This window comes from Monodelphis domestica, chromosome 3 (assembly GCF_027887165.1).
Source record: "Monodelphis domestica isolate mMonDom1 chromosome 3, mMonDom1.pri, whole genome shotgun sequence".
Taxonomy (NCBI): Eukaryota; Metazoa; Chordata; class Mammalia; order Didelphimorphia; family Didelphidae; genus Monodelphis; species Monodelphis domestica.
Window position 1 is genome coordinate 382,334,729 of NC_077229.1, and position 121,282 is coordinate 382,456,010.

Sequence of the window (121,282 nt, forward strand, 5' to 3'; positions counted from 1 at the left end):
AGATTACAGATTGAAGCATATTTTTTCTCTAAAAAAATAAAATTGAGAATATGGTAAGAATCTAATTATTCTTAGTGAAGGGATTTGCAATAAAAAGGTAATTATTTGAGATCATAAAATTTAATTTATAAAATAAAAAATAAGACTTGGCCTGTCTCAAAATTGTCCCAACAACCTGAAGGACCATTAAAGGAACTGTTTTACTAAGTGACGGAATTCTGGATAGGAATACACCCTGAATGCCAGGCAACCAAGCCAGAGAGTCCCACTGCAAAGACCCCACATGCACAATACAGAGGTCTGGGTGCAGGGCAGCCTTCCTGATAGGCAAGGAAATCCCCCACTTTTCTCTCTCTCTCTCTCTCTCTCTCTCTCTCTCTCTCTCTCTCTCTCTCTCTCTCTCTCTCTCTCTCTCTCTCTCTCTCTCTCTCTCTCTCTCATTTTCCTGAGCATCTTCTTCTCAGTGAAGGCTACCTAAGCAAGAGGAGCACTGTATCTTCCTAGACAGGACACTGCCTGAAACACAGCAGGAACTGGAAGCTTAAGAAGCCTGAAGTTATTTTTTAAATGATTTCTTTTCTTTTTCCTTGAGACTTTGATTGTGGAACACAAGTAATATCTCCCCTACAGAAATCATTCAGACTCACCTAATTACAGATGCTGAAGACCTGAAATTAGGAAGGAGAGGAGTTCAAATAATAATGGACAAAAGTGATGCCCTTGACTACCACTTCCAAATTCCCACCCTACCTCACCCACCTGTGCTCCTGAGAGGGGCAGTTCCCATAGCAAAGTGAAGTAAGTGAGTTCACTAGTGAATTCAGATCTCATTGAAAAAAAAAAACACAAGTGAACTACTTAATTGGGAGTTTTAAATCTATATATTAATATCTTCCTATTTCATGTGGGAAACATCTTCTAATTGAAAATATAATGTGAATATTTTCCTTTGGGTCATGAGAAGTTGGAAAGAAGACAAGAAGATATGATTGATAAGTTTTGTTTGGGGCATATTGTTTGTCATGTCTTTAAAACATACAAATTGAGATGTCCAAAAGGTAGTTGGTGATATGGGACTGTAGCTCAAGAATGTGACTAGACCTGGACATCATCTGAATAGAGGTTGACTATCGAACCCAGAGGAGCTAATGACAGCCAAGATAGCACAGAGGGAAAAAGGAAGAGGATCCAGAATAGAACCTTGGGGAATAATTAAAGTTAATGATCATATTCTAAGTAAAGATTTAGTCCAGAAGATTGAGAAGGGGTAGGCAGGGAGGAAAAGAAACAGAAAGGGAATGCTTTCAAAGGAACCTAAAGGAGAAAGGGAATCAATGAGGAAGGTGATCAACAGTGTCAAAATTTGCACAGAGGATGAAGATTGAGGAGAGGATAATAGGTTTGACAGTTAAGAAACAACTAACAGCTTTGGAAAGCGCAGTTTCAGTAGAATGATGAGGTTGGAGACCAGATTAAAGAGGGTTTAGAAGAGAGTGAAAGAAGAAATGGAGATGCTTGGGAATGGAGGTAGCTTTCTTAAAGAGTTTCCAGGTCAGTTTTTTGAGGAAAAAAAAAAAACCCTAAAACTTTCTTATATTTTTTCAATCTTTTGATTGTGTTCAATGTATTTCTTTCTGTCTCATAAATTCACTGACTCCTTTTTTGGCTTCTTCTGATTCTCACTCCATTACTTGAGTAAGATTTACCATTTTATATTCTAATAGTGTTTTTCTTTCAGTTCTCTCCTTCAGATCTTATATTTTGTCTTTATCTATAACATCCTAGTATATATTTTAAAAGCTCATTTTAAACCTACAGTATAATATGATGGCTCTTGGGTCCACATGATTCTTTCCTCTGCAGTTTTAGCAAGTTTATTTTAGATGAAAAGTTATGAGTTCAGCCAAAATCTCTCTGTAACCTCCTTAGGAAGATTTCTAACATTTAGACATAGGTTGTGCTCCCTATTTTAGATTTATATCAATTCCTAGTAAACCCCTGATTTTGTGGTTGAAGTAAAATTCTGAGTAATGAAGTAGTAGGTTATATTAATTTAGAGAGAGTTGAGAAACCATTGCAAAGATAATAGATTTAGAGTTGGAAGGAGAGTTGAAGAAAGAGCTGCCCTCCTCACGGGATTTTATTTCAGACTGGGTCTTCTGCTCTACAATGCCAATAGATCTGATGACATGCCTCAATATTTACCATCTCTGCCATTGGTCTATTCTACATTTACTCCTTAAGGGTATGCTGGAAATCCATCCTTGCTCCAGCCTCTGGAATGGACGGGTTCTAACTAGCTAGATAATTTAATTAGATATTAGATAGTTTTCTTAACTTATTCCAAAATGAATCTCATGCAAAATCATTATACTTTTCCACATGAAATTAAGACTTATAAAATTAGTTGATTGATTGGTCATCTTATCACTTACTTTAAAATGCTTAATTTATTTTAGGCATTTATGAAATCCTTATAGAAAACTCATTTTTCCCTTTCATTCTCTGCTTGCAGTTGTTACTCTTTCCTTCTTGGTTAAGTGTCTCTGGGTTTCTTATATTTGTAGTGGTTTGTATCTTTTTTTTCATTGACTAATTTCTCCAATCTCAGTTCTTGAATTAAGACTTTGTGCCAGGTGAGGTGGTCAGCATTTCTTGGTCTTCATCTCAGGTATCTAGGTTCCCATGTTGATCTTCACTTCCCCTAGGTTTGCTCCCTCCCCCTCCATCTTTGAGGTTCAGAGAACAGAATCTTCTGGAGAGTTGAGAGGAATTTATTTTTAGATTTGCACCTGCATTAATGTTGCTAGTACTTCAAAGGCCTACACAGTAGGTTTTATAATGTTCCTAATGTTTTGGGGTCTGAAGGAGAAAATCTACTTTTACTGTCTCAGGAAACAGAGTCTGCTAGACAAAATGTGTCTCTGGCTGGTCTCTGGTCACACAAGGAGGCTTTTGGTTTGTTTGCTTGCCCTAGCATGGGCTTTTTTAGTAAAGTAAAAAGTCGCTGACTTTTTGTGTGGTTCTGGTATGGATTAAGTCACTTACTATGGTCCCTCATGGATTTCTTGATCATTATTCTGTCTAGTATTATTTTTAGGTTTTGCTGGAGGAGCTATGTAGGAGTTGTCTGTATTCTTGGTCAGAAGTTCTCATAATATACTTTTTTTTTAAAGTGATACATAATAGAAATGTATGGTTTCATATCTCCTCTTTTTCTATTCTCCTATGTATGTGAAAAGTTTCAGAACTTTTTCTTGGTTTTCACTAATTTAGAGTAAAAGAAATTTGGTTAAGTTCTAATCATTTTAACTTTGTTATTTAGTGTTCATGTTGGTGTCATAAGTAGAAAGCAATCGCATGGCTAAACTCCCAAATCCTGGAACAGATTTGTAAAGCTGGGATTAAGAAATGTAATCTTTGGACCTATACCAGCAACAAAATGAACACAAGTCAATAAATATCTAAGTATCTGCTATGTACAAGTCATAGAGCCTACACTGGCCATACTGCTCCCAATCTGAAGTAAGAATCCAGATTTAAAATATTCCCAAATGTTGTTCTTAAAATATAATATATAGAATATATAATTCACATAAAACGTAATAATTTAGATGGGAATATTATTTATCTATGAGGTAGAAAATTAGAATCCCTTGCTTCATATTAAGACATATGGTTTTTAATCAGTCAAATAAACATAAATATATAAAACTGCTTCTGAAATTTCACTCCAAATTTCATACAAAGTACTATTTTAATGTTTTAAAACCTCTTCTTTTGTCAGTTTTCCTGTTTTCTGGTGAACTAATGTTTATATAGAAGTAATAATATCAGAATATATAAATTGAAGCACAAAATGTAGCATGGTATATAATTAGACAGGGCGTCAGGCTCTAAGTGAAGTGATCCGGGTTATACACTTGGCCTTGTCATTAATTAACTGTAAATCTTTGGACAAATTAGCTCAATACTCTAGGACTCAGTTTTCTCATCTGTAAAATAAAGGGATTGAACTAATTGATCTCAAAGGCCCTTTCCAATTTGAAAAGTTCTATAATTATAGTATGATCTACTTCCTATTCTTTCTAATCTAATCTAATATTTTAATCTCATCCTGGAATACATCTGTAAGGTTGGTTGCTATTCGACAATATAATCTTTGAATTTATAAATTTTACCAACTCAAACGTCATCAGAGAGAAGAAATAATTGATGTTAATATTGTGATAGAGGTTTCAAACCCTAGAACTGGAGTTACAGTCTGGGAAATTGATGGAGTCTCAGTCACAGCTGGGAAGGGGTCCCAGGAGATGTTCTGGAATCTTGGGAAAGGAAGAGTTTTTGTCAGAGAAAAGCAGTTAGCTCTATCCTGAGACAGCCTAAGGAAAGGTCTGGTGAAGACTTTGCTCCTGAGGAAAGACTTACATCTTTCTCCTAGTGATTAGACACCCTTCCCCCCACAGATTCCCAACTGAAGTGGCCGCTGGAGAAGACAGCCAAGCAGCTGACAAGATCACCTCACAGCTCCTGGTGCCCTGGGTCAGAACTGTGCCTGTGGGGCCAAGGCCAGGGCCATCCAAGCCTGAATCTCTCAGGGGCCCAAGGCTGCCAAGGCCTGGGTTCCCCAACTTGAGGAGGGAGGTAAGGGTAGCTAGAATAGGGACACCTTTCCCTCTTTCCTCACAAAAGCCATTCCCACAGCCATTTCACTGTTATTCCCAAATTGATTCAGTTAGAATAAAGTTTGTCGTTTTCCCCAACAGACTCTACTGTAAGTGGGAAATAGTTCCAGCTGAAGGGGGAGGGTAACACTCTCTCTTTGAGGAGGGAACCTCTAGTAGAGGGAAGTCAAGAGGCAATTTGGGGATATGAATCTTAAATTTTCTCAACTCTATCTTGGAACATTATCTTAAGGTTAAGTTTAAGGTTATTCCTCATTTAAACAATGAAGGTACTGGATCAGGAATGTGAAAACTCTAACATTACTCCACCCATACTTAGGCATACTTTAGGGGAAGATAAAGTTGTAAAACTCCTTCCTGTACAATGAAAAAGTCCCCAACCCATACTAAGCTAGGTCTATTTTTAGATCTAATACAAAAGAGTACTAAGTACCTATGAATGTCAAATTAATCACTAAAAGGTCAGGCAACTTGCAAACTTGCAAGGGACAAGCTTAACAAAAGAGGTGTGAAGTTTTAGTCTACCCAGAGAAGATGAGAACTAAAGAAGATGTGAATTAAGAATGGCCAGTCCTGTGAAAATGTCTACTGTGATTGGTAGGTGTGAAACTTAGGGGAGGTGACATAGGAGAAAAATTCTCTTTAAAAGGAGGTCAGAAGGCCTCTGAACAGAATTCAGCTTGCCAAAGCTGAATTGGAGGTCAGCTCAGGATCTGAGAGCTGGGGTCTCTCTCTCAGCTACCCTGCCACTGTAATCTGGGGAGCTAATAAACAAAATCTCATTCTGAATACAGTCAGATGTCCACAGTATCCCATTCCCATCTCCAGCCAACTATAAATAATTTTGTCTAATAAATCTCCTCGGAACACATGAGTCACATGTGGGTTTTCTTTTGCCCTGAATAGGATGGACACAGGGTTACCATTTGGAGATATGGTGAAGGAATTTCAGTAAGTAGCAGAAACTGATCAGATATCTTCTTCATTTTCAAATTCTTTAAACTCAAGGAGCTCTCATTTAACTGCTACAGAGGGACCTTCATTTAAATGGTGCCCCTAATTCATCATGGTATTTATAATAACTTATTTTTATGTTAATGAATAAAAACACATTAAATACTTATCCTAGGCAAAGCTCCATGCTAATACCAATACTACCTAATAGCACTGTACAAATATGTTCACATTTGATCCTCACAATATCCCTGGGAGATAGGTATTATTTTTATTTTTATTGTTTATTAGTATTATAATTATTGTTATTTCCATTTTATACAGTTGTATAAACTGAAGCAAACATGTTAAGTGGCACCCAAGGTCACCCAACTAGCAAGCAGTACTCCAGACCTGCTACCTAGCATTGGGGGTATAAATTTAAAAGGAATGGATTCTCATGGGAAAGGAAACATAAACAGAGAATTTACACCACAAAACAAATGGAAAATCTCATGGTCTTTAGGGTACAGTAGGGATGATAGTACATTTTCTTTGCTGCCATTTCTACTGACAAAAATTCCTCTTAGTTTTTGAGATTGAACTGTGAGCTTGACAGTGCTGAGGACTTTGGCTGCAAGACCTTTTTTTCCAGGCCTCTAGAGGATGAGCACCCAAATAAGCAATTGTTAGGCCAAGTCTCCAAAAGGAGTTTTTCCAGCCGATGACTACCAGTGCTGGGCTGGGAATAGAATTAGGGCCTGGGAGAAAGTGCTGCCAGTCCTAGGGCTCTTGAGTTTACCTTCACATTAGTGGCAGCCCTTTCTCTGCATTTATATCTCTACTGGTGACTCAGGAACCTCTCCTCCTCTGAGGTTCATTCAATACATATTTATTAACCAATCAAATCTCTAGTGGCTGTGGTTTACCAAATTCCAGGACACTCCTCTTCCTTCCTCAATATGTAGACTGCGTGACAGTTTTTCTCCTGTGCCACCCTTGCCTTTGTACTAGGGGATTTTGACAGATATGCTGATCCTCTTTCAAACATTCATTTCTCATGGCCTATTCCTCCAGTCCATCTTAGCTACTGTAAAGGTTAAAATTATGGTTGGACTGAATATATGAGTGTGGTCACCAAGAAATATATTACTGAAGTCTGAATGACTTATGGTAGTTTATTGACAAAAGGAGAATGAGTGAAAGTAAGAAAATCAGAGAGAGAGGATAGGGTAAAGTATCTTTTTGCTCTGGCCCCAAGCTCAACCCTGGCAGGGCTAATTAGTCCTCCCAGAGTGGCCTCAGCCTTGAGCTGCCGCCCAGTGATGAATAAAGCAAGGGCTTCAGCTATGAAGCTTCTCCCAAGAGGGGAGGCCTCTCCTGAGGCTCGTCCCTCCAGAAAATCCAGGAAAGGGAGAGATTTAAGAATAGTCTCACCAAGTCCAAGGTCTCAGGTCCAGGAAGCAGATTCTTTACCAGCCTCAAACTCTGAACTCCAAAGAAGAAGCAGTTCCTCTCCCAGGAAGTTGTAATTCCTTTTAAAGATGTTTCTTTGTATCACTTCCTCTGCCTTCCTCTACTTTTACATGGACCAATTATAGTCTATAGTTTTGCTTAGGACTGCCCCAGTGGGTTCTGATTCATCACCCACTTTCATATACATGGGTCACAGACCTCCTCTACTTAAGGATAAGTGGAGTGTATAAGCTTCTGGTGATTAAATCTAAAAATGGGCAGGGGAGAGTTAATCCCATCTTCACACTATACCTAAAGATGCTCATACTCCGGATCTTGCCATCAGCCACAAGTGTCTACTCTCTGTGGCCACAGACTCTAGAATTTCCTTATCTCATCATAATCTATTGTTAATCCACCTTTCCCTCTGTCCTGTTTCCTTTTATCCTCCTATTCTTCATCCCCCCTGTGACCTCCAATCCTTCAGTCCCTCAGATCAATCACCCCTCATTAGTGACATTTTCTTCCTGTCCCATCTTCATCCCTTAGTGAACTAATTCACATCTGCACTGCCTTCTCTCAAGTTCCTGAGCCCCTTAGCTTAGCAATGATCTTTCCCCGCCAAAACTAGCCTTTGATTCCTCCCACCATCTACTTCCCTTCTTCTCTACCATTTTACTTGGTGATCCCATCAGGTTCTATGGATTTGATTATTATCTCTATTCAGATGATTCTTGGATCTATTTGTCTATCTCTAATTTCTGTCCTGACCTCCACTCACATTTCCAACTGCTACTGGACACCTCAAACTGTATATTATCTAGACATCTCAAACTCAATACACCAAACTGAACTCACTGTCTTACCTCCAAACTCTCTTATCTTAGTTTTCCTGTTATTGTGCCACCATCCTGGGTACCAACTTTAACTTATCCCTCTCTCTCATCCTCCCCTTATCCAACCCATTGCCAAGAAGAGCCCATTCTCCCCTCACCACATCACTCTAGCATGCCCCCTTCTCACCTCCACCTTTATCGCCTCGGCAACAGCCTCCTGGGAGGTTTCCTTGCCTAGTCTACCTGTCTCTACCCACTCCAGACTACTCAGCTATCAAATTAGTATTCTTAAAATGCAAGCAAAAGTGCTAAGGTGCTATGTGCTCAACTGAATTCTAGTTAATAGACTGGTTTCCTGATCAAATTTAAGAACAAGGATAACTAGAAAAGAAGAAAACAGAAGGGAATAGGCATTTATATAGTACCTACTATATGCCAAGCACTGTGCTAAGCACTTGTTACAAATATTATCTCATTTGATCCTTATAATAACTTCAGGTTGCCTAGTAGATAGAATGCTGGGCTTAGCTTCAGGAAGACCTGACTTAAAATTCATCTACAGACACTTCTGGGCTTTTTGACCTAGGACAAGTCACTTAACCCTGTTTGCCTCAGTAGAATGGCAATAATAATAATAATAATAGCACTTAACTCCCAAGATTGCTGTGATGATCAGATGAGATAATATTTGTAAAGAGAGTACCTGGCATATAGTAGGAGCCAAAAATTTTTAATTATTATTATTATTATTATTATGAGATAGATGTTATTATTATCATCCCTGTTTTATAACTGAAGAAACTGAAGCACAAAAGGTTAAGTGACTTTCCCAGGGACACACAGCTAGGAGATATCTGAAGCTGAATTTAAACTCAGGTCTTCTTGACTCCAGGCCTAACAGGAGATGGTAGAAGCAACAGATCAGAGCCTTGAATATAGCTTCTTCCTTTGGGTGATTGTTAGAGGGGGAAAACAGACAGAAAGATTGGAAGGGGGAAGAGTAGGGGTCCTCTCCATAGGCTAACCCCTCCCAAAAGCCAGGAAAAAGAGTCAGCCTTTTCACTCACCCAAGTGATTGTCCTAAGGGAAGGTCCAAGAGCTGACTCACCAATATCAGAGTCTCAGATCTATGAAGCAGATCTTTCACCAGCCTCCAACTCAAACTCCAACTGCAACTGTAACTCAAACTCCGAAGAACTCCCCTCTTACAGGAAGTTGCAACTGCTTTTAAAGACGCTTCTTTACATCACTTCCTGTACCTTCCTCTACTTTATGTGGACCAATAGCAGTTTATAACTTTGCTTAGGACTGACACAGGGGCATTCAGTTGTTTCTGAGTTGTCACCCACTTTTGCATGTGGGTTTTGGACTTCCCCTCTCTTAAGGAAATGTGGAGGTGTATATGCTTCTGGTGATTAAATCTAAAAAAGGGCAGGGGAGAATTAATGCCATCTTCACACCAGTCTCAATTTCTTCATCTGTAAAAATGAGAGGTATTGGGACCTCAAGTTCCTAGTCAGCTATAAATCTATCATCATGCAAACGAAAATTGCTTTCCCTTAGGTCCTAACTCATAACTCTGGCATTTAATTTCCAGGTCACAACTGGACTTCCCTATAGGAAGAAAGTTACCAGGATCTCTCTCTCCTGCCAGTTGAATCAGCTATATAGCCTGGGCAGCTACACTGCTTGCATTGAGTGATGTTTGAAAAATAGCACTTTTGAGAAAAAGTGAGAAGTAACAAGCCAACTTAACCCAGAAAAGGCTTAAAGGTGGCTCTAAAATGATCCTCAAGTATGTTAAGTACTCTTATCCTGAAGCTTGAACAACTATTCTTCTGGCACCAAAAGAGGAAATGATCTAAATTTCAGTAACAGATCTGGGTCAGATATAATACACAACTTCTAGACAAACAGACTAGGAATAACAGACTAGAGCAGAAAACCACAGAATCTCCTTCCTTGATCAATTGGAGATTTATAAAAACAACTCATATCCTGACACATTTAAAATGAGTTGACTTTAATCTTTTTTTTGAAGCCTGGAAGGACTGATTTTAAACTGGACATATTATCTTTCCTCTCTATGATTTCAATGTTTATATTCATGGCAACAGCATTCATTTCTCTCAGTTCTCTGACATTTTAAATTGTAGGGTCATACCTGACTCTTTTCTTAGCTCAAATCTCCCAACAGTTACCAAGGCCCTTCTCTATTTCTTTTGTTCTATTTCCATCTGTCATACCCAACAATTATGGTTAGTCCTCAAGGCTCCATCTTGGGCTTACTTCTCTTTTTTCTCTAAATTCTTAACCTGGAAACTGTGAAATTTAAAAATATCTATTTTTATAACACTTTCAATTTAATTGATTTCCTTTGTAATCCTGTGAATTTTATGTATTTAAAAACATTCTTCCAAGAAGTAGAAGCAGAAGACATTTTCCTCCCTATTTAGTTTTTCTCCCTTTTTGTGCCAAGCTTGTTTTGACCATTTCAACATTGACTTGACAATAATTTCTCTCATGCCTTTGAGTTTTACCTCTTGGGATCCACAGATTTCACCAGATTGCCAAAGGGACATGATATTAAAAGGTTAAGAACCTCCCTTAGTGATCTCATTAGTTTTCAGTTTCAATTATCATCTCTATGTAGACGAGTCCAAGTTCTACATGGCCAGTATCAGTCTAACCCCAGAGCTTTAGTCACTATTCAGCATCAAATGCCTGTTGGAAATTTTGAACTGTATGTCCATAAGTATCTCAAAATTCCACAAAAGAACTCACTATTTTTCCTTCAAAACCCACCCCTATTCCCAATTTCCTCTAATGGTACTACCGATCACAACAATGCTATACTGGGAAATTTTTAACAATTATTGCTCTGCAAGTGGGGGAAACATATACAGGACACACATAAATTTAATCTTTCTTATTAGGGTTTTCTACATCACTTTCTTAAGTCTACACAACCAAAAATTAATAAATCAAGTCTTGATTTGTACTTTTTTGATGATTTGAGAGGTATAAGTGCTCTCATTAAATTTTTTTTTAAAATCCTTAACTGTGTGAATTTTTTTTTAACTCTTACCTTGGATCTTAAAATCAATATTGTGTATTGGTTCCAAGGCAGAAGAGTGATAAGGATTAGGCAATGAGGGGTTAAGCAACTTGCCCAGAATAACACGGCTAGGAAGTATCTGAGGTCAGATTTGAACCCAGGAACTCCCGCCTCTTGCCCTGACTATCCACTGAGAAGGGGTGGCATTGTGGAAAGAGTATCAAGTCTAAACTCAGGAAGACCTAAGTTCAAATCTGAATTTAAAAAACTTACTAGCTATGTGACCCTGGGCAAGTCACTTAACTCTGCCTCAGTTTTCTCATCTGTAAAATAAGTTGGAGAAGGAAAATGCAAATGACTGCCATATTTTTGCCAAGAAAACCCCAAAATTGAAGTCAAAAGAGTAGAACATGACTGAAAAAGGACAAACAACAACCCATATTAAAATACAAATAAGTTTCTTGAGGAAAAGTACTAATTCCCCTTTTTCTTTGTATCCTCAGTGCTTAGACCAGGACCCAGCACCTAGTGAGCACTTAATGAGATGCTTGGTGACTGAGATCTGACCATTTTACCTATGCAATGAGTCTTGTAATTATCTTCTCTTTATTGCCAGGGATACCTTTATAACATGGGGTCTTCTTGCCATCTGAATAGCGATGTGAAATAGCCTTCTAAAAAGGTATGGCAGCACAAAGAATATTATGTAAGAAAGAAAGCAAATAAGCCAGTTTGGCTGGAATGTAGAATGCATAATCGGCATAGAAAGATAAGCTGAAGCCAGATGGTAAAGGGCTTTAAATGACAAATAGAGGAATTTGTATTTTACTTTAGAAGCAAAAGGAAACTTTTGTTGTTCAGTTGTGTCTGACTCATCATAAACCTACCTAGGTTTTTTTTTTTAATTTTCAATTTTTTATTATCAGACAAAAAGAAACAAATGGGAGGGATCCAGGGCACAAGTAAAGGTACTGTCATTGTCCAGGAAAAGGGTCACTCTTCTTCCCAGACTGGAACAAAAGAAAGGATGAAGAATGATGTTGAGAGATCTAGTGGTGTTAAATTAGGGAGAAGAGGAAACATGACACTTTATTTGGTAACACTCTAATGAGCTTATCGTGTGACATTGTATATTATACTCAATTGTTCAGAGTTTATCCCTCTTTTGAAGGATATTGTATAAAATCAAAAAGGGAAATATTTCATTTAAACTATATTCTCCCATTCCAATCCTCCATGTCCAGCACAGCTCTCTGGATACTGTAGACTAATCAATGTTTGTTGATTTTTCAAAATAATATTTGTGGGTGTGTGTGTGATGATATCAAGAGAACCTTGCAAAGAGCATTTTAAACATTATTTGTGAAGGGCTTAATTCATGGGTTAATTCGTCCTAATCCTGGAAAATTCTGAGGAAAAAAAGATAATAAAAACAAGCTTGTTCTACTTCAAGAATAAGAATCCCATGAGCTGATTTTATATTGCTGAAAGTCTCTTTATACTTGATGTCTTTGTCATATTTATTCTTTATTCTCACTGAAATTCATATTCAATTCAATACAACTCAACAAATATTCATATATCAGTGTAGGGCTTTATATATAAGTTTTTCAAAAGTTATGAAATAATATTAGTAACTGCTGAAACCCCACATGGGATAAGTAGTATTATCTCCAATACAGAAGCAAAGAATGTTTAAACAAGTTGCACAAGGTCATGTAACAATTTAGTGGAAAAGCTAGAAATAGAATGATTCCTAACCTCAGGCCTACGCATTCTCCTCTAAAACACATTTTTCATAAATAACTTATATGGCATTTGCAATTCTGTAGGAAATCAGTATTCACAGTTATATTACTCTTCATTTTTTTTTCAGTTTCTATTTTCTAGTTTCCAAATAAAGAAGGAAAGAAATTTTCCTAAGATACAGACTGGTTAATTTTTTTCTTCAGATACCAATTAGCAAAAGAGTAAATGCCAATGTAACTATAATCTAACTCCAACTCCTCCACTGAATCTTTTTAAAGAAAATCTATCAGTCTATTGAAACGCTATTGTGATCACCTTACAAATTGAATCTCTTATCTGAAAACTGGATGATTTCCAGTCATTTTGAAACTGTAAAATCCTCTCATTTTTCTCACTGGATTTTGGTATTTCTCCTCCTCAATCTGCTAAGAATCATGTTGTATTATATCATTATTTCTTGGAGTGGACCTCAAACTACCATTGTTTTGAGAACTTCTTTAAAGCTTTCATGACATCCTTCCTTGGCACAACTGGAGATGCCTAATGTGTTACAAAGACAGAATTTAGCATTTTTACTGTATGGTTTCAATCATGTGTAGATGAGTTTATAGAGGTCATCATGAGACAGCAGAAAAAGCAATAGAAATAAGGGAAAAGAGTATTTAGGGAGTCACGAGGCAGTCAACTGCCATAATAATATTACTTGGAACTCCATTCTTAATCTACATGCTTGTTAGTCTGTATTTGGCATTATACATATCCTTCCCAAAGTACAAATGAAAAACAAAAGTTTGACTATTTTTTTAAAAACTCCAAGGAAATTAGTAATAATGTTACAGAGTTTATAGGATTTTAATCAAGTAGTCAAGGCCTCAAGCAAGAATGTTATACTAAGGGCCCCAGGAAGCTACCCTTCAAAGACTTAGATGGAAGAATTATTTTCTCATTGTCTTTTTCACCATTGTCAAATGGGAGGTTTGAGGTGTAGATCAGCTTCTATAGCTAGTGTTTTAATTAGTTGTTATATTGTGCTGGCTTGATTAATGCTGATGCAGAGGCCAAGGACATTAGAACAAAGGGGATATTCCTCTCCTTCTCTCCTTTTCTGATCTAATACAAGACCTCAAGCAGTAGAGTGGGTACTGGTGCTCCAGAAATGCTGAAACCAATAGTCATTACCAAATTCTTAGGCTGCTGTTAAGTGTTTCTCTTGCTAACAAAATTAACAGAGAAAGGGGAACTTAGGTTTTTTTATGTCAGACAGAAACTTTTGTAAAAAATGATAGTGGGTTTGTTTGCTATTGTAATTAACTGGGTTATTGTGAATTTTGGGGATTTTGATATCTTTTGAATTTGCATTACATGTTGTACTACTGTTCTTTATAAAAAAAATGTTACTTTGTGAAAATTCATTTGCTTGGAGCCCAAATACCGAAATGGGACATCTTTTCAAATGCCCTAATGCAGTTATAATTCTAGATTCCATATCTTCTAAAAGTAGTTATAAGAGAAGAGGTATATTTACAACAGCTGGTTTTGGGGGTTGAAAAAACTAGAAACTAAGATTTCCATCAATTGGGGAATGGTTGAACAAATTACAGTACATGAATAGAATAGAATGTTACTGTGCTACAAGAAATGATAAAAAGGGAAATTTTAGAGAAACCTGGATATTTGGATAACTGAGACAGAGTGAAATGAGCTGAACTACAAGAAAAAAAAATTTTAAAGCAACCACAACTTTGTAAAGACAAACAATGAAAATATTCAATTCTGTTCAACTGCAATGACCAATCATGATTTCAGAGCATGAATGATGAACGATATGAGACATATTTTTGGACATGGCCAATATGGTGATTTGTTTTGCCTGACTATGTATATTTTTACCAGAGTAAAAATAAAAATTACACACACACACACACACACACACACACACACACACACACACACACACGAAGAGTCATCTTTAGCTGACCAGACACACAGAAGGGGGAAAGGCAAAGTATACAATGCCTTGGTAATGTTTATATAATATTTATAAAGAAAATCAATGAACCAAGAATACTACAACTAACAATTGCACATTATGCCAGCTGGCCATATTTTCTGGGGAAAACATTCCATTCTCAAAGAACTTCAGATTCTCCCTTTTTCTTTCAGTTCATTATCTTTTTTTGAGTTTAAAAAAGCTGATATTTTTATTCATGCTTTTTTCTTTTTGTAGCATCACTATTACTTCCCAATAACTTTCCCTCTCTTCCCTGTCTACCACAGAATATTCCCTTGTAATAAATAAGTGCTGTCTAGTAAAACAAACCAAGGCATTGACCCTGTCTGAAAACACTTTGTTCTGCATCTGTCATCCATCACCTCTTTGCTTACAGGGAGGAAGCCTGCTTCACCATTAAGTCATCTAGTTAAATAGGTTACATATTGATTCGTTCTAAAATCTTTCAATGGTATTTTCCTTGATCTAATAGTCATGATGTAAGTTTTCAAGATGAAGTTATCTTTCTTTTGCTACAACTCAAACAAGTTTTCCAACTTTCTCCAAATCTTTCCCCTGAGTTGTTTCTTTTTTCTTTTTTAAAAATTCTTACTTTTTGTCTTAGAATACATAGGTAAGGGCTAAGGCAATTAGGATTACCTGATTTGCCCAGGGTCACAGTGAAGAAGTATCTATCTGATGCCACATTTGAACCCAGGACTTCCTATCTCCAGGCCTGGCTCTCTATCCACTGAGCCACCTTACTGCCCTTCCCTCCAATTTGGTCATTTCTTATGGCATAATACTATAATCCACTGCATTGGTGTACCACAATTTGTTCAGCCATCTTTGCTTTCCTTTCAGGCCTTCCCTTTGAAAAAAAGGCTACTATAAATATTTCTTGCATATATTTCCCTATGTCTTTTACTTTCTTAGGGTATTTGTCTAGTAGGGACATTGCTATTTCAAAAGTTAGAGAGAGTTTTATGGCTTCAATTCCAAGTTATTTTCCAGAACAATCAGACCAATTCACAGTTTTACAAACAGTGCACTAGGGTGCCTTACTTCTCATCAATACCTCCCCGCTCCTCCCCATCACAAATGAATGATTTTGTTGTCTTTTATCTTAGCCAGTTCAAGCTGTTTTAATTTGTATTTTTCTTAGCAGTGACTTAAAACTTTTTTTATGGTAGGTATGAGCTTGCATTTCCTCTTTTGAAAACTTATTTCATATCCGTTATTACAACCTAACATATCTCCATCGAGTCTTCATACCTGGGCTATCAGACTTTCTGGATAAAACTCAGGAGTCAAATCACACACCCAATTGTGCGGAAGCTATTTAATGAATCCTCCAGAAGTTGCACTACTCCCGCATTTCCCCCTTCAGTGCCCCGTGTTAGTGCTCAGGAAACGCAAGTGGGTTCTCCAAGGCTTGGAGCATAAGTTCTGTCAGTGTCCAGCACAAATCAAGAGTTGACAAATGGAAGAACGGGTCTAGCTAAATTTTCAAAGACTCATCTCCATTAGGTTGGTCTTTGGGTGCTGAATCTATTTTGGTCACAGGAAATTCATTAAAGCCCGCCAAGCTTACTGGGTCTTTTGCAATCTGCTCCGTCAGGGTACAGTTTACAGTGGGATGAAATCATAGATACTTGAAATTCAACTCACACTTAGGACAACCTCCAGTGAGTAAATATAGTAAGTTCAAAAGTCTGAAGAGCTAGAGACACGATGTCTTTTTTATCCAGTGAATGAGTTCCGGAGGAACTTCTAAGGATTTTAGTAGCAGCTTGGAACGAGCAAAGAGGAATCTTATTTGAAAAAAAGTAGAGAACAGAGCGAAAATTCTGAGATGAGTGGGGGAAGGGAATCAGTTGGATGACTATACAGAAGTCTTCGCAAAGCCCTAGGCTACATGGGTGCGGTTTTAGACGCGCCTTAATAAGAACTGTTCTACCGGTATTCATCTTTGGAAATCCGAACCCCTCCAACTTATCTAGCTTCTCTCTCACTGTCCTACAAATAAGCCCTTTTCTCAGCCCACTCTGCCAGAAGCCCAACTAGGGCTCCCATTTCCCTTAAATAGGTGGCTCCCCTGCAGAAGAATTGCAAAGAGCAATGAACCGTCAGGTTCAGGGTGTCCTTAGATTGTAATCTCCTTAAGGGTGGGAGCTTTTGCTTCAAGTATTCCCAAAGCTTGTTACATAGAGCCAGGTACACAGTAGGCTATAGGCGCTTAATAAATGCTTACTCCCCATAGCGGTCTCAGGTCATGTTTCAGGTGAAGGCGGAGGAAGTGCCCCAGGGATTGCCGTGGAACGTGGATGCCATTAAAAAACCCTTTTTTGTGGAGACCCTAGGAGAGGCCGTTGCCCCGGTGCCAGCTGCCACCAGTTCTTTCCAATTTTACTACCAGAAACAGCACGGTACGGGGAGTTTCTGGGCCTTAAGCTTCATCTTTCCCCTCCCCCTCCTTCGGATAAATGGAAGCTGTGCAACCGCGGCTACGTGGCTCTCTAGTCAGTCCGGGCATGCTCAGTCTTCTGGGTTCACTTTGGGTTGCAAAACTAAGGAAGCTTTTTTCTTCCCCTTCCCCTCCCCAGGGTGGCAACCGGCGAGCCCTCACAACGCCGCGACCCCGGAGAGTTCTAGGACGCTATGACGTCACCGCGCACGTCCAAGCCCGGGATGAGAGGGTGTTGGGGAGGTGCTGAGGCCACCGAGGAGCCACGTAGACTGGGCCGGAGGGCGCGGGGGTGCGGGAGGAGGGGGGAAAGGGGGGGTCGGGCAGAGTCCCTAGCCCCGCCCATCCCAACCCGGCCGAGAGAGCGGGGGGAGGGGAAGGGGGTGTGCCTCTCGCCTAGCCAGCGGCGGCTCCAGCTGTTGCAACGCGACGACGCGCACGGGCTCTTTTAGCGACGGGCGGGCGCGCAACCGGTCGCCAAGCTCCCTGGTCCCTTGAACCGAGACAAAAAAGGAGAGAGCGAGTCAGTGTCCACAATGTCTTCGCCTACTGACGAGAAAGTAGAGACTAGAGCTGGACACCCTCCTGCGGGTATTGATTACTCCTCCCCTCCCCCACCCCTCCCTCCTCTGACCCCAACCAAACCCAGAAGACTTAGGAGAAAGACGGAGGGAATTTTCCTGGAGGGCAGTGGACCAGGCCGAGCTTAGACAGGGCTGCCCACGTGTTCGCGTGGCGGTCTCTCACACCCCAGGTCCCCTGAGCTCGACTACAGATTGCCTCGGGAAGGAAAAGGCGTCCGCCTGGGCGCTGACCTAGAGGGGTGGGGGAGGATCCCCTCTGGACCGGGCTCGGCCTCTGAGGAGGGGCAGCAGAGTGGGGCACATTTCCTTGCTCCCCCTCCTACATTCCCCCAACTCCGAGGGCCGGAGCAGCTTGGAGTGGCCTAGAGAACCCAGACTTGGAAAGTGCGGGAGAGGAGGGTCCCTCCCCCTGCTGGAGGGCTTGGCCCTTCTCTGGAGTGATGTGACTGACAGGTCACTAATGAAGTTAAGTGCGCCTGAAATGGAATTGGCATTCACACCCTACACACCACTTTATTAGGAAATATATCGCATTATTGTTATGATTTTAGTGTTTTTGTTTTTAAACAGCTTAGTCATTCTCCAGCATGGGGGGAACGGGTAAGTTTCCTGGCACAGGTCCATCTAGATTTGCTTTTTAGAGTAACCCTAGGGAAAAGAAAACATTTTTGGGGGGGAAGAGTCTTTACCTGGGATCTGCAACCTGTTTTTTAAACTATTTTGACCATTGCATTTCAATATACTTCCTAATCCTATGTGTTTTGTTTTATACATTCAAAAACATTTTGAGAAGAGGTGTCCACAAGCTTCTCCAGACTGTCATAAAGGTCCAGGACACAGAAGAAGGTTAAGTTTTGGTAGACTTCTTGGAGTGGTATGTTAATTAAGCTCCTCTAGACAGTTACAATCAAAGTCCTTTTAAAAGATCTTTTTTAGGGACGAATGATTTATCTGGAATGACCATATGTTAAGGTTGTTTTTTTCCCCCAAAGGTTGCAAAATTATTTGACCGATAATTTTAGCTAGTGATCTGATTAAGACAAATCTGAGGCTGACAGTGTCAGTAAGATGTTTCTAATCATGAATCTCACAAAATGACATTTTACCCTTAATTTTTCTGACCCTCTAAATTTCTCTCTGCTTTTCAATAAAGGCAGCAAAATCTTAAAGTCTGATTTAAGCAATAAAGGCACTTAAAAAAAGGATAAGTCTAAATATAGACAAATTTAAGATAGGTGAGAAGTAAAAGGCATTTTCCTTGCTTAGTTCTTCCCCTTTTTGTGCAGACCCTTTTTTTTCTTGGCCATTTCAGAATTGTCTTGACAGTAATTTCTATCATCTCTGAGTTATATCTCTTGAGGTTCTAAGTGTGAAGAAAGCACTCGATATAAGGCTTGGTTGTGGAAGAAGCAGACAAGAGGGGAGCCATTGTTACTTAATATCTTTCATCCTTACTGTGTTAATTGGCTGTGTTAACTGAAGGTTAAAAAAAAACAAACTTGGAATAACTTAGAATATTAAAGGAATGGGGCCTGCCTATGTTCTGTGGCATATGTTTTTCCTTTTTTTTCCCTGAAGAGATTTCAGGTAATGTGGAATTATGTTTTCAACCCTTAATTGGTTGACTAAAATGCTCTTTGATATGTCTTATGTATTAATATACCCCATTCCTAAGTGGTTTGTTTTTTTTCCCAAAGTTTAAACTGAGGCATCTATATGGGGGGGGGGGGTAGACAAAATCTGACTATTCCTGGTGAGAAACTGTCTGCCTTGTATTTTAAAGTACCTTTAAGTATCAGCAGAAAATATTTAAATATCAATATGAAAGATGTTTTGGGGTCCTCTAGGATAAGCACATTTTTAAAATGTGCCTCAGAATATACTTCTTTTATAGGCCTTGTTATTGAACCTTTTAGTGCAGAAAATAGTTGAGATCTAACTGGTAGGATTTCTTTTATGAAATAAAAATCTCTTATAATGCTCTTGTTTGGTGTCAAGATTCCATTTACAGATTAGCCATGTTCTGTAAGGCTTTTATTATATGTAATAGATATATTTCATAGGACATGGCTTGACCCATGACACTGCTGAATCTATATAATAGAGATTTGTGTTATAGTGGAATTCTTTGTGGTTTGTTAGAAGTATTTGTTCCTAAGGAAGGACTTCAGAATACTATTGTTTTTCTTTTTGAATTAAAAAATAAATAGCCTTTGAGAATTACAAAATGTACAATGATTCGTGCATAAAATGAGAGAATAAATTGTTAAGAAAAAGAGAGGCAGTGTTCTGCAATAAATTTATTAAAGTGGGAAACCGAAGACCTTGGTTCAGTCCTGGCTCTGCCATTAATTAGATGTGTACCTATGACCTGTCAGTCTAGTTCTCTGAACTCCGTTTTCTTTGACTGTTCAATAAGGATTGTTCAGTTAAATCACCTGTATTGTCCCTTACATCTCTAATATTTAGAAAAAAAAGAAGACTATATGAACCAATTAAATGAGAAAATGACCACTCCTATAACTATGGAAAATTTGTCTCTTATTTGTCTAGTGAGGAGTTAAAGTTAGTTTAAAAACAAACAAAGCAGTCTATCCAGTGTGGTCGTAACATCATTTAGACAAAACTGGTCCCATATAGAGTAATTTTTTTTTTAAATCTTTACCTTCTCTTTTAGAATAGGTATTGGTTCTAAAGCAGAAGAACAATAAGGGCTAGGCAGTTGGGGGCAAGTGATTTGCCTAGGCCCGTAGCTAGGAAGAATCTGAGGTCAAATTTGAACCCCAGGCCTCCAGTCTCTCTCCACTGAACCACCTAACTCTTCCCTACCCCCATCCCCCCATATAGATTTAACCTTAGTCTATTGATGTTTTGTAGAATCACATGGATGATTTGGAATACTACATGATGGTAATAGTCCATGGACTATTTGGGCTTTAAAAAAAAAATCTACACATTAACAATATAAACCAAGAGTATGAGAAGGAGGCTCACTTTCAGTTCTCATCATTATTTTGTATAGAGATTTAGTTTTCAGATTTCTTTGATGTGTATTATGCCATTTGGTTTTTAATGGTTTTGTGTGTTTACTGGTTCTTACATAGCTTTTTTCTCTAAGTGTTAGAATTGGAAGGGACAATGCGGATGATTTAATTCAATATTTCTTATTTAATAGACAGGAAGACTGGAGTTCAGAAAATTGGACTGACTAGCCATAGGTACATACCTTGTATGTCTACCAGTATAAGTAAAACATACATGTATATATATTTTTAATATATACACAAATACCAAGATACACATATGTATGTCCATATATGTATAATTTTTCCTGTCATTGTTCATTGTAAAAGAAACATTGGCTTTCCTAGGTACATACATTTAATGAGCTTTAGAGACAGGATTGGATATAGGTCTTTGGACTTAAGAAATAATTCTTTCCATCACTAAGCTATGTTTGTGTGGTTCTTGAAAGAGGGAAGCAACTTGATACCATGAAAGAAGGGCCAATCAGAGAACCTCAGTTCAAATCCTACTTCAAATGTCTGATCCCTAGGTGAGTTTAGGAAAGTCAGTTCCTCATCTTTGAATGGGTTCTTAATCTTTTTTTGGTCACAAACCCCTCTGGCATCTACTGAGGGCTACAGACCTTTAATGTTTTAAAATGTATAAAATATACTTAGGATTACTAAAGAAATCATTTTATTCAAGGCTAATTAAAAAAAATGTTAAAGCCAAAGACTTATGGACCCAAGGTTAAAAAAACTAGATTAGATGTTCCAACTCTAGATCTATGATCTTATGAGGCTAGAACTACTGGTTTACAAGTCAGTCAGCAATTAAGTGCTTAGTATGTGCCATGTCCTGGAAACAAAAAAAGGGTCAAATTGCCCATGACTTCAAGAACTCCCATTCTAATGGGGGAAAAAACATGTAAATCAGTAAGGACAAATAAAATGTTTTCCGAGTAAATGGAAGTTAATTTCAAAAGGTAAGATACTAGTATCTGGAGACCCTTTGGAAAGCTTCCTATTGAAGATAGAGGTGAGGCCTAGGAGGCAGCCAGTGAAAAGACCTAGGCATGAAGGGGCCATGTCTTTGCGAAGAGTAACAAGGACAGTGTAGCTAGATCATAGAGTATATGAAGGGGAATAAGGTATAAGAATCCTGGAAAGGTAGGATCTAAGTGGTTAAGAGCTTTAAATGCAAAAACAAAGTTTATATTTAATGCTGGAGTTAATAGGATATCACTAGAGTTTATTGGGTAAGAGGTTGACATGGACAGACCTGTGCTTTAGAAAATCATTTTGGCAGCTGAGTGGAGGATAGATTGAAGGTGATTTGAAGTAGGAAGGTCAATTAGAAAACTATTTCAATAGGCCAGAAAATAAGTGATAAGAGCTTTAAGAAGGTTGGTGACTTTGAGTGGAGAAGAAAGGCCTATAAGATGTTATAAAGGTAGAAACAATGATATTTATTATTGGTTTGCAGATGTGGGGTGTGTGAAAACAAGAAACTGGGAATGACAACAGGAATGGGAACCTTTGAGGAAGGAGGGACCCTTAACAGAATCGGGTATTCAGAAGAAGGGTAGAGGGTTTAAGGAAAAAGATAATGAGTTATTTTAGACAAGGTGTGCACAAAATGTCTCTGGGACATCCATTTTAGAGAAAAAAAGTGATAAAGTGTGTGTGTGTGTGTGTGTGTGTGTGTACATACATCTAGCTCTAGTCTCTCACTGTTGTTTCCTATTGCCAAATGCATGTGATGTATCTCCAGGTCTATATATGTATGTGTATGATTGTGTTTGTGTGTGTGTATATGTGTATCTGTCCCAAATAGAGCATATATATTTGCTCTAGGAGGCAATAGGGAACCACTGGAATTTATTGGGGGAAATGTGGTGTAACATTTGATCCTGTGCTTTAAGAAAATAACTTTAGTGACTGAATAGCAGATTGATTGGCCTGAAGAGAGTCTTGAGACATGCAGACCTACTAGGAGGCTACTGCAATAGTCAGGGTGGGGATGGGGAGAACACAGAAGTGGAAAAGAGAATTAAATTAGACAACACCCGTGGTTTGTGAGCATGATACAGATGAAGAGCCAGCAAAGGATAAGGAACAATCAAGGAGGAGGAGAACCAGAACAAAAGTCATGAACAAACAAAAAAGAGTAAGATATCCAAGAGAAGAAGACCAACAGGATCAAATGCTATAGAAGGTCAAGAGGATTGAGAATTGAGGAAAAGTCAATAGATTGGACACTTAAGAGATTATCAGTAATTTTGGAGAAAACAATGTCAGTTGAATGAAGAGACTAGAAGTTCCGGAGATGGCATGAAATTTAGAAGAGAATATGAGGAAAGGAAGTGGAGGCATAGTATATGTAGACCATTTTATCAAGGATTTTAGATAGGAAGGGGAGGAAAGGTATATGATTATAGCTATATCTTCTTAGTTATAGTCAGATCAAGTGGTGGTTTTTTTTAAGATGAGAAATATTTGGGAGCATGTGTAGGCAGCAGGGAAGGATCCAATAGATTTGAGAGATCATGGAGGCAATCTGTTGGAAAAGAAGGGAGGGGAGTGTGCATGCAAATGTTTGTCTTGGCAAATGGGACTAACTTCCATCATCATAGGAATATAGATTTAGAGTTGGGAGGGACCTCAGAGGCCTCACATTATGAAATTGGTCCTAGGTGATAATGAAAATTAGTCCCAGAAGTGCTCAGCCTAGCACAGGGAGTTAGAGACAGAGGTGGTACAACTGTTAGGTTGGGATTTAGGCCTGATTTAAGGAATTGTAAGAAATAATTTCCTAACAATTAGAGCTATCCAAAAGTAATACAGTTGTCCTACGAAGATTGTAGACTCTTTACTTGGAGTTTTAAAGCAAAAATTAGATGGTCTCTTTTGAGATACAGAGCAACTTCTTGTATAGGTGGGGTAAGTAGATGACCTGGGACATTGCTTCCCACTTTAATACACCATTTCTATGAGAAGAGAATGCCCTGAGGAATGGAAAACAGCACAGACCCAGACATACTGAGCTAAGAGTTATAAGAAAATGATGAATCTGAATGTAGACAGTCCTAAACTTAAAATTATGGTCTGGTCCATATCCTGTGTAACACAGTTCACATGTTGGGTTGATTCTGAGTCTTCAGAACCATCAGGAAACACAGATTAAGCACCTACTATGTGCCAGGTATTGTGCTAAGTTCTGGATACACAAAAAAGGCAAAAAAACAGACCTTGGCCTCAAATACCTCAAAATCTAATGAGGAAGACAAAATGCAAGCTATATATAAGATAAATAGGAAATAATTAACAGGGAAGGCTCTAAAATTAAGAGGAGTTGGGAAAGATGGGATTTTTGTTGAAATTAAAGGAAGCCAGGGGAGTCAGTAGGTAGAGTTGAGGAAGGAACATTCCAGGAATGGAGGACAGCCAGAGAATACCTGGGGCAAGGAAATGAGGTGTCTTGTTCAGTGATAATGGATTAAAGAAATGAAAGGAAGTAAAGTATAAAAAACTAAGAAGATAGGAGGGGGCTAGGTTTTCAAGGGCTAGGGTTTCAAATGGCTTTGAATTGCCAAACCACATTTTTATTTGCTTTTGAAGTAGCACAGTGACATAGACCTGGTTGTTGTGTGTGTGTGTGTGTTTTGGCTTTTTGGTTTGTTTTGGGTTTTTTTTTTTTTGCCTTAGTGGCCAAATGGAGAAAGACTTGAGACAGGCCCACTCACCAGTAGGCTATTTCAGTAGTCTAGGCATGGATAAGGAGGGCCTGCACTAAAGTATGGTGGTAATGTCAGAGAGAGAGAAGAGAGTGTATCTAAGAGATGCTGCATAAGTAAAATTGACAGGCCTTAGCTACAGATTGGATGGTGGGGAGAGGGACAGTGTTAGAAATGATGAGGAATCCAAGAGGACTGCTAGGTTTCCAGCTGGGAGAATAGTGGTGACCTCAGCTATAGGGAAGGTAGGAGTGGTGGAGGATTCAGGGAAAAAATGAGTTCTGTTTTGGTCATGTTGAGTTTAAAATCCCTACCAGACACCCAGTTCAAAATGTCTGAAAGGCAGTTGGAGATGCAAGATTGGAGGTCAGCAGAGAGATTGGGGTAGGATAGGTAAAGCTTAGAGCTAGTAATTACATTCATGGGAACTGCTGAGATCAACAGGTGAAACAGGTTACATAGAGGTGAATGAATTATCTACAGGTAGGAATAAGGCTCCTAAAACCTCTTTGTAATTTCTATAGTCATTAGGCAGGCAGGACAGTAGGCTTGAGAGCAAATCAGAGAGACCTTGGCTGTATGGCAAGAGTTTCTAGGATAAATTTCTAGGGACTGGTGACTAGTTTTCCTAATGATCATGCGGAATTGTCACATTTACCATCCTTATGACTTTGCCTGATAATAATTGTTGCTGACATTTATAAAATGCTTCAAGTTCACAGAGAACTTCTTATCTCATTTGAGTCCCACAACAACCTTGGAAAGTAGATTCTATGAGAATGATTCCCATTTTATAGATATGGAAGGAAGTTCATTTGAAAGTAAATTCAGTGGAAAGAGTTCTAGACATTGGTATGAATGACTTGGGCTAAATCTTAGAGTTTATTAGTAATTTGTGACCTGTTCCTAGGATACTACAATACTTTCTCCCAATAATTTTCAAAGAATATCAAAGTCCAATGTTTAAAATAAAGTTGACAGATCAAGGAGAGTTAAAAAAGAAAAACCAATTTCATAATCAGCTTGCAAATGAAAACTATATAATGGGTTAATAAGTCCAGCCCAGAGTTATGTCAAATGGAACAAAATTTTCCAAATATTCCTAAGCATAAACAGAAAGCAAGATTCGGGGGTGGCTTGAGGGGATCTTCGGTTGGTGGTAAGCCATTTTCTAGGAACAAATATAATAGAAAAACACTACCCAGCTAGAAAGAACATTTAAAAATTCATCTAGTCAATCATCCTGCCTTCAGGTCAGATTATGCCTAATTGCTCACAGCTGCTCATTTTCCTTTAAGGTCTCCTAAGATGACCTCAGGAATCTTTTAGCCACATACCCACATGTTTCATAATTCCCACTGTAGGAGTATAGTATGGAAAACAGTATAAGTTCCTTGAAGGCTTATTCATTGAGCCTTGAGCATAATAAGTATTTAGTGAATGTCTGATGGATTGGAAATATCTCCAATTATTTCACCTTCTCTGATTAAAAACTCTTATTGTCCTTCAATAAAGACAAGTGGCCCTACATTTAAAAAAAAACTCCACATCTCAAAAATTGTTCATCTTACTGTAATATCTTCCTCTGAACTTTATTTTTATTTTAACTTTTATCCATTGTACTAGCTTTTTAAAAAAGTTCCATAAGATTCAAAAGGAGAAAAAATATTATAATGCTTTACTCCTTAGTGAATCTTAAAATTCTGTGTAGTAGAATTTTCACATATTCAGTTAATCTTGCTTTTGAATAACTAAAATTATACTTTACTTTCTTCAATACAGTTGCTTCTATATTTCAGTACAGTTCAAGACCCACCAAAATATATCCAAAGGCTGGGGATTCTTAACCTGGTTCTGTGAACTTGTGTTTTAAATATTCAGATACGTTTATACAATATAATTGGATTCCTTTGTAGGCCTCTGCATTTTATGTTATATTTAAAAACATTATTCTGAGAAGGGATCCATAGCTATAGGATATAGCTTCATAAGATTGCTAAAGAGATCCATGATACAATAAAAGCTTGCAAAGATCATCCTTAGTTTTTTGTATTAAATTTCTTTGATCAATTCTTTCTTGAAATAAGTGATCTATTATCTCAATTTTAAAATCTTTTTTCCTCAATAATACAAAATCTTTTATTGCGATAGCATTTGATTTATACAATAATGGCATGAGGCAATTTGAGGTATTTTAAATGTAAATATTTTATCACTTTCATGCCAGAGTGGCCAAATAGAAGTTTGTAAATGCCCAATTTACAATCTGGTGATTTTTCTCATCTCAGTTTTCATTGATGAAATAAGATTTATAAAAGCATTCTGCAAATCTTAAAGCACTACATAGATGCTAGCTATATATACAATTACCAATTTTTAATATATTTATGTAGTGCTTTAATGTTATTTCATTCCTTCAACAACCCTGTGAAGTAGATGTTATTATTATCTCTGTTTTTCAGCTTAGGAAACTGAGACAAAGAGGTTAAGTAATTTGCCCAGTCACCCAGCTAGTAATTGATTAAATAATGATTTAAATCTAGATCATCTTGATTCCACATCGAGCTCTCTATCCACTGTACTATCCACTATATCTATCCACTAGGCCAAGGTCCACTCCTACCTCAATGTGCTGAATACTGAGAAGCGATTTGCATATAGTTTGGTATAATCAGCTATTTAAAGTCAATCTTTGTAAATGTTGTTATCCCCTTGGGATATATGTCAAAAACTGGATATCATTTGATTCAAAATGGAATAACCCTTTCCTGTAATGAGAATTTTACTTTCAGAAAACTAACAAATATGACCTTAATCCCTTTTCTTATCAGTTGATTTATGGAATACATTCTCATAATCTACTAGTTTGGGAAAACTGGATCACTTCTCTGGGTAAAAGAAGTGCCGTTTCACTTTTTTAAATTGGCATATATAGAAGTTGGACTGATTTCTGGGTGCATATAATTATTGTAAATCTTGAAATTTCTCAGACTTGTGAATGTTAAAAATTTCCACATTGAGGAATCCTCCATTGGAACAAATTCCCTACTGGAAACATTCCCCATTTTGATGTGAGAACTTGCCAGGATCAGAAATGGGAGGACCTCTACTCCACCCGTACTTTAGACTGCTTTAGGGGAGAAAACTCCTTGCTAAACAATGAAAGTACTTGGACCCATGCTTATGATGAGGCAAGGAGTTCTTTGAGCCATGCCTGTTTTTAGAATTGATACAATGGGATGCTATGGCTCCAGAGAGGATTTTTAACCTCAGCTGGAAAATCCATAGCTAATGCAGAAATTATTAATGAAGTTCTTTCTGCTCTCAAACTGCCTGAAGCCCTAGCTGTAGTTCATTGCTCTGCCCATACAGGTGGCTCTGACCCTGTCTCTAGAGGAAATGACAGAGCAGATGCTGCTGCAAAACTAGCAGCCATAGAAGGACCTCGATTAATTTTAACATTAACAACCACTGATCATTTAAATTTGTCATTTTCCTATAATGAAAAGGAAGTGGAAAAATGGAAACAAAAATTTAAAGCAAAACAGATTAATGGAGTATGGGTGTCATCTGAAGGAAAACCCCTGCTCCATAGAAGTTTCTATAACCAAATTTGGCAATCTATTCATAAAAATGGTCATTTTGGCACCCAGGGCATTGTGGACTCTGTCAAGAGAGTATGGATAGCCCCTGGTATAACCACTATAGCCTCTAAAGTATGTTCAGCCTGCTCTACCTGCCAGGCATATAACCAACATGCATTTCATGGAAAAGCCTTTGGTGGACATCCTCTGTCCTCAAACACCTTTTGAGCACCTACAGATAGATTTCATAACAATGCCAAAGGCCGGACGTTATAAATTTTGTTTAGTCATAGTAGATCAACTGACCAGATGGCCGGAAGCATTTCCTGCAACCCGAGCTACAGCGGCTTTTATTGCTAAGGTGCTTTTAAAGGAAATTATTCCTCTCTTTGTCCTGCCAGCACGTATTGATTCTGATAGAGGAAGTCATTTTACCGATTCTGTCTTAAACCAAATATATTCTTGCTTGGGGATAACTCCCAAATTCCATGTTCCATATCATCCCCAGAACTCAGGCCAAGTTGAAAGAATGAATAAAGAACTTAAAACTATGATTGGCAAATTATGCACTGAGACCCATTTAAAATGGCCTGAAATTCTACCTCTGGCCCTATTTTATCTTAGAAGCAGGCCTAGAGGAGACCTACACATCTCACCATTTGATATGCTTTTTGGACATCCGCCTATACAGGCTAACCCTTTTTCCCCTGCATATACCTCACTATTAGGGGAGATACTACTATTGCTTCCTATATACAGGAGTTACAGCACAAACTACATGAACTTAATGAATCCGGAGCTGCAGTACAAGTCGGACCACTAGATTTTTCTCTGCATGACCTGAACCCAGGAGACAAAGTTTATATTAAGAATTTCAAGAGTACTGGAGCAACTCAACCTTCATGGGAAGGACCATTCCAAATATTGTTAACTACTCCAACATCCATAAAGATTGGAGAAAAAGACTCTTGGATTCACTGCTCACATGTGAAGAAAGCATCTTCTGCTGAAACTGATTGACTGTATCCTATCATATGAATTAGAGATAATAATCCATAGACAAATGGATGCTGTTTTTTGAGAACACATTGAATTACTGATTTTTTCCTTATTTTTATTATTTCTTTATTTTTGATTAGAATATTTGATTTTTTCTCATTTCTTGTACTAAAGGTACACATAATTAATATTAATATTTTTTTCTGCAGTAATACAAGTTAATGTATATATTCTTGCTATAATGTCAATGCACAAGCTTTAAACTATGGGAACCTGCCATTTATTGATAAAATATTATAGGACTGTGATTAATGTTTATGTATCTGATTCCAGAAAAAGGGATAAAAAAACAAGGAGCACAGACTTAACCTGAAAAGTACCAAAAAGAGCACACAGGAAATAGTAATGTGAGACTCGAGGTTGCGACGCTTGACATACATTAAGTTGTAGGACTTCCTTGTATCTACACTCTTTGTGAAGTACTCATACAAGTACAAAATTTGACTATCATGCTGGCTCCCTATATCCCTGAGAATGAAGAAAAAACTCAGATGAGGGAATAACATTTCCCCATCAAAATAGAATTCTAGTTACTTTTCTTCTTATGGCAACTTCCTGTAGTCTTGGCTACAAATGGCTAAGTGAAATATTACTGCATTCTGTCCTATAGACTTGTGGGATAGAAATCACTTTATATTGGACCTATACAAGGGCCTATTTTGAAATTTTTTCCTTATGTTTTTGATTTTTTTTTCTTTTCTTTTGATAATTGACTCATACACCCCCATAACTGAACATTGCATTCTGAGCTAAACTTGATGTTTTTAAACACCTACTTCAGGGGGGATTGTATTTTAATTTAAAATCTAAGAATTTTTGAATATTTTTTTTGTTTGAGATTGTATTTTTATAAAAATCCAAGAATTTTGATTTTTTGTTTAAGATTTTACTTTTATAAAAATTCAAGATTTACATTATGTGTATTATACATATATATACACCAAAGTTAAATATCTCTTCATTAGACAAGCAGAGAACCCATTTCTAGTCTGTATATTGTACTAACATTGATCCCTCATGATAGATATGTTTTTTCCTAGTTCTTTTCAACCATGACCTCCTTTACTTCACAAGAACATTGAATCATAGTTTTAGTACCAAAAGAAATCTTTAATAACAGATTGCCTGTAAACATCTCATTTTACACAAGAGGAAACTGAGGCCCTGAGAAGATCACATAACTTGCCCAACTTTACCCAGGTAGCAGGAGAGAGAGCTGAACTCCAAAGCAAGGTCATCTGATTCCAAATCCATTGCTCTTTTTATTCTACCATGTTTTCTAAATATGAACTCATCCTAATTTAGGTTAATTATAGGTTGAAACTCAGTTTGATTTGTGGGATAGCAGTTACCTTATATTTGAGAGAGAGTATTAGGAAAAGCTTAGCACAGCAGGCAGTATGCCTTCTTGCTAAGATTTTGGTCAAACTCATTTCTGCCTATGAAAAACTCAGTAACTGGGTCCAAGTGCTTGACCCTCTTGGCACCCCAGAAGTCCCTAACAAACAGAGGAATAGCACCTCTTGCCAAGATTTTCTTTCTAAGATGTGAGATTAATGAGGCAGTTAGTAAAGCATTTTGAAATGCTTGGGAGAAAGGTGCTGTGTAAATACAAAGTATTGTTATTTATGAATGATGGATGATGCTTCATAATGTGCTAGCAAATGTGCTGTGGTTTGCAATCCTTTGTAAAAATAATCAAGTCTTAATGATTTGAGACCTCACTGCTGCTCTCTACTACTAAATATTTGCAGAGAAATGGGGTGAGACTGCTTGTTTTATGAGAGTTATTGCACATACAGATTAGCAAAGTGAGAATTAGTGAGGTTCTGTTTCATCTAGCAGCAGTAATGGTGTTCTACTGCAGAAAGGAGAACATAATTATGAGCTGTACTATTACTCATTCCTGCCAGTCTTTGTATGCTTGTGTCAGTGATGTGGATAGAATCTCATTGTTAAATACGTTTGATTGGCCCAGTTCCCCTCCATTTCTCTTTGGAGCCAGAACCATATGTTGATAAAGTTACTCTAAACCTAATTTATGACAAGTCTGAGTGTTACTAATTTTGATTCTTTTTTTTTCATTGTATTTTGAACCTTGGCGAGAAGGGAGGGATGGGAAGAATATTACAGTTATGGTAAAAATTGGGAAGACCCCCCCCCTGCATTTTCCAGCAAAATTATAGCAGTTTAATTCTGTATTAAAGTGTTCTGATGCTTATTAGTTAGATACTTGATAAATTTTACAAAGGAAAAATTACTTTTCCCTGTAGTCAAAATTTCTGTACAGAATAATGCAAGGATCTATGATTTCTTCCAAATGAATTACTCTTCCACCAACTTGTCTGGGATAAGGTAGATGGATCTCAGATTTATATAGTAAGCATGAGAGGTAATCTTATTAACACCACGCCTAGCAATTCTATCCACTATACTGAACGATGTATTATGCTAGTATTTTGTAAGTCTACTTAAGTAGAAGTTTAAAAATTAATTCTATTTTGGTTACCCAAAAAACTACATCCCTCAATGTAAAAAAATCTATATTTATCCTAATATACTTGTCACCCTAAAATATGTCTTTGAAAAGAAAAAAATGGATATGCACTAAAACTAATTATGTAATATGACTATATTTAAAATGTTATTGTTGTGGAAGGGTTTTTAAAAAGCATTTCTTTAAATTCAAATAATGCTTTATCTTTTATACTATTGTTCAGCACCTTCATAGTATTAAAATTTTTCAGCTAGGAAGGGCTTTAAGAGGCCATTCAGTCCACCCCTTTCCCCACTCTCTAATTTTATAAACAAGGGAACTGAGACTTTGAGAAGGTCAATTCTCAATTAATTTGCCCATATCCATACAGCTAGTTAGTGTCACAAACAGGATTTGAACCAATCTTCCAGATTCTAAGATCAATGTGGTATCTACCATGCCAGGCTATCTTTCCAGTTCTACATTATCACTTAGAGTACAACTAGATGTTATACCTCAGTTTTATATAAGCTAGATTTGGGTGAAAAGTATATGTAAAAGTGCTTTGCAAATATCAATGTGCTATGTAAATGTCACTTATTCTCATTTTCTTTCTTGACTGTTTTCATATCCTTCTATTTGTCTATTTCTTGACATTATTTCTTCCTGAAAATAATTTTCTTTCTGACTTACAGGATTATTTCTTGAATCCTCTCTAAGAACCTCTCATAAACTACACTGTAAAGAGGTATCCTTCAAGCCCTTTAACCTCTCTAGCAAAGAGGCTAGTTGAATTTCCAGTGGTGGATCCTCAGGTAGGGAGATAAACATAGAATATAGTTTGCAAGATGCTTTAAACAGTTCCCTTAATGTCCATGTTTCTTATATAGCTAAATGAACAACAACAAAAACCCTTTTAGCTGGAAACAACTAGTTTATAGTTTATCTACTATGCTTGTAGTCATGTTACCAGAAGAGCTATTTTAAAAAACACATTCTCTAGAATCCAGCTGGTCAATTTACTAACAGCTATCAAATAACCAACACTTGTTAATTGTTAGCAGTTAGAAAGTTATCAGTCACTTGGTACCTAATTTTTTGTCCTTCATAGGCACTCTTTCCACAAAGTAGTGGGCCAGTATAGTTATCAGTTAAGTATTAAACAACTAAGTATATGCCTTGGATTTTTAGGTACTAGAATGAAACAGTCCCCACTCTCAAGGAATTTACCTTCTAATTAGAGAGGTTATATATATATATATATATATATATATATATATATATATATATATATATATATATAGTTAATAAATACAAATCCTTACAAAGTAATTAATGATAATAGCTAGCATTTACATAGCACTTGAAAGTTTGCAAAGCAGTTTATAAATCTCTCATTTTCTCCTCATAAAAACTAAGAGATGGGTGCTGTTATCATCTCCATATTTCCTATGAGGAAACTGGTCATCTAAACAACTTTATTTTTCAGATGAGCAGACAGAGTTTAAATTACTTGCCAGGATCACACAGCAATAAGTGATAGCAAATTTAAACTCGGCTTTTCCTGATTCCAAGTCCAACACGCTTGGCTCACACTGTGCCCTCTCACTGTAGTTTGTTAGGGTAGTTTAGGATGAAGGACATTAGCACTTAGGAGAATCAGGAATAACCATGCAAAAGATATTGCCAGAGCTGCTTCTTAAAGAGAGGGACTCTATGAGGCAGCTAGAAGAAGAAAGTTCTTTTTAGGTGCAAAGGACAGCCAATGCAGAAAACAAACACAACAGAAACATGAGATAGAAAAAGAGGAACAGAGAGGTCAGGTTGATTGGATCATGGAGTATGGGAGTAGAAGTAATGTTCAGTGAAGCCAAAGAGATGGGTTCAGGACAGCTTGTGTAGGACTTTATAAGGGAAATAGAAAAAGTTAATATTTTCTTTGCAAATAGGAAGCCACTGAAATGAGTTGTATACCTTTATACCCATGTCAACTCATTTTGCAATGTAGATAATAAATGCCCTGTGTTGACTCAGTTCACCATTTATTCTTTACTTATGCCTCTGGTATAGCAGGAAGCCTTTTAATTGCCATATTCTCTTTAACGTAGAGAATATCTATACTACAAATAAGTCATTGTTTTCATAAGTCTGAGATGTTGATCTCTTTAGGAATGAGGAGTCTGGAAAGTTTTAAGTAAGGAGGTTGATCAGATCTTATAAGCCAAGCTTTGGTACCTAATTTGTTTGAAATTCTGTGAGTTCCCTCAAGCTTGAGGTACATCATATTCATATATAGACTCAAAGCCAAATAAAAACATTGCTTTTATATTATCACTACTACTTCTCTCCACCAGGGAATAATCAGACTTGAATTTATTTGCCAGATTGTTTTTATTTTCAGGTTAGAAGTCTATTACAGGTTAATTCTGGATTTAGTGTAGAAAGGGAGAAGGGAGAAGGAGAGTAGGAAATGGTTTTCAATTCCGGTGTCTCCCCAGAGCTGTGCTTGTAATCTTTAAAGTATAAGTGACTAATGGGACTGGAAGAACATTTAGCGTATATCAGAAGGAAAAAAATGGGAGAGTTCTAAATAGGAATTTGGAGAGGGGGAAAAAAAACTATTTAGAACTTATAAAGGATATTTTCTTATGCACACTCATTTTTCAAGACAGCAGCAGTGAGTTGGTTTTCCAAGATTTCTAATGAAAAAATATAGGACTTCTCTACATCAGATTTCCCTGATGAACATTTTTTTTCACAATATCATAATTAATATATAACCACAACCACACTGTAACAGCTGCTTATTCCTAAAGATGCAAATCTCCTCCATGTTCTGATTGGTGGAGAGACATCTTCAGGAAAATCTTTAATACCCAATCAGAAAACAGTTGCTATGCCAGTCTAGTAAGATACCTTGAATCACAAGAACAGGACAACAAATAACTCCTCTTTTCTCTTCCACCCTTACTCTCCCCCTATATCATTGTGTTCTTATTTGATTATTTCATTCCCCTTCTGGGGAATCAACCATTGAGAAAAGGTATATAGTTGTATAATAAACCCTTACAGGTTTGAAGGACCTACATTCAGGTACCTCCAATCCATCCTCTCTGTAAAACCCCCTAGAAACTCCCAAAACAGAGCTGGTCTGCCTTGCCTTATCCATTAGTTAAGAAACTTAGCCTCTGCACTAGGGAAGTTGTGGTAACAGGGGAGTTGATTTTACTTTGCAAAGTATTTTGACTTACTAACATGCAAAATCCAAATTTAAGGTCACATAGTATAAATTTGAGTTGCTAAGCACTGGATTCAGCCAGTGAACCTTTTGTGTAAAGTCCAAACCAAAATAAAATTGGGAAATATTTTGGAAAATAAATAAAAATACAGTAGAATATAGATATGGTTAACATGTGACTCTAAGTCAGTATGTAGCCAGCAGATGTCCTTATGTATGATTTAGTGCCCCCACCCTCCTTTCTATACCCTTTTTCTAAATGTTGACCTCATAAGTATGTATTCCATAGCTATCCAACGTTTCCTAACAAGTGTCTTGTATTGTTTCCCCAATGCCCCTTCTTCCCAATCCAATTAATGTTAGTCAAGATATACCTATATTTGCTATTGCTGATATTGTTGCTATTTTTATAAATGAAATATATTCCAGAATAGATTAAAGAACACGAAATATAAATAATTAGGAATGCCTTTTGGGCTTCATTACAAGAGTACCACTGGGTATCTATTATAATGAAAAAGTATTTCTAGAAAATAGGCTATCTTAATTTAGGGGCAGTGTCTTAAGTAAAATGTAATCAGCCTCAGCTTCAGGTCTTTATGGGCCTTACTGCCACTCTTTATATATGCATTAATCAAGAAACTTAATGTGAAACATTACTGTTAATTGTCTATAAACAGTTCATTGAGCTAGTAATGTTGGATGGCTTTGGTGGATAGTAGTTTGGAGTTGTATAATAAGAGCTGAAGAACATTCTCTTTCATTTTAGATTATTTGTCAGAAGAAATATTTTTACCCTTTTGCATTGGGGTTTTGTAGCCATTGTATACTTGGAAACCCTTTATATTTGTTGTTGTCCTTAAATTTTTTATTCCATTTAATAATGGGGAAATCATATATTTTAAACAGTTCAATGAAACATGTCTTTACAGTTTTACCTATTACCAACATCTTTATAGTCATATCAATAAACATTTATTAAAGGCATGGTACATTCAAGGCATCATTAGATTGTAGCATTAAGATAAATATGGCACAAACCCTACTTTCAAAGAGCTTACAGCCTACCACCAAAATAGTCTTCTCAGAAGGAAAGGAAATATGGGAGGTAAGGTTCTCACATGCAGGAAGGTATTGTTCTCATACTGAAGCATGTGGAGTATTCTTTTAAGAATGGAGAGAATTCTATTTCTTACCAGTGAAAATTAACCCTTCACAGTCTGTCTGTACTCTGCCTTTCCAACCTGATTATATGTTTCTCCCTTTTGTGTATTTTTTTAAAGGTAGTATTCTCCATCACCTGTTCTCATCCTACGGCTAATATTTCTTTTAATTCCACAGCCACCTCTATACGTGGAAGTAGCAACTCTTCACCCACTTCCTAGTCTCCTGTAAAAAATCTTTCCTTTCTTCAAGGCCCAACTTTGATGATCCAACAAGGTTCCATTTCTTTACTGAAGCCTGAAGCCTTCTTTGACTCCCCTACCCCAAGTTAAAAAAAAAATGTTCAGCAGCAGCGACGGCTATAGCAGCAACATGAAGAGGATAAACAGTAGCCTTTCCAGTGATGACCTTATTCTGGAGGACTTGGAGACAGAGGGAGAGAGGCAGCTAAGAAGCCTTCTTCACCATCAGCTCGATACTTCTGTTTCTGTTGAGGAATGTGTATCTAAGAAGCAATGCTTTGCTCCTGCTGCAGTGTACAAGCCCTTTGGTGAGGAGGCAGCTGGGGTTTTGAGCTTGTCCCAGTTTCAGGCACTACAGAAGAGTGACCAGGAAATCGCATCTCTGAGGGACTTGGGTCTTACTGATAGAGAAATCATGCTATGGAAAAATCGTGCTTCATTAGAGAGGGGTACAGGGCTGGGAGCAACCCCTGAAGCAACACAGGACTGTCTTCGAGACATTGAAGAGAAGATCTCGGAGCATCAGCGCATCCTGGCTTTGCCACAGAGGTTTGCAGGGTGTAAACAGCTGAGCCGACGGGAGATGGAAATAGAAAAGGCTTTGTTTCAGGGGAATGATCGCCATTCCTTCTTGAGGGCTCTCTATTACCAAGGTGAATCCCATAAGAGACTAGAGGCTGAGAAGGACCCCATTAATAATCTGGAGACTGTTTACCAAGAGATGATGGCCAAACCCCATCTCAAAGAAGCTCAGCTTATGAGAGATGAACCTTTTGCTTGCCCTTTATTGGACTCACATGCATTAGCGGACAGTAGTGTCACAGCTAAGAACTTGTCAGTACTTGAAGCTCAAGGAAACCAGGCAGCACAGGCCAAGGGGCCTAGCCTCTGTGTGGTAAAAGTTATTGAATCTGAGGCACAACAATATCTTACTGAGCCCAAGAAGTTGACAGAAGTAGTGGAATTTGTCCCAGAAGATGAGATTGAGAGGAACCGTCTGTCACAAGAGGACATCCGAAAAATACCTATGTTTGCTTCTTACAGTCCTGGAGAGCCAAACAAAGTACTGTATTTAAAGAACCTTAGTCCTCGGGTGACTGAGAAGGAACTTGTCTCCTTGTTTGCTAGGTTCCAGGAGGATAAAGGAACTCCAATTCAATTCCGAGTGTTGACTGGCCGCATGAAGGGCCAGGCCTTCATCACCTTCCCCAGTACGGAGATGGCCCAGCAGGCATTGCTTTTGGTGAATGGATACAACCTCCTGGGGAAAACACTGGTGATAGAGTTTGGCAAACACAAAAAGCAGAGGGCAGGGCTGCATTTGGCACCCCCTACCCCACATGTGACACACAACATGACAGAACAAGATGAGAACTAAAAGAAATGGATCAGGGGGTTCTTTTGTGTTCTTCCTTGTATTTGCAACTTACTTCTAGGATCTGTTTATAAAAGACCATCTCATAGGAGAGAGTGATCATAAAGCACCTAAGACAGTCCTTTTCAAGTGTTCATTCTGGGTAATTGTTGGAAGCATTTCCCTCAATGAGAGACCATATGGGATAGAGGAGATACTGAGAATAAAGTTTGCCCTCCAGAGGGTAAGATAGAATGGTTGTTTCTGAGTCGTTTCCTTTCATTTATCTCCCACTGTCTTATAGGAGTTGGGGAAACTTCCAAGCCAGTCTCCTGTTAACCACAGTGGGGAGGGCAGCAATCTCCAGAGACCCTCTGACCCTCCCTGCCTACCACACCAGTCATCTTTGGATTGCAGAAGAGCTAGGCTATGGAGATTACATGACTTACCCAGAATCACACAGCTAGGGCAGTATCTGTGTTGGACATCTTTTCAACAGCCACTCTTAAACCATAGTTTTCAGCTTATATGTCTTTTACTTCCTAATAGATTTCAAATTCCCTAATAAACATTTATTAAGTACTTATGTGTCAAGAACTATTCTAAGCATGAGGAAGCAAAGACAAATGTGAAACATACCAACTTATGACATTTTACCTTTAGAGATCATCTTTCCTTGGTTTTCTTAATCTTTTTTTTTATATCTTGAACCCCTTTGGCAGCAAGGTGAAGGCTGTGGGCCCCTTCTCAGAATGGTTTTTATTAATTCCTAAAATAAAATTCATATGACTACAGAGGAAACCAATTATATTGAAATAGTTATCAGAGTATGTTAAAAAAAAAAAATTTCAACAATCCTGACCCCAGCCTAAGAATTTCTGATATAGACCAAGGTCTTCTTTTTATTGATGAAAAGACTGAGACCTAGAAAGGTAAAAGACCTGCTCATGGTTCCATAGTAAATTAGTGACAGCTAGGTTGCTCATTTGGTTCCCCTACTCTTCCATGCCAGTAACTTTAACCTAAAGGCCCTGAAAAAGTAACAAGATAAGAGTCAGTAAACATTTAGCTCTTATAATGTGTGCCAAGAGCTCAGGATACTAAGAAGGGCAGAAGACAGCCCATGCACTTGAGGAGCTTGAAATCTAATGGAAGAGACAACATTCAATAGCTGTGTACAGATAAGTTGTACTTAAGGTAAATGGGAAATGATCAGTAAAGAAGGCACTCAAATGAAGAGAGATTGTGGAAGGCAAAAGAATGCCAATGATAGAGATGGGCAGTTGTGACCTCACTTGAGTTTTCTGTTCTAGTTTTAGAAGTCTTACTAGTGGTTTCCTGTCTAGAGATTTTTCATTGTCAAGCTTTCAAACTAGGGCCATTTCAATATTATTGCTTCACCAATATTACCAACTCACCAATTATTTTTGGTGCAAAGTCATGAACACAAGTAAGTCAGTATCAGTGGTATTCTTAAAAATTAATTTCAAAGGATTTGACTACATTTATAAGTTGATAAGGAGAGAACTCCTAAAGAAAATAATTTTTTGTTATATTGTAACTTTATGGCATCAATATTTCCTCAAGTAAGTAGTCTTCAAGGTTTTTGAGTTGGATAATATTCTCTTGGCTCTACATAATTTTTTCTTATTACAGCAACACCTGTAATAGGATTTTATTTTCTGAAAACTGCTTGGGTGTAACTTCCATGCCTTTTCTGATCCCTCTAGTTGTATACTCTCCCCCCAAAGTTAACCTCATACACAACTGTGTATATGTAGACTATAAAATCGTAGAGTGCATGGGATTCATGTAGTTATTAATGTTTATTGAATTGAAGAAAATTGAATTGTCCATACATTAGGAAGCTCACTATGGAATCAGTTAGGCAACATGTTCACTATTGAAACAAATCACTGTTAGGTGAAGAATAGACAGAATATATATATAGTTCACTGTAAGCCAGTAGGAATTCTAGGTAAAGATCCCATAAAGTTCTTTGAGGTAGGAAAGTTATGACTTTATCTTCTTATAGATGTTAATGAACCAAGCCTTAGTGGAAAAAGGATCATGTTCAGTGTTAGGAAATTATGTCATCAAGTCAATAAACACTTAATAAATGCTTTATATGTTCCTTATATTGTTAAGCCCAGGGAATTTAAGGAAAAATAATCCCTTTTTTCAAGAGGATCAGATTCTAGTGTGGGGACAACTTGTAAATAACTAGGTACATTCAAGATGTATAGAAGAATCTCAGGGGGGAAAGTACTATGAGAGAAATTAGCATTTTGCACAGTAATTAAGATCCATAATAAGCCCTTGGTTGTTTAAAGATTATGATAGTAGTGAAACTCTTGGCTATGATAATTGCCCTGTGTTCCTGCTGTTTCCAAATCCTGACCACCCAATGAGCATATGACACCAGACAAATCACAATTCTCTGAGTCTGTTTTCTTATCCATCAGAAAGGGATATTAATACTTGTACACTAACTGATAGGATTGTTGGGAAGATTGCAGTTTGTAGAATGTAAAGAGGTACAGAAAAGTGAGTTGTAGGGTACAAGGAGTACAGAATTGAAAGGAGAAATTACTTTCCCTAAGCCCTTTACAATATACCTTCCATTGATACTAAAAATGTTTGATAAGAAGACTGGAAAGGACTCTAGGCAAATTAAAGTGAACTAGATAGACCAAGGTGGACTAAGTGAAGGAAATATTGATTGGATACACATATCCTACTTCCATCTAACCTTCTGTAGTTAATGATTAGCACTGTTGTTTAATCCATCTACATGTAACCATTTGTTACTCAAAGTTTGCCAGGAAACTTTGTCTCATCTTCAGACATTCCTCAGGTTTGGCCCTTGCCCTCATTAATTAGACTTTTCCCATCTATTTTTATTTAAGTAAAAGCTGGTGGAATGAGAATTGTGCAGAAACACCCTCATGGTGGAGATGCTAAAGAAGAGAGGGATAAAGATGATCAAGAATGGGAAAGTACCAGGTGAGAATTTTTGTAACTTGTAAACATTTCATGGACAGCTTCTGTCTGGTTAAATATTAATACCTGTTATCCTTAAGTCCAACACCATAAATAATAGTGGCTATTTATGTGGAAGAGGAACTTCATGCAGTGTATTTTTTCTTCCCTCATCAGTAATGTGTGAAATTTTTGTTCCCAGTTAATTAAAAAGAGAAAAGCACATATTCTCAGTTCTTATAAAGAATAGTTTTCCTTTCATTCAGTCTAGACCCTGTCCTTCCATTTTACCAAGTCATAATCAATCTTATCACCGAAAGAGCTATTCCTCACAGTTTTAATCTCCAGAATACTTGAGTCAGGCTTCAAAAAATATGATGGCTCCTAACTGGTTATAGTGGGTATGAAAACTGGAAAATATTCATTATATACAACATAAAAACAACTCACATTATATATTCCATTTACTTATTTTTTTTATAGAAAATTGTTTATATGTCATTAGTCTAGTAAGCACAATTTAGGGGGAAGGAAATTAGGAGTTACCTATTAGATTTGGAAACATGATGGGTCTGCATATTTTTCTTTTTAACTGTAGGGTCATTAATATGAAAGTTCATCACAAAGTCTTGTTTTTATGAAAAACAGATTTCATGAAAATATTATAGCATATATCAGGTTTCCCAAAACTGTGCTTTAAAACATAAAGCCAGTGTCCACTCTGTTTAAGTTTACCTTAATAAGAAATTCCAACCAGAATTGGAAATACTGAGTCTTTATAAGCACTTTTTTTGTGACTAGTTACAATAAAATTAATACTTTGCCAATAAAGGATCTTGAGTTGTTTCTAATCCATCTGTATTTTGGTATCATTTTAAGTAGAATAAGTTATGTATCTTTTTTTTTTTTTAGTTTAACAGAGTCTGTGGAACTCAGAGATGATAATTTATTGGCACACTTAAAAAATACAAAGCAGCAACCCACTTATTTTCTTCCTATTGATTTTTTATGAGAAATACAAGATGTATGTATGGTGAACAATTTAAATAAATAGTCCAGTGGTTGAAAGATTGCTAAGGGAGAATGGAACACCCCAGCTCTCTCGATTTTAGCATCTTAATCATCTTGGAGATTTGGTTTCTTCAGAATGAAGTGCCTTGGAACAGAGCTGATGACAAACTATGTATTAGGTTATTTTTTGCCTCTTGCAACCAGGTCTTTATCTTTTTATAACAATTTCTCTATTGGGTTGAGTCAGACTCTTTTTCAGTGAATCTGTTAATCTCGTGAGTGTGACTCTTCATGCCAGTGATTTAATTTATAGTCTGTCCATGTCTCTTATTCTTTATGACTTTTGTTTTTATCTTCCTTTAAATCCTTCACAGAAAGGTATATCCAGTGTCATAGGAGTCTTTCTAGATCAATTAACAATATGAGGAGAGCTAGGCTGTTCAGGAACCCATTGATCAGGGTCTTACTTTAATTAAATCAGCAGCATGTACAAGGCAGACTTATAAACCATAGGATTCTTATACTGTAGGAAAAGATGTCAACACAAGTAGTTTTGGGAGTCCAGGGAATGAATCACTTAAAAAAAACAAACAAACAAACAAAAAAAATAACCTTTGATGATCTTTTTTGGCCCAGGTTTTGTGTTTGGATAGCTTAAATCCATCCCACCCCACCCCCCTTTTTTTCATCTCTTATTGATACCACTAGGCATTGTGTAGATTCTTCACTACAAATCTTTTTCATACTCTCAGGTCTCAAATTCCACTTTATTGAATTCTAAACTTTTGCATTTTTAGCAGGTCTTAGAAGATCAAAGCCCTCAATGTGACCTCACTCATTGATCCTTACCCTCCATCTCAGATATCTCTGTAATCTTTACTCCTCCTTTTCCTCTATTTAAATCTTCAAACCTATTTCCTCCTGTGTTTTCTAGGACTTTGCTCCTTCTATCATACCCTGATTGGGGGGTGGGGATGGGGTTGTTTTTTTAACATTTTTAATCTCTCTGTATCCTTTGGCTCTTTCTCCCCTGCAAATTAAATACTTACCAAAAAAAACCCCTTAACCTTGCTACCCTAAACCACCATCTAATTTCTTCCTTTTAATGCTTAATTTCTCTTCCTTATGAAAAAAATACTATTTACATTTATTATCCCTCACCATTAACTTAGGCAAGAATTAATCATCTATTTTTTAACTTCTGCCCCAAAGACTACTATATCTATTTTTTTAATGTCTCCAGTGGCCTAAACTACTTATCTACTTTTTTATAATCACTTTATAAAATACTTATAAGTCATTATTTTACAATCATTAAGTCTCTTTTCTTCTTGTCCTCCCTATAGAATTCAGCACTGTTGATCATATTAAGTATAGTGATGATGATTTTTTTTTTGGTCATTGATTCCCAGGGCACTATGTTTTTAAGTGCATGAGATTATAAAGGAGATGATTTATATTCAAAGACACTTATCAAAATACTTTTTTTTAAAAAGTCATGAATTGCAGCCTAAGAAAACCCCAAAAGAAAGAAATTATTTTAAACCTGCCAGTTTCCCAAAATCCTTCCCCTCCCCATCTTTATCAGATCTTTTCAAAAATGCATGAAGCAGCTCCCTCTCTCTACAACCATAAATAATTTTTGGTTTTCTTAATGACAGCAAATCTTAGTGCTGGACTTCTTAAGGAATAAAGTGAACCAGGTCCAGTATTCTTTCCAATGTGATATGTTAATTTGGTAACAAAATGAGTCAGGTCCTGTCCTACCATCCCTCTGATAGTCCCTTTAGCCTCACCCATAATTCCCCTTGGGAGGTGGTGGGGCAGTGTATTACCAACCAATTACCAAGAGGGATTAGTGCCTTGAGGGTGAGCCATTTAGGCTGACTCAGAGAAAGGCTTAGTAAAGTTGTGGGTGTCTGTGCTATTTGCCTTTGTTCCAGAGACTCCACCCAAATCCTGAGGAATTCATCTTCATCCCCAACTCAAATCTTCTGTGCTTGTAAGGGCTCTCTTGGTTTCAGAAATGGTCATGAATGTCCACCCCTGTCCAGTTTCTATCAAAGGAAAGGAACCCACAAAATGGCTATAATAAATAATTATAGAGTTAATTAATTTTAGAAATAGCATGTAGGAAATCTCAAAATATCAATATGTTTCTTGAACCAACCTTTCACTCTAAAGACATTCCTTTTCTCTACTACTCAGAAACAGTTGGCTTACATTTAAGACATCTCTTTGAGGTGGACATAACAAATGGTAATAAGAAAATAACCTTTTCCTATCATGTTAGAAACAACTCAAAAATCATATGGTCTTTGGTAAAAAATTTAAAAAGTAAGACTGAATTACTTGTTTCTTGATTTCAGTCAAGATAGTATTAAGTTTGAGTCTGAAAGTACTATGAAAATGTAGGAGTCAATTGCCTTAAGCATTGAAGTTGCCATTTTGCATTTATTCTTTTCATTCTTTTAGCTCAGGATGCCTTGCAGAAATCAGACTCATGAGAATACAGAGCAATTCTTTTTTTTTTTCATTTCTTTATAGGCTTTTTTCTTTTCCTTTAAAAAAAAGAAAAGAAAAATAGTATCAATAGTTGAGGTTTTGATTGGCAATTGCAACCGTTTACAGCTGCCCTGTACTGCAGTGCACTTATGAAGATGAACAGCTTTAATTACCATTGGGATTATGAATTCTAGAGAGTAGAATCAATCATTTTCAAAACCTTTTGTTATCACTGAAACTGTGTAATGGGTGGGTTTTCTGTTTAAATTTTATTTTAAAAGCTACTTAGATTAAGGGCACATAATCCTAGGATGCATACAATGCGGGGTTGACTGATATTTGGAGTTAAAAGTTTAAAGGAGGCATCAACATTTGATTTTTTTCTTATAGCAGAGTAATGCTTTGCTAGACTTTTAACTCAGCAGTAGCAGCACTGTGTTCTATTATTGGATACACTTCATGGTAATGTGAACTAGAATCCTAAAAAACTGAAGCGACATTTAGATGGAAGTTGGAACATAAACAGTGATTTTAGCAGTCCTCTTGGTTACAGTTTATTCTGAAAACAAAACAAAATAAAACCAAATACTGGTTTTAACACAACTATGACAGTTAAGCACTGACAAATCAGCTTGGTCTTCTTAGCCTATATGCCCAGAAATTGCACCTTGAAGTTATAAGACTGTGTTATTATCCATTTCATTAAACCATGCTGTGGAGTAGTCTTAATAGCACCATCAGGCTGTAGCCATCATCCCAGCTACCAGGCAATATGTTTATATGCTCAGGCTCAGGAGCCATTAGTCTTTTAAAAGGGATATCTCCTTTGTATTTTGTAGCTTAGAGATGAGCTGTTAATTCCTTGAGGATTCTTACCACTGGCATCCAGCACAAAGGGTTGGGGTCAGCCTTCCCCCATGCAAAAGCTGCTGAGCTTGGAGACCCCTGTCTTGGGTGATTCTGTCACATGTGCTATGGTCTGGATTTAGATGCTGGATGAACTTTAGAGCACTTTCTAGTGCTTAAGTTTCTTCCCTTTGAAAAAGGGACATCATTCTTGCCATCTGCTTACCTTCAAAAAACTACTGTATGCATTCATTCTTTCTGCAAGTATTTATTAGGCATCTGCTGTGCACCAGACACAGAAAACACAAAAATGAACATCCTTACCCTCAAAGATTTTATATTCTATTGGCAAAGGCAATGTGATAAATACAAGTTCACTGAAAAATCATTAAGAAGGACTGCAGGAATCAGGAAAGATGTCTTTTAGAATATGAATTTGAGGTTGAGCTAGGTTGATCCTAAGAGGTAGAGGAGAAGGAAATAGATTCAAGGAGTTGGGGGACATTAGGGTGGATCATCCCAAGTGAGAAACAATAGCAAGAATATCAGTTCAGAGATTAAGAAGGGAAGTTGTGCATAATAAAGTTCAAAAGGTAGGTGTGACCAAAGGAGCTCCTGGATATAAAGTCATAAAACCGAGATTCATACTCCATCTTGACTATATTTAGATGTATATGTGGCACACACAGTTGAACTCAGTGTTCTGTCTTTGGTCTAATTGGAGCAGAATACAGCCATACTATGAAATTTAGTTTTGTACATGGTTTTTCTTAATTCAGCATGTGATTGATTGCATTGCCTAGCTTGGCGGCCACATCATACTATTGGCTTATATTCATTCATTCCACTAAAACTCTCCGCATCTTTTTCAGATGAACTGCTCTCTAGCTATACTGGAGAGTTATGAAGATTTTTTTTTAAACTCAAGTATGACTTGAGATTTAACACAAATAAAATCTTCATATTAGCTAGTTTTGTGCTGCTTCCAAGGTTGACAAGCATGTGACCTGTGACTTTATCTAAGTCATGGAGAAAAATGTGAAGCAGAGATTCCCCGAGGCATCACTAAAGAGTCCTACATTGACATTTAGACAGCGAAGTGAATGTGAAGACAGTGTCAGACTTGGGAGTCAAGAATACCTGAGTTCAAATTCTGCTGCAGAGATTTGTGACCCTGTGCAAGGATTTTAGACTCGGTTATCTTATCTGTAAAATAAAGACATCACAAGTACCTCACAGGGTAGTGGGGATCAGATAAGATAACCTGTTAAGCACATGGCAACCTTAATTTATTATACAAATGCTACTAGTCATGAATCATTGATGACTCTTGTTGGGTCTGTTTATTTAATTAGTTCATAATCTACCTAATTGTACTGCCAACGTAATAATATCAACAACAAGCTTGTATATAGCATATTAAGGTTATCAAATACTTATGTATTTTATATAGAACTGCAGAATGAAAAATTTTGTATGTAAACTATATTTGTTGTTTGCCCTGATCTTTCGGGCTGGCATTTTTTCTTGTTTTGTAGGGAACTTCTAGCATAGAAACTTCCTCTAACAATGCAGATTGTTAACTAATTTGTAATTTTTAGTCTTAGGGCCTTATCTGTGGACACTGAGAGGTTAACTAACTTGTCTATGGTCATACAACTACCATACTGGAGGCAAGACTTGAACCCACGTCATCCTGGCTCCTAAGTGGACCACGTAGGTGACATAGTTAAAGTATTGGTCATGAAACCAAAAAGACCTGTGTTCAAATTTGGCCTCAAGATACTAACTGTGTATGACCTGGGTAAGTTATTTAACCCTGTTTGCCTCAATTCTTCATCTGTAAAATAGGGATTATACTAGCACCTCCTTAGAAGGGTTGTTATGAGGATCAAATGAGTTAATAATTGTAAAGTGCTCAGCACAGTCCCTGGCATGTTGTAGGTGCTACATAAATGCTTATTTCTCTTCCTCCCCATGCCACACTTTTATATTTATGCTGTTATCAATTTCTTACCCTTATCTCCATTTTCTTTTTAAAATCTTATGTGGGGAGGGGGGAATGGAAATTAAGATATAAGTTGTTGCTGAGAGCCTGTAATCTCTTTAGAAAACTGCATCTTTTGCATGAGGACATGGATCACTCAGATCTGAAAGAAACCTCAGAGGCCACCCAGTCAAATCCCCCTCTTCTTGACTTATTTAGTATCATGCTGGTAATAAAGTGAGCTCTAAACCCAGATCTTCTGATTCCAGAGGAAATTCCCTTTCTGCTATACCCTATTATCTCATCTATATTACCTGTAGTCTGTATAATTACAAATTTGTAAAATGTATCATTTAATAATGTTTTATCTGTAAAATTGGTCTAAATCTCTAAGATAACTTCCATATCAAAAATGCTAGTTACCATAGAGAAAAGTAGTTAAGTAGACCAACCCAAGCTCAAGCATAATCAGTTGGCTAGTCAGAAGCCAGAATATTGAGGAGATTGCATAGAATGGCACTGTGGTAGATATTATTAAAAGAAAAATAGAAGAACTGGGTGGGAAAGGAAAGAATGGGGAAAGTAGAAGAAAAGAGGTACATTAGAAGAAAGATTAATCCTCTGCCTTCAGGAAGCTTATGATCCTTTGAGATTTTGCAACATAAAAAACAAAGTGGTAACACAGTACTATGTAGGTTTCAGATAACTACAAAGCACTGGAATATAAAACAGCACTAGAAGAATTTAAGAGATTTAGATGGAGACCAAGTAAACTGGGAGTCTCTGTATGGTCTATGCATGTCTTCAGTAAAATAATATTGGAGATGCAGACTACATGTTTTAGACTTCTAAGTATAAAGTAATAGTCTGTATTCTTGGAGTTCATATAACTGACTTTTCATCACTTAAATGACTTATTGATGCTTTTTTGTCTTTGTATCAGTCATTTCTGGAGAACTCCTCTTTATTTCAGACTGAATTTTCTTTTAACAAAATGGGGGAAAGCCATAAACATTTCATGGAGGGACCTCATCTGACAATGTATATAACAGTTTGCCTTAGTCATTCCCCCCTTTTCTACCATAAGGAGAAGGATAGGTTTCATTAATTGCTCTACTAGTTGGTCACTGCTATTTTGATTATTTAGACTTTACCTTCTTTAGTGATCCTTTTGTTTATTGTGTTTGCTTTTGTGTACATGTGTTATTCTTTTGGCTATTCTTATTTCACTCTGCATTGGTTCATATAAATCCCAAGTTTCTCATTAACACAGTAATATTCTATTGTGTTCATAAACTGTGCTTTTCTGTTTTGTTTTGTTTTGTTTTAGCAGTTCTCCAATTAATGAGTCACCACTTCTTTTTTAGCAGTAGAAAATACATGGGCTATTACTGGATAACATAATATAGTGCTACACATTTAGTAAATTGGTGCTCAGTGGAAGGTTTTCCATTGGTGACCTCTCAGAGTTTGCATTTTAAAACTTTTGTTCTGTGTGTATCCTTAAATGTATAAATATTTGTTCTAAAGCTTCTTGTTTTGGGTATCTTAGTAATATTGTGTTATAGTAAAATTGTGTATCATTTGGAAAATTTTTTGCCAGATTGCCACAGGAATATAAGGTATAATATATACCCTCTGACACCCTCAGTTGTCTTAGACAAAGTAGCAGCTATTTAGCATTGATGTAAATTTGTACTGTATCTGTAGACTATCCTGATTTCTGTTGTCTCTGGAGAAAGACTTGAAATCTGGCAGGTAGTGAATTAAAGCCTACCCACAGAGTGATAGAGCATATGGGCATCCATATGTCAAAAGTGCCTGGCTGGACTCTTTTAATTCAAGGGTGAGAAAGAAAGTGGTTAAAGCCCCTTGGCTTTCCAGGGATGTCTGTTACTATTAGGTAATGGGCTTTGATACTGTATTTGTAGTACATCTGTTCTTTCTTCATTCAAAACCAGTAGAGGAACCAGGTGTGATTTATTAGCTCCCAAAATCCTTCCCCCTCCCCCAAAACAGATTTAGGAAATGGTGCTCTCAATTTTTGTTTGTTTGTTTTTCCCTAATATTAAAAAATAATTTGATATAAACAAAAAAAAAACGCTTTTACTTAAAATCTTCTCTCCCAAATTAATCTCAAGTTTCATAGTAGGTATTCCATATATATTTTTTCATTGACCCATCTTTTGGCTGGAATGAGTTCTGTCTTTGGACTTAGTAAATTATTATTTTCAAGCAACTGAAGAAACATGTGCTATTAGTGAGAGATTCACAGCATTACAAGATATTAGAAATGGAATGGAGCTTATTAACCATTGTAACAGCTTAGGAGCCCCTCAACAATTTATATGTGGGTCTACCAGATAAATTTATTCTCAGATTCAGGATACTCAATTTTGTGGGTATAAATTTCTTCAGGACTCTATAGTCATGAGTTTTTGCCAATGTATTTACTTTTGCTAATCAGCTAGAGGACAGAATCTGTTTAAAGCTAAAGAACTTAATGAAGTAGCATAGTAAGGAAAGCCACAATAAAAATTTCCTTCATAAACTTAGATGACATTTTTCCATAAATGCACATCATCAGTAGCTAGAATACACAGATAAAACATATGGAAGGGCACACACAGGAACATGTGTAGCCAGAATATATGAGTAGAATGTCTGCAGCACAGCAAGGCCTCTAATGTCTTCTATTAGCATTGAATTATATGCTCTTACTTGGCCTACTCCAACATTGGTGAACGTTTATGTGCCCAAACTGCACCTTCAAGCTGGGTGTGAGGGCCCCCTCCCCCCCCATTACCCCAGAGAGAGCAGAGGGAGGAAGTGCCCCCTTTGGTCAGCTGGACAAAGGGGTGGGGCATGCAAAAAAAATGTTTTCAGGTGCTGGGAAGAGCAGGAGGGGAGCAGCTCCCTCTCCACTGCCAGACTGACACACATGGCAATACTTTGCCCATGCTAGCCTACTCACTGATGGGCTCAGATAACATGCAATCTCTGCCAAGTGCACACAGCCTCAAGCAGACATGGAGCTCATGTGTGGAGTGACTGGGAGTATGGATACATCATGTTAAAACTGCATGCATCATCACTTGACCTCTGGTCTTATGATCTATTCCACTGGGTCCAGTTCTGTGTAATTTCTCTTTGCTTTCAGGCAAACTGGATGCCTTTTGCTAACTTCCTGGTCACCAAGAGTATTCTGACTTAGGGCTAGAAATTCCTTTGTACATCAGACATTGTCTATTTCTAGTCATGCCTCATTCCCCCCATACTCTGGAAAACAGAACAGATACAATCTTGATAGTTCCAGAATATTCTAAATACTCTGAGATCATCACTGTTCTTTTGTATATTATTTATATTTATGTAAATCTAAATTTTCTCTTGGAAGGACGAGTTAAAATTTTTATAACTGCAATTTTTAGAAAACTACTCATGATTTTAAAATACATTAGATAGAGGTAGCTGGGTAGCATAGTGGCTAAAGCATCAGGCCTAGAGTCAGGAGGATCTGAATTCAAATGTGGTCTCAGACACTTCCTTGCTATGTGGCCCTAAGCAAGTCGCTTGACCCCAATTGCCTAGCCCTTGCCATTCTTAGACTTGATGCTAAGACAGAAGGTAAGAATTTAAACCAAGCAGTTGTACACAAGAGACTAAAGCTTTTTTCTTAGGAGCAGAGCTTTTGAAGTAAATCACTCAACAAAGTCACAGAATGTTAGAATTGGAAAGACCTTAGTAATCTAATATCTTCTGTAGTTCTTTTCCTTTTACTGAGGTCCAAAGAAGTGCAATGACCAAACATTCCTTACACTAACTCATCTAATTCCATTTGTCTTCTTTTTTGTCGTTGAATTCTGAGTCCCTGGCATAGTGCCTGGCCCATTACAGTCATTTATTTGGAGGTAAGTACCTTGGGGGCAAGGTGGCATTTTACTCTAAGTCCTTAATGTTGATGGTGCATTATACTTAGATCAGCCATTAGTTAAGATGGAGGAATGCCTCACTACTCCTCAAATAGGAAGGCCACATGATTTTTTTTTACAAAAAGGAACTTAAAAGAAGAAACCTTTATTTAAACTATACAGGGATAAGAAATTTTGTGCTCATCCTAACACCTAACTTATCTGATGTCTAGTTATGATATGGTTGTATAGGTTGTTTTCCTCTCCATTTAAAAAAATATATATACTTTTTGTTCTCTAAAACTGAACAAAATGTTAGTAACAGTTTTGGGGCAGCAAATGCTTCCTGTCTCTATGAGAATGATGTTTTTGTTTTTGCTTTTTACATGAAATTTTTCTAGGCCAGAACTGAACATTTTTCCCCCCAGTAAACTTTGACCTATTGTAGAAGGATATCATTCATCCTATTGAATTTACAACCACAGTGCCTTTTAATTGGTCCTTGGAGAAGAACTAGTTTAGTAGATGAAATCATTGCTACTATAAAAAAGAGATTTACAGCCATTTGTGGACTCTTTAATAGCCAAATAAATCTTGTCCACCTGGCATCTTCTTGAGGGGTAGGTTTTATCCAACCTTTAACAAAGAATGAAAGAGAATTTCTGACAACAGCAACTAACATTTCTATTTAGTGGTGTATTTTTTTTAATAATTAGATGCTTTTAGTACAAGCTTATTTAAGAGAAGCCTCAATCTCCACTTAATCTCATGTAATATGGGAAATGTAATTTTTTTTTCTCCACGGATTGCTGAATTCAGACTCAAGGTTTCTAAGCATCTGTCAAAGGGAATCTGTACTCTTATTAAATAGCCACTGGCTTACACTTATGCAGCCCCTCAACTCTCAGCTCTTCAGAGACACATCTGTTTTAATTCTAAAAGTAGACAAGGAAAAATTGAAATATTTGGAGGAAAGACAAAACACAGATGATTATTCGGAGCTATGATACTTGGTCTTTATATATAACAATGTATTTTCAATTTAAAGAATTTGGATAGAAATTAGAGGCAAGCTTTGAGCTTAGAAATTACAACAAATAAATTTTCTGAAGGCAGCTAGAAGTAAAGGAAATCAAACCAGAAAAGTTGAAATTAAAGGAAGTAGGAGTAGCATTGCAAACCCATGATTCATTTCTGCTAAATTTATGGTGGTTTTAATTGGCAAGGGAAATGAGTCTTAAATGTAGGAAGGGAAGGGTGGCACAGATTCTACTGAAGAAAGAATTTGTATTCTGTAATGCCAAAGATTTTAGAGGTGATTACAGAGCAAAAAAAGTAAGATTTTTTTCATCTGTGGCAAAACTAAGCTAATGGCATATTCTTTATTTTAAAATGCTATGAAAAGGGGGGTTAAAATTTACTCAAGAGGAAGGGAAAAGAGATGGATGAGAAAATAGGAGTAACTTTACTGTAAACTTTTAAAAACCCTCCAAGTTGATATCCTCATGTAACTGAATTTGCCATCATTGGGTGAAAGATGATTATAAATCTAAGAGAAGCTGCCAAGATATGGCAGTGGGATGTCTATGAATTGTTCTTTTCCCTGTGAGTCATTAGTGAATCAGCTGCCCCTAGGGCATCATGGGACAAGGGGGGAGAGACATTTTTAGGCATCACTTATGAAAAATAAGGCAATGAGATTCTAACTCTTCTCGGGGTTAAAAAAGAAAATTCTATGGCATATTTATATGAGTACTAAAGCTAAAAATCCAGAAAGTCCAACTAGTCTTCTTTTGAGTACATCTAGCTCCCAGTTAGTCTAGCATGTTTTTCCATCTCTTAATTGCTATATTCTTGCTTTCCTGAGACTAAGAATGGTCTAAAAGAAAAAGGCTACTTATTAGGATCAACCTAAAGCCATAGTATTTAAAACTTTAAAGGACCTTAGAAATCTTCTGTATCTTTATGAAATGAGATAATATGTGTAAAGTACTTTTGCAAAGCAACTTTATACATGTTTACTATTATTTTTGTTATATTCTAGAATGCTTATTTTATAAATAGAGTATTTAAGTTTCAAAGAAGTTAAAAATGATTATTCAATACCCCAGAGGTAGTAAAAGCCCACATAGTGTTTCTATTGGGTTTAAATCCCACTTGTCATTGCTTTCTAGAAGTATGACCTTAGGAAAAACATTTAAGTCTCAGTTTCCTTACCTGTACAATGAGAATGATGGTATTGAGCCTACCTAATACATAGGATTGTTTTGATAATAAAATTTGACAATAAATGTAAGAGCAGTTTGGAAGAAATATAGAGATCAATGGAATAGAAATTTTATGTATTTAATAATATCTTTTATATGATCAGCTCTGTGAAGAATAGAAAATATGGATGAGGCAGTTCTTATTCTTAAGGATCTTAAAATATCCTACAAACCCATTCATTACTCAATGAGTTTGCACACCACTGCTATTTGAAGTAGATCCTACATATGTTTTATATCAGTCATTTTAGGTTTCATTAGAATTGCTTTTGCTATATTCTTGAAACTTTTTAACTTAATGATTTTTTTACTTGAAATTATTATGTTTTGCCATTCTTGAGATGGTGAGAAAAAGGAGAGGAAGGGGCTTCCTACGTTATGTAGTTTGTTGAACAAACCTTTTAAAAATGTTTTATTGGTGCATTTTTTTATAGCATTGAACAAGTCTTGTTGGCTTATTCTTTAGTACATAGGAAAAACGTATACCATTTATATTTTTGCTTTTGCTGTAGTGATTCTTAAATGGACATCTAGCAATTGAAGTCTTGTAACAGACATCCTTAAGAAGCTAGGAAAGATTTCTGTCTTGTTTTTATACTATCTTTAGGAGTCAACATTGAAGATGTCATAACTCAGCATTGTAATGAGGACTATAACGGAGTATAATGAAATACATAGCCAACTCCAACCTTGGGTTTTTAATGAGAGGGGAAATTATTTTACACATTTATTCTCTACTTAACCCAAAGTTGGCTATAGCACTTGTCAGTGTAAAATCCTAAGTATTTAGGCAGATCAGTCTGGTGGGTTTTTTCTTTGATAAAAATATGCTTAAGAAATAGATTTCTAGGGGGGCAGCTGGGTAGCGTTAGTGGATTGAGAGTCAGGCCTAGAGACAGGAGGTCCTAGGTTCAAATTTGACCTCAGATACTTCCCAGCTGTGTAATCCTGGACAAGTCACTTGACCCCCAGTTGCCTAGCCCTTACCACTCTTCTGCCTTGGAACAGTATTGATTTCAAGACAGAAGGTAAGGGTTTTTAAAAAAAAAGAAAGATTTCTATTTTGTCCCATGAATAAGCCTTCTTAGTAATAATTTAACAACTTTGGCCTTTTCTTCCCATCAAAGATACTCAGAGAATAAACTTAAGGAAGTATAGGATGGTGGAAAGCATGCTTGATTTGGAGTCAGAGCCCAAGTTCAGGTCCTGGCTTTGGTACTTCCAGCTTTGGTATTAATGAGGAGTGTTAACTAAATGTCCCCTAAGCTCCCTTCCAATTCCCTACCTATGATCCTCTGATGTAGAGAGGTAAAAACTAGGCATGCCATGAAAGAGGTCTTGGATGATTAGGAGTCTCAAAACATCTCTGTGAGGTCTAAGATCCTATAGTCTTAATTATAGAGTTGAAGAAGTGAAGTGATTGTCTGAAGGTCATAGCCCCCACTATGAAAAAAAAAACAGCATAATTTAACCAAAAGATCATTGGATCGAGAGGCAGAAAACAATGGTTTTAGTCTTGTCTCTCTCAACTAATTGTGTGACCTTTGGGGAAATTATTTCTCTCTGCAGCTAAGGTTCCCCACCCCCCCATCTTTCTATCCAATCTATGAAGTCAAGGGCATTGTACTCATTTGTTATCTCATATCCCTTCAAAGCCTAAAATTCTATGATTTCCACATTCTGATAAATGTACAATAATTAGTTTTCCTTTTTTCAAGGATGCTAGCATTTTTTATCACATACTATATTTTTTTTATGACATGTCTAATGGTAATTGCTGTTCCTTAAAAAGAAAGTCATCTTTCCTGGAGGAAAAGAAGGAAGCTGCTGTATAAATCTTTATTTCCTTGGCATTGACATTTCGTCCAGAGGCAGCAACTTGGCTTTGGCACTGGCTAAAGTATAAAGACATATAAAAAGGATTTTTTGGTACTTCAAACATCGAATGTCTTCGATGCACAGCTTCTGTGATTGAATTCAGTTACATAGGCACTTTCCTAACTTCAGTTCTTAAGGGATGGTTGGGAATACTAACTTTTGAAAAGAATAAAGTGTAAAGGGTTTTTAAATGTGGGAAGGAGATAGTCCATAGTAGATGCTGGGTATCCCTCATAAGGAACAGACATTTCTCCCTAAGCAATTTTCATATAAATTGTTATCAAACAAATGTGTTTCTTTTGCACAGGTGTGACCTAGCATAACCTAGTTATTCTATTCTATTCTAATTGCCCTAGTTATGTAATTGAAGATAAACAGGTATTTATGAAGTGTGAAGACTGTTCCCAAAAGGGCATTTTCTTTTAACCCCACCCAATCCAGTCTTTGTTTTGCCTAAAACAAATACATAAATGGTTTCCTGAAAAGTGTAAATAGGAATTTTCTAAATCAATGCTAATTTTTTTCTACTGACTTAAGTTTGATTTGACAGCTTTTGTGTGTGTGTGTTTTCATTTTATTTAGTCTTCCTTTTGCCATGGAATGGGAGGGGCACTTCTAACACTTATGCTTTTAAGTTTCTCTGTCCCCTCTGCTCTCTCCATTTCCCCTTGGCTGTCTCTGTCAAATGGTTAATGATCTGTAAAGAAACACTGAAACACATTAGGAGAACTGTTTCCTAGAGGAACTACCGGGAGGGTTATCAGACTTTCTGAAATTGGGGCACAGCAGTATGTAAAGTGGGGAAATATTGAACAGTTGGTAAGAGATAGAGGGGAGCAGCAGAAAGAGTGAGAATGCTTGTTTATGCTTGGAGAATGTGCAGAAGAGCAATGTATGTGTTTGCTAAAACTGAGCAGGCTGTATTATCCAGGGACTGGCTGCCTGTCAGGTCTAATTTGAGATCATCAAATTAATTGTTACACATGACACACTGACATGTAAGAAAAGTGATAAATACCACTGTAGGCTTTTCCCTGTTAAAATTCCCTAGTTAGTTTACATGGCAGGAGAAGGGAAGAATGAACAGAACATGACAGCCAGTCGTAGTTCATCCACTTACAAAGTGGAAATGGTCCTGCTTTTCTGAGTGACCTTGATCAACCTGCATTTTCCAGAAATCGCTATTCGTCCTCTTTTTCCTTAAATATTCTGTTTCTATTCCATATTTATTGGTGACGTTAATAAATCAACAAGCATTTATTAAGTACCTATTCTTTGCAAAACACTGTAAAAGTCCCTGCACTCCACAGGCTCTGTTATAGGAATATCTGCAGTGGAAAGTTTTCACACCGAGTTCTCCTACACAGATGAAAGTACAGGTCTGGACAAAAAAAAATCTATATAGAGGTGTTACCACAGTCCTCCCATGAAATGTTAGTTCTTTAGGAACTCTTCCTGTTAAAAATCTCACAAGATTCTGCTTTCCCAAGTTTCTTGAGGCCCTCAAGATTCCACTACCTCTCTTCATTGATAGAAAAACGACTCTCACTTGAATGTCCTCACAGGACAAGATTGAAGGTGAAATTTTGCAAACTTCACCTCCAAGTCCTTTGCCATTACTTACTTTTAGTGAAGGAAAGAAAAGGGTAAATAAGCATTTATATAGTGCCAGATACTGTGCTAAACAATTGTATCTCATTTTATCTTCACAATAACCCTGGAAAGTAGATGCTTTTATTATTCCTATTTTACAGTTGAGGAAACTGAATCAAATAGAGACTGACCTGCCCAAGGTAACATAGCCAGGACATATTTGAGATTGTATTTGAACTCAGATCTTCCTTACTCCAGAACAGCATTCTATCAACTAACACCTAGCTGTCTAAAGAGAAGAGGGCCATCATTTTCCCTTCTCTAATCCTTTATAATTTGACTTCCATGCCTATGATTCTTTCATAACTATTAGCTTCTCCAACAACCTTTCAATCATTAGATCCAATGGCATTTGATCACAGAGACTGTACTTTCTTAATTTTTTTCTCTCTAGAATTATCTTGACTTCTTCAAGAAAAGCCTAAGGTTCCTCTTTTCAATTTTCTGTTCCATACAATTGCTTTGTAGCCTTATTTTATTCCTTTTCCTCTTGTTTTACCTCCTCCCCAATATGGTGATATGATATGATATGATCTTTGAAGACATGGAATGTTTTCACAGAATTTGGCTGGGGGAGGCAGGGACCTCAGTCTTCTAGGCTAACCCATATCCAAAAGAAATCTCTACTGTAACAATACTGACCAGTAATTATTCAGCCTCTGCTTGAATAAGTAAATAAATCTCTCCCACCTTTCAAGGCAGCACATTTCACTTTTGTACAGCTCTAATAATTAGCAAGTTTTACCTGAAGTCAAGCCAAAATTTTGCCCTTTCAGCTTCCATTCATTGCTTTTGCTTCTTTTCAAACCAAACGGCAAGTCTTATCTCTCTTTCATTTGACAGCCCTATACACTTGAAGACAGTTATCATATCTCCAAGTCCTCTCCAGACTTAATATCCCCAGTACCTTGAGTTGATTCTCATTTGATGTGAATTGAATTCTCATCAGTATCCTAGTTGTCTTAATCTTGATTATGATTTCATTATATTATAATGGTTGAATATAATAAGTCTCCAGTCTGTCAGAGACCTTAAACTGTGGTATCTAAAACTGAACACCCACAGGAGTAGACAAATATCAGATAGGGACATTGCCTCTGGGGAATCAGTAATATTGTTGAAAACATTGGGGAGATAAGGAATAAGCATGTAAAAAGATAATCCTAACATAAGACATATAATAAAGGCCAAAGGTATAAGCATTCAGAGGAAAGCTTTAAGGGGGAAGGGTAGGATGGTAATATCTTGTGGCCCACACAGCATGAATACTGTAAAAATTGTCCTTCTAAACACCAACTTGTGAGTTCAATATAAGTATCTTATAAGTCCTCTTCTCCAGTTCAAGGTAATTCGATATCTGATCAGATAATCTCTTTTACCTATCCAAAATAAAAGCTTCCAGGATGCCATAGTGAGTTTGGCTTTAGGAGCTGAAATTTTAATTGTTTCTAATGAAGAAGGCGGCCTCAAACTTAACCCTGGATTAAATATGGCTAGATAGGGAATAGTCCAAAGGTAGCAGCTGAGTTATGCCTTCTTATGCTGATCTCTCATTCTGCTTATCCTTAGCTTTCAGTTGAAATGAACCCAGGCTTATAACCCTTTGATCACTTCTTCCCACCTTTTTAATCTGAACTGTGTCTCTGACCTTTCCAGTGTTTCAGCAAGATCTCTTTCATGTTTGACAATTTTGAATACTTGGAGGAGCAGAGTTTTTAATTTACTTATGTTTAAACTAGGACCTCTCATCTAATCATTATTGCATGAGACATATTATGTTCTTGCTTTATTATTCTCCAATAGTGTGGCACAGTGTCAGGATTGTCCAGTCAATGCCTTTCCATACTAAAATCCACAAAAATTCTATATAAATCATGAGACAGATAGACAGGCAGATAGATCATATATATCAATAATCTTGTAAGACTGAGTGGTGGTGGTGGTGGTGTGTGTGTGTGTGTGTGTGTGTGTGTGTGTGTGTGTGTGTGTGTGTGCTATTAGTGATGTTCAGTCAGTCTCAAACGACAACCCAAAGACAAGAATTGAAGCAAAGTCTCAGCAGTGTTTTGAGTTGTGGGAGACTACAATAAAGGGCTCAACCATCTTTTGCTTGTCATTGGAGCAATGCTAGGCCATTGTGTACTGGGCTGGCTTTGCTAACATAGGGTTCCCAGAGGGATCTCTGGGAGGTTGTTCCCTTTGTTAGGTATATTTTCTATCCAAGGGAAAAGTGCTTCCCAAGAGTCTAAGAGGAAAATAAAGGCGTGTGGGGGATAAACCTACGACTGGGACTTTTTCTCAAGAGTGTCTCCCTTTCTACCATTAGTTTGTAAAGCAACCTTCCCTCTCCACCTCACCCCACCCTCCCACTCCCCGTCTTTTTTGAATGCTATAGAAAATAGGTAATTTTCTAGTTAGCCAAAAGGAAAAGGAGTGCCAGTGCCTCAACATAGGTGACTCAAGCACCTGCCTCCACCAGTATACACCCACTCCATGCCAGCACCACCACTGCTATGAGACAGCTGTTACTGAAGTATTGACTAGGGTAGGAGATGCTATTTCCAGGAGTATGAGGGACAGTACTGGCATGGCATAATAAAATATAAAGAAATGAAGACAGAAAATCCTACTTTGCTTCTATTAACTGGTGGAGGGTAGGAAAACAAAAACACATCTTTTCTTGGTCTGTGCCTATGACCATAGCATAGGGGCCAAAGCCTCCCTCATCCCAGCCATAAGAGTACTAGCTATTTCAAATGATAATGTTAGAACATTACTTAATGCAGTGATCTTAAAGTGTCCTGGTGCAGTGATATATTGGAAAGAATACTGCAGTAGGAATGAAACAATATATATAAACCACTTAGCATAGTGGCTGGCACATAATAGGTTCTAAATAAATGGTTGCTTCCTTCTTCTATCCTTGAAGAAAATGAAGGATCCTTTGAGGAGAAAGTGAGGAGGTGATATATTTCAAGCAGTGAGGCTAGATGCCTCCTGCAAAGGCTTGGAGAGAGGAAATAGAGGGTCATGTGTGAGGAACAGAGACTACTAATTTAGACAGGACTTTAGGTTTCACTTGCTTTCATTCACCTCCTACTTAATGTATAACTGTATTTTTTTGTTCCATTGTGGGTTAGAATTAGAACTTCTTTGCTATTAGTAGTTTTAGAGAATCCTCTGTGGTAGGGGACTTGTTTCTTTTTTCTTCAAAACTCATCCATCCGATTCATAGTATAAAAGTTAAAAATACAAAAGAGGGAAAGAAAATAGATTTATGGTCATAAAAATAGTTTTAAAAAAGTTTAAGTTCAGGGACATAAGGATGATCTTTATGTCCATTTTGTAATTAGAAAAGAAAATGAAATCTCTAGAAATGTTTATTAATGCACTTTTCAGTCCAAGTTTTAAAGATGAATCTATAATATTGTGTTAAGCTGGTATGTTAAGTAATATACTAGATTAGAATTGTTATAGTATGTTTATAATTCTATATTAAAAGAACCAGGAACTTGTTCCCTTCCCAACTCAATGTTCATTTGCCCAGATGATACCAGTCTCAGCTACATGCTAAAACTCCCATTCCCACCTCTGCAGGAAGTATTCAAGAGTCCCATTCTACTCTGACCCACCATCAGAACCAACTACCGTGCTATTTTGTTTCTCTGCCAGAACCTAAGTACCATCTGGACTTTGAATCTGCCATGAAACTGAACCCACCTTAGTGTGTTATCTCCTCCAATAAGAATGTGAGATCCTTGAGAGCAAGTGCTATCTCACTTACCTGTTTGTATCTATAGTGCTTAGCACAGTGCTTGGCATATAGTAAGCATTTAATAAATTCTTCTCCATTCCATCTTCTATGCCAGTTAAAAAAATCTGTTCTTTGGTAGTCTTCTGAAGTCTATTAGGCTAGATAAGTTTATAATTAGTAAAGTTTGGGGTCTTCAGTGAAACAGAAAAAAAAAATGTTCCACATGTGCTGGATGATTCATTGCAACTCTTTTACAAAAGAAAAATGTTGAGAAAGTGGATGCCCAACAATTGGGGAATGGTCAATCCCATTGAGGTATAAAAGCATAATAGAGTGTCATTGCACCTTAAGAAATATAAAGAATTCAAAGAAACACGGGAAAATATACACAAAAGGAAGCTGAACTCTTGAGGCATCTCAATAAATAGTTTAATCCCAGAAAACATGACAAAATAGACCTTTTTCCTTTTGGTTAGGCAGCTGATACATATATTCTGTTAAATAGTCACCATCTTAGTTGGTTTTGCTTATTAACTTTTAATTAGTCAGGAGGAACCTTGAAGATCATTCACTTTACTTAAACTGTCATTTTACAAATGAAGAAACTTGTCTCAAAGAGGTGAATTGCTTTTCCCAAAACCACACTGAAGGGAGGAATGAAATGGAAAAGGAGAGATTGTTGTCAGTCTCCCAAGGCTGTCAATATCAGAGATACTTCCTTGTTTTATTATTTATTAGTCACTGACTAGTTGCAAATTAGTATATTGCACTTGTTCTCAGATTATTTAAAAATACCTCTTACAAACTCCAATCTTCTTTCCTTCATATACTTAACTGTATGAAAGTACTAGTCAGAACTTTCCAACATGCTTACTTTTTAGTTAGTAAAGTGAGTTAGTCTTATTGATTTCCATTTTGGAAGAACACTAGTTGCCAAGAGACATCTAGATATATTTTATAAAAGTATTTCAAATCTAATAAAAACTTTTTTAGCCATTTGGTGGTTTGGAACTTGAAAAATATAATCTATTTCCTTCTATCATTTTCAACAGACACAACAAAGAACTAAATTTAAAACCCAGTGCTTTGCAAATAGATAACTGCTATAAAAATATTGAATATCAAAAGGTTTTCAAGAGCTTGTTTTTTACCTATGTGCCTATTATATGATAAAGTACATACTTAAAAGCCTTATTAATAACTCATTCTACAATTTAAGTATCACACTCAGCTCTATTTTTTCATATTCTATTATCTTGACTTTTTTAATGTGATATTATTTCATGTAAATCTCAACAACATTTGAAGTACCCTTTCAGCTCAAAGTTCCCACATTTTGCCTTTCCTTTCTCTTATTTTACTTTTATATCATGCCTCTTGTGTAGAAGCATCTTATTCACAGGGACTACCTACATTGATACATAAAAATATTTAGGGACCTTGCAAATTAGATTCTTTCTCAAATTAGAGTTTTATTTTGATTTGGCCCTCAGATGCACTGACCTAATAGAATATTATATAATATGTATCACACAATCAGGATCAGGTATCTAAGGTATTCCCTCTTTAAGTAACATTTAATTCTATCACTTATATCTCCCTCACTCCCAAAAGTTTATAGGTAAGTGAGAATGGAAATTCTTGAGGATAAGCCAGAATCTCAAGACCAAATTGTTCATTATACTTAGGGGTTAACTTTGAATTTCCTATTTTTAAATGTCCATTGGCAACCAAGCTTTTACAATTAACAGATTAACCAAGGACTACATTTTTTAGTTCACTAATCATCCAGTCCTTTATGTTTCACAGTAAATGACAAGACCAAAATTGTTCATATAAAGTACAAATATAGAGTATATAAAGTACACATATAGGCAAAATGTGAGAAAAATGCATAACTAAACATAGCATTGCTTACAAGTAGCAATAAGATAGCCTATGCATTTATTCACAGTGAAATCAACATTGGTCCCCAGTAGATGAACAAGAAGATGATTAGCTAAAGTGTCCTGACAGTAGAATTTTCTACTTAGCTGTCTTTTATTCCAACCTTTGTTATTTATAATCTTTCCCAAATGTTAAAGTCCTATTTCAGAATTTTGCCTGGGGTAACTCTAAGACTAAGGAAAGGATGGAATAATTTCCCCTTCTTCCTGAACCAATATGGCCTCTCCTTTGCCAACCCCCAAATTTGGGTTGGTAGTATTACAGTACAGTTCAGCTATGTTATATATTAAAGAGTCTTGGGATAGGGGGCCAGGGGCAGTAGTGCTAACCTTAAACTCTAATTAATATTATATTTATAAGGAAGTATATTCTGAATTCCAAACAGATTACTAACCTATATACATACTTTTGGAAATAACCCATTCATATGTTGGGAGCAACTGAATTCCATCCATCAATCTTTTCACCTGTCCCAGATATAAATGATTTCTCTCTCCTCAAATTTTCCTTGAAACTTCATCTTAACTTTTCTTTGCCATTTCACTCATGATCTTGTATTGCTCTTGGAATCATAAGATTTAGAGCTGAAAGGGACCTCAAAAGTCTTCTAGTCTAATTTTGTTAAATTAAATATTTATTGAATTATGTTTGAACATAGTTCATCCAACATAATTCCATGTACAGACATCCAATAAATGTTTGCCATTAATGTAAAAAGTAGTATAGTCAGTTGACTGACTGAAACAAAGTAACTTTCATGAATTTAATTTTAATTTTTATGCTGAAGCCATAGGAAAGAGGGGCATGTTTCTTTTCAGATATTGTTTGAATCCATATTAACTTGATCTATCATCTGACCAATTATGACATTTTCTTTTTCACAAATGTTATCAAATAAGATATTTGCAAGGAAAAAAATCACTTAGCACAGTTCTTGGCACATAGAGGTGTTATGTAAATTCTTATTTTCTTTTCCCCATCCCTGTCACCATATTTAAAAAACAAAACAGCAGCACCATTGCTGAAGAACTCAACTACTGGTGTGAATAGCCTTATTTTTTGTCTCTTTACTCTATTAAGGTCATTGGTTAAAAGACAGTGAAGGTTCCCTGATTCTCTGTTCCTCTAGAGAAGTTTATCTTCGTAGATACAGTTCATTATTCTACAGTTCTGATTTCAGCAATAGCAAGTGAAGCTTTTAGGAATTTTCTCTTAACTTACTCTCACTAAGGAGAACTTTGCTTAACCAGCTGTGCTGGTTTTCTTCCATACTGACCGTTTCAACTTGTCTTTCTCAAGCACTAGGAGCTTATTGTTGATTTAAGAGTCTTGTGTATTCCTGAGTTTAAAATATCATAAAAAAGTCCCACCATAATCTCAACCCAGTGAATATAAAGAACAATAGCCAAGTCCTGATAGGTGCAAATAATAAATGCCTAATGAATGCTGTGAAGGGTTCACATTATTTTGAATAAACATTGCAAATTCCATTGGACTGGAACCAGTTACCATATTTTACATAATTATAACTTCAAATACTGTAAATTTGAATGTATATGACTATTTCAGGAGATAAATTATTCATACTAATCAGAGCTAGCTATAAAATGGAACTCAATTGAAAAGTATGACCCCATTACTATTTCTCATAATACATTTTTGTCATTTAGTTGTTTCAGTCATCTCTGACTCTTCCTGAACCTGTCTGGGAATTTTCTTGACAAAGGTACTAGAGTGGTTTGCCATTTCCTTCTCCAGCTCATTTTACAGAAGAAAGAACTGAGGCAAGCAGGATTAAGTAAATTTGTCCATGGTCACTTAGCTAGTAAGTGTCTATGGCCAGAGTTGAACATGGGAAGATGAGTCTTTCTCACTCCAGGCCCAGCACTTTTTCTACTAGACCACCTAGCTACCCCTATACATTAGATATCAGAAATAAATAGTAAGATTTCTTCCATATAAAACAATCATAAAAGCAAGGGAAGAAGATAATTACTCCAGGATATATTTAGTCCAGTTTTCTGAATCAACATTTGAAAATTTTGATAAAAAAACCTGCAGAGCATTTTCATAGGAGCGATAGAATTTGATTCCCTTGGCATAGAGTTTCCTTTGTATTAGGTGTTAGAGGGCATATTATTGTACCATTCAGAGATGGAACTAGCCTGCCTTTTAAGACAGCCCACTTGATTTTGAACATTTTGAATTAGAGATTCACATGAAGCCTTAAATTTATTTATCTGCAACTTCTACCCATTGTTTCTGGTTCTGTCCTTCGGGGACAAAAATAAAAAATATAGAATTCTCTTTCCAAATGACAACCCTTCAAATACTTGACATCAGGTATCATACCTCTCCTTAGGCTTCTCTTCTACAAGGTAAGCACCCTCAGTTCCTCCACTTGATCCTCTTAGGTTTGAGGATCACCATCCTGGCTATTTTTCACTAGGTTTGTTCAGGCTTATCAGTGTCCAGCCTAAATATGGAGCCCAACATGGAACCCAGTACCTGAGATGTAGTCTGATCAGGAGAAAGTATAGAAGAACCGTCACTTCCTTCTGAGCACTGTTTTTCTTAATGCAGCCTATCAGAGCATTAGCTTTTTTGGTCAATCATTATCATACTTTTTTATTTCTCTTGTTAACCTCTTTGAACTCCAAAATCCCTGGATCTTTGATTTCTTTATTTTAATTTTTTTCTGGATTTAATAAATACTAAAATACAGCATTTTTTATACAAAGTAAAACAGGGAAAAAGGATTTTACACACAAAGCAACAAATTTATTTCATATAGCTTGCTTTTTCAGCATGTGACTTTCAAAGATATCCTGTTGCTCTGAGTTTCTCTTTGTCCTTTCCTCTGTTCTCATCTGAGCTTTTAAAAAATGCTTGCATGACCTGTTTGGGAGCAGGGTTTGATTTGTTTCATTTTGGAGGCAAACTTGTTGCTAGCTTTCCTTCCGAACTCAAACCTACATTGGAAGGTGGAGAGGGAGATTGTGCAATAGGGGGAAAAAAACTCACAGCAAATGTTCATAGTCAGGCAAAACAAATACCATTGGCCATGTGTTAAAATATATGTATGTCTCATTCTGCACCTCGAGTATTATCCCTCTGTCACAGGTAGCTGTCAAGCATGAGTGCCTTGGAATTGTGGTAGATAATTAAATGTAGTTTTTAAGCTTTTTTATAGTTTTTTTTCCTTTATAGTATTATTGTCATATAAATTTCTCTCTTGGTTTTGCTCACTTATCTCTGCCTCAGTTTATACACATCTTGCCAGGCTTCTCAGAAACTATCACTTGCATCATTTCTTAGAGCACAATAGTATTATTCCATTATATTCATATACAATCACTTGCTCAGCCATTCCCAGTTGATACTTACTTCCTTAGTTTCCAATTATTTTCTAAACAAAAAGAGCTGCTTCAAACATTTCTTATAATATGAATCTCTCTCCCCTTCCTTTGATCTCTTTGAGATGTTGGCCTAGTGATGACCAAATGAGTCAAAATAGTATGCAGAGTTAGTGAATTTGGGGGACTGTTACACCTTTGGATCTTTTTCATAAGAATTGTTGAGAACCACACTTTTCCTTATCTTAAACTTGTGATGTATTTTTTGTACCTAAGGATACATACACTTTCCTTTTGGATGTGTTCTTTGAGGTCTTTGTGTTCCAATGTGACAGCTCATTAGTCAATTACCTGATTAGTCAATCAGGTAATCTAATTTGTCCAGATATGTTAGGGCAGGTATGGAAAACTTTTTGTATGGGTTCTAAAAACAACATTCCAAATTATTTTAAGGGAGTATGGCCATCAAGACCCCAAATATAATTATAGGCACAGGCCAAATCTATTTTCTTTTTACCTGCTTTTCACCTAAAATCCATCTTATTCCCTCTTCCCCACCTCATCTAGGCCCCTCACTGCCATCCCCAAGATAGCTAGTGTATTTACATTGATCTCTGACTGCCCAATTCAAATGATTTTGAGTATGTGGTTGTCATTTTGGTTTTTATAAAGCCTATCTTACTTTTAAGTTTTATTGATAGAATATAGTCTAACAATATGAAAATATTCAATATCCTTAGAACTTTGTATACTTACTTATACATTGCTTCCATCTGATTCTTGTGTTAATTTACTATTCTTGAAAAGAAGCTATTTTGAAAAAGTCAACTCCTTTCCTCTAAAGAATGGAGTAATTTTCAAGGAATAGTGGAATAGGTCAAAAGGAACAGCAAGCCTCCATTAAGTGTCTGCTATGTGTCAGTCACTATGCTAAGTGCTAGGGCTACAAATAATACACAAGACCTGCCTTCAGGGAGTTCTATAAATACAAATTCACAGATAAAATACATATAGAGTACATATTTTGAAAAAATAACTGGAGGAAATAGAAAAGGCCTCTTCAGGAATCATAGGATCAATAGTAGGTTTAGAAGTGAAAGGATGTATGTAAGAGGGCATTGAGCCCAACTTCTTTTTGGCAGATGAAGAAACCGAGTAAGAGAGAGGTTAAGTGATTTTTTCAGTCTCACAGTAAGTGTCTAAAGCCAGATTTGAACCTGTCTTCTAACAAATGTAGTGCTCAGTTCAGGAGAGGGCCCTGGAACTGAACTTTAATAGGAGCCAGGGATTTCAATGCCAACAGCAAAGAGTGCTGCATTCCAGACACCAGCATCAGCTTATACAAGAGCAAGAAGGCAGGAGAATAGAATGTCACATGTAGGAAACAGCAAGTACTTCAGCTTGGCTGGAGCCAGACTCTGAAGGGCTCTACATGTCCACCAGGGGAGTTTGTATTTGATCCTAAAGACTGGGATGCCCCTGAATCTTCTTTAGCGGGAGGACACAGTCAGAACTGTGCCATAGGGATTTCAGTTTTGCAGCAGTGTGAGGATGGTTCAGAGAACCATCTGCTAGATGCAGAGACCCATTAGGAGGTTATTGCAGTAGTCCCAAAAAGATGTCGGGGGTGGGCTGCACTTATGAATAGAAAAAAGGGGCCATATGAAAGATACTGAATAAGTGAGAGGACTAAGATTTAGTAATTGAGTCAGCTTAGAGAATGAATTGAAGTAAAGAGTTGAAAATGACTCCTGGTTCCCTGGGTATAATGGGAAAAGTTGTGTTAAAAGTTCAGAAAAGGGATGGGTTTAGGATTTGGAAAACGCCTAGCTTCCTGGCCTCCTCTACCTTTGTTCTCTCCTATGTGGTATTTTTATTTCATAGAGCCATAGACTCTCTGAATTAAAAAGAATCAGAGGCCCTCTCCTCTAACCTATACCCATAGGAGAACCTACTTTACATGTCCATCCTCCCACTGAACTAGGATTGAAATCTCAGAGCTGGCTTTACCTTTTCCCTCTACTACCTGCATTTCTCACATCCAGTTAGTTGCCAAATCCTGTCAATTCTTTCTTCCTATTATCCCCTCTTCTCTATTCACAGTGTCAGGCCCCTCCATAATAATTTCCTGACTAGCTTCCTTCCTTGGAGTCTCTTCTCTTTTAATCTTCCCCTTCAGTTAATTAATTATTCCTTGTTCCTGTCCTATGGTCAGCCCATTTGATTTTTGATCTTGTTCCTTTGATGTCATCCTTTACAACATATCTGCATCATTCCTTGTCTGAATGTCTTGCAGCCTACTCACTCCTATCATGCAACTTTCTCTATTCCCATGTGATCTTCAACCTCCCTCCTTTAATGGCTATGATATTAACATGGCTCACAGCCATATGTCATCAGAAGAGTATTGGTGTTAAAAACATGAGCCTTTATTTTATTTTTAAACCTTTACTTTGTGTTTTAGTATCAACTCTTAAGACAGAAAGGCAGGGGTTAGGCATACAGAGTTAGGTAACTTGCCCAAGGTCACATAGCTAGGAAGTGATTTGAACCCAAGTCCTTCCAACTCCAGATCCAGTATTCTGTCAACTCTGCCAACCTAGCTGCCCCTATCATCCTTTATTTTGGAGAGAAATTTGAGATCTCTTAAAGAACTTTGCAATTTCCCAAAGACAATCCAGCCCACTCTTCTTTAATTTCAAATTCACTTTATTGTCCATTTGAAGTGATTATTCGATGTATATTTATGTGTGCAAACAAATATACATATATACACAAATACATGTATTCATGCCTGCCTGAGTACACACAGGCATTCTGATGGAGCTCTATAAGTTGCTCCTGCAATTGCATACTCTAGGGGAGATAATAGGTATTCCTCATCCACTTGCTTTTTCTTATGCAGGTAGGCCAGATTCTTTTGAGTAATAGATCTTATTTAGGAGACTGCAGTGTTATGAAGCTTGAGGCAATTAACTCTGTCATCCACAGTAGGCATTTAAAACATTTGTTGAGTTAAATTGAAGTAAATATTCACCTTGAGACTTGTAACTAGTATTTGTTGATCTTTTGTGTCTGTTGGGTTTCTCCTACTTTAAGTACACTAAGTGCTTTTCAGGGTTATAATAGAATGAAATGAAATGTCCATTGAGTGAGGAGTCATTTCAATATTCAACCCCTGAATTTCAGAACATGGTAGTGATTAATTATGTGCACTTGCCTGGGCATGCCACGTGGACTGATTTCAGAGTCATCCAACAATGCAATGGATATTGATAGATACTCAGGAAGGAGTTAATTCCCAGTTATTTGTGATATTCAAGTAGAACCTAAATGACTCCCTGACAGGGGAAACTATTGAGGATTCATGTACCGAATAAGAGGTTAGGCTAGATACCTTCTAAGGTTCCTTTCAGTTCTGATAGCATAGTGTCCTAGTAGAGAAAATGAAAGGGGCAGGGAGGGAGGATGTTACTAGAACTAAATAATAGATTTGGGGGGTGCCTATTGAGGCCAAATGCCACTGCTATCCTTTCCTAGAATCAGGCAGGGCTCCCACCCAGCAGAATCATTATTAACTATGGAGGATAAAGTCAATTCATTTGATCTCAGGCAGAAAAATTCCTTTGACTTGAGTTACCCAAATAGCAAACACATCCCCATATTCAAGTATAAGTACAAAAACATCAGAAAGACATATAAAGGATTATCCAGTTATTTGCTATTTGGAGGCATTTACCCTCTTATTGCCTCCCTCTCACTCATTAATATGAACAATTGGAAACTGACTGGATTGCTGGAATTCTCTGCATATCAAACTAATTGTCTTTCTGATATTTCCCTAGTTTACACTTTACTAAATAAATTAAGAGTACTCAGGGGAGAGGAGGGTAAGGAACTGGGGATATCATACAAGTTTGTTAGAAGAATCAAATGAGAATTTATGAAAGCATTCCATAAACTTATATACTTTTGTCTTTTCTCTAAAAATAAGCTCTGTTGCATGAGCCTCATGGAGTTATAAAAATAGCATCAGACTTATGAGTTGACTTGTTTCCAAGTCTTTGACAGTAACTTAACCTCATTAAACCTTGGTTTCCTCATCTTTAAAATCATGATAATAATACATAAAGTGCCTATTTCAGAGGATTGTAAGAAAAGTGCTTTCTGAACTGCAAAAAACTAACTAAATGTATATATGCATATATATACACACATATGTATGTATATTTCCCCCCCCCCCCCAGGGAATTGAGAGTAGTGTTCAGTTCCTACACCTGATTCATACCAGCTGTGTGACTGTGGGCAAGTCACTTCATCTTTTGATGCCTCAGACAACTCTTTTAAGACTACAAGTTACAGGGACTATCTGGATTTGCATTCATAAAATGAGGCTTTTTTTCCTCATTGTGAACTTCCTATACCATTGGAATTACAAACCAGATAAAGGCAATTATATCGTATTTAATCACTTATTGTGACATTGGTTCTAATCCCAATTCTTCTTATATCAAACTAGACATTCATCTCTCTTGGGTTCAGTTTCTTCATGTAACAAATGAAGGAGCTAGATTAAGTGATCCAGTGTTTATTACAGCTCTTAGAATTTGACATCTATCAGAAAGGCCCATTTTTTAGAAGAAAAACTGGAGCTCAGGTACCTGGAGAGGATTTGACTGGGACCAGGCACAAGATAAGAGAAGGAAATGAACCTTTGCTCAAATACATGAATTGGCATTTGAGAAAGAGAATTATAATTTATTTCTAAGTGAGGTAGCTAGCATGAGCATTAGTTTCTCCATTTTATAGAAGAGAAACCTGAGATGCCACATAGCTAAATAACTTGCTTAGATTTACATAGCTTAATAAGTGGTTGATTTTCTCGTGCAGACTCAAGTGTTTTCATTTCAAGAACAAAGTCACCATTATTCACTCATTTTCTGTGTAAAACTGTTGGAACTTTAGAAGTGTTTTCTGTTTTGTTGTTTTTTATGTTTAAGAAAACGTCATAACTGTTATACTAAACAATATCATTCATTTACGCTGAATGCTAAAGACAGACAAGTGCCAATGATTGTATTTTGCTGCAGTAAAAATGTTCCTTAGTGCATTTAATTGCAATTGTTTGATTTCCCCTTTAGCTGCTTCACAAGAGCAAGTTATTGCTTGTGTCAATCAGTAACTAGAAACCCAACGTTTTAATATTTCAAGCTTCAGAATTGCCATTAAATTGTGTGTATGTGTATTGTCCTTCCAAACAAAAGTGTACTCTAGAGATATATTTATTTTATAGCTACTTCATAGACATAGGCATAGTTTATGAATATTATCTGTAACTCATTATGAGGATAATCTAAAGTCTCTGCCTTTTTTTAGGATCAGACATGTTTGATTTGATAAGAAAATTTTCCTTGAATATAGTTTTATGAGCTCTCACTTAGCTAAGGTTTATTGAATGCTAGAGAGATAAGATGCTAATAAAGACAGTCACCTAGGAAATGTACTTTATTCCACATTCTGGCTAAACTTCCATAATTTTATTAAATCTTAAACTTGGACAATTCAAGGGAATCTTAGTGTTCCCCACATTACTCTGGTCTCCCCAGTGTGAAGAAATACTTACATATAACTCCTGGGGATCAGACCTTTTTCTTAGAAACTCCACTTTATAATGGTAAAAACAAGTTTTTGCTTTTTGGCAATCAGGGTGGTCACTAACAATATCTGTGTCAAAGTAGATGTTTACTTTTGAGCTTGAATTAGTTGGTCTTGGAGGTACATCAGGTAGAAGGTGAAGCTGAACTCATCTCTCTTGGCACCAAAAACCCTGTTAACTCCCTAAGAGCTGGGATCTTTTTACATTCTCATTGCCCTACTGTTGTTAAATATTTGTTGCTGCTGCTCTCTGTTGTATTCTCTTGAAATTGCTCTCACATATGTCATCAGTGACCTCCTGGTTGCCAACTCCAGTGATTTTTTATTAGTCCTTATCTTACTTGACTTCTCCGTATTGTTTGGCATAGAACACTCTTTGAATTTTTTTTTCTTTTTGCATGCATTACACAGCACTAACTTGATTTTCCTCCTATCTCTTTATCTTCTTCCTATACCCCAAAGTAGGCATTCCCTAAGAGCTCTATCTTGAACCTCTTCTTTCTTTAGTCTCTCTCTCTACTAGCTATCTTTTTATCTATTCTCCTTATCTCAGCCATTATTTCTTTGTGAATTTCTCCCAACTCTGTCCATACTTTGAGCCTCTCTTGAATATTAGTTCAGTATTATTCTGAACTTTGATAGGCATTCCATTGAAGTTTTCAGAAGCCTTCCAGCAGATATGAATGAAGAAGAGTCTCCCAGATTATTAAGATTTTATACAATCTAATGGGAGGGGGGTGGGGAAGACCCCCAAAATCTTGCCAAACAGAATTGGCCTGAAGAAATAAAAGGTTAGAGCTAGGGAGAAATGTGTTAGGTTATAAAAGAGGGTTATTTTTTTTCTCTGTCTACTTGACCTTTTTTTCTGTCTCTGCAAATGAACAGGGGGAAAAATGGAATGGCATATGATCTGGGGTGGGGGTGGGGAATGCATTTCCAGTTTCTGTAGTAAGACCCTGAATTAAATTTGCAAATACCCGGAGTACTGAAAATTTAAGCTTGTGATGTCAGACGCCAGACTATCAGCTCACCAAATCCCTTCCCTGAAATGAGTATAGAAGGTGGATTAAGGATATAATTACTGGCAAATCCAGCAAGAGAGAAATAAAGGGGCTCTTGTCCATCATTCTCTGTACTTGACTTTAACTAAAGCTGCATTAGTCCCACAGGGCCATATTTTGCCTAATTTCCATAGATAGTAACAAGACTTGGAGGTAGATGATTAGAAAGAAAAATAATCTTGTAATATTCCAAAATTTGTTTCTTGCTTCTAGGCAGGGAAGTGGGGTGTCATTCATCAGGTTTAGCTTCAGAATAATGATTTCTTTTTGGTTCTGGAAAAATATCAAAATTAGTTTTCCATATCATAAGAGAATTTGTGATCTGCATTCAGTGAAGGGAATACCCACAACAGCAAATTTATATATCCTGAAAGTGTTAAGTTTTATGTAAATGCCAGTAATGGCCAATCTAATTTAAGCTTTATCTTCCTTCCCTTAAAGTGTAACTTGTCCCAGAGCATGTAGGATCAGTAAGATAAATTTAGGTTTCTTCTTTCTTGCCTAAAGTTTGATCTTTTTGGTTTGATTGGTTCAATATTCATAACACCCTTCTAAAAGTGATGTTATTAATATTAAGCATTTGCCTTGGATTATATTTTCCTTATGCTTCCTCCTCCTATAATAAATAATGATAAGTACAGACCAAATGTGTGATATTTAAAATGATAGTCATAATCCATTCCTCCCCTAAATTGAAAAAAAAAAAAACACATTATAAAATTCAATCTTGGACTTCCTTCAAAATAGCCTTTGTCATGGATTTGGGGATTTTCTTCCATCTGGATTTTATTCCTGAATGTATTTAGTATTTTCTTAAGGTATTTTATTCCGTACTGCAGACTTTTTTCCAACAAAATATTTCTCCTATTTATACATCAGAAGCACTCAAAATTCCTTAAAAGATAAAAATATAAATTACCTTCTTCAATAATCCTCTGATGGTAAATGGTAAACCTCAATCAAGGTATATAAAACAGGAAATATATGTATGTTTGGCAAATGTATTTATCTCCATGATGGAGATAGTCCTTTTCATAAGGCCATTTTGGTATTAACATTGAATCCCAAAACACTGTAAAGCCTCCATTAATGGAGGCAATGTAAAGAAAAGACCTCCAACACAAGTAGATAAAAAATGGATATTCTTCAGATTATAGCATGCAGTTAGATAGCTTGTCAAACTTGTCCATCAGTGTGTTTATCTGAGACAAGGAATACAATTGGACAAGTTAAATCAGCACAGGAATAAGATCCTAAGATGCCCATGCTTACACGGGAATCAAAGGCCCATCTTTTTAGTATTGACATGTTATTGGTGTTGCTTTATGGCAACAAGTAATTAGAACACAACAGTCACAAAAATGTAAAACAATTATCATGTGGTGGGCAATGGAGAGGTCCACAGTAGAGCTAAGCCATTGGTATCATTGGAAGGGATTCTCAAATTAATGTGATCACACATACATTTAAGTATATTTTAAGTACTTTTATATATTTAAGCCATAAACAGGTAAATTTTTTAAAAACTAAGTTGTGTCAGAAGGATATCCTTGATGGGAATGTGGAAATCTCGGATTTTAGTAGTGGAGGTTTATGGCAGTGCATTTCCAGATCAGAAGTCTTCATGATAAATATTATATATATTCCACAAATTTGGTGTATATATGTATCAAATCCTAAAATTAGGTAGCTTGATGTTTTAGCTATTTTACTAGCTATGAGGCTCTCATTATTTGACTTCTTATTTGTTGTAGATCTAATTTAATTCTTTCCCTATTAACTTTTTTCCCTTAGAAGGCTATCTTTTGTAGAACCTCCTTATGCATGTAAACTGTTAGATTTTAATTTTTTTACTCTTTCATTTTTAAGGGTAAAATTAATTTTCCCTTCAGTTTAGTGAATTTTTTTTTTTGGAGTCCCTACTTTCATGTAAGGCACTATTCATTTCTCAAAGAAATACAAAGATGAAGACCTAGACTTTGTACCAAAAGTATGTTGCCTGTCTAAATAAAGTAGGAGGAAAAAACTGATCCACAAGCCTATTCCTTTCCCCTTTCCACAGTTCCCCACACCCAGCCCCCACTACCAAGAAAAGCACGAATTAAGAGACTTTCTGTGGGAGCACAGAACGTACCAGTCATCTGTGAATGTCCTTGCCAGGCTACTGAAGACAGAACAACCTTCACGTCATCCTTCAGCAGGCCCTTGAGTGAGATCTCGGGTTTCCTTTATAGGCCACAGCTACCCTCTTCTACATAGGTAGATAGGACCATTCAAAGAAAAGTGACTGAGAAGGCTGGAGAAACGTGAAGGGAAGGGAGGAAGAAACGGAGGATGCTCCCCATGTCTTCCTCCAACCTTCTAAAAGCTTTTGGAGAGAAGTGCCCAAAACATGTCATGAATATTTGCTTCCTTGTGACTGTCTTTACAGTCTCTCAGAATAAACCTGTATGAGCAAGCTGTTAGATATAAAATATACTCATAATTGGTAAGAAAAACATCCCCATTTGGTTGTAAGTTGAGAGAACACAAACTACTGTTGGTCTTTATTCTCCTTAATTTAGACTTGCTTCATTAATATCTAGTGATGGATTTTATTCAGACTTTGAGTTTTGGGAAACCACCTTTATTTTTAGTTCCCTGTAGTTCCAACCTTCCGTGTCCAGTGGGGCACAGAGGGGAGAGAACAACATTATAGAAATTAAACAGATTCACTGTCCTACTCTATACATTTTTCAGAGGACTTCTAAATACCTTATAGAAAATTATTCTGTGGAAGATAGTTTGCAAAACATTTATACTAAAGTAGTCATAAAGCATAATTTTCTCATGCCACTTTTTCTGATGTTTTGGTAGGATCCTAAGTCTAGGAAATCCATCAATCCATTCTCCTTATTTTACAGGAGAAGCTGAGACCCAGGGAGGTTAGGGGATTTGTCCAAGATCATATTGGCATTGGTAGGCAGGATTTGAACTCAGAGAGCTCATTTTGCCTCCCTGCCCTATTCTATTTTTCCATAGCCACTTGTTATCCCCTTTGTCCTGGGTGGCCACATGCCACAAAGACATGGTGGCTAAGTATCAAGAATATTAATTTTATTCAATTTTATGATCTTTTCAGCATTCAGGAAGGGGAGAAAAGAAGAACAGGATCATGAAGTTTTCTGAGTTAAATTTTTAGTTCTTAGTTTGGAATGTCTTTTTAAACAACTATGTCCACAGAGAAAAATTTCATCTATATTCATTTTTAAATTTTATTTATAGCTTTTATGTAAACATACATATTTTTCCTCTATAAGTTAGAAATTTCTGGATTCAGTGACTGAACCAGCCATCTATCTCTTAATATTCACTATTTGGGGTTCTCTATAAATAAATGTTAGGTGAGGCTATAGCCTATGTTCAAACCCACAGCTAGCCAGGGGACTACATTGCTGGAGTTATCTGGGCATATTTTAGCTCTTTCAAATAATAAAATTTCATCTAAATGTATTGATAATAATTCTTTCATTCTTTAGACTTAATAAAACAACAGATGGTGAATGAGTGTTCATTTTAAGAGGATCACAGTGCCCTCAAATCAGGAGAGCTGATAACTATACAGGGGGAAAGGGGGTAGTTGTTTGCATGAATCACAGGAAAATAGATGATGGTGATTGAAGCTAGATTTCTGCCATGTCATCACCAGCCACTGTTAGAATAATGAAGGTTTACATTCCTAGTTTTGTAAGCCCACCAACTAGGATCACAGAAAATAAAAAAGGTGACTTCATTGTAAAATCAAGATTTTTCTTCTGTGGTGATTCTCTCTTTTTTTTTTAAAGAATTCAATCAACTCTTAAACAAGGAAAGAATTGGAAACCAGGTAATTTCTTCTGAGATTTGGAATTTCACTTAGAAGATTTGAACTGTGGTTTATTATGCACCTCTAGACAGGCACACTTGACAAGTGTAACTAGAAGTTTGGGTTGTCTTTTTCTTTTTTTTTTAAGTTAGTTGCAAATAGCCTTTGCCAAATAATAATCTTCTACTTCTAATTATTCCCTGAAGCTATTGAGCCTTTGTTTGCTTCCCTAGAATGACAGCAAAGTTGAAAGATGCAACAGTGCCATCTTGTGGGAAGGCTCCTGGTCTTGGAAGGAGGTTGAATTGGGGAAATCAACAACCTTGATTGTCAGGAACTTTGTAGAATGACATTACAAAGACATGTCTGTGTTCAGTCAAGTGAAATGTTTCCCTCTGGTAGCCAGCCATGCTAATTATAATTATTGTTTTGGTGTCCAGAAAATTAATAACCCAAATAAATTAAAACCAAGCCTGAAAATGTTTCAAGAGCCACAAATTATAAGCAGTGAGCTTGTATTTAGTCTGATTACTGGAAAATGTTTTAAAATCATCTCTGCTGTGCAGTGCTCTTTCCCCACCAAATGCCAACCCCCCCCCACACACACACACACACATATTTCATTACATTCTACTACAATAAGACTCACTCAAAACCATTGCTGGGGTAGAATTTGTTTCTGACTTCTCCTAAGGGATCTCGTTTTTTTCCTGAAAACGACAGCTCCCACTGATAGGACTTTACAACAAGCTTTCCTTACCATGACCCCATAAGGTATAAGAGAGTATACTCCACATTTTACAGATGTGGAAATTAAGGGTATAGTTGAAATAATTTACTAGTCTAGGATCAGAGCACATATTTTCTTCTGAATCCAGTAGTTTTTTTTTCCCCACTTTGCCAGGCCACCTACCTCTGTAAAGACAGAGGCAGGCAGTCATGGTCTGGTCATCATAATTGGTTATGGTAGCTGATTTGTGGCAGATAAGATTAAACAGCTTTCTTGATTCCAGAAGGAAAAAGAGAAATTTCCTTTTCCCTCATGTTTACTGCTTAGCAAAGGGAAATTAAATTGTACATACTGTTCTCATGCCAAACCAACTGAAGAGGTATAATAATAATACTGGCCTTGAAGACCATAAGAGGTTCATAAGAAAGAATTTTCCCCTGAGCCTGGAGCAAAGCTATTGGATTTGGCCTTTCTCTTCTATGAGACTAGTTATATGTGGTGGCTGACTAGGTTTAAAAGTCCCACCTATACTTTGGTATAGAAAAAAAGCAAAGCTCTTAAGTGTATATTGCAAGTTAAACAGGTGATAATATTATCATTTTGCCCTCCAAACACACATAGTCATCACCTGCTTTAACAAGTAAGAGGGTTTTGTTTTGTTTTGTTTTTTTGCTCAAAGTGATAACAGGTTTCCCCATAGACAAAACAAAAGGTAGCAGTTTTTACCCAAAAGCAACCCTTGACCATGCTACCTTCTGACTTTTTCATAATTACAGTTGCCTTTTTCAGGTAAAAATCTCACTTAGAGAAGGAAAATCACCTCATTTTTCTTTATTTCGTCATTTTTCATTGTGTTAAAATGAATACCTTAATGCCTCCTTTGTCAGTCACTTGTGTTTTATCTAGGTGGAACATAAATAGAAAGGAAGTATGGTACAGTGGAAAGAGTGCTGAATTTTCAAGTCAGTAGGACCTAGTTTTGCAACTTGCCACCTGTGGGACCTTAAACAAATGACTTAACATTTCTTGGCTTCCGTTTTCTCATCTGTACACTGAGGACATAGAATAAATATTCTCAATTCCTTCCTAGCTCTGAATCTATAATAAAAAGTCAGTTTTCTAGATAACTAAAGTTTATCTTTTTTATGTCCCTAAAATCAAGATCTTTAACTTTTTGTTGGAAATTTTTCAAAACTATACTATATATATCTTTGCTGCTTTCTGAAACAAAGACTATAAAGCATAGTTTAATTTTTTCTTAGTGATTTAAGCCCATAATTATTAACATTTGTTTTTATTATGCTATATTACAGTGGTTATCACTAAGAGACTGCCAAAAAGACATTAAAATAGCTTCGGTCAATTGTTCTTTTTTAGTTCTTTTATCTGATTTTTATATTACCAGCCACATAAGTTGACTTGCCTCTCTGGGTCACAATTTATATATCTGTAAAAGGAGAAGGTTATATTAATTGATCTGAGATCCCTTCCAGATCTATTATTTTAACTTTGGCTTTTCTGGCGTTGCTTTCCATATTCATCCCTTGCATTTAGCAATCTATATAACTTTAGCATAAACACTTTTAATTTATTGATTCTAATCTGCCATAGTTTGGAAAACTATAACTAGGATTGATAGACATACATCTAAAGATATGCATAAATTAGCAAATGGCTAAATAAATTGTATTACACAAATATAATGGAATCATACTTCTGACTATGAAGAATCCAGAGAATCATTAGAAGATTTATTTTAAATGATTGAATTAAGCAGGAAGAACTAGTAAAATAATTTGCACAATGACTATAGCAATATAAATGGGAAAAATGAACCTAATACCATGTAATTATAATGACCTTGGTTATCCCCAAATAAAAGATGAGAAAATGTACCTCTATCTTTTCTTTGCAGAATAATGACTATATATGGCCATAAGTCATTTTTTTTGCCCATTACTCATCTGAAAACTGTGCCTACTGTATACTATACATCTTTTGACCTCACATGTTCTGGGACTTGTCTCATTGGCTATTTCAGGGCAGGAAGTAGATGGTTTCCATGACTTTGTGGTTCCTAACATGGTACAGGCAGAATAGGATCAGAATGCCAATCCATCATTCCTGCTTTTTGTTTCATATATGAAAAAAAATGAGGGTAGAAGATGGCAGAGCAGGATTTAGGAGAGGGGCCATGAGTCCAAAGGGAAATGGACATCATTCTTTGTTAACCTGCTTCCTACTGAACCAGTGGGTCATTTATTAATGAGGTCTCTCTCATGGTCCCTTCTCCATCCCTCAGTAGAAGTTGATATAGATGTTGTTGCCTGTAAGATCTTAATAAGAGAATATTATGGACAGTGGAGCTAGCCACAATGTGGGAATTGGATTATTAATTTAAGTATAGTGGGCCCAATGGCAAGGAAGATTATTGGGGTAAGTAGAGTTATAAGTAAAGGAAGTATATAGGGTAACCATGATGAAACTTGTCCCTAGGAATTATGATTTAGTGTTGAATCTTTGAAGCATGTAGCCCCGTCTCTCAGGGATTTAACTGTGTCTCTCACTACTCCTGATTTATTAATAAAGAAGCAGCATTGTTCATTCACAATGAGACAACGGCCACCCTTTTCTGCTGTTAAAAGATCAAGGCCTTGCCTATTTTGGAGGACCACTGCTGCTAGAGAGTCAATCTGGTTCTGAATTTCTGATATACAAGTGGCTATTTCCCCTAGACTTTTCTTTTACTCCTGGGAGAGTACCTGAAAGGTCTTGAGGGAAGTGGTCAGGCCTGCTATTCCTGTTCCAGTTCACAGTGAGATTCCTAGTACTGCAAGAAGGGAGATGATGGTTACCACCCTTTATGGTCTTAAGTGACTTTCCAAAGGATTAGGGAAGTATTGGTTCGTGGGGGCTAGTCCAATTCTGGGGAAAAGATAAGCTATGGTACAAATGCCTGGCCATTTGGTTGGTAAACATATGTATGCTGAGGAGCCACACAGCCACAGTTTGAGTCACAGTTTCTTCCCTGCCTTGAATCTCTGGTAGTGTCTACCTTCCCTTTATTCTATATAAAATAGATCATAATCACAAAATGTCAGCTCTCTGAGCCCTAGAATGCATAAATAGGAATTTCTTTAGGTTTCCTGATCAGAGAAAGAGGAAATCCAAAGCTTTTAGGCAAAGATATATAGATATATAGATAGATGTATGTATGTATTTTTAAGATTTAAAAATGTTTCATGAATAAAGATAAAAACAATAGAGGAGAACTAAGAAATATCATTTATATTTCCTTAAAGAGTAAATCTTTTAACTTAGAAATATTGCAATTTCATTTGTTGTTGTTTGAAACTGCTGTGCTCTCCTCTAGTACTAGCAGTAGGCACTTAAGTAAAAGATTATGCATTTATTTCAGAGATACCAGGAAAAAGAAGAAGTTTAAGATAACCTAGTCCATGCACTGAGGGATAGGAAAAATCTTAAGTGAAGAAAGCATTGTGGCAGTGATGGCAAGGGATGTGACTTCTCAGGGCTGGTGGGGATACTACAATGTCTGAGAAAGGCTGACCTGCTCATGTGCCAGAGAGAAAATAAGTCTTCAGTTTGGTGACACAAGGAGAGTATATTACCTGGTAGACAACTCAGATATTACTAGATGATTAATATAGGAATATAGCTGATTTCCTGCAGGCTTGAGAGGGAAAGCATTCATACATTCAGAGAAACATTTAGCCATCTAGTTAAAAATAGAGTCTAGTATGCCATATTTCCATTAAAATTTTCTTAAAATGCATTTATGTTCCATGTAATGCTATTTCTAAGCTAAACCTTTTTTAAAAATATATCTTTATTAGGAGGATATGAACAAATCCAGATGTCATAATTTTATATAAGCTATGTTTGTTGAAATAATACTTAGATTTTACCCAGAATTCTCCATGTACAACCAAAGGGCGGAAAAGTCATAGTATCACATATAAAGCACTTTATATACCTTAAATTAATAGGTCAGTGTTAGTTTCTGTGAAATTGCTTAGTGATTTTAAATGCTTATTATTAATGGCATCAAATATAATTTTAATCAATTAAAATTATTTTTAAATCTTACCTTTTCAAATGATTTGTATTCTAATAATATTATAGCTTATTTAATAAAAGACTTTGTGATTATATACTATCTATATATGTTTTACAGTTGGGAACAATGTTGTATATAATAGCTGACTATAAAGTGCTTCTGGGTGGCTAGTGGTTATAGCACTGGGCTTGGAAGACTCATTTTCCTCAGTTCAAGTCACATCAAACACTTATAAGCTGTGTGACACTGGGCAAGTCACTTTACCCTGTTTACCTCAATTTCCTCATCTATAAAATGATATGGAGAAGGAAATGACAAATCGTTCTAGTATCTCTGCCAAGAAAACTCCAAAATAGGGTTGCAAAGAGTTGGGCATGACTGCAGTGATTAAACAAGATGCTTCACAATTTTCATTTTACACTTAAGCCACAAAAATATAACTCTAACCCTAAATATTTCATTTCATCATGTGGATGCTTTTTTTTAAATCAAGAATTCTAAATTTATCACTTATAGATGATTTTGTGGTTTTTCCATAGCAATGGTTTCTTAAAATTTGTTAATAGTATACTTACCATGCAGAAGAAGCACTAAAAATCAAATCCTACATTAGAGGTAATATCAGCATGTTGTTGTTCAGGCATTGATCCATATCCAGCTCCTCATGATCCCTTGGACCATACTCTCCACAGGACTTTCTGGGCAAAGATACTGTAGTGGTTTGCCTATCCTCCTATAGAGGATTAAGGCAAACAGTGGTTAATTTATATGCCCAGGATCACACAGCTAGTGTCCAAGGCCAGATTTGAACTTGGTTCTTCCTGACTCCAGGCCCTGAGCTCTAGCCATTGAGCCATCCAACTGCCTCCTATCTTTAGTAGTGTAATGGAAAGGATTCTGGACTTGAAGTCTAGACTTCTCAATTTGCATCTAGTTCAACCTTATCATTTTATAGGTAAGGAAACTAAGAACCTAAATGATTAACCCAGTGATTTACCCTAGGTCAAATAAATATCACATAGCAAAGATAGGACTTGAACTCAGGTCCTTACACTCTTCATTGGTTTCATGAGATGTCTCATTTAATTGCCAGAAACTTGGTCATCACCATTTGGACTTTCTAAAAAAATCTCATTATTTCTCATTAACACAATTCCTTTCCATTTCAGCTATCTTTTTTTTTAACCAGTAAGGACTATAAATAGATCATTTATATGCATGAAAAGAGCAATTGATTGATTATACCTCACAAGGCATATTCAGTAAATTATTCTAGGCCAATAAGAAGCCAATTTTTGAATATGTGATAAATTTCAATCTCTTCGTGGTAACCAAGTTGCATTGTAACATTTTCTTATATAATCCTATAACATGGATTTAGATTCACAAAATTCCGCAAACCAGTTTGAGGGAGGCTTTTATAAGGATTTATCAGGGTTATGATAAACAAGTGAGGGTGAGTCAAGCATTTGATCCTCTCTTAGATCAGAAGAACTGCAAAGAAGTGTTTCCATAGTCCATCTTGAGGAGTATGGCAATGGTTTTTGTTAAGCACAAATTTTCTCTTACATATTTCTTTTCATGGGATTTCATCCTACCCAGCCTGTATGCTCTACAGAAAGCTCCTTCCCAAAGAGCATTTGGCCATAGAATAATGTAGGAACTGAACTGTATTTATAAAAGCCATTTACTGTTGGCTTAATGAAATATACCTGAGTTAGAGAAAATGGAGGCAAAATAGAGAAAAATTAAGCTAGTTTTCATACCAAAAAAAGTTATTGTTATCTTCTTTGATATAGATAAGATTTCATACTTACTGTTTTAGAAGGGGAAATGAAGGTAACATTGAAATTTTCTCTCAGAACCTCAAAACATGTTTGGGGAAATTTTCAAATTTTCCTGGTTCCATAAATAAAAGGAGCTGCTTGCTTCTCACCCTTTCCCTCCATTAGCTCCCACACACAGACTCAGTGCCTGTCCCTGTCCTTAGTGAGGTGCATGGGGGAAAAGTAAAAAAGCAGGAGTAGATGTGCCCATTCCCAAAGAGTTTTCTGTTCTCAGGTGGAAAGGAGTCCCTGAGTTTCAGCAAAGTATGCACCTACTCCTGTCTCCATGTCCCTTCTAGTTTTCCTTTGTTCAGAGGGCAAACTCAGGTCCCCAAGATAACACTAAGCCTAGGGATGTTTGTTACATTTTGGTAGCATCAGTGTTGTTAAGTCATTCTGTATCTCCCATCGTAGCAAATTGGCAGGAAGGTAAGAAAACTGAAGGATTTGAATGATATAAATAGAACAGTGTCCTGTGTGGTGTGGAGAGAAAGAACATTGGATGAGGAGTCCAGGGACCTGGGTTTGAGTTTCAGCTCTGCCACTAATTTGCTGTGCAAACTTCAAATCATTTTATCTCTCCTGAATTTCTACTCCTCTTTAAAATGAGAGGATTAGGTTAGTTGATTCCTAGGATCCCTTTCAGCTATAGCGTCCAGAATTCACAAGGAAAATCAGAGAATCCATAAGAAATTTATGCATATGAAATTTGTTTCATTTTCTCCAGACTTGTGATTTCATCAAGATAGGTAATTTCTCCATTAGTGAAAATTCCATCCTATGCATGTCAGCAAGTCATTTTAAGTTCTAGTTTTAGAGAGTTGCCTGGGTCCCACAAAGGTTGCTTGCCCATGATCCTATAGCTAGAATGTATAAGAGGAAGATTTGAATCCTGGTCTTCCTGACTCTTCTCTCCATTTTGCCTTGCATGTAAGTGCCCCTAAGCTTAATTTTTTAAAAATAAATGCATAGTTTCATGATGTCAGGAAAATTTTAGGTGATCTTAGCCTTCAGAGATTTTTTTTTAATTTTGAGTACAATTCTCATAGATTGCCAAATTGTAGATAAGACTGTCAAACAGTATTTATTATGCTCATGTTGGACAACTTTGTCACTTTCTTCAGTAAGTATTTTGGGCATTGTATCTTGACTGTCTGGAGCTTCCTTGGAATGTTCGAAATTTTTAAAATATGTTTAAGCTTTACCCAGAAAGACAATTTGTATAATTCACAATGGACTGCCTTTAAAAAACAATCCAAGGAAGAATGATCTTAGATTTTGAGGCTTAGCAGGTGTCCTTAACAATTTTACACATAAAAACCTTAAGTACTTTGAATATTCTCAGCCTAACAGATATGGCTAGTCATTCCCATATGTGTTAAAGCATCAGTTTCTGCTGATTTATGGGAAGTGTTACAGGGACTTTAATCCTAGCTAATTCTGCCTTGCATGCATTTCCTTTAAATTTAAATAAGTAAATTCTTTAAAAATGGGAAAGGCCTAAGGATTGGGGATGTAGGGGAATGGAATTTTTTCACTATCTGTTTCTTAAAAGAAAGTATTATTCTATCTTCAAAACAACATCTGTCAGAGTGATTCTCATCAGATTAACTATATCCTCAAAGCAACTGTCATAGTTTACAGAATACTAGAAAAGTATGTTTTGCTTTGAATGAAACACCAGTAGAATTTAATATACTTGGATACTGGAAACTGTTTTGGGGGGGGGGGATTCTTTCTTGAATTTCTTGTTCTTGTATTTATTTTTTGTGCCTATGTCTAGAGGAAAAGAAACAGTACAGTGCTATGTAAATGCCATAAATAATCATTTACCAATTTGATTTGTTAAGTCATAGAAATGTATTTGGTCAAGGAGGCAGCCATTCAGCTAAATGTATAAAAACTCATTCTATGTTACCTTTTGGCCAAGCTTGATAAAATGTAAAACGTAATATGAACTTTATCAACATAGAGATTAAAAAAAAAACATAGCACCTGGATATTATTTAACAAACCACTCTTTTAAGACAGCCTTTAAAATTAACTGCTATAGAGAAGTTTTAATGGCCCTCAAAATTTATAGAGAGCATGAGGAGAGACATTCCTTTTGGACTTATTTGGATATAACAAGGCTTGGCTAGATCATGAAAGCAATTTTAAGGTTTCTGATCCCCTCTGGAAGGTATGTTTCAAAATTTAAGTGACTAGCTTACAAATATTCCCAAAGAGTAATTTGAAGTCCATTGTAAGATTTTAAGGCACTGGGAGACCTTGCCATGACCCTTATGCAAAACCCATTTCTTTGAAGAAAAGTTTATGATAAAATTTTTCAGAGATAACTAGTACCTAAATGACAAGAGATGCCAATTCCTGACCCTTTTCCCCTCTGTAGACAAGATGGAAAATAAAATATTTGCCCATGTAGCATAAAGCTTTAAAAACCTTGGATCCCTAAGGCCTTACTTAGGAAAGCATAATCTTAAGGCCAGGAAAGTGAATGTCAAATGGTCTCTGGGTGCCATTATTTCCCTGCATTTCTTTAAGTACTAGTGCTAAAACATGTAGTACTGTATAGGACTATTTGCAGGAATTTAAGAATAATGACAAGAGAAAATCCACTAAGTCTTCAAATATTTGGTGAAATTCTTTGCCTTAAATTAATATAATATTAAAAATACTCTTTCTAGGGGGCAGCTGGGTAGCTCAGTGGATTGAAAGCCAGGCCTAGAGATGGGAGGTCCTAGGTTCAAATATGACCTCAGCCACTTCCTAGCTGTGTGACCCTGGGCAAGTCACTTGACCCCCATTGCCTAGCCCTTACCACTCTTCTGCCTTGGAGCCAATACACAGTATTGACTCCAAGACAGAAGGTAAGGGTTTAAAAAAAAAAATACTCTTTCTGTTGTCCTTCTGCACTCCCATCTCACAAAAGAATAGTCAACCCAGCCAGATTTGCTTTGAGGAGTGTACCCAGGGAGGAAATCTTACTTCTCACTTAGAAATCTTAGAAACAACTTAGCAGAAGGCTCTTGAGTAAGATTGTTCAAACCCTTTCTGATCTCCAAACCACATTGGCAGAACAAAAAGACCCTCAGACTATCTAAAATAAAATTCTTTCAGTAATGGGGAAGTGAGGGAGATGCTGAATAAGTGGAAATGGCTCTGTTCTCTAATTTTAATAAGCTACAAATGAAATAAATACACATTTCTGGTATGTTAATAATTCTTTCCAGCATTTAATTTAATATTACATGTTGCACATTTAGCTCCCAGGCCATTTGGTAGCCATCCTGGATAAGGGCTAAGGGTAAAGTGGCCTGGAGGTTTGGGGCATCTCTCACCTCAACCTTGTTTTGTCCCAGTACCCAACAAAGGTTTTTAAAGGTATGTGATTTGTCTTGTCTCTTATTTTAAGCTCTTAGGATGCCACAAACTTAGCAGTTTTATCCAAATGTCATGCATTTATCCATAGAAAATAACAGCTAAAATGTAGAAAGCTGCAGTTTTCCCCCATTCCTCAGGAATGCAGGAGTTCCTTCTTGATTTTTGAAATTTGATGAAGAGAAGCCAGAGAGGCAGCCAACAGGGCATGCTTCCTTTACTTACCATCACTTTCTCTTTTCATTTTTAGAGAGGTCACCAAGGAATCGATTCTCTGGTATTAATTTAGCTGAGGCCCACCACACAAACAGATGCTACCTCTGATCCAGACTGAGGTCAGAGTCTGCCTAATTAGGGAGACCTCAAAAAAGTGATGTCACAAGTAGTATAAAATTGGCCTGGGGCAAGGAAGTAGGTAGGCAGCTAGGAATGCACTGGCCTGTAGTAGGCTGGGGTGGGAGGGAGGTGGCTAGTCCAGTGTTATATATAAACATTAATCTTGGAGACCACATAGTAAATTTATAAATATTAGTAAAGAGAGAGAAAGAGAGAAATAAGGTTTCCGGCCTTTCAAACTGAAAGTAGGATCCGATCCTGGATTCCAGCCCAGTGAGGTCCCCTCCACAACACAGCTTGCCAGACAGCAAAATAGATGAGAGCTGACTGGACAACTCAGAGAAAGAGTGAGGCCAGGAACCCAGAGACCAGATGGAAGCCCAGAGCCTGCTAGCTTCCATAGACTGGCTTTTCAAACTTCATCCTTCAGTTGGCTGGTGGGACTCTCCCAGGTCCTGGTGGCAGCCCAGACTCTGATTCCTATGTTGAGCCTTTACTGGATTGGTGATCCCCTAGAGATCTAGTGCGCACACACAGGCTCAGGCTCAGGGCTGAGCGCCAGGCAAGTCTGATATCTGGCTGAGAAACTTGTACAGCCGGCTGGGGGAGGAGGCTTATAAAGGAAAGAGTGGGCCCACAGATGCCTAGTGCCTTTTCTTTCTCTGGCCCAATTTTTATTATTTAATGAAAAACTATAAAGATACAGTCCTCAAATAATTTTAATCTTAAAATCTAGAAATACCAGTAGTAGTAGCAACTTTCTCCACTAATGGTATTACTAGTACTATAATAGTAGTAGTAATAATATTAAATCTGGGGATTCATTCTATTTATGCAGCCTTCAAGGTCATCACTGGCAATGATCAATAAATATCATTTCTTGAATTGGCAAAATTTGTTTTAAAAGCATGACTTCTGAGATGTTCTCCTGGGGAATTAAATCCCTAAGTTATGTAGTAACAGCTATATCTGCCTTAGCTCCCTATAAGGTCACAGCTAGAGAAGTTCAACTATTCTCCTCCCACCCACCCTGCCCCCAAAAGGGTAGGGGACCCTTAATTTTCTAAGCTTGCATTAGGAGTCAAACAGCAAGTCCATGTCTTTTGTCCCCCAGTAAATGACATGTTCTGACAAACTAAACTTATTTTCATAGTATTGTCATTATTTTTTCTTACTATAATTATTTCTTTGCTTAAGGGAGGGTTCTGTAATTTACACTTCCTTATGCAATAGCAGAAACTAATTTAAAATACAATAGATCAGAATTTTCATACCCACTTAAACACCTTTTCATTATTATTGAGTTTTGGGATCTCAGCTCTGCTACTGTGTAGAACTAACCCGCACGAGGTTGGGCTCACATCTTCTCTGGGCTTCAGTTTCTTCTCTGTAAAATACATGACAGAGGTAGCTGGGTAGCTCAGTGGATTGAGAGCCAGGCCTAGAGACAGGAGGTCCTAGGTTTAAATCTGGCCTCAGACACTTCATAGCTGTGTGACCCTGGGCAAGTCACTTGACCCCCATTGCCTAACCTTGACCATTCTTCTGCCTTGGAAATAATACACAGTATTGATTCCAAGACGGAAGGTAAGGGTTAAAAAAAAGTACATGACATCTACAACCCCTTCCAGCTCTGATCTTATGGTATACTCTATGATGAAACAGTAGAATCAGAGCCATAGGATAATTTGAAATAAAGTTATTGTAGCTAACACAGTTTATGGAAGCCATTAGATTTGTTAGAAATGTTGCTGATTTTCAGTGTGTCTTGTTTGCTCATGATGGCCTCATTTTATTGTATAATTTTAGTCAGGTCAACAATTGCTTATTAATAAGCACATGCTTTATGCTGGGGCCATACTAAGAGTGCTGGGAATACAAGAAATAAAAACAGTTTCTGCTCTTAAGGAGCTTATAATCTGATTGGGAAACAGCATGCAAATAACCATATACAAGGACGATACATACAGGATAAATTGGAGTTAAGCTCAGTGGGAAGGCACGCGCATGAAGGAATATCCTAAATTTTATATCTTCTCCTACTATGGAGTGCTTGTATACATGGTAACTGCTTAATAAATGCTTACTGAATTAAATTATATTTATAAGTCCATTTTCCACAACAGATTTAAACAAAGCTAAAGAAGAATGGATATGGTGATCATACCCTAGACCAGTTATGGCAAACCTTTTAGAGGGTCAGGTGATATGAGAAGCATCCTGAGGTGTGTGGAGAGGGGGAGAGGAGCAACCTAGCCCCACATCCCTCTGGCTTTCTAGTAACAAACAAACTCTGTGCTGGGGCAATGCACAGGTGCCCACAGAGAAGGCTGAGTGTCCCCTCTGGCACATGGACTATAGGTTCACCACCATGGCCCTAGGCCAATACTGACTTCAAGAAAAGGAAGCATACTTTTAAACAGGCTTTGCCAAATATACTTTCTCAGGTCTTGAGACAAGGTTTGGGGTTCAAAAGACATGTTCCTAGTACCCCTAAGACAAAAATGGGCATATATCTCACTCCAGGAAAATACGATTATGATTTATTAGGTTTCCCTTTTTATTTTTAGAATTGGAATCACAGTTCTTCTACTTAATATGTCCCAGGTACTACATTGCTATTGTCTAGTCACTTAGTTTTGTCGGAGTTTCTTGGTAAAGATATTGGAAAGATATGTAATTTCTTTTTCCAGTGGATTAAGGCTAATGGAGGTTAAATTACTTAACCTGGTCATATAGCTAATAAGTATCTGAGGCCAGATTTGAACTCCAGCCTTCCTCACACCACGCCTAGTGCTTTATCCACTGAGTTATCTAATCTAGCTGCCTCCAGGGCATTAGGAGCTGGGAATTTGAAAACAGAAATGAAACTTTCTTTGCCTCAAGAAGATAACATTTTAGTGAGAAATACAATATATATAGCTAAAGATAATACAGAGTATAAATATCTCTTCAACATCATAGGGGTTAGGGGGGGTGTAACACTCCCATGATCTAGAAAATGCATGTAAAATTTTTTGGCTTTCATGTTGTTTTTGCAAATTATTTTCTTTTCACTTATTTTAACTTAAAAAAAAGAAATTGTATTTATTTATGATATTAAAAGATAAACTACATTGATAAGCATTACATACATTTTATGCATTTCTGAGTTTCTAAACTTTTTTTGTGTCATTGGCTGGCCTTTGTGTTTTATCTGAGGCTTCCACAAAACCACCATTTAATTTCTTATGCCAATTTGCAATCTTTCAAAATTAAAATAAGGAAAGTCATGATATGGAAGAGACACCTATAATCATCTTCTCCCACCCACCCTGCCCTCTTACAAGAAGACAGTTGGGCAAAATACACTCAGAATCTTTAAGGAGGAAAGGAGTACAAACAACTAAGGAGGTTTAGGGAAAGTTCCTGTAGAAGCTGGAACCCAAACTAAGCCTTGACAGATTTATAAACTAGAAAGGGAGATTTATTTCAAGAATGGGAAAGGAATGGATGATTTAAGTACCCATTCATCCCTCCTCCAGTCTAATAATGAATTGTTTTAAAGTAAAAGAATACTGAGAATTTTTAAAGCTTCACAAGTTACCATATGCTTGCTCCTTTAAAAATAATTTATATAGTTAAATGATTCAGGTTTCAGTGCTTAAGTTTTTGATCCAAAAATATTTAGCCATGAGTTAACTATGAATTCACTACTAAACTTGCTGACAGCTTATATAACTTAATCATATCATGTATGTGCTTTTTATAAAGATGAGAGAAGACCAGATGGGGCTACTGGAACAAATTGAATTTACACTTTTGCTGGCTATTAATCCAGCAGCTAAATTGTTTGTACCAAAAAAAGAATAAAAAGAAGAAAGAAAATAGCAATCTAGTAAACACAAAAAAGAAGCCAACAAAAGCAAAACCACTGAAGCCCATCTTAACTAAATAATTAAGGAGGCTTATTTTGTTGTGATTCTTTTCCAGACTTTACTTTCTAATCTCATTGTGGTACAGAAATGACTTGGAAATATTTTTATGTTTTTGCTAAACTCTTTTAAGTTGTAAACAATTGGCATGTTATGTTTTGTTTTGTTTTTAACACCAGGACAATTGCTGTGAACAAAAGGAAGCCACAACTATTGCTTTGAGATAAACCTTTATTTTCTTTTTTCCTAAAAAGGGCCAAATGCAAATAAATCTATGGAACATTTTGTCTGGAGCTCCTTATCATATTACGGCTTATACCAAGCTTATTTGTCTATAATCAGGGTTTTGGAGTGTACCCTGGGTTTGGAGATACTGGATTTGATTTCTCTACTATTATAATGATAGTAATTATAATAATTTAATAATTATTATTTTGGTTTCTCACTATTTGTAATTTGTGAAAAAAATTTAACCCTTATCATCTATATTAGTATCAGTTGTAAGTGAGAAGACTTCCAAGTACTAGGCATTTTGGGTTAAGTATCTTGCCCCCAGTGTCACACAGTTAGGAAGTGTCTGAGGCCAAATTTGAACCCAGGACCTCCTGACTCTATCCACTGTGTTAACTACTTAGCTGCTCCTCTCTTCCTGATCAATCCTGACGTAGGATATGGTTAAAAGGCAGAGATACTGAGTGATTTGCTTACATACAGAGCCAGACTGATCCATCTTTGGTCTTAAGTAGTGAGCTGAACAAAGTGTTCAGCACACCTTCACCCCTCTTTCTGTCCCATCTCCCTTGATGTCACTGACAACAAGCAACTTCCTCTCACTCCCTTAACTATCCAGGGCCACTGGACCAAGACCTACCTATCAGGGAAAACCATTCATAGGAGCACTGATTTGGAGCATGAAGGGACCTTTTGGGGATTTTCTAGCCTAGCTCCTTCATTTACCAGGAAAGGGAGACTCCTAAAGATATATATATATATATACTAGTCTCTCGGTGATCAAGAATGACTATTGTCTTTGTGCAGTTTCCTCTACGGTGTACCCTCATGTGGCTTTGAAGTCCAAAGGCTGAGGCACAGAGTTTGTGGCACTTGGGGCCTGGGACGCCAGTTGTTACGGGAGGTGCGGGTGTGGCCTGGTGTCGGCGTTCACGCGCAGCAGCAAGACGTCGACGTCGCTCATCTTCAAAGGTGGCGGCGGCCTGGTGAATGTGGGCTCACCAGCTGCTTCTGCCACAGGCAGCGAGTTCTAGTTGCTTTGGTGTAATGCCGCCCACTTCAAGTTGGACTTTAGCTGATCCTTGAATCTTTTCTTTGGTCGGCCTTGTTTCCTGAGTCCAGCTGACAGTTCACCATAGAATACCTGTCTTGGTATTCACTGTGGGTCCATGCGGATGACGTGTCCAGACCATCGTAGCTGGGTTTGGAGGACCAGGACTTCGATGCTGTCGGAGTTGGCTCTGTCGAGGACTTCCTGATTCGGTCCTGCCATCGGATCCTCATGATTGACCGGAGGGAGCGTTGGTGGAATTGCTCCAGCTGCTTCATGTGTTTCCGGTACAGTGTCCATGTCTCACAACCGTACAGGAGCGAGCTGAGGACCACCACGTTGTACACTTTGAGCTTCGTCGCAGTGCTTACACCTCTGTGTTGGAGGACTTTGCAGCGCAGCCGCCCGAGTGCCTGGCTGGCCTTTTGGATCCTGGCATTGATCTCGTGGTCTAGGGACCCGTCGTTGGCGATGGTGCTGCCCAGGGACTTGAAAGTGTTGACATTAGAAAGCTGCGTGCCCTCGATTGTAATGCACGGCTGGTTCGTTGGCCTCCCTGGTGCAGGTTGGAACAGCACCTCTGTTTTGCTGAGGCTGATAGTCAGAGTCAGGCCAAACAGTTTTGTTGCGGTGGAGAACCTGTCCACAATGGTTTGGAGATGATTTTCAGCAAACCGCTGGATTTCTTCTGCCTTTTTTCCCACCATTGGTCTTGCATCTTCCTGATCTCATGCTGCACCATGGCTTGGAGAGACTTGAATCTGTCCTTTTTAGGAGCAGAGTTTGGGTTATTTTGCCACTCCATAAAGGCTTTGTTCTTCTTGCTCAATAGGTCTTCAATAGCAGTGTTGTTCTCGTCGAGTCACTCTAATCGGTGGTCTACCAGCATTCAGCTCCTCTCATGGCTCTGGTGATCTTTACATCCTGGATGTTTCGCCGGCGTACAAGGATGTAGTCAATGAGATGCCACTGTTTTGATCGTGGGTGCATCCACATTGTTTTATATTTGTTCACCATTCTGAACACAGTGTTCGTGATGGTGAGTTCGAACTCTGAGCATTTGCTGAGTAGCAGTAGGCCGTTGTTGTTCATTTTGCCCATGCCGTGTTTGCCGAGCACTCCTTTCCATCTTTCATGGTCCTGGCCAACGCGGGCGTTGAAGTCTCCCAGTAGTATCAGCTTGTCATTTGTGGGCTCTGAGTGCAGGACGGCACACAGGTCAGAGTAGAACTGCTCGATGGTCTCCTCTGTGCTGGTCAGTGTTGGGGCATATGCGCTGATGATTGTGGCATACCGGTCTTTGCTGAGAGGCAAACAGATCTTCATGAGCCTCTCGCTGATGCCCACAGGCAAGTCTGGCAGCTGTTTGAGCAAACTGGTCTTGATGGCCAGGCCAACACCGTGGATTCTGTCTTCATTTGAGGCTCTACCTTTCCAGAAGAAGGTGTATCCAGTGGTGGGTTCGCTGAGTGATCCCTCTTCTGGTAAGCGTGTTTCGCTTAAGGCTGCGATGTCGATGTTATATCGCGCCAGTTCTTTACCAATTAGAGCTGTTCTTCTCTCAGGTCTTGGGGTATTCTCTCTATCAAGTAATGTTCTGATGTTCCATGCTCCTAGGAGGAGTTTCTTTGTATTTTTTCTTTGATTTCGACCGCTTAAAGGGGATGACCCGCCAGCCGCGGTGTGCTGACCGGGTGTTTGTAGGGCAGGCAATGTTTGGGACACCTTTTCTAGTCCCCTCCCTTGATTAGGGTGAGCAGTGCTGTCCTAGAGAGGGCTGCTCAGTCGCCCAGGATGCTGCCGAACCTCCCTGCTGCCCACAGGGCAGAGCGACCACTGGTCCGTGGACCGCCTACGTGCAGGATCGTGACTACAACTGCCAGTGGTCACCTCCACCTGTGCGTCGTCACTCCCCCATCGCCGCAGGTCTTGAAGAGGGTGGACGGGGTCAGGATAGATGAGTGTGACACAAAGACACTTGTGCATGAAGATTTAAGTGGAAAAGCTGATGCACAGAGACAGTCCCACTCTCTCGGCGTTGGAAGCCTAGGTCCATTTGCATGAAAAATTGTTACGTCTGGAGACTTCCTCAGCTGCGTTGGATGGCCGTGTTGTCTTTTGTGCTCCAACACGCCCTAAGCATTCCACAGTGCTTCGCTGCGTCGCCCTCTCAGCCGTTGAACCTTCTTATTGGTTTCTTCTGTCTGTTCAGCCGAAGCAGTCTTCACATGCTGGGTGAGCAAAGCCCTGGTTCACCAGGGGTCGATGACCCGATGGCTACCCTCACAAGGTTTGGCCGGCCTGTCAAAGCCGTTGCCTGGGGTGTGGCCGCTGCCACATGCTAGCAGCTACTGAGAGCCACAAGTGAGAGCTGGGTGTCAGAGGCTGGAGAGCTGCCCTAGGAGGGCACGACAAGCCCTTCATACCAGAGATACTACCCCTCCCTGAGCACCCCATAGAAATAGAAATAGAGCTTGCCAAAGGCCAAACAGCAAGTAGCAGAGCTAGAATTTGAATGTAGGTCTCTTATTCAACATCTCACATTCCTTCCACATTAGATATTTAGGGCCTCCCTACTTGGCATGCTGCCTTAAAATTCCCCTAGCCCTATGTGTCCTCTACCCCCAGATTATAACTGATCCAACCATAAACTCATTTGCACCAAAAGATTAATATTTGATAATAATAGTTAGAGAATATTTAAGTTGTAATTTTCAGTGCCTTAGATTCAAAGGCGAGCAAGGTGGATATTTCAGATTTTGAAGGAAAGGGAACCACACAGGATCTTTCCTTCCCCCCATTCTACTGCTCTATACAGATAAAGTTATTTCTGCTAGCAAATTAAGTTGTAGTTCTTCATGAATGTCACTTCACAGTGGCTTCAGAAGTAAAAACTCCTAAAATTCTTTGGAGCTTAGGTAACTAAGTAAAAGAGTAAACTATGTTGATAAGGTAGGTTCATATAGTTGCAGTGCTATTGGGAGGCAAAGTGTACCCCATTTATAATCTCATGCAACGTTGTTTAAAAACACTGTTCTTGTTCTTAGTTACAATTTGAGGATTAGAAAAACTAACAAAAGACTTACTTAGGCAAGTTATGTGCTCTTTGCTACAATCTAGTTTTCCCAGTCTTCTTTGCCTAACTTATTCTCCAGTGTAAAAGATACAACACAAATGTTCTGAGCCTAAATAGCCAAATCATTAGAGCTAAATAACTGACCCATCTCCTACTTTGCCTGACCATCTCCTCCATTACCTTCTCCCAAACAACAATAAATTTCTTACTTGTCCATTGTTTATTGTATTCACTTAAGGCCAGCCTCTTCTATATGTGGATCACATGTTGCTTTCTTGATTCAAGGCATAATATTAAATTATTTTTCCTTTTTCTTTTTCCAGCCCACCTAAACCAACTGTGTACATCTCTGGTGTTATTGCAAGGGTAAGAGCTTTTTATGTCTCGTTTATAAACATTCCATTAATTACTTCACCAACTTGTATTTGCCTGATTATTTATATTTTTCATAAATTCTTTCAAGAAGAATTGACCAACAAGACTAATGGAGTCAAGAGCTTGGAGTCCAGGGCTTGGTGGAATTCTTAAGTTTTATCACATCCACAAACACATTTTCAAGGAAGATGATAAAAGAATAGAGAGAGGTTGAGTGCAATTTGTTCTTAGGTATATCATCTATATTTAATACAGCTTGTCTTTAGTCCCTTACATTTCTCTACAGACAGATATGATAAGTTCCAACTGCCTTTAATTATCCTTGGGGATAAAAGCATTTTTAAAAATGACATACAACCTGCCCTTGAGGAACTTAAAATCTGCAAGGCTATAAAAAATACATTAATATAATACAAGGTGGGCAGTCAAACAGAGTGTTTAGGGGAACTTGAGAAGGAATAGCTTTAGCTGGAGAGAATCAGGGAAGGTTTCAGGAGAGACAACACCTGAGCTAAACTCCCAAAGAAGAAAACACAGAATCTGAAGTAGATTCAGAAGCCATAGATGAGAGAAGAGCACATACCAGGCACTGGGCAAGGTAGTACAGGAAAGGGTCAGGGAATAGTTGTGTCATTAGACTGGAAGGGAAGCAATGTGGGGGAAATAAGATGGAGAGGAAGGGAATGGAGGCTAGAGATGCTGCTTGAGAATCGCACTGATGTAGTGTCTGATGAGAAGTGGAGGGCGCTGGCAAAGGTGACTTGCTGTGGGCAGGCCTAGGCAGCAAAACAAAGTCAAATGTAGAGGGTGTTGTCTGAGCAGCCAGGGAATGCCAGCAGAAAGGAGGTGAGTGTGCTTTTGGAGACAGAAGGCAGGTGGAATTGTAGCTATGGAAGTCATCTCTCCGGAGGGGATTGTTGAAACCCTGGGTGAACAGCAAAAGAAGAGGGCGTCAGAGGGGGGTCTTTTTAGACATGGCATCCACAAGTAGTAATTTTCCTAGTCCTTTTACTTTATCCTGCAACACAGAGACACCCATCTAAATACTGTCTTGTGATTTGCAAAAATGCAAACAGCTTGGCTTCTGCAGTTCCCTGGAACCTGTGCTCTGCCCTTCATATTTGCTGGCACATGGGACCCTCCATTCTCCCTGTCTTTTGTTTCTCACTACCGATTAGTTATCAGGATCATTGAACAGGGCAGTGCCCCTCTCTCGAGGATTTCTTCAGTATTGGGTAGTCTGAGGATTCCAGAGCACAAATTGTTTCCCTTTCCAAGTCTCAGATGTATACCAAGTTGCTAATGGCATGCCTTGGTGTTTGCACACAGGGTGACAAAGACTTCCCCCCTGCGGCAGCTCAAGTGGCCCACCAGAAACCTCATCCCTCCATGGAAAAGCACCCTCCCAGGACAACGCAGCACATCCAGCAGCCCCGCAAGTGAGGGCCTGCCCCAGTCCTGCCAGGCCGGCCCTCCCAGAAAAACAGGATTTCTCTTAGATTTTACATTTATAAAACAACAAGAAACGGTTCAATTTTTTTCCTGTCTAGTTCTGTAGAGAAATTTAAGACAAAGCAAATCAGTAGCTTTCTTTGCCTTATGTTTCTTTGTTTACTGTCTAAAAATAGATTAGATAACCATGTATCTTGTTTACCTAAATGCAAACTACACTTGAATCTCATTCCCCCCTAATTTAGAATCCTTACTCAGTTTAGGTTTATTTGCAGTGATGTTCTTAAAAGCTAGTTTAAGTAGTACTGAAAAAGTTGCCTTTGATTTGTACCATAAAGTGAAGTATGATATTTAAAAAAAGTTGTAATGGTTAAGAAAACATGGGTAATTTTATAATCTTATTTTTACCGGACACTAGGGTCTTACCATGTAGTCCAGAGGAAAATAGGGAAGTCAATTAAAATTTCATGCTGTTCGGAGACAACTGGGTGACTTGGTGCACTGAGAGCCAGGCCCAAATCTGGCCTTGGACACTTCCTAGCTGTGTGACCCTGGGCAAGTCACTTAACCCCCATTGCCTAACCCTTACCACTCTTATGCTGGGAACCAATATATAGATTTAATTCTAAGACAGAAGGTAAGGGTTTAAAAAAATTCATACTGTTCTTTCAATGAATAACCAAAACAGTTATTTCCCTTAAGAGCCTTGTATCTGGAACATGAGAAACCAAGAAAGGTTGGTTTCTGAGACATCTTTCTTGGAGTCCCAGGGCTCAGGAGTTTATTGTAACCCAGAAAGTCCTGGCTTGAAAAAGAAATTATGCATCTCTGTAATTGTCTTACTGGCTTAGAATGGGAGGGGGGGACCTCTTAGGACCAACATCCATGGCATGGCAGGGAGAGACATATGGAGAACAGTTTAAAATTTTAATAAGAAATTTAAAGAAGGGGGAATAATGGGCAAAACTGACCAAGTTCCCAAAGAGATTCACTTTTCCTCCAAAGGGAGACAAATCCCATTGTCAAGGAAAGAAACATTCTACTTTAGTTGGAGCAATCTGTTTTCAGACCTCACAACTGGTCAGACTCCCCTTTGCCCCAATGACATAATCACTTTTCCGAATGTTTAAGTATTTTATGTCCCTTGGAGTTCTGTTGTATGTGCTTCTTGCCAGTTGATATTTGTAAGACTGCTGCTGGAACAATTACTATACTATTTCCCCATTGGAAAATAAACTTCTGTTCATTTGCATATGGAACAAAGTCTTTCACACAGACCAGTTTCACAGAGAATGTCTTGCTTTGTTAGCTAGGACATTGGCCGCCTCATTTAAAGCTGTTTCTTGCTGCAGGTCAGCAATGGCACTCTGAGTGGCTGCCCACCTCCCGTACCAGCCACCTTTAGATAAAACGAGGAAGTCCACATCTCATCAATCGGAAGAAATTCTCACAGCCCTCCCCAGAGTGATGTCTCCTCCACAAAGAATGCTCACAGTTCACTTGGTTTCATGTTTTCTAGAAAACTCTGGCCTTCCTTAGCTCCAGATTCCCAGCAGGCCAGTTTCCTATGGCAGTGACACTGTATGTATCATCTCTGTTGTTTGTTTCCTAATGGCAGGAGTATTCACGGGAACGTTTTCTGCCTCCAAAATGCTGTCGATGTTATTACTTCACAGTCAGAACTCATACCCAGAGGCTTGCAGGTTGATATTCCTTTGGAACAAAGACTTGGCATCTCCTCAGAGCTCTGTTTGGAAATAAGCATTTCATATAGGAAGGAGAGAGCATTAGGACACTTGGGAAAACAATTGGTGGTAGATTAGGTGTCACGCAATCTACATATCACACCCTCTGCCATCAGAATAGTTTAGGAAGCTTCTCCCACCCACCACCTCCTTCCAACCTCCACCGGCAGATAGCTGGAAGTGATAATAGCTTTTTATGTTTCAAAAAATTTCATTTTACATATATCTTAGATGTAGTGTGGATCCACATGTTCCAAATCACTGAAAAGAAATGATTCTATCAAGTGTTTCCTTTTATAGTTAATCATTTGTGTTTTTCAATAATAAAAATTATGCCTACCCTTCTCTCAGTGCTGTTTTTCTTCCTATTTCAGAGATTTCTGTTTTAAATTTGCTTCCACTCATTGTCTGCTTTAAATTATGGTACCATAAAATGGAAAAATATAATGCATTTGATTAAAACTGGTAACCTGTGACCATTAGCTGGCACTTTCATTAAGGTAAATAGGACCTTTTGAGACAGATTTAATACAGCATAATAAAAAAATGTTATGATGGTTACTAGCAGCTTTGCATCAGAGAGGTAGTAGATGCATTTACCCTTCTATCTAAAGGTACCCTTTAACTATTAACTCCATTCAGTCACTTGGCAAACATTTATTGAGCATGGCAGAGGGTGCAGAGATAGGGAAGACACAATCTGTGGTCTCCAAGAACTTAGAAATTAGTTGGGTAGATGACACATACACAATATTTTAATACAAAATGGTATAATAAGCAGTATTCCACCTTATCAATGTTTTTGCTATAACATGGGGTCTGGGGCTGAACTCAGTACAGCTAAGTACCGATTGTACAAATATTGAATCCTGTTAAGTGGTCACATTATTTTAATTCTCAGTATTGACACTTATGATTATATGTGAATAGGGAAATTGCTTCATGGGAATATACAATGAAAAAAATTTTTAACTTTTTCATCTGTTTACTAAGTTAATGTAACAGAAGATAAAAGTATTTCAAATTTAAGCTTATTACAGAGTAATAGAATATTTCTAGAAAGTAAAATTTTTAAGTTACTGAATATTGTACCTAAAGATAAGCCTAACCTGCCAAGATGACAAAAATGCTGTTATTATGATTTAAAATATTTTAGCCACATAGCCTGAATTGGCTTTCTTTAATCTTTAAACGTAAGCTGCTACATGCAGAGAGCTTTATTTACATTTTGGCAAATTTGCTTGCTCGAATTCTCACAATGAACCAAGTGTATGTAGCTGGATGACCTGGGGCATTATCCAAAATCGGTGATGCTTTAAACCTAATATTGTTGTCTTGGCAATATTTTTTAGCAGCTGGGCTAAAATAACTTGAAGGCCAGTCTTTGGAAACAGCTTTAATTGCTAATGCTTTCTTATTTGACTACCAAACAACTGGAAGAGATTGCTGCAACTTAAGCCTCTCAGAACATGAGGATTTCAAGACCAGTAAACAAGCATTGGTTTTCATTTAAAATCCCCTTCTGCATAACCTCCCAATAAGTGTATGTGATCCTTCGACACTCCAAATATAGGTTGAGGTTTGGGTTTTTTCTCCCTTAGAAATGTAAGTTCTGGAAGGCATCCTTTTCTCAAACAAGCTCATTTTACCCACAATTAAAATGTTGATCTGCGAATCTACCTTCTTTGATTATTTTGTTCAAAGCACCAAGATACTTAACCACTGCTTCCTTATCTACATTTAACATGTGATTGAAGTACCCTGCACTTTCAGTAGTTTTTTCACTATTCACTTTGTTTTCATTTTCTATCAGTGTCTTAAATAAATTCAAAGCTTTTGTCTGAATGGTGGCTCTGCTCAGAACCCATTTAAAAATTTTTATTAGAAACAGCTAGATGGGACGATGGACAGAATACTGGACCTGGAGTCAAGAAGACTGGAATTCTCTTTCCTTTAGAAATCCTTTATTCTGCCTAATAACCTGGAGGATAGCCTGGGATTTTTTGAGTCCTTTCACCTTTTCCACAAGGGAGATTACCTACTCTTGGAACATAGATAACATGGGAGAAATACAACATTATACACTTAAGCATCTCTTTGCCCAATTTTCCCTATTCTCCATACTAATCGAGATTTTAAGCCTTCTTTCTCTTGACCAACTACTTATATTATGTACAAGAGTCCATGGCACTTGGTTAAAACTTGTATTGCCAATTATCTCCTCTTGATAACCCCACTCAAATATCTTTCCTTCCCAACAGTTCCACAGTTACACCTACTTCTCCTTCACCCTTCCACCTTTATATTATCCATTTCATCAGTGAGACCTACCTGCCAATCCCCTCAGTTTGTTTGGCCCTCTAGTTTTTCTACTTATTCTTTCTTACTTACCTTGCCTTGCCAACCACCTTCTCCTTGCCGAGTCTGCCTCTTAATTTTCTGCTCTGTAAACCGCCTTGATCCTCCTTCATCCTTCTATAGACTTCTTAAATAGTTCCTGATTCAGTTTCTCTTCCAACTCGGCAGAAGAATTTGAACCTAGTGAACTTTTCCCCTTTCAAATTTCCTCAATTTCTCCTAAATTTTACCAAGTTTTTCCCACTGGGCTGACACTGGTTTATATTTCTTATACATCCAATGCCCCAGTGCTTATCACAAATATTCTATTTCCATAATTCTTGCAACATTCATCTATTTAAATGGGCCATCATTAGGATTATTTGTGTGTGCCCCCATTTGGTAGCCAAGACATAACCACTGGAACTACTATCAACTAACTGATGAATTTTGTTCTAATAAGGATATTTTATAAGAGCCTGTTAAATTGTACCCACAAATAGATAAACTGCAGAATTTGAAAGGTTCTATTAAAGGTTCCACAGAAGTCTGACAGAGTTGTTCTGTTCACTGTTCTTTGTGACACCTGGCCTTGTAACTGAGCCCATCCAAAGCTTCCCATGGCTCCTAAGAAAAGCAAGTTGGAGCCCAGGACTATGGAGAAAGACTGCATGAGCCTAAGGACCAAGACCACCCATGTTTTAGCAACAATTCCTGGTGTATACAACTCCTTCAAAATTTGCAAAGCACTTTACACACAATCTTATCTGATCATTGCAACAACTCAGGGAGGCAATGTTGATGATGTTATACCCATGAGAAAACTGAGGATCGGTAAAGGGTTCCACTGAAAGCAATTTTCGGAGGCAGCTTTTGAACTCAGTTCTTATTGTCACTTATCCACCATGCTACATGGGTTGTATAATTTAAACCATGTACTTGTTTTGCTATGCCCCCCTTTGTAATGATAGTTTTTCAAAATTAGAAAAATTACAATTTTTATGAAATTGTATTACAATTATAAGAATACAAAAATATTACAAAAGATGTATAGTTATTTTGCCTTGGTCAGTGTACAATATTCATTGGTGGCATGCTTGTTTTACTATAAAGTTATAAATCCATATATCTTTTCAGGTTCTTAATAAATCCTTTGAGGATATGGAAGTGATTATCATCCTTATATCAAAAATCTAAATTGGAATTTAAACACTAGATAGTGATGAGCTATAAAGTTATGACATGAGGAAATGTTTGACTTGGAGAAGAAAACTGTAGAAGGGCTTTACAGCTGTCTTGGGAGTGTCCAAAAGGCTATCATACACAAGTGAGATGAGAGCAATTTCACAAGTACTAGCCAGGCTTCTTCTTATAAATACAAACATCATATTCTATAGCTGCAGTACCAAACTGTTAATTCATTAAATCTGCAGTCCCCTAAAATCCCAGCATCTTTTCCAGATGGACTGCTGTGTAGTTATACTTCCATCTTGAATTTGTGAAGAGATTAGGTTTGTGCTTTAGCCCAGAACTAGGAATACTGAGTAGAAATGTTAAGGGGGGGGGGGGGGGAAGGATTTAGGCTTACTATAAAGAAAAATGTTGATATACAAAAAAAGGAATGGATTTCCTCAGGATAAATTGTGTTCTCCTTCACTAGAGGTCTTCAAGCACAGGTAAAATGACTTTCTGTGTATGGCATAGAAAAGCATCTTACTCAACCTTCATTGCCATGTTTAACTCACTTGAGGAGAGGACTTTGCCTGGCACTTAATAAATATTAATTAACTGACTGATTACAGTAGCCCTGGGATTTCTCATTCATCTCTTGTCAAGCTGCCTAATCATTCCCCCCAAATAGCCCATATTGCTCCTCTACTGAAAATTCTTCCAAGGGTTCCCAGTGTCCATCAAATAAAAGTATAAACTCCCAACTCCCAACATAGACTAGCCCCAGCCTACTCTATTTGGCTTCTTCCATATTTCTGTACATCTATGTTCCAACCAAACCTCCATCCTAAATTTTTGTCCCACACTCTCTTAGCTAGACCTGGATCTAGCATTAGGAAGACCTGAATTCAAATCCAGCCTCAGACACTTGCTAATTCTATGTCCCACTTAACCTCTTGTTTGTTTTACTGTTGTGTTTCCTCAACAATAAAATGGGGGCAATGATATTAGCAAAGAGCAAGTGAGATAGTATTTGTACCTGACAGAGTAGGTACTATAAAAATGTGTATTCCCTTCCTCTTCCCTCTAACCCACATGCCTTTCTGTCTTTGCTTGCACAGTCCCCTGTGCCCATGACTAAATATTGCCCGCCCACCCCAATCTCCATCGGTTGAAGTCTCTTTCTTGAGAGTGCCATTTCCCACATGCAGCCTCTCCCGTCCATTCTCCTACCTCACACCCTCTAGTTAAGATTCCTCATATCACTTTAGCTGGTCTGCTTCTCTATGCTTTCTTCATTCATGCTGGCATCATAGTTATTGGTATTCTTGTCTTCTTCCTACTAGAGAATAGTAGAGTCTCTGTCATACAGATCTTTTGCCTCCGTCCTCTATCTGCAGTGCTCAGAATATAGCAAGTATTTTGTTTTTAAATATTGCATTCAATTAAAGCATGAGTTAAAACAGGAATGTGATCCAGGAAGAGTCAAGAGAACAAGGCACTATAACCACTAGCCCCTTCGTTAAAATTGATCCCTTTAAGCCAGCCCTCCACTACCCCCTAATGGGATGCAGAGAGAGACAAGAAAAGAGGTTTGGAGTGGATCACCGTGGCGGAAGGCAAGTCTAGATGTTGGTACCAAATGCCTCCAGCCTGAGGGACCAGGGGCTCCCACAGGTGGAAAGGGGCCAAAAGGGAATAAACGAGACTGCGTAACGACTAAAATTTTCTTGGCGACTATCTATTAAATTATAATTATTTATTAGTTAAAGTTGGAAGGAGAATAAAAGAAAATCACCAGGTCACCCTAACAAAAAAAGCAACTGCTTCTTCCATCTTTCCTCAGATCTAGTTCCCAGCTAAGGTTCCAGCAGAGCGTTAAGCACACCAGAGAACAGAGAGAGCTCCCAGCTTCTGTTCAAGAGTCCAGAGCCCAAGACTCCCTCTCTCTATAAAGCCAATGACGTCACTCCTACTGGGGCGCTCTGATTGGACACTCTGGTTCTGACTTCCGGCAGCCCCTTCCCGTGGGACTCCTGGTACCCATATGACCCTTTAGTCACATGACTTGCTGGCTGACCACCTGGGTTTAATGTGAGTGTATGGGAAAACGGGTTACTTTTTTATATTCATTTCACACAAGTATAGATAGAGGAGAAGAGAATGGCCAAAACGTATATGACGTAGTGGAAGAATACTGGATTTATATTCAGAGGCCCCGGCTTCAAGAACTGGTTGTGCAGTTTAGTGTTTTGTCAAGTCAATTCACCTCTCAGTTTCCATTAGGTGTTCAGTGACTACTTAATGACTACTGTAAATAGTAGGGTGTAAAACATCTGACTGTAAAACAAGGGACTTGGACTAGCTTAAGTGGCCTTCCCTTGCCATGTTACATGCCTGTAGTGTCTCAGGGACAGAACTGAAGCCCCCTTATCTTTTTCAGTCATTCAACTAGTTTATGTTTTCCTTCTCCTCTTTGCCATACAGCATTCTCCTTGTGAAAGATTCCTATCTAGATAACAGACTTTCCTTTTCCAAGATTTCACCCAATTTAAGTAAAGAACAAGGAACAGGTTAAGAAATTCACTCTTACACCATGGTTAGGAGTCTGAGCCCTTAATGAACAGGCCTCTCCGAGGTTGGAGATTGTACAGCTGTGTTTCATTAAGCTGATAAGACCAAAGTTATTGAAATGTTAGTTTTTCCATTTCTATGGCTTCATTTTGTTTTTTTCTTTTAACAAATGTTTTGGGCACAAAGCTAATCCTTGTACTTTCCTCAGGCACAGGTATGCTAGATAGCATCTAGAAACTATCAGAGAGAATAGAATGACTTTCACTGAACTGGAGATTAAGGCTCAGCACTGCTGGGCTAATTATGTGGCCCATCATGCCATTGCCATTAACTATATTGGGCAAAGGGTACTCTCTGTAGGCCCGAGAAGGGGTGGGAAGCATTTAAGTCCTGGCTGAATTTCATTTCTTCCAATATCTGTAAGCTACAGTGAAGCAATACTTTTGGAAAATTCATAGTTGCTGTCTCCCCTAAATGTGTAAAAACTTCCTCCCTCACCCCTCTCTACTCACACCCTGTCCCATGAACTTCCCAAGTTCCTAGCTGCTTATTATTGAGGTTTTATTGTTTGTGTCTATAGAGTTGCAAAAAAGAAGAAAATAGTCATTAGTCTTGGTATAAAGGCTAAAATGAATCATCAATAAACATACATACTTCCTGAGGAGTTGGGGGTGATATAGGGGGATATGATATTGATTCATTCAGTTTTAGACACATCCCAAAGTAAGTAAAGCAAAGTCCTGGGATTTGGTTGTATGGACAAAAACAAGTGCAGCATAACTGCTGTCTGTGGGAGGCAAGACTGGTGAATCACCCTTCCTTCTTCACCGTTTCCCTCTTCCACTCACCAATGCGCAGAAAATTTTCTCTATAAGAATGTAGTTGACAGTGGTGACTAGAAAATAACTCAGAAGTAGTGGGAAAGAAAAGGGACTATCTGGATCCAGTCACTGGTGCCCACATTCCAAAGATGAGGGCTAGAAGAGGAAGTGAGGATCTCTCCTTTTCTTTTTTACCTTCAACCTCAAAACTTAGATACTCAGGAAACCTCAAAGACTGCTCAAGACAGATACAAGACCAAGAAGGTAGAGGTGCAAAGGGGGTACATTCTGGGGAAGGGGGCCAGCCAGTACAAAGGCAAGGAAGTGGGGAATGGAGCATCACACATAAGGAGCAGACATAGGGATTCGAATGTAGAGGAGAAATGTGTAAGAAACTGGAGAGAGAAGGGGCTGGGTTATGGAAAGACACTAAATGCCAAATAGGAATTGATACTTGATGCTAGAAATAAGAGGGAGCCACTAGAGTTTATTGAGTAGGAGTGGTGAAAGGGTCAGACCTATGCATTAGGAAAATCACTTTGGCAGTGTGTGTAGGATGAATTGGAGAGTCACCAATTAGGAGGATTTTGCTGTAGCCCAGGTGACAAGTGATGAGGACTTGAACTAAATCTTCTCCATGCTTGGCAATTCCACTGGGCCTTGGCAAAATTCATGATAACCAGGCATTTCAGCAAACCTCCCTGTGGCTCGTCTTCCATGTTATTCCAATACAGAGCACAGGGCTATTATTTAGTACAGACTAAATAGGTTTTCTGCCTTTTTGATCATCCTCCTTCCTGGAGTACATAGGTTTTGGTTTCTGCCAAATCCTTTTCAATTTCCCTTGAAGACACACAAGAACTTTGCCGTAACATTGTTCTTTATAGTCACATTCTCATTCCATGGATTCTCAAAGGCCAGCAAATTGCAAAAGTAGTTAGCTGGTTAGGCTTTGAACATAGTCCAATGCATGCAAGCCTATTATCTAAGGACCAACGTAGCTCAATTCAGTCCAACTCAGGTTATACATTTAAAGTCTAAAATAGGGAAGGCCCTAAGTCAGCTTCATCCAGTATGGACTCCTATTATCCCCTGGAACCTATTTACCTGGACTTTTGTTTCCCATTAATGAATTTCCCTGGCATGAAAAATGCTGATGAGTCCTTGACTTTTGCTTCTTGGATACTGGATATTAAAATCTCACGGAATCCCCCCTTTACTGCAGAACTTTACATTCCTTTGAGAACCAAAATGAAACAATCCAAGAAAAGTATTTGTTTTCCCTGGGAACTGGAAATAGCAGTAACACAATCTACAGAATAGATAAGAAAGAGAGGCATGTAGGAAAGGGTTAGAGCTCACTGGTGATACATAAACCTCCCCTGTAGCTCAGAAATAAAGGCTCAGGTGAGGCCAGCTTGTGCTTTAGATATTTTTAGAACTTTAACTATAGAAACACAACACTATACATGTTAAGAAATTATCAACTGGAACACCTAGCATGGGGAAATGAATCATTTCTTTCCAGAACCCTCAATAAACAATCAATCAACAAAGTATTAGGCAACTACTATATTCCAGGTGCTGTGCCATGCACCTGGGATGCAAAGATTAAAAAAATATATAAGCCTCTGCCCTCAAAAATGACATTCTGTAGAGGAAAGTAACTTGAATATATATAAAGTAGATGAATGTTGAGTGAGATCCTTTCCTCATCGATGAAGATCAATGCCCTGACCCTGCGTGAGGGGTGGACCAGAGTTTGGGGCAGTGCGAGAGAAGAGAGATCCCTTTTCTTCAATCTCTTCAGACTCTTCTGGCTTCCAGCTTTGAGATAGATGTATGATATGCCACACTCTCTTCAGGATGTTAAAGGGAGAAAAGGGCTAGGAAGAAGAGGATATGAGAGGAGCTGGCCATCGTCATTATGTCTGTAGCCTCAGCTTGCTCCACCAGATATTTCTGAGCATTTCCCCTTGGGTGAAGTAAGAGACTCTCTCTGGGTTGAGCTGAGTTATCTCACTCCCCATAAGCAAGCTCCTTCACTCTGTAATGTCTGGTAAAAATGTTCATGCTTATACTTTCTCTGATTTCTGTTTTGCTATTGATACAGATAAATGGGTTTCTTTGCTATTTGCTACATGTGCCATTGTGCAACTGGCATTTGGTGGGAAGAGAGTCAAGGCTTGCACATAAAGCTTGAGGGTCCTCTTTCCCCCATTAACAAATAACTTCCTGGAATGTTTTGGTTCTTATTTTCAGTTGTGTCTGACTTGTTTTGATCCCATTTGAGGTTTTATCTAGCTTAAATATAAAAATTATATCTTCTAGCCTAATGATATTTAAGGGAGAAGACAGATATAACTTTCCCCGTACCTTTTTTTTTTTCCTAAGGAGAGCAGAGCAACCTGTTTCCTCTCTTGGTAGAAACCAAAGTTTCTCTTAAGGAAGATTCAAGGGAGGAAATTCTAAAGTTGTCTGTTCTTGCCTCCCTATAAAACATACATCACCCCTACTGCTGCCATCCACTGCACCACAATAGCTTTGTGCTACATATAAAACAAATATATGTAGAAAAGTTGATCTGGGTCAAGGCCATAATATCAAAAATTCATTCATAAGAACTTTATAATGTCTTTCTCTGTAAAGATGTGTTTCTGCCCTCATTCCTTTACAAAGTATGAATACACTTTTCTAATTCACTTAGAAAGGAACAAAGTGATGCTCAAACAAATTAGTCCTATCTCTGGAAGCATTAAATAGCTCAGCCAGGATGTAGAGACCAGAAAGTTTGTTATTTGATCCTAGAGGAGATAAGGCCATGTTGGTGAACCTCTGGCATTAGTGCCAGAGTGTACCAGAGTAGGCTGCTCCCTTCCCCCTCTCCATGCATGCCTGAGGACATTCACCCATCCCTCTTCCCAGCAGCTCAATGTAGCACTTCCTTCCTCCCCTGTCTGGAGTTAGACCAGGGCTCACATACAGTGTGAGGGTTGCAGTTTGGACACTTGGTCTTTAAAAGGTTCGCCATCACTGTAATAGGGAATCTCTGAATATTCTTGAGCAGGGGAATGACTTGGACAGATCTTGGCTTTTGGAATATCCCTTAGGCATTTCCATTTACTGAAAAGGGAGGATGCCATGGTCATACCTGTACAGGTTAGTGTGACAAGGAAATCACTTTAAAAGACTGATATATATTAATTTAAGGTCGCCAAGGAATTCAGCTATGTAATTCCTAAATGAAAACTCAAGTCAGCAGTCAACCTTTTATGGAGTTTAATTACAAACAGGAGGAAGAAAGGTATTAGAGATAGAGAGGGAGAGGGAGAGAGAAAGGGGAGAGAAGGGAATAGGGCTTAAATACCCTTTCTGTTTAGGCTGGGCCAAAAGGCCCAAGCCCTTAGATAGCTGAGGCAAAGAAAAGAGATCAGTCCCTATCACTCACGTGACCAAAATGGAGAAACAGTCTCAGGGGCCTCCACCTCCAGCTTCCTTCAGAGCAGCTTCCTTCAGAGCAAGCACAACCTCTCAGAGCAAAACCTCTCCAACCTCCCAACAGTCTTCAGACCCTGCTATCTTTAAGGAAACCATCCAAGTTCCCTCCCCTCAGTTCTCACATCTACCAATCACTGTCCATGTCTTCCCTGTGCCAATGGTGGCTCTAGCTTAACCCAGGACCGCCCAGAGGTCTGTGGCTTTGCACATGTCTGTTGAAGGTCATATTCTCAAATAATTAAATCTTGATCCTTTGCTACAGCCCTTCCTAAATCCTGTTACCCTGAGTAGGGTGGAGATTTGAATAATTAAATTTTGATCTATGCTGCAGCCCTTTCCATTGTTCAGCAAAAGGTTTCTGTCCTAAAGTAATCTTAAGAAGGGAGGAGGAGGAACCTCCCTTGCCAATGGGGTTCACATTCCAATGGTGAAATTTCCAACATTCACAAGTCTAAGAAATTTTAAGGTTTACATTAGGAAGATTAATTTGACAGTTGGGGACCAGAAATGACAGCCCAACTGATGTGGCCTGGGGAAAAGAGGAAGTACAAACCAGGACACCTTGCAGTTTCTATGTGGCTGAAATGGGAAAGAATATACTTTTGCTGCTGGGCCCAATCCTAGTCAGAGAGGCTGGGAGGAAGGTTGGGTGAGAGGGAAAGTAGAAGGATGCTCTCATAGCCCTGTAAATGTCCTCCCTTCAGGCAAAGCCCCTACTGCCCAGTCTAGTTATGGCTACAGGAAGACAACAAAGGGCACTAATTTTTTTTTTTAAGATGTATTCTTCAGTGTAGTAGTATAATCGAACGTAATGGACTTCTCCATTAGTGGCAGTGTAATGTCCCTGAACAAGGAGAACTAGGAGAAAAAACACTATTCATAAGCAGAGGACAAACTGTGGGAGTAGAAACACCAAGGAAAAGCAACTGCCTGACTACAGCGGTTGAGGGGACATGACAGAGGAGAGACTCTAAACGAACACTCTAATGCAAATATTAACAACATGGCAATGGGTTCAAATCAAGAACACATGTGATACCCAGTGGAATCACGCGTCGGCTACGGGGGGTGGGAGGGAGGAAAAGAAAATGATCTTTGTCTTTAATGAATAATACATGGATATGATCAAATAAAATATTATAAAATTAAAAACAAAAACAAACAAACAAACAAAAAAGATGTGTTCCTCAGTGTAGTTCTTATCACCTTAAAAGGTCTTCTTGAAACTAAAATCCAAACATCCCTCAGACATCTAAAGCATAGATACAGGTGATACTGAAATTAGTTTACTTGGACTAGAACATAGACATCATTTAAACTGAGAGGTCTCAGCGTGTAATAAGCAAAAGAGAAACTTCAGTCCTTTAGGCAAATCATAAACCTTGGCCCAAGTAATATATTTCCTCACACAAGCTTCTGTGCATCCCGATGATGCCCCAGGGGCTTGCATATTAATAAGGAATGGGACACACTTTCAAACCAAATCCCATTTTGAAAACACTGCTCAAAGAGCAGAACTACAGAGGGGCTGCTGCCGCTTTAGAGAACTCTCAGTGAACAAGGAGCAGCACTTTGGAGTTTAATAAAGTCACTCTACTCCAGGTCACTACTGCCAGCAGCCTTCAAATGCGTCATGACAAGGCGCCGACAACAGGGGAAGCATTGTAAAATGTATGTCATAGTAGTGATACTTCTGAACTATGGGAACTGAAAACTGGCTCATTCTGTGCAAGTTTCCTTATTTTACCAGAAAGTGGCCAAGGTGTCAAAACCCACTTTTCTTAGAATATACCACTTCTTAGAAAAGTGTGAAATATACTTGAAGATCTCTTCTTTCCAAGAGGAGAGGTTAAGAAAGGTGAAGTGCAGGAAGATGGTACTTTATCAGTGTAACTACAAAATTAGGAGAGGCTATGTGTTGTGGTGGACAGTCAGGTGGCCTTGGCATCAATTTGCCCGGGGTTCAAGACTCACTTCATATAGACTGGTCTCAGGTAGTCACTTCACCTGTCAATGCCCCAAGCAACTCTTAACAGACTATTTGTAGAGTTATCAAGACACATTGCCAGAAGGAGCTGGACTTCCATGGATAACACCAAAGTCCTACTGCTGCATCTTATGTATATATGCTTAACAAACACAGAATGGAGTTTACCCATCCTGTCCAATCATAACCAACTTAAGATTGTTACACATAATTACACCTTCTTACACATATATATCACAGGCAAATTCTATCCACTTAAAAGGGGTCGCCCACAATCAGTAAATTACTCTTTTCCTGACTGTACTAGTGATGCTTTTCTCCACATTGTTGTAATTTAACTGTTTTCATTAAGGGCTCATAGGATGTAATTACTTAGTCTACCTCCCTCATTTTATAAGAGAGAAAACTTGGACTGTATGGAGTTAAGTAGATTATCCAAAGGCTCATGAGACTATCCATTAGCCAGGACAGGATTCAAACCTAATTACTCTGATTTCTATTCCAGAACTAGAAAGATTTTAGAACATTCAAAGGATGCTTAACAAAAACAAGCCAAAATTTATCTTCAGAACAATGGAGTAAGCCCCCCAAAATGTTCATTCTCTAAGAAATAACATTCTATTTTTATACTAATGGCCCATAATGAGGAGGTTAAATAAGTAAGGGCAAACTTTGGGGAGAAAAAAAATCACCAACATAGGTACAAATGGTGGTCAACAGACCTTCCAACCAGTAAACATCAGTCAAGGTAAAACTGGGGACACAAATAATAAGAAGAGTTCTCACTTTATGGGAATGAATCTGTCAAGACTTATTGAGTATCTATTTCACCAGGAACTTACAGGTGTTGTAGTGGATACAATGATGGATAAGATATGGTTATTCCCTTCAAGGAGTTTACAATCTAGTTTGGGGGACAAAGCATAAATGAAGGATTGAACGTGAGCTAAAGTCTAAAAGGAGTTTACTGAGATCAGATTTTTCAGGACCTTGAATATGAGGTTATAGAGTTTGCACTTTATTTTGTAGGGGAAAAAACCAAAACCTTTATGGGCTTTGAACAAGATGTTCAGCCATGTTGTTAAGCCATGTTAAGTGTGAACTGGAAGGATGAGAGGCTAGAAAGAGGACATCTAGTTTAAGGTCATTGGAAATGTATGGGCATAAAGTAATCCTTTAATGAACTATTATAGTGGTAGTGACAAAAATGAAAAGGAAGGAATAAGTGCAGGAGATGCAGCAATGGAATAATCAACCATATGTGACTGAAGGGGAGGGTGTTTAAAAAGGATCTAAAGTGACTTTGAGGTTCTGAATCTAAGTGACTGGCAGAGTGGTGCTATCATTAAGAGAATAATGAAGTCAGCAATAAGAGATGATATGAGGGGGATTAAATGTTCAGTTGCAGATACGTCGAATGTGAAGTGATAAAGGAGCACCCACATGAAAATGACCATAAGATATCAGAAGTGATGTTTGAATTGGGGAGAAAGGCAAGGGCTAAAGATATTTATTTAGCAATTGTCTGCCTAAAGATGGAAGCTCTTGGAACAGATGAGAATACTGAGACAGAGACAGAATAAGAGAAAGAGCCAGAGAGACAAGCTATGTTCTAGGGTCTGAACTTTCATTCTAAGGGCTAAAACTTGAACCTCCATATTTATTACAATTCAAAAGGAGGAAAAAAAAGCAAAAAATGTTGAAAGAACAAATCAATCATCTACACTTTTATAGCACTTGAAAGTGGGCAAAGCCCTTTGCAAACATTGTTTCATTTGAGCCTCACAATGATTTTGTGAGAGAGGTTTTACAGATGTTATAATGCCATTTTATAGGTGAAGAAATTCAGGGTCAGAAAGGTTTAAGTATTTTGCCCATGGTCCTTCAGCTAGTAAACGCAGAGGTGAAATTGGAGCCCAAGTCTTCCTGACTCTCAAAGTCCAACTAGTCACACCAATTCACATAGTAGTAGAAGCATGAAGATAAGATAGTCTCAAAAAAGCCAGAGTAAAAAGGGTTTGTTAAGTGGGATAGGAGCAGGTAAGTGACACAGTGGATAAAGTGTCAGGCCTGGAGTAGACTCATCTTTTCAAGTTCAAATCTAGCCTCAGACACTTACTAGCTGTGTGACCCTGTTTGGCTCCTTTTCTTCAACTATAAAATGAACTGGATGGAGAAGAAAATGGTAAATCACTACGCTATCTTTTGCCAAGGAAAACCCCAAACTGAATAACAATAAAAAAGGGATTATCGATGATGTTAAATGCAGCAAAGCAGTCACCAAAAATAAGGGCTTAAAAAGGAATATGATGATTAGTACATTGGTGACCTTCCAAGGTAATATTTCTGTAGAGGAAATGGAGGACAAAAGATTGGGGAGAAAAAAGGGGGATAAGGAAATAGAGGCAGGAGCTCCACTGTAACATCTAAATCCTGGGGCTTTGGCTGTGAATGTAAAGAGAAAAAAGGTTCACAGCTGAAGTGGGCAACAGGATTAATACAGAGTTTATCAAAATAAGGGCAACTAAGTGATCTAAATCAATGGTCCATCACTCAGTCAGCATATTACTATGGTTTTCATGGATCCCTCAAGTGGTCTATAGCCTGATTCAAAATTTAGGCTCCACAAATGAGGTTGGAAAATGAAGGAGGTGAAATATAGAATTTGAGGTCCATTAAAAAGCTCCAACACAAGTTCTATTTTTTGTAGCCACACTAGTAACTTACCCAAGCAAAACACCCACGAGTTATATGTTTATCCTTTTACAGTGGTCTGTGGGGAAGTGTGGAAGTTAATCACTACAATTTTGGAATTATTTAAATACACACACATTTTTCATAGGAAGATTCGATTTTCGGATTTCAAATTTTCCTCTTTCTGACTCTGACCATATTTACTAATAGGATAATTGGATTACTGGGGCACAGAGAAAGGCCAGGTTGATTGTTCTCATGGCACATTCTCTGATCTCTTTCCAGACAGTCTGCACTATCAACAGCACACAGATAAGCCTATCTTCCTACAGTCCTGCCAGCACTGTACTGGAGCAGATACATTTAGTTTCACCAGCTTAGTGGGTATGAAGTGACGCTTTACATAGTTTTGAAGTGATTTTTACAATTCTTAGTGAGGTCAGACATTTTCTCAAGCATTCATTTACAATTTCTGTGTCCTCATTTGCTCTCCATTCACATTCTTTGGCCATTATTTGTACACTGGAAACCGAATATCTTGTCCCTGCACCCCGCAACATAGCTCTGTATTAATTCCTTGTAAAAAACTCCAAGCAGTGCTTTTATCTGACAGTCGTCAGAAATATTTTCCCATTCTATTGCTTTTCTTTTTGTCTTAGCTTTGAGCTTTTTCCATTGTGTGAAACTTTTTTAGAAATTTTATCATCAAACTTTTCAAATTTGTCCCCCTAAGTTATACCATCACATTGATTCAATAGTCAAATACACATATTCCTCTATTTTTTTTATGGTTTGAGTATTTTGAATTTAGCTCATTGATCCAAATGAAATCGGTAATGCTGTACCTAGTGAGGTATGGGTCTAAATTTGGTCCTTTTCGCATTACTATGCCGTTTTCCATGCTTGAATTTTTTTCATGCTGATTCCAATAGGCTTTTTATGTATCCTCTTCCCCTTTTTTCCATTTTCTCCTCCAACTAAATCTCTTCTTATTTCCATAATGGAAGCTTCCAGCTCAAGCTGTCCTAGTAATAAGTCTGCACGGGGCATGGGGAAGGGACTGGGGAGCAAAGAATAAACAGTTATGCGATGCTATGGGGAGAGTGGGTGGAAAGAAGGAAATTCCCCCCAAAAGGCAAGAGCCAAAAGGAGCTAATATAAAATACAGCAAGATAAATGGCATGGGACTAGAGACAGTAGGGCAGCATGCTAAGCATGAAATGGACTTTGTACTCCTCCCTCCAAGAAGCAAGATCAAGAAAAAGAGGTTTCCCCTTTACAATGCAGGCCGTGCCTCTGACCTAGGTACAAAATGTGACCTTCATCTTCAGAAACTGCCTCATGAAACTACCAAGTCAGGAACATTCCCGTCCCCTGGCCTTAGAGAAAAGGTTCACATAAAAAGGACCCGCTGGGGACTCCTCTTTTACCTCAAATATTCTGAGCCCCTTGGTTTCCTTCGCTCCTCAGCTCAAGGGCCAATTCCTACATGAAACCTTTTTGAAGCCCTCCACATGGCATCCTCCTTTCAAAAGTCAGGCTGTATTAATTTTGTATATGGAGCAGTGCTGCTATCCTTCCAACACTGTGTGAAGGCAAAGTATGTGGCTGAGGAAAAAGAGGTATCATTCCCTCTGGGCTGGAACCTTCTCCAGTGTGGACGAAGCCCTTGATTCCCAGATCTCATGTTAGAAGGACAGGCTTCCTATTAAATTTGTGATTAGAACAATGAGAAAGGGGGAAATTGCCTGTATGCAAAGCAGAGCGGGGGAATGAAATCACTGTCTTGTATTTCCCCTCCTGACAAGCTTAGACAAACCATTCTCGGGCTAGATGTACCTCATGGCCCCAGAATCTAATTCATGATGGTCTCAAAAGCACAGCTCTAGCTCCACTTAGTGTCTGGTGAGGTGGGAGGCCATCCTCACCTCTGGGCAGGTCCCCTTCGTATCTTAGAGAAGAATGGAGTATGAGGGGGCTTTGGAAGTCATGATGGCCTAGAGGGGCTTCGCTCCCCTCCAACTCCTTACAGCCTGTCTCTCAACTTCCTCTCCTACCATGTGGTATAAATACCTCTCTTTTTTTTCACAGATCCTTTATATATTTAATTTTGATTTAACAGATATTTCCCAGGATAAAATAAAAATCTCCAAAGAAAGTATATCTACACCAACTACCCCCAAAATAGATTAAACCACCAGAGTGATCACAACTGCTAATAATGTTTGTACACCTTCCTTTTGTGTTTACAATTTGTGAATAAATATAAAAAACAAATAATATTTATAAATAAATAAAAATAAAGTAAAAAATATCTCTCTCAAGGCTTCTGCTCTCCTTTTTCATCAAGATAAGGAGTTTTATCTTTTAATCATCCGTTATTCATATCAGTCTGTATGAAGACTGCCTTCTTTAAGGGCAGGAGACAACACTTTGGGGATTCCGGTCCCATTAGATATTTATCTCCAATATTCTATCTCTACAGCACACATATTACATAAATCTATACACATATGTACACACACATATATGCTTTTATATTTGCAAGTTGTCTCCTCTGTTAGAATGTAAGTTTCTTGAGGACAGGTATTAATTCTCTTTTGTCTTTTTGTCTCCAGTACACAGCCCAGTGCCAATCACACTGTAAGCACTTTAACAAATATTCCATGGGCTTTTTGTAATAGCAAAGAATTGGAAACAAAGTAGATGCCCATCAATTGCAAAATGGCTAAACAAATTATGGGACAGGGTATAACAGAATATCACTATGCTGTAAGAAATGACAAATGTGATAAATATAGAGAAGTATGGAAAGATAAATATGAACTACTGCAGAGTGAAGTCAGCAGAACCAACAAGATACACAATGCCAATAACAATATGAATAGAAAGAAAACCTCACATATACAAAAAAATCAAAAGTGAATGTTGCAAAATTATAAAGAACAAGCATGGCTCAGAAGAAGAGATATGAGAAGACATTCCCATGCTAAGCCTTTACAGAGATGGAAGGTCTATAAGTGTTGCCAAATGCAGCTATTTTCTGCCTTTTTCTGATGTATTGATCAGTCCTGCTGATTTTTTTCTTTTTCTTTAAAAATACCATATGTAAAAGGGAAAAGCAGATACAGGTACAAGAATGTTTCTAGCCACTCTTTTTGTGGTGGCAAAGAACTGGAAACTGAGGGGATGTCCATCCATTAGGGAATGGCTGAACAAATGTGGTATATGTTGGTGATGGAATACTATTGTGCTCAAAGGAATAGTGAACTGGATAATTTCAGAAAGAACTGTGAAGACATGAATTGATGCAGAGCGAAATAAGTAGAACCAGGAGAACATTATACACAATAACAGCAATATTGCATGATGATTGACTGTAAAAGACTTCCCTACTCTCAGCGATACAATGATCTGGGACAATTCCAAAGGACTTATGACACTGAATGCTATCCACCTCCAGAGAAAGAACTTTTGGAGTCAGAATGTACATCAACGTATACTATTTTCCAGGTTAGTTTATTTGTGTTTTGGGATTGGGGTTTTAAATGAGGGTGCTCTCACAATGACCAATATGAAGGTACGTTTTGCATGGTGATGCATGTATAACTCAGATCAAATAACTTACAATCTCAAAGAGGAGGGAGGGAGGGAAGAAAGAGACAATTTGGATCTTACATTTCAGAAAATGTGTGTTGAAAATTTTTATCACACGTAATAGGGATATATTTAAAAGGTATATTTAAAAGATATATTTAAAAAATAAAATCAAATAGAAAAATAAAAATACTATTTGTTTTATGAAATGGCTCTCTGGAAGTGGGAGAGATATTGAGGGAAACCATAGTGATGTAAAAAAGGATGATATCAATAAAAAACTTTTTTTTAAAAAAAACCTCTCTTAGAAGAGTTTTAAGGGGTAGGCCACTGAGGTTAAATGACTTGCCAGAAATCACATAGCGAGGAAGTGTCTGAGGTCAAATTTGAACACCAAACCTCCTGTCTCCAGGTCTGGTTCTCTGGAGACTGAGCCACCTCGCTGCACCCCCCCCCAAAAAAAAATTTTTTTAAAGAAAAACATCTTTGCTGGTCAATTAATCTCTAGACTCTGCAAGCTGACCATGACAGAAGCCCAAGGATATAGCTATTAGAAACAATTCCAACTAGATCAGATTACTAAATAGTCAAATGCTGCTTTGGTGTAAGAATTTATTAATTATTTATTTATTATTAGCTTAGTTCGAGGATGAAGAAAAAAGTGAGGAACTCTTAGCTTAGCGGAGGTAGCTTTTATTGACCCAGGACAGGAAAAAATAAGAGTTTTTACAATGCTGATTTGTTTGTATTGATGTTTAATGTTAAATTAATGCCAGTATTTATTTTCTCAATGATGTTTTATGGCATTGAATCATAGAAACAAGATCTCAAAAGAATCATTGCAGCTGAATAAAAAATAATTAACTTCTTAAGTCAAAATGACTGTTAGCAGCATTTATTTACAGCAAGGTAGACATATTAGCTACAAATACCGGAAGTCCTAATCCTAATGCCATCAGATGTGAATGAAAATCAGAAAGTGAATCTCACCAGAATCCAAGATCCTAATCAGGAAGCTGAAATCCAAAGAGCCAGGAGGCACAGAGAACCTTCAGCACACATAAGGCCAAGACTGCCAAGAGTCTTCACCAGAGCACACACTGAAGAGAGTGTCCCACTGAAGTGAGAGAGAGCCAGACAGACAGACAGACAGAGACAGATAGTCTTTGCTGAAGATCCAAAGAAGGAAAACATTCTTCTCATCAATCTTGCCTTTTATAGCCCTCTTGCCATATCACTTCCTGTCTCTCTCCCACTTCACAGGGACCAGTCACAGCCTCCAAATTTGCCTAGCACTGCCCAAGGGGGGATGGTGCTTGTGGCCTTTGGAGGTATGAACTTTTTTTTTTCCCTAGTAAATGACTTGTGAACTCTCTTACTTAGTGACCTACTAAATATTAAGTAGGGGTACTTTTAGTTCTTGATTAACTCAAAATAGACAAAGGGAATAAAAAAATCCTTTCACAGCATCTAGAGATTTATGCTAGTGGAGAATAGATCCATAGAATAACCAAAATATTAGAAAGCTTCAGAAGTCTTGGAGAACGTTCAAAGAGGGTAGAAGCAGCCATGAGATAAAAATGAAGCAAACACTGATATCTGGGATTCCCTGGTTTGGAAAGGACCTATTATTCAAAGTTCTGAGGTAGCCTCATTGCCCTTTTGAATGAGGGAGCATCATTATCAGAGCCACAAAAAGAAATCCAGGTGGTCTATAAAGAGGAGCTAATGTACTTTAGTATATATTAGGGTTGAAGCCTATATTAGAAGTATGTCTCCCTTGAGATTGCTTTTGATCCTGGGTAGAGGAAGCACCTGTATCATCAAACTACATTGAATGTCCAGCTGATTGGAATTCTGGTCTTCAAACAGTCTGGTGAAGGGAATGTGGATGAAAGGAAATGAGTCTCAATTTCAAAGCAAGGCATCTTTATGTGTGAATGAGGTCTGATAGGACAAAGTACTCGTGGAAGTTATCATGGAGTTGTTGGGTCTGTTGAAGGAGGTAAAAGAGTCATTTGCTAATTTGTGATCAACCATTTAGAAAGTAATGGTATAAAATGCCAAAGAATGGTGACAAGACAGAAATATTTCTCTCCATACAAATAAACAATGTGGCTAGTCAATGCTCAGTCTCGGGTATTACTATGAAACAGCAAAACAAAGACCATAGTAGCCAGAGAGGACAATTTCCTATTTGCTTACGTGAGCAGCCAAGCTCCAACCCATCCTTTCTGGTTATTGCTCAGTGAAACCCTGGGATAGTTTGTCTGGTCCTTACAATACTAACCAGACCCATGCTGAGAACCGAAAGAATTTACTTATCCTTTCCCAAATATCAGGCTGGCCTGAGGGATTTCCCATTGGAAAAGTAAAGTCAGTCAAAGTTCATCCTTCCTCAATCCTGTTTCCCTGAAGCCATTTTTGTCTTTTAAAAATATCTTTAGCTTTTTCTAGAAAACAGAAAGAATGCTTCATCCTTCTTTCCTATCTTGTAGTGATCCTAGGAGGCTTAAAGAGCTAGGCTTTCCCTGAGTAGCACCTTGAGCCCTCTGCAGAAATCCACACTATACAAGTACAAAGTGCTATTTTCTTTGGTCCAGATTTATGGAAGCATCTCACCCAGCACAGAACTGCAGCTGAAGTATTGACTCTAAGAATAGCCTTCCAGCCAGTTGATTTAATTAGGCAATCTAAGCATCTTCACCATATGTTCTTCTGGGAAAAGATCCAGGATAATACTAATAAAGTAAGAAAGGCATTTCCAACATTGGTGCATCTTTAACCAAACTAAACTTGCCTGTTTCCATTTTCACTGAACTTCTTTCATTCGAAAACCACTAATTCTACAGACTAAGCAACGCTGTCCTTGCTCTCAAAGGCTCAGACTGGATTTCCTAGCAGCCCTCACTAGAACATGCTTTAGGTTTGGAGTCCAAAGACTTGGATTTAACCTTGGACAAATCATTCACTCCTTCCTGAGCTTCAGATTCCTTATCCATTCATGAGAGGATTGAACTGGATTATTTCTGGGATCATTTCCAGCACCTGGATCATAAGATTCTTAGTAGACAAGGGCAGGAAGGGCTGAGAACCAGGAATTCATGAATCCTTCCCTCCCCACCCATGCAGCTTGGTAGGGCAAGAGATAGAGCAATAAAGAGAAGATATTCACTTAACCTGGGCACTTCAAAGAAGGAAAGGCATAGAACCAGCCTCAATGTCCTGCCACAGGAGCATTTGGTGAGAGTGAGCAGTCAAGGTTTCAAGCTTCCCTGCTTGAAGTCTCAGCATCATTCCGCTGTAAACCAAACACCTGCCTCTGCTATTTGCTGAGAAACAATTACCTACCTTGCAGTGGGCTTGCCTCCAGGGACCATGTCCAAACAGCCCCTTTGAATGAAGTGAAGCCAGAGTGACTAATAGAGAGAGAGCATTCCATAATGTATCACAAGCAAAAGCATGAAATAAGAGCCACAAACAAGCTGAATTATACATGGACGAACACACAGGCTTAGCTATCTAGGCCAGACAAAGTAGCACAAACCAGGTGTCCTTAATCTAAGAGAAATTCAGGAGCTTCTGTCTCTTCTCTCCCTTTCCCCTTTTGTGGATGTTTGTAGGAATCTTATATTGTAGTTTTTGTACGAACATTTTAAAAATTGTATACAACTCTTCATAATCCAATTTGAGGTTTTCTTGGCAAAGATACTAGAGTAGTTTTCCATTTCCTTCTCCAGTTCATTTTACAGATGAAGAAACTGAGGCAAACTAGGCTAAGTGACTTGTCACGTGATTAGTAAGTGTCTGAGGCCAGATTTGAACTCAGAAAGATGAGTTTTCTGGACTTCAAGCCTGGTCTTCTATCCTTTGCTCCATCTCACCGCCCTTATACTTCAATACCTAAATTTATCTGTATTCTGATTGAGGTGGATAACTGACACAAATGGTGCAAATAATAATATATCCACACCCTTTCTTCATTTGCTGTTCTTGTGTCCTCCAGTAAATTCTTCACAGAGGGACCATCTGGCTTGCTGGGGGTCTTCCTCTTTTGTCAAATGATGTTATATGAATACCAACATGGTACAAGGTCATTAGTTATCTTTTACTCTTGCTGCATGCTTAGCCCA

The 121,282-nt window shown here is 37.7% G+C and overlaps 2 protein-coding genes across 4 annotated transcripts; both read left to right on the forward strand.

Moving 5' to 3' along the window:
• The first annotated feature begins 17,631 nt into the window (after positions 1-17,631).
• DAP (death associated protein) lies at positions 17,632-98,816 on the forward strand. 2 transcript variants are annotated; one of them, XM_016431421.2, is made up of 4 exons: positions 17,632-17,764; positions 40,526-40,622; positions 95,223-95,265; positions 96,604-98,816. In XM_016431421.2, exons 1-4 carry the CDS (start codon positions 17,710-17,712, stop codon positions 96,715-96,717), a joined length of 309 nt encoding a protein of 102 aa, XP_016286907.1. In that variant the 5' UTR covers positions 17,632-17,709; the 3' UTR covers positions 96,718-98,816. The 2 variants fall into 2 exon arrangements, with proteins under 2 accessions (XP_016286907.1, XP_056680281.1); XM_056824303.1 differs by lacking the exon at positions 40,526-40,622.
• LOC100019367 (RNA-binding protein 41-like) lies at positions 17,633-37,871 on the forward strand. 2 transcript variants are annotated; one of them, XM_056824301.1, is made up of 3 exons: positions 17,775-18,631; positions 32,314-32,433; positions 36,198-37,871. In XM_056824301.1, the coding sequence occupies exon 3, from the start codon at positions 36,360-36,362 to the stop codon at positions 37,638-37,640; it is 1,281 nt and encodes a 426-aa protein (XP_056680279.1). In that variant the 5' UTR covers positions 17,775-18,631; positions 32,314-32,433; positions 36,198-36,359; the 3' UTR covers positions 37,641-37,871. The 2 variants fall into 2 exon arrangements, with proteins under 2 accessions (XP_056680280.1, XP_056680279.1); XM_056824302.1 differs by lacking the exons at positions 17,775-18,631; positions 32,314-32,433 and adding an exon at positions 17,633-17,764 and having other exon boundaries at positions 36,273-37,871.
• Positions 98,817-121,282: the final 22,466 nt, after the last annotated feature.

Bases quoted from the DNA above. Each gene is read 5' to 3' on its own strand.
- DAP (XM_056824303.1), top strand. From the start codon at position 17,710: ATGTCTTCGCCTACTGACGAGAAAGTAGAGACTAGAGCTGGACACCCT. The intron at 17,765-95,222 runs GTATTGATTACT...TTCTTTTTCCAG, and splicing joins AGCTGGACACCCTCCTGCGG to CCCACCTAAACCAACTGTGT. The intron at 95,266-96,603 runs GTAAGAGCTTTT...GTTTGCACACAG, and splicing joins TCTCTGGTGTTATTGCAAGG to GGTGACAAAGACTTCCCCCC.
- LOC100019367 (XM_056824302.1), top strand. From the start codon at position 36,360: ATGTTCAGCAGCAGCGACGGCTATAGCAGCAACATGAAGAGGATAAAC.